This window comes from Hylobates moloch, unplaced genomic scaffold (assembly GCF_009828535.3).
Source record: "Hylobates moloch isolate HMO894 unplaced genomic scaffold, HMol_V3 SCAFFOLD_10, whole genome shotgun sequence".
Classification (NCBI taxonomy): Eukaryota; Metazoa; Chordata; class Mammalia; order Primates; family Hylobatidae; genus Hylobates; species Hylobates moloch.
Window position 1 is genome coordinate 44,695,768 of NW_026652285.1, and position 144,179 is coordinate 44,839,946.

Consider the following 144,179-nt stretch of genomic DNA (forward strand, 5'->3'; position numbering starts at 1 on the left):
GTAAAGTGAATTTGTCACAAATGTTGGCTTTCTCTCTTAGACTAGACTTCTTCACGTTTTGGACTGTGTACTTCAGCTCATCTTAGGTGAAATTTTTTTCTCTTTCATTCTTTCCAGCCAGTCTCCAGGTTTGGGGTTGTTTCTACCTGGCCTTTCAGAGCCCTAAACTTCTACTTCTAGTGGTGGCTCACAACTACCTCTCTACCCCATACGCTGTGTAGTATTGCAGGTATTGATGATCTGCCAAGGTGTAGGGCTTGCTTAAGATTTTGGTTGTGTGCTTGTACAGTTTCTTTCTTTCCTGGTTACAAAACTTCACAGAAGTGATAGCCCTAAGGAGTTTTCCAGACTCATTTCTTAACCAGGGGAGCTTCGTTCAATCCCCTAGTTTCAAGAAACTCCTGCTCCCTTTCAGTCATAAAGCCCAGCAAGGCCCAGAACCAACCCCCAATTATAACTTTGTGGGTTTGTTGTGTTTCTGATACATGGAAATATTATTTATTATTGGTATACCAAATGCTTTTATTTTCTATTTTTATACTAAAGATGGCATTTCAAAGGATAAATTTATAACACCTACTGAACTGTATTAGTCAGTTCTTGCACTGCTATAAGTAAATACCTGAGACTGGTTAATTTATAAAGACAAGAGGTGTAATTGGCTCACAGTTCCACAGGCTGTACAGAAAGTGTAGTGGCATCTGTTCAGCTTCTTGGGAGGCCTCAGGAAACTTACAATCATAGCAGAAGGTAAAATGAGAACAGCACTTCACATAGCTAGAAAAGAAGCAAGAGAGAGAAGGGGCACCTGACACACACTTTTAAACAACCAGATCTCATGAGGACTCACTATGGGATGACAGCACCAAGGGAGATGGTGTTAAACCATGAGAAACCATCCCTGTGATCCAATCACTTCCCACCAAGCCTCACCTCCAACGCAGGGGATTACATTTCAACATGAGATTTGAACAGGGACACAGAGTCAAACCATATCATTGACACACAGATTCTGACAAGAAATCTGCTTTGTTATGTTTTTAGGGCCCAGGAAGGTAAACAGAATGATGCAGACTTCCAGTTTCTGCTCTGACATGTAAGAAGCTTCGAAGTCATCACTCTGTCCTAACAACAAGTAAAAAGCTGAACAAAATGAAAATCAATAACTTTTCTTAGATCTGTCAGAGAAGGGAGTCCACATCAAACTGCTGCCCTCAAAGCTGGAGAGACAGACAGGTGGTTACAGAGAGTAATAACTTACCAGAGCAGAACTCCATGAGCAGAAACCTCCCCAGGAAAGGCTAGGAAAACCTAAGCTGTAACTGAAGAGTTGCTGAAGCCTTGGTGTGGACAGGTCTGAGAGTTAAAAACTCCACAGGGGCCATTCACAAGAGCAACCTCATGCTTTTGTGAGTTCTCCACGATCTCCACCAGGTTCTCACAATGAAGGCTGGAGAGAAATCCACTGAGACTTCCTGCAGGGGGAGGGGGAAGGGAGCCATTTTAAAATATGCCAGAGCATTCTGTGCATCTTAACAAGGTCTGCTCTTAAGAGTAACTACTTTACCAGTGCCTACCTTAATGGGTTATTTTAGAGCCTAACCAACAGGGAGAAAGGGAAAAACCCAGCTCCAGCCCCCCCTTAGCTATCCTGTCCCACCCAAGGGGAAAGAGAGCACCGAGAAGCACTTATGAGGTTCACAGCCCAGCCCAGGGGCACAGACTTCCTCTCTCCCCACACCTTATGCCACATTGCTAAAGGTCTATTTACTGGAATTACTTTCACCAAGTATGTCATGTCTAGCTTTTAAGAAAAGAGTATAAGGCATACTAAAAGGCAAAAGACACAATTTGAAGACACTGAGCAAACCTCAGAACCAAACTCAGATATGGCAGAGATGTTGGAATTATTAGATGGAGGTTTTTTTGTTTGTTTGTTTTAGACAAGGTCTCATTCTGTCTCCCAGGCTGGAGTGCAGTGACACAATCACAGCTCACTGCAGCCTCAGTCTCCTGGCCTCAAGCAATCCTCCCACCCGAGCTTCCCAAGTAGCTGGCACTAAAGTGCATGCCACATGGCCAGCTATTTTTTTTTATTTTTTGTAGAGATGGGGTCTCACTATGCTGTCCAGACTGGTCTTGAACTCTGGGCCTCAAGCAATCTCCCAGCCTCAGCCTTCTAGAATGCTGGGATTACAGGCATGAGCCACTGTGCCCAGCCCAGATCATGAATCTGAAACAACTATGACTATGTTAAGAACTTTAATTTAAAAAGTAGAAAACATGCAAAGACATATGGGTAAAGTAAGCAGAGAGATCGTTACTCTAAGAATCAACAAGAAATGCTAGAGATCAAGATTACTGTAACAGAAATGAAGAATGTCTTTGATGGTCTCAATAGTAGACTAGACATGGCTAAGGAAAGAATCTCTGAGCTTGAGAATACCATAGTAGAAACTTCCAAATCTGAAGATGAAAGAAAGAAAACACTGAAAAAAACAGGAAAGAATATCCAAGAACTAAGGAACAACTTCAAAAGGTATAACATATGCATAATAGGAATAGCAGAAGCAGAATGATATATAATAATCCTGTTCACATATATAATCAATTTAATGTCATCTTCTAAGTTCTCCTGGAAGATAAGACAATTATCCTCACTGTAATTGTTTGTGAAATTTCTTCATAACTAGGTTATAAGCCTCACCAGAAAAGCAACTTTGAAATCACACTTCATATGCAGCAATGTAGAGACCATGTGGACTCTCATTTTAAAGTACTTTCAGTAAAGTCTAAACAAGTGGTTGCAAACTCTCAGCACACATGCCATAGTTGATCTAGGTAATTGTTTGCTGTATTCTATCCCACCATACTGTGGCAGTACCTCATGATCCTTCTCAACACACTAGGCAGTCATTTCCAATTTTCTGGAGTTAGCCCACAAAATACATTCTGTTTACCAATATTTCCTAAGGTGTTTATGTGGCAACTTCCTTCTACAAAACATTAATTTGTGAAAAACAGAAAAGGATTAATAGGGTCCCATGAGTTTGAAAACGCTGAATCAAAATTACACACATTCTTCTTTTAAATGTGAGACTTCATAATATTCATGATGTGTCTATTTTCTAAACTCTCTAAACCAGGAAGGGGCAGCTTGTAAAACAAGCATGCCCTGGAGATACTTGGACAAATATTATTCTAGAAATATTCATGGATACATTGTTTACGGGAAAGTAGAGGAGTTTGGGAAGGGTACCTAATGTTTTTAGGTTAGTGCTATAGTACAGGGATTTTGCAGATCTTCTCCACCAAGGCCAGATGCTAAGTATTTTAGACTTTGCAACCCACAAAGTCTCTTTCACAGCTACTCATCTCTGCTGTTGCAGTGCAAAAGCAGCCATAGTCAATCCTGGGTGTGGCTGTATTCCAATAAAATTTTGTTTACAAAAAGAGGAATGTGGGTTGTAGTTTGCCAACCCCTGCTACAAAGAATAATAGTGATGCTTTGTCGTAAAACATTTTTATTCAACAAATACCGAGTAGCTACTGTGTGTTTTTTGGTTCCGTAAATATTGTTGGATGCATGAATACAGTAGTCACCTCTTATATGTGTGTTATATATCCCAGGGCCCCCAGTGGATGCCTGAAACCACGGAGAAGACTGAATCCTGTATATGCTGTTTTTTCCATCTAATAACCAAGATGGCGATTGTGACTAGCAGGTGGGTAGCATAGTAGGTAGTGTATATAGCGTGAATACATTGCACAAAAGGATAAGTCCCATCCCAGAGGGACAGCATGAGATTTCTTCACACTACTCACAATGGCATGCAATTTAAAACTTATAAATTTTTTACTTCTGGAATTTTCTATTTAATATTGTCAGACCAAGGGTGACCATTGGTAACCGAAACCACAGAAAACAAAACAACAGATAGAGGGGGGCTACCGTAGATGAAATCAGTGTGTCGGGGAGACACCAAGGTGTTTAAGGCACAGACACTGTACAAAGTCCTAACCCTTTACAGTTGACATTTACTTATGGGTTTTTTTGCTTTTTTTGTGTAAAATTATTATTTTTGCATCACCATTCCACAGAGGAGGGAACTGAGACTCAGACTTCCTTTGGTGCCCATGCCAGAGGTGGCATCAAGGAATACAGGATGCATAGGCACACCACCAGTGTAGCTTTTCTAAGTCACTGATGCTTTGTGTGTCAGCTTGACATTGCCCCAACTTATGGTGTGAGTCCTACAAATATTAAAACCACAATAAAAACATCACGAAAAAACAACTAATTTGCTTTAGGTAATCCAACCCTGCAGTGTTTATGTGTTCCACGATGGGATCTATTCTTGAGTTGTTCAAAGAAACTGATTACATCTTTTTCCCACATCCAGTTCTCTAGTCCTCTGCTGAACTTAAAACCTGGCCAGTAGCAAGGAAAGACAAAGGCGCCCTCTGTTTTTTTCAATGTTTTGTTTTGAAACCCCGATGGAAAAGCTTTATTTAGATCTGGCTAGCCTTTATCCTGCAAGACTTTCCAAACAAAGGCTTCATGGCTTGGAGTTTTTCCAGGTCCTGTTGATTCCTGTAAATCAAGTTAACCCAAGGCAAGTTTGGGCTTTGTTCAAATCCCTACCACCCTCCACTTCCATGCCTGTTTCCCATGCCAGCTGTTTAGACTACAGCATTCTGATATCTGCAACCCACAGTTAGGTTAGGCTATGTTCTTGCCCAGCAAAAGAGAATCCCAAGATGACAAGTATTTAGCATCTGACAACTACAGAAGCAGGGAAAGGGAAGTGATTTATAATGAAAAGGAGATGGGTGCCCCCATGTTTACTTTATCAAGCTCTGTTGCACCATCCTTTCTAATTGTAACCTTTTTGAATAAGTACTAGAAATTAGCCTGTTTCTAACAAAAGAAGCCATTGAAGCCCCCCTTACCCACCCCCCTGCACCCCTATAGCACAATATACTAAATTGCTGATGTGAAACAATTAGCATTGTGGCCAGACATAGGGCTCCAATTCAAAAAAGGGCTGTGTCCCTTGAAATCCTTAGGCTTGGCTGCCCTGCTGGCCACAGAACCAGCCACCGGAATGTTTAATAGCCCAAATTCTCTCTGCCTACACCATTTGTTTCTCTTCCTAGAATTCCTATGGAAATTTTCCTATGAAACATATCTGAGAGTCAGTATGTACAAAGAGCTTCATTTTGGACAATTGTCTTCCACTCCCCATTCCCAGCCAGATCGGATGAAAGCAAAAAATGTTCTCAGATTGCACAAGCAAAATTGGGCCTCATAAAGGCTTATAAGAGTTAAAAAAATGTGGAGCCATTCTTCAATTGGATCAAATGTCTGATCTAAATGAAAGCAAATTCCTAGGATTCCCCTTCAGCTGGCATCATTCAGTATAGCCAGTTCTCAAAGTATTGCTACAATATCCGCCAACAGGGATTGTCACCACTCATAAACATCTGTGGATTTAACTCACTCCAGAGCTCTGAAGAGTGGGAAATCCAGGCATTTGTTTTTTCTGCAGAACAAACTAACCTTGACCCAACAAGGGACAAAAACAAGGCAAAGCAAAATTAAATGACAAGAGCTAGGTGTGACTGATGGAAGGCAGAATATAGAAACGGGGAGAGGATTTGTTCTTGGGAATGTGTAATATCCAGTAAAGAACACCTGACTGGCTTTAACACCATGTCTACTAAGCACAATTTTTTTACTTACTAAAAACTCTAGTTTGGTGGCTTATCCTGTGTTTGTTTTTTCCCTCCATATCAAAGAATAACAAACTCGACCATGGCTTGTCACATGTGACATGTGACATGCATTAACTAGTCGTTCAATCTGTAAACATGACACTCTAGAACTAGATGTTTTCTGAGATCCTCTGGTACTACAATTCTATGAATGATTTTTATCTTTAAAGTTTCAGAAAACGGTATGGCATCTTTTCCCTTCCCTAAGATTAAGAAAAAGAATTCATAGAAATTAAAGCAGACCCAGTTTCACCTATGAAGGAAAAATACCTACCGTTGTCTGATGGAGACACATACACCAGTTTGAGTTATTGGGGGCAAAATACACAAGACTTCATTTTTCCCCTCCCACAGCACTGGCTTCTTGGGCATTTCACACTTCCTTCAGGGGACAACAAAGAATATGAGAAAAGTTAAGACTCAAATCAGTTTTCACACAGTATCTGTTAGGAATGCTAAAATTAAGCTAGGTAGCAAAGAGTAGTCATAATTAAGGTTGAAGTTTAACTGTAAATTTCAATTACCATATTTCTGTAAAATTTAATTTTTATATTTCAGCAATACTAAGACACATTTTTATTTTCACATTTAATATCTCTGAAATTGGAATGCAATGCTACATTCCAGGGAGTTGCATTTTATAATTCCTGTCATCGAGGCACCATCATGATGTAGTTGCCATTCCTGAGGTATGTACAGCTTTGATCACACCTGTTCATAGGAATGTCGTCATCTCTATTGAATGATGTACCACCTGGTTGCTATGGTTTGAATGTCCCCTCCAAAACTCATGTTGAAACTTAATGTGGCATATTGAGAGGTGGGGCCTTTAAGAGGTGATTGGACCATGAGCCAGCATGTTAGCACACTCAGTCCCCTCACCATGTGATGCCCTGCACCGCCACATGAGTCTTCAGAGTCCTCACCAGCAAGAAGGCCCTCACCAGATACGGCCCTTCAATCTTGGCCTTTCCAGCCTCCATAACCATAAGAAATAAATTCCTTTTCTTTATAAACTACCCAGTTTCAGATATTCTATTATAAGCAACAGAAAATAGACTAATATATCAGTACTACAGCATTGAATTTAACTATGATTTGATATTTAGATAAAAGATTTCAAGAATGCAAAAAGACACAGAAAACAGAGCAGAGGGGTATAAATTTGACATAAGTGAAATAAACAGTCTATTGTGTACGTACAAAGACATAAAAACTGAGCAGAAAATATTCACTGTAGGAGAAGAAGAATGACTATTCTTCCATATTTTCTTATAAAGGAATAACAAGTGCTTTACAGGAGCTAAAAAAAGATGATGTTCACAAGAATATGATGTCATGGTTTGTTACTGAGGTGTGTGCAAAATGATTTCCTATCACAAGGCAAGGAAGGCAACTGCGGGCAGGACAAATTGCCAAACCCCCTGGAGGAGCTGAGAGACATTTCAAAGCAGTAAGAGGTTGCTGTGATCAATTCATATAAAGTTGTTTTATTTTTTCTTCTCTTTCTTACTTAGTAATACATAAAATAATGGTAAGACTTGCAATTGATGGAATCTTAGGGTTGATGGGTTGTATCTTCAGCATCATAACTAACTGAATATGAAGTAGACCTTGATAAGAGATTGAAATAATCTGTAGTGTTGTATTCATGACTCATCTATGGAAACTGGAAACTCATCCTCTTTGTGACCTCCAGCCCCTCAACCCCTCAGTCAGCAAGACCACTGACTGCTCTTCCCGGCTAACTTCACATCCATGGCCACTCAGCCCAGGCCCCCCTAATTAGTCCTTTCACCATGTTCTTACCAATACCTTAAAGACCAGTTTTTTTTCCCCATGATTTTCTATCTTGGTTAATGGCTTCTGCATGTACCTCATTACCCAGTTTCAAAAAGTAAAACCTTCTGGTTCATAGTAGATGCTCAATAAATGCCTGTTTCTTTTATCATGTGCCTCCTCCCCAGCTCAAAATCCCCTCTTCTGGGCCTAACCACACTCCGTGATTTCACAGAGCTCGTATAAGCAGCTTTCTCCAACACCCATTACATTCACACTAAAGGTTCCCTGTTTTCAAAAAACTTTGCTTCCACCCTGACTTTCTAGCAACTTGGTAGCAACTAAAAAAGATAATTTTTAGTTTGCTTTTTGCCACTTTATTCAAACTGCCTTTTCTGGAAATAAATCTCAGGGGAAAAAATATATATAATGGAATTCTACCTGTTTTTGGTTTTAATTCTGCTGAATGTCTCAGCAACACTTGATACTATTTAAAACTTCCTTCCTGAAATTTCTCCTTTCTGACTTCTGAAATGCCATTTTTTCTTGGTTTTTTTCCAAAGTTTATGAAAACTTCTTTGGTTACCCTTTCTGGAATCTTTGCCTCTATTCAGCCCTCAAAAGTAAAGTGCTCCATTGCATATACATTTCCGTATTATCTCATTCCAAATCCATATTTCCAATTCCAGCCTGAGCTCCAAACAGCATTTCAAACCATCTCCTGGAAATCCTCATCTAGGTGACTTACAAAGATCTCTGTCAACTATATCCCAAACTAAAATAAACTCCTCTATATTCTGACTGTTCTTATACACAAATACTCAGTTTAGAACACAATTATCTTTATACACCAAGTGAGAAACCTCAGCATCATCTTACCTCTTTCTTCTTCAACTCCAACAGTAAGTACCACCCAATCTTGTTAAGTCAAATTCTGTGAGATCTATTGAATCAAATCCTTTTGATTTTTATTCATTTATACAAATGTTTAATGAACACCTTCTCTTGGGGATGGCTCTGTAAAGTGCCAGTGATAACCCTCTCCTCCTTCTAAGTTTGATTCTCAGAGATAGATCCATTCTTCAGATAGAAATTAGAGTATGTGCATCCCAAATGAGGCTCCATACACACAAATACACACATGCACAGGGGCACACACACACACGCAAAAGCCCAAATTTGCAATCCATCTAAAAAGAGAGTCTGCAAAGCAAATATGTCCAGTCAGCTACGTGGGGAATTGTGTGCTCTCTTGCAACCCTTGAGCCTAGAGAGCTTCTAGAAAACAGGCTCGGGATCATCAATCAGGTTTGCTTACATAATTAGCAATCAGGCATGCTTACTTCATGGAGGAGCTCAGCAGAAGAACATATCCACCCTATAGACTAGCCTAAAACACAGCCCAGAAGAACATTAGCTGCTATGAGCGAATTCTACAATATCACAAATCAGATAAATAATTCTTATTTTGTGAAAAAGGTGGAGTATAAAATGAAGAGAGAATGTAATTGGAAATGTTACCGTAATGCTATCTCACCTGATAAGTGGAGTGAAAGTCCTATATTCGTTTACTGAGGCTGCTATAAAAAAATTACAACTAGGCCTGGGCCAGTGGCTCACACTTGTAATCTCAGCACTTTGGGAGGCCAAGGTAAGAGTATCCCTTGAGCCCAGAAGTTTGAGATCAGCCTGGGCAACACAGGAAAGCTCCAACTCTTAAAAAAAAAAGAAAAAGAAAAAGAAAAAGAAAACTACCAACTTTGTGGCTTGATGACTTAAACAATAGAAATTTATTCTCTCACATTCTTAGGGGCCAGAACTTTAAAATTCAGATGTTGAGGGGGTTGGTTCCTTCTGGAGGCTCTAAGGGCAAATCCGTTCCTTACCCCTCTCCTGGTTTCTGATGGCTGCTGGCAAATGTTGGTGCCCTTTGGCTTACAGTTGTATAACTCTATTCTCTGACTCTATCTTAACATGTCCCTGGCCCCTGTGTCTCCCTGTACGCTCTATGTCAAATCTCCTTCTCCTTTCTATTAGAAGAACACTAGTCATTGGATTTAGGGTCTATCCTAAGTGTAGGCTACTATCACTTCACGATATTTAAGTAATCATGTCTACAAAGCCCTTATTTCCAAATAAAATTACATTTATAGGTATCAGAAGTTAAAACTTGGACATATCTTTATCTTTTGGGGGACACTAAACAATCCACTACAAGTCCTTATGAAAGTATGAGCACAAGGAATCTCCCTCTACTTCTCTTTTATTCTGGGAACTGTACCAGGCACCAGAAACACAGAAATGAGTAAAATCAATGCAGTCTGTGTCCTCACACTCACTGTCCATTCTTCACTTTTCCCACTAATAATGCCTGACCAATTTAAATGGTCTCCTAATTTTTCTCCTGGTCTCAAGTCTAATTAGTGACAGATTTTAAGACATGCACATTAGTCAGAACAGGCAAGGTTATGCTGCAACAACAAATAACCACTGTATTTCCATGTCTCTTTTTTTTTTTTTTTTTTTGAGACAAGGTCTTGTTCTGTCACCCAGGCTGGAGCGCAGTGGTACGATCATAGCCCACTGCAGCCTCAAACTCCTGGGCTCAAGCAAACCTCCCACCTCAGCCTGCCACACTCGGCTCATTTTTAAAATTTTTGATAGAGACAGAGTCTTGCTTTGTTGCCCATGCTGGTCTCGAACTCCTGGGTTCAAGCAATCCTCTTGCCTTGGCCTCCCAAAGTGCTGAGATTACAAGCATGAGCCACCACACCCAATCTTCTCAGTGTCATAAAACAAAGAAGGCTTGTGTCTTCTTATTCATGTCCCTGAAAGAATAGCTGAGTATTCTCTATATTTTTCTCATTCAAGGACCAAGTCTCATGCTTCCATAAAAGCTAAGGCAGAAAAAGGAAAAATCACGAATCGAACAATGTCTCTTAAAGTTTCTACCCAGACATGGCACATGTCACTTGCACTCATTTCTCATTAGCATTGGTCGAAGTAAGTCATGTGACCTTGACTCATCTCAAAGGTATACAGAGAAGTATGTAATCCTAATATAGGCTTAGAAGTGTGAAGAACTAGCAACATTCAGTGAATAGCTCTAATAACTGCCACGATCATCCTAATGTTTCAATCTGTAATACATGTGCCTTGCTTGCAGATTAAAGTTTACACTCCTCAGCATGGCATTCCAGGCTTCATATAGAGATCCCAATCTCTATTTTCTGCTTCATTTCTGCCACTAATGCTCCAGCATTTTGACTACTCAAATTCCCTGCCATGCTGTGCTCTCTCTCGCCTCCAGGTGTTTGTTTACACTGTTCCCGGTGGAGGGAACAACATTTGTCCTTACTAATTTTCCAGGTTTCTTCTTAAAGGTCATTTCTTCTATGAAGCCTTTTCCTTAGGTAGAATTAATCCCTCCATCTGTTAGCATATTTCATTTTTACATAACTCATTCCTTCACTAATTTATTTTCTCAAGAAGTAAACCACGTGCCGGGCATTGTGCTGCAATAAAGAAAAGGGCATAGCCGTAGTCCTCCAAAGTTTTTTGCCTAGTAGGGGTGAAAAAAAATGTAACAGGCAATTAAAATGCAGAATTTCACATGCCACTTGAGGAGAAGGATGAGGTGCTATGGGAGCCCATTAGCCAAGAAAAGGCTTGGGGAGGAGAAAGTTCCAGGTGGAGAAAAGCCTGTATAAAGGCCCATAGAGAAGAGAACTCATGAGTTTGGAGAACTGAAAATATGTGCTTAAATACAGGGGAAATGCATGGCACACACTGTACAGTGAATTGAAGATGGCACCATATCTTGAACTGGTGAACAAGACAGTCTCATTTACTACTTTCACAATTCATCAGAGTAATTGGTTCCTTAGTTTGGCCTCTTTGATCTATCAGTTTCTGAGATCTGAGAGGGATATTTCTCTTTGTTGTTGTGTTAGAGGGCTTTGTTTTGTTTTGTTTTTCTGAGACATAGTCTTAACTGTCATCCAGGCTGGAGTACAGTGATGTATGATCACGGCTCACTGTAGCCTTGACCTCCCAGGCCCAAATGATCCTCTCACCTACCTCAGCCTTCTGAACAGCTGGGACTGCAGGCATGCGCCAACACCCAGCTTGTTTTTTGTGTTTTTTCGTACAGAAGTTTTGCCATGTTGCCCAGGCTGCTCTTGAACTCCTGGGCTCAAGCGATTCTGCTGCCTTGGCTTCTCAAAGTGCTGGAATTATAGGTGTGAGCAATAGCACCCGGCCTTCCTCTTCATTTTGTAATGCTACCACCTATTATTATGCATTGTCTTTTTTCTTTATACTTTTTTTTGCTGAATATTCTATTCATATTCTACTAATATTAGTATTATTTTGTTATATCAACTTTTAAAAAATTAATAAACCATTTTCTCTTTTCATTTTTAATCATTCCATAACATTTTAAGATGTGTTTATAAACAACACATAATTATATTTTACTTTTTAGTCCAGAGATTGTCCAATTCAATATTAGAAAAGTGAGTTTAACCCATATCTATTTTGTATAATTATTAATATATTTACACTGGCCAGGTGAAGCAGTTCACTCCTGTAATCCCAGAACTTTGGGAGGCCAAGATGGGTGGATCACATGAGACCAGCCTGGCCAACATGCCAAAACCCCATCCCTACTAAAAATACAAAAATTAGCCAGGCATGGTGGTGAGTGCCTGTAATCCCAGCTACTTGGGAGGCTGAGGCAGGAAAATCACTTGAACCTAGAAGGCGAATATTGCAGTGAGCTGAGATCGTGCCACTGCACTCCAGCCTGGGTGACTGAGCCAAACTCTGTCTCAAATATATATATATACACACACACATGTGCTCACACTGATTTTTGCCACCTTTACATTTTACTTTTTGCCATTCTTATTTTTTTCTTTTTGCTGTTTTATTAAACAGATCAATTTTATAGACTTCTTTCTTTTCACTTTCCAGTGTAGAAGTTATGCATTTTGTTTATTTTGGCATACATTCTTACATTTATAATATGCTGACAAAGTGAAAAGTAATCAGTATTTCTTTTCTCTACGGAAAAAGACAAGGACCTTAGCAAACAGTAACTTCCCCCAAACTTCCTCTGCTTCAAGGTTTCCAAGTTACTGTGGAGTATTTTATTTCTAGCTTCTTTTGAAACACAAAACACAAAAACAACTGTTCTTGTTATTTTATGGAAAATACTTTTTGAAATTGTGTTCAACATTTTATTGCTTCCTTTGTTCATCATTGCTTCTTGTACTTTATCACTCCACCCTGCAATCATTTATCTTCTCACTGAACCCCAGGGCTTTAGCCCCAGTCAAATAGATACTTTAACCCTAGGGCTGGTTAAAGAACCACCCTCATATATGGGTATCTGGGGTCCCTGAGTTGTAACCCAGCTCTTTGGAGCGTCCCTCTGGCTCTTCACCTACAGTGCCTATCCCCAAGAGCCAAGGAATCCAGGAGCCCAAGAGGACACTCCACCAGAGGAGGTACCTCTGGTCCTTCTCTGAACCATGTTTCAAAGATCCAGGACCCAGGAATTTCCTCTGAATGGCAAATGTTAAGGGCAGGCTTTCAGTGTAGCTTCCTGGTCCGCACAGACCTTTACATCCTGCTCATTGATACTAGTTCCTTCCACATTTCCAACAAGTACAGATTTTGCTTTATTTTGAGCCAGAACTGTGTGAGTTAATATAGAATCTAATAATTCTATATGTCTCAAAATGAAGGGTTATTAGGAGGAGGGGAAAGTAGATTTTATATGTGCAAAATCCACTGCCTTAATTTTACATATAACTAAATGTATGATTTAAGTGAAATAAAATTAATTGAATTATATTGGTTAATTTTACAATTAAATTGATTGAATTAAAATTATTATTCATTAAGAAAATCCTCTAACTGTGGCCCAAATTGTACTGTGGACCAGATAAGTCTATGATCTGGGGCAAATCACTTTTATTTTTCTGAGCTCCAATTTCTCCTTTTAAGAAAGACACTGATGTGGACTGCACATAGTGACTTCCTTCCAAAGAATACAGCATGGAAAAGAGGGAGAGGGCAGAAAAGCAACTCTGCAGCTAAGAAATGTGGCAAATCCTACTTGCACCAGGTGATCAAGGTTAACATCAAAAGGGATAAGTCATGAAATAATATGTGCAGTTGATATAATGTGATGGGAATAGTACTTTATAGTCTTCTTCACTGAAACTCAGTCTAAAAATGAGAAAAATATCAGACAGCCTCTAATGAGGAACATTCTGCAAAATAGCTGATCAGTACTCTTCAAAACTGTCAAGGTCATCAAAAAAAGGCAAAGTCTGAGAAATGGCTACAATGTAGAGGAGCCTAAAAAGACATGACCGATAAATTCAATGTAATATCCTTCATGGGACCCTAGAACAGATAAAGAACATTTGTTAAAAACAGAAACTCTGAATAAAATATAAACTTTAATTATTATATCAGCATTAGTTAATTAAGTGTAACAAATGTACTATACTAATGTAAGATGTTAGGCCGGGCATGGTGGCTCACACCTGTAATCCCAGCACTTTGGGAGGCTGAGGCAGGTGGATCATGAAGTCAGGAGTTCAAGACCAGCCTGACCAAGATGGTGAAATCCCTGTCTCTACTAAAAACACAAAAATTAGCCGGGCATGGTGGTGGGTGCCTGTAATCCCAGCTACTTGGGAGGCTGAGGCAGAAGAATTGCTTGAACCTGGGAGGCGGAGATTGCAGTGAGCAGAGATCACACCACTGCACTCCAGCCTGGGTGACGGAGCAAGACTTTGTCTAAAACAAAAAACAAAAAACTAATGTAAGATGTTAATAGGAGAAACTAGGTGTAGGGTATATGGGAACTCCCTGTACTATCTTCATAATTTTTCTATGAATCTAAAGCTATTCTAAAATCGAAAGTCTATTCTTAAAAAATTTAAGTGGGGAGATTCAATAAGATAATTTCTAGGAGAGTTTTAGCCCCAACATTCTGAGATCTAAATGTAAAATAGTGAATCTTCAAGTTTAGCAAAGAAAGAAAGAAAATCTCTTCTTAGAGGTAAGAAATTGGATCATGCAACCTCAAAAATAAGTGTATATCTATAAATATAATACTACCATTTCATATGAATTCATTTGTAACTTGTCTACCCAGCACTGTTTTCTGAATGTATCCATATTGATACACAGAGACATAACTCATTCATAGTTAACTGAAGTAGAGTAGTTCAATGTATTCTATATGTGTTTATGCAGTCCCACATGATGAACATTAATGTTCTTTCCAATTTTTCACCAATATAAACACAGCAATGAATTTGTTTAAACATGTTTGCTTGTATACATGAGCAAGAATTTCACAAGTGTATATATACAATTAGGGCAGCAAATATACAAAGCTTTTAGATACTGCCAATTTGACCTCCAAAGTATTTGTACCAACTTACTTTCCAACCAACAATGTATTCCACAGTTTCATTTTCTCTACATATTCACTAACCCTTTGAATGGTATTTCATTTTTTAATTTCATTTTCCCTGAATACTAATAGAGTTGCCATTCAGATTTCTATTCTATGAGTTGGATATGATTAACATTTGCCCATTTTTTTCCTGGTTTCCTTTTATTTTCCTCAGTGATTTATAGAATATATATATATATATATATATATATATTCTTGATAGTAATCCTTTACTGGTTATACTTGTTACAAATATCTTGTTCAAGTTTTTGGTGAGTCTCTTGACTTTGCTTATGGTATCTTTTGTCATACAAAAAATTCCGTTGCACTATGGTATGAAAGTTTGTGTTTCCCTAAAATTCCTATTTTGAAATGTAGTCACTAATGCGATGCTGTTAGGAGCTGGGGCCTTTGGAAGGTAAGGACAAAGCAACAAGGCTCCATCTATGAACCAGGAAATGAGTCCCGCCAAACATCAAATCTGCCAGCACCTTAATTTCAGACTTCCCAGTCCCCAGAACTGTGAGAAATAAATTTCTGTTGCTTGTTAGCTACCTAGTGTACAGTGATTTTTATAGCAGCCTGAATGCACTACAACAAAATTGGTACCAAGAAGCGGGGTGCTATTATAAGAAATACCTAAAAATGTTGAAGTAGCTCTTGAACCTGGCTAATAGATAGAGGCTGGAAGTGAGAGCCATGCTAGAAAAAGCCTACGTTGGCATGAATGGACCATAAAGGGTAATTCTGGTGAGGGCTCAGAAGAAAAGGGCTGTAGAGAAAGGCTGAATCTTCTTAGAGAATACCTACATGATCATGAACAGAATGGTAAAGGCTATTCTGATAAGTCTCAGATGGAGATGAAGAATATGCTATTGGAAACTGGAGGAAAGGTGATCCTTGTCATAAAGTGGCAAACAACTTGTCTGAATTATGTTATTGGCCTAGTGTTTTTGTGGAAGGTAGAACTTATGAGTAATTAAATGGCATATTTGGCTGAATAAACTTCTAAACAAAGTGTTGAAGATCTGGCTTAGATTCTCTTGAATGCTTATAGTAAAACGTGGAAAGGGAAAATGAATTAAAGATGGATTTTTAATCAATAAGGAAGCAGAACTTAAAGATTTGGAAAATTCTCAGCCCATGTATACTGTAAAAAGTGAGAAATGTGTTGGGAGCTAACACCAAGGGTGTGGCCAAATGACCCTTTGATAAGGAAATTAGTATGGATTGGCCAGGTGTTACTCATCAAGACAACAGAAGAATGACCCTGAAGGCATTTCAGATTGGGGCTGCCACTCACAGGCCCAAGTGCAAGGACCTTGGGGAGAGAATGATTTCAAAGGAGGGGTTATTGGCACCCCTGGGACCTCGGCACCCTCTGCCCAGCCCTGCCTCAAGGTTCTGCTTCCTGCACTTTGTCACCATGCTCCTCCACTGCCCCAGGTGTGGCTCTCGTGGCCCTGATTCAATATGCACTATACCCAGCAGAGCTATAAGGGTCTGGCTCCCTCTACCTAAATTTCAAAGGATGACCTGGAGAGCCTGCAGCCCAGGCAGAAAACAGCCATGAGGTGGGGCCACTGCAGGGGACCCATACTAGGGCAATTCCCAGCAGAGCCATGGGGGGTATGGCCATATTGAGACCAACAATTAGAGCCACTGGCATGTGATTACATCTGGGGAGAGCTGCAGGTTCCAGACCCAGGCAAGGAGCCACCATGGAGATGGGTCCTGCTCAAAGCCCCATTAAGAGAACTGCCATGGGAATGGGGCTCCTCAAAGCCATGAGGGCAAGGCCATACCCCAGTGGGTTCAGAAAGGGGAACTTCAACCCTGCTAGGACTGGCAGGAAGAGCCTCGAGTCAAGGAAGATTATTTTCAAGCTTTAAGGTTTTGAATTGCTCAGGACCCATTACCCTCTTCTGCCCTTAAATAAGCAACCTAACTAGTGGAATGAGTCACAGAACCTGGAAATAGCCATGTGACAAAGACGGCATTACAAATGGAATGGAAATGTCTATCCTGTTCCTGTCCCACCATTGTGTTTGGAAGCACATAACATGTTTGATTTCACAGGTTCACAGCTGGAGATAATTTGCCCCATGATGAGTCATACCTTCAGTCTCATCTATATCTGATTTGAATTATATTTAGATGATACTTTGGACTTAAGATTTTAAAGGTGCTGGAATCAGTTAAAACTTTGGGGGCTACTGGGATGAATATAATTTTCATGTGAGATGGAGTTTATTTTCTTTCACGGCGTGAGGTAGAGATCTAATCACATTTTTTCCCATATGGAAAACCAATTTTTCTCACATTATTTATTGAATAATTTATCAATTACATGCTGATTTGTAATGCCATCTTTGTCACACATCTATTTCCAGGTTCTGTGATTCATTCCACTAGTTAGGTTGAAGGGCAGATTTCTAGGTTTCAACCCAAGATTCTAATGCAATCCACCTAGAATGGAGTCCATGAATCTGCAATTTCCATAGTTCTGATGGATATTGGCCATAAACCTCACTTTAAGAAACATAGTCCTTGGCTTTGGTAAACAAAAGAGAATGCCAGAATCCAGGGAAGATGATATTCTTTAATACAGGGTAGCCTCCCCTTTACAACCTGTTCTTTTTCCAAGTGGTACCTGAAACCTTAACATCCACTATTCAATAGCCCATTTCAATGCAACTTGACTCATAGAAGTCTGACCACAGAGAGAAGCTAAGCCCTCATTCCCTCTAAACTTAGGAACTCATACTAAGCAGGTGGGTATATCTAAGTAGCTAACTTCCCCTGTTAACTTTTCTTAACAGATTTAACTTTTCCCTTGAAGCAGGAGTCTACCTACCACACACACCAGTGTAACATTATTTTTGTAGCCCTCAGCAAGATAATTAGATTAGTACAACTAATAAACTCTCAGATGTATAAGAGCAACACATACACACACATACACACAAAGTAACAAAGAGGGCAGAATTTGTTTAGAAAAATATTCTCTCACTAAGCACACTCAGAAATTCAATGAGTAGATAGAGTCCGCTGGCTCTGACCTGCTAGTGGAAGAGCAGAGATGGTAGGAAAAGTGAAAGAAAACCAAGGTAGAGTCACTATTCTTCCTCCTCATTCTTTACTTCCAAAGTTACCATTCTTTAAGTCTAAAATTGGCTACCTTTATGCTTCATATTAGCCACTTGTCCTCTGTAAACAGATAAAGTTAGCACCAAATAAAAAGAGCCTCTTGTGTTAGGTAGCAACAATAAAAATACTAAATTCTTAATTTAGAAGCTGACTCTCCAAAATATCCAACACTTAACACTTGTTATCGACTTTAAATCCAATTATTTTAGATAATATTACAGTAAAAAATTATGACTGAAATCAACAAATTGACTCATTTCAAGGAATTTGAAACAAGAGCCAGAAAATTTAGATTATCAATATAATAAAATCACACCTTCCCCTCACAAAAATAATTTTGTGTTTGTAACTGACCCTCTTGCTGGGGTCAGTTCCTGGATAAAACTGCACAGGAAGCCCCTAATCCTCATGATTCCTAATCTTGTTTATGTATCATCTATCCACTTGCATCTTTCCTTAACTTTTCTGGCATATGTTTTCAATATAGAGCTGCAACAAAGGAAAGCTATAATTAACAAATCTCTTCCTCATAGCTATTAAAATAGGTGACTTACAGAAATGCAAGACATTACAAAAAGAAAGAAATTTTCCAGTGCTCACAGAGCACAGCTCCCGGGAACATGTTGGGATAAACATGCTTTCTTGTGGCCAAGCCCCTGGGCCTGGAATCTGAGTAGATTATATGTTTCAGAGCCAGGTACTGTTTCTCATCTAGTATCTGTGTTCTGCGAACATTGCTTAAGCTGGAGGAAAATCACAGTATAATCCATGACCTTCCGGAAGGTAATCAGAAGGGATTCTACTCAAGTACAAATACTCATATCCTGTAGATGTACTGACTTTACTACCCAGTGACTAGTTCTCCAGGGTGTGAATTTTCCAGATCTGTAATTTCCTTTACACACAGATGAAATCAGTCTCATATGGAGGTCAATATGCTGCTGGAGGGCAAAAGTCCTCTAAAAGCCAACAAATCAGATATGTCAACAAAAATTCCAGGTACACATTACTTTTAGAACTATAAGGTGCTGCGGGCAGATATTTAAAATCACATTGTCTCCCAAGAGATAATTTGCTTCAGACATGAGGACTGACCTGATTTTGAATTACTTTAGCAAGGGCTGAGCATCCTGAGGGTTAGAAGAAAACATGTGAGCAGCAGTGGAGCAGGAGTTACGAAACAGTTCTGGGAATGTGGTCTTCCAGTATAACAAGGGCCTCAGGAGTGGAACTTGGGCAGTAGGGAGGGGGCAGAGGTGTGACTAAGCAGGAATGGGGCACAGAAACACGGGCAGGTTTGTTGTCAAAGCACTCATTTTCCAAGTCCTTGAACTCAGCTTAGCTTGTTATATGAACCTTAGCTCTAAACCATTTCACTACATGTTAGCATTTTTTCCTACTTGATAGGAAGAAAAAGTGAAATTGTGTGTGGTTTAAAAACTGATAGTGGGCTGGGCGCGGTGGCTCACGCCTATAATCCCAGCACTTTGAGAGGCCGAGGCAGGCAGATTACCTGAGGTCAGGAGTTCAAGACCAGCCTGGCCAACTAGAAACCCCGTCTCTAGTAAAAATACAAAAATTAGCCAGGCGTGTAGCACATACCTGTAATCCCAGCTACTCGGGAGGCTGAGGCAGGAGAATTACTTGAGCCTGAGAGACGGAGGTTGCAGTGAGCTGAGATCGTGCCACTGCACTCCAGCCTAGCCGACAGTGAGACTCTGTCTCAAAAACAAACAAACAAACAAAAAACAAAAAACCTGAGAGATAGTTAGAAATTAGATGTTTCTGGTCCCTGTTAGTTTATGGTACAGAGGGGTTAGAATAGACAAATTATTAACTGAACTAAAGTTTCCTCTCACAAGAATGAAGAGCTAAAAACTATACATACTAGCAGCAGAACAGGGTGAAGCCACATGTTTTCCAGGTTTGTTTTTTTTTTTTTTTTTTCCCCACATTTCACAGCTCCAGTCTGTACACAGCTGATTTGCGGAGTTATGGTGCTAGGGCAATTAAGAGCATGAATGCAAACCCCATGATATTCAAACCAAGTCGGTAAATGGATATTGCCCGGCCTGAGTTCCCGTTTTCTAGATACAAGTAATAGCACCAGAGTGTGTCGAAACTAGGGCAGGGTTTGCATTGGGTATCCTCAGTGATTCCTGAAACTGGCATTATCTTAGAAGTCTTAAAACTTAGAAGATTTAAAAAATCCAGATTCCCTAATCCTTAACCCTCAAAACAACAACAATAAAAAAACTACTAAATTAGAATTCGCAGGGGTCTGGAAATCTAATTTTTTAGACAGCAAACCATCAGGTGTCTCTGATGACCAGCCATGTTCAGGAGCCACAGCTGTTCTCATCTAATCCCCCCCTGTAATTTCACTAAAGTTATGAATGGTTCCACTTTATAGATGAGAAACCTGAGGCTCAGGAGGAAGCTGCTCCCAGGACCACCACTAAGTAGGGAGCCTTAGCAGAATCAAACCTAGCCTGGTCACCAAAACATCCATACCTACAGCAAATAACTGTATCAGACACTTTACCCTGACTCCACTTCACTTCCTCTAAGAACTATTTTACTTAAAAAACAACTGACTGCATGCACACTTGATGGAGGCAACAAGTTTTGTCATCTTTCTCTCCCATCAGAATTCTCTTGTTCTCCTACCCATAGTGGGAGCTAAGGATGTTTCTTGCCTCCTGAGACTTGCAAATCTTGCATTCTCCCACATCAGAAACCTACCTGACCCAGGCCCCCCTCCCTCAGGAACTGGATGTTGACAATCAATATGGGCTGATGGGAGAGGGTGAACCTCCCACACCCACCCTCTTCCCTGGCAAGGGTCAATCTCATTATCCACTACTCAGCCACCTCCTGCAGCCCTCCATAAAGTTCATGCATTAAAAGGTTTTTGCTTACAAAGCAAACTGCTTGCATGAAATGATTCATTCTACCTCACAAAAAATATATCTGAAATTACCAATCAGAGCTTCAATAAATGTAAAATTAGTAAAAAGGGTGGATACAGTTTCATCAAAAAGCAAAGAAACCTACATTTTTGTTAGCCTGTGCAGCCCAATTGTGGCCAAATGTACATTTTCCTTTAAAATCCTTAAAATAATAAAACGAACTTGCAGAAAATAAAGAATGGCTGGGATTTCAGAGTAGGAATAACTGTAGCCAAAGGAATCATTGTAGTGGTATTTCAGGCATCATGGCGGGAGGACTTAATCATGGGCTCCAAACCTTTGCCCCAGTAACAGCCACATATTCTGCCCAATATCAAATCTGCCCTAGTCAGAAAAAGTTCTAGGGAAGACTGTGTAGATAGAATCATTAAGGTTAAAAAAAAAATCAATTTTGTTCAGATGTGTTCTCTGTTGAAGGGAAAGAGGGAAAAGAAGAACAGCCTCACTACATGCTGAGATGGTCAAACTTTAGTGTTCATAAGAAACATCTGGAGAGCTTGTTATAATATTCCCAGCTTCACAACTCCTGGAAATGCCAGTTCTCCTGTCTGAGCTGGGGCTTGGGATCCTGCATTTTCATCAAGCACCTCAGGAGATTCTGAAGCAGGTTTTTTCCTTAAGTTGCTATTTTAAAAATTCTGACAATGTGGGAAGGTTCCAAGAACAGGACAATGAATGCCAGTCTACACCACACTGAGATCAAAGGTTGGTAAACTTTTTCAGTAAAGGGCCTAATAGTAAATATTTTTGGACTGACAGTCTCTGTAGCAACTACTCATTTCTACCCCTGCAGCAGGAATTGCCCACAGTTAATAAGTAAAGAGAATGAGATTGGCTGTGTTCCAATAAGATTTGATTTATGGACACTGAAATTTAAATGTCATAGAATTTTCACCTCATAAAATATTACTCTTTTCTTTCATTATATTTAAAAACATAAAAACGATTCCTAGCTCAGAATTGTAGGCAAACCTACACCTCCGTAGGTTTGCCAACTCAGATTTCTCACTTGTGATCATGAAGCCAGCTTTTCTATGGATGAACTTTAAACTTACCATTTTTCATATTTAGACTAATTATTTTGTCCCTCTTAGGAAAATTACAACACCACATCTATAAAGATGTTTTCTGGTCCACCCTTTGCTATATTTTCAGATACAACATGTTCACAGCTTGCTATGGCTGATAATTTTGGATGTCCTGTGGGGCACAGTTCCTCATTTAGAAATCACAGTTCAGTCAGTCATTCTCTAAATTTACCACATAAAAATAAAAAGTTTGCGTGCCCTTATCCACAACACCAGGGCCTACTGAAGCATCCTTTTATTAGCTTTTTTCTCAAATTGAAATAAGGGAAAAACAAAAAAACCTTTTCTCTTCCAAATGACTCAAATGGTCTAGCAAGTCGTGAACAGCATTTTGCCATTTGTGAGTGAGGAACCAGGAATGGAGTTCCTTTACTGTTTTTCCCTCCGTGACCTTTTGTTGAAAACTAGCTTAAATAGTGTCTGCTCACATTTCCAGCAGACTGGGTTATAACCAAGTTAAGACCAACAGTAATGATACAAATCTGCTGCCCTATTAAAGGTCTTTACCTCCAGGGGAATTTCTCAGGTTATTAAACATTGTTTAATAAGTATCTGAAAACCAAACAAGAATTCCAGAAGTAAGCTCCAACTCTGCGTGATGAAATTAACAAACATTGTCATCATTGAATCTATGTATTGTGCTTACCTACTAGGAACAACAGAAAAAAACACTTGAACTAACTAAGCTCATTCCTTCTTACTGAAATGCTTCTCAACCAGACACATCCAAACATGACCTCATCTCTTAAGGAATGAAAACCTGCTGTAGTTATCTGAAGCACTCAAGCCTCGATCCGTCACTTCATTACCTTCCCCTCCTCAAGACAAAGTAACTCACTTAATGGCATAAGGATGTGTTGTCTCTTGATGAAGTTAGAGAACAGAGGAGTCATAATTCCTCTCTTCCCATTCCCGAGTCTAAACATCAGCTTAGAGGCTACTTTGGAGTCATAGCCCATGAGATGGTGTGTCTGCCTTTCATCTTCTTGCCAGCACTCTCTTCCAGCCTCTGAAGATAATATATGGCATGCTGACTCAGGTAGAGAGGCAGGAATCCAGCAAAGACTTAAACCCCAGTCTGTGGATACATGAGAGCCCTCTGTGTTTCTCATCAGCTGGCTGATTTGTGGATGACCACATTTTTGGAGCTCAACCAACTGCCTCACCTGATGGAAAATGCTTACGAACTTATAAATCACCTTTGAATATATTTTCTTGGTAGAAATAGAACAGATTGCTAGCTTCCAATTGCCTGAAATGTATGTATCAGTGTATAGAACCAATTTAATGATTTGAGAGGACTGAGGACTAAAAACTGTATTAAAAGCTTCTATTAAAAAGAGACAATAGAGAAATGCTTTGTTTAGGGCTGGAAGTTTTGTGAGTAATATAGGAAATGCAAATAAAAATAATAGATAAATGCAATTTTGTTTTAGTCACAAAAAAATTATAGACTGGAGTTAAACAGTGGGCCTATTATATTAGTGCCGTGGTTCCAAAACCTGGCTGCATATTAGAATCATCCAGGGAGCTTTAAAAAAAATTTCAGTGCTCAGGCGGCACCCAACACCAATTAAATCTGAATCTGGTGGGGAAGGGGGTAAAGTCCAGGTCTCTATATTGTTTTTAAAGCTCCTCAGGTAATTCCAGCGTGCAGTCAAGATTGAGGACCTCTGCACTGGAGAATACAGTCCCTGCCCTTCTGAAGCTTACTCTTACAATATCTACTTGGTGGATTCTGTCCACCAAGTGTCTTCCTCACTTCCATCGGTAACTTCTTTAGAGCTGGAATCTGGAATTTTAAATTTATGGATAGAGATACAAATTCACATACAGGCCAGGCGCGGTGGCTCATGCCTGTAATGCCAGCACTTTGGGAGGCCGAAGCAGGAGTATCACTTGAGGTCAGGAGTTCAAGACCAGCCTGGCCAACACGGTGAAACCTCACTTCTACTAAAAATACAAAAATTAGCAGTGTATGGTGGCGTGTGCCTGTAGTCCCAGCTACTTGGGAGGCTGAGGCAGGAGAATCACTTGAATCTGGGAGGTGGAGGTTGCAGCGAGCTGAGACTGCATCACCTCACTCCAGCCTGGGTGACAGAGCGAGACTCCATCTCAAAAATAATAATAATAATAAAATAAATAATAAATAAATTCACATACACACATATATAAAATACATGCGCACATATTTTTATTTAACTTAGGCCCTGATTATTAGTATATAAAACAGAAAAACCAAGTGCCTTGGTAATTTACATATCTTCTCCAAATCTTTAAAGAACCAAGCTCTAAAAAACACACATAAAGATATTTAAGTCATAACACACACACACACACACACACTCAAACTTTAATGACCTTCAGGAACCATGATCCAATAATATATTGAATAGGTAAGATCTCATTTATCCATATACAAAAAAAAAAAACCCAGAAAACAAAAAACTAACTTTGATTAAGACATGTGCCCTTAGTAAGGGCACTTACAGTTAGAAAGGTTTATCGGTAGCACTTTGAGGTAGCATATTTTGTAAAGTCACAGGGCTGCTCTGCAGTTTCTCCTGGATACAAAGGTAGAGGCCATCAGCCTTTGCCCCTGGAAGAGGAAAGTGAAATTATCTGTACTCATTGCCAGTGTCAGCCTGAACACACTTTCTACCACCCACCCTTGGCCAGCCCTCCTCTACACTTTATGCGTGGGGGGTTAGAACAACATAAAGGCATTTTGCTGCTTCTTTCCTCTTGGTATGGCAGCATCCCAGGCTGTGGAGCCAGTTGCCTCTCGCCGCATGTGATTCACCAGCAGGAGACGCATGCACCCTGTGGAAAGGGAAGCTGGGCATCACGGCACACTTTTTAATTGGCTTTAACATTTCATTAAGTAAGAGTGACTCCTTCCTGTAAGGCTTTAAAGAGGTTCATTTCTGAGTATTCTCTCCACGATTCTGACCCTAGAAAGCGCTCCTTTTTTTCCTCCCTGGGTGTAATCATTTTGGGGTATCATTAAGCTTTCTGGGATTTTCCTGGCAGGAGGGTGAAAAGAAAAGCTTTAAAAAATCCACACAAAACAACAACAAAAAACCCAAGTGCAAGAGCAATACCAAGAACAGACTTCCTTTGTGCAAGTTAAAATGATACAAGTTTATGGTTCAGGAAAACAACCTGTTCTTAAAACAAAACAAAAAAAAGGAAATATTCAGTTCAGCTCTGCATTTTAAACACAAATATACAGTCAAAAGAGGCTAAGGATTAAAGCTGCAAAAATGGTCCCAACAGCCTCCGACTTTTGCTGCAGGAAAATTTTTTGCCCAATGGTCACAGATTAAAGGGATATCTAATTCCCAAGAGCCCTTTTGTCCCAATATACTTCCTGTTTGAAAGTTTAACCCTTACAAGTAATTGATATACACAAGTGAATAAAAATAGCACATGTCCAGGCAAAAAAGGGCATGAGCTGGGCCTGAGTTGCCACTTAAAACTGTCATTCAATATCATAGAAAATCCTCAAAGGCTGCCCAGAAACAGGGCCCCAGGCACTGCTGAACATGCCAGCCACCAAGTCAACTGCCACCCGACACAACTGAGCATTAGACTTCAAGTATCCAAGGTGCTACAACAGCTGGTCCTCTAAAGACCTCAGGCTGACTCTCAGAAGCCCCCACTCCACCCCACCCCATTATACAAAAAGTAAAAATATTGCTCATGGTCATTACAAAATACTGGGGTGGAAAGTGAGGAATAAGAGATCTGCTCTCTGAATACACCAGCCTTACAAATACAAATAACGTCTTTAACATTTTGTACAACTAGAAGGTGCATGAAGCTGGTATCCAAGCAATGATTTCAAACGCCTTCTTTTCTCCCCGTTCTGTATCAAACTGGAAAATGGTTCCGTTGGGTTAACAGTGTCATTTTAACATGCCATAAATTAAATAAGTTAGTTCACATTTTTTTTCCCCCAGCACTTAAGTTACAGTTAGTCTCTAATGTGCTTTTGAAGCTTGCTTTAGCAGTTCCAGGTCTCTTCTGCGGACAGTGGTGGCTCTGGGACAACCATATTCGTCCAGCTGCAAAGGTATGAATTGTTCAAGCACCCCAAGGCCCTGTCCAGCAGGACTGGTAAATAGCTTAGTCCATGATGGTTTAAAGTTTCCACGGAATCCCAAAAATATGGTACTCCCTAAAAAAAAAAAGAAAAAGAAAAAAAAATTCAATTTTTATAGCTACATTCCAGCAAGAGAATACAGGTGGTGAGTCGGAGGTGAGCAAAACAAAGGCAGCTATTAAAAAACTCTGCACTTCCTTACATCAGCAAATGAACTCTCACCACCCACCTTTTGCCCCAGATAACAAACCACATCCCAACACACTTCCTCTCACACTGTGCCCTTATTTAGAAATCATCTTAATGATACCCACTCCAGCAAACAAGCTCATGAAAATGGTCTGGTAGCCAAACTGCACCATAAAATTACCTATGTTGCTGGCCCTGTAAGAACTTCATGGAATAATACAAATACAAACCTTTGTCATAAAGATGAGCTGGTTTGGCTAATCCCAGAGGTACTAGTAAGTGTGAAATGTTCAACTGCTTTATTTCTCCTCTTGTGCTCAACAGAACAATTGACCTGTATGTGAAATTTAGAAAGTCAGAGCCAATTTCAATCCTTCAGCATGAGTATCTTTCCATTGAGTATCTTTCTGAACTGAGTGCTGAATAGAAATATTAGATAAAAGCAGAAATCCAAAAAGAAAAAAGCCTAGATGCTTTTCCATCCAATTCCCACTCTTCCACCCCACCACCATGGGCTTCGCATGTTGCTCTTACAAGGGGTAACACATACAGAAACCAAATCATTTATGTAAGTTCACCTAGTGCAGGGCTTCCCAACCCCTGGGCCATGGACGGGTACCAGTAGATTAGGAACCGAGTTGCAAAGCAGGAGGTGAGCAGGTGAGCAAAGCTTCATCTGTATTTACAGCCACCCCCCAACACTTGCATTACAGCCTGAGCTCTGCCTCCTGTCAGGTCAGCTGTGGCATGCAACTCTCATAGACGCGGAACCCTATTGGGAACTGCACACGTGAGGGATCTAGGTTGTGTGCTCCTGAGAATCTTATGCCTGATGGTCTGTCACTGATGATCACCCCCAGATAGGACCATCTAGTTGCAGGAAAACAAGCTCAAGGCTCCCACTGACTTTACGTTATGGTGAGCTGCATAATTATTTCACTATATATTACAATGTAATAATAATAGAAATAAAGTGCACAGTAAATGTAATGTGCTTCAATCATCCCGAAACCATCCCCCTTCACCTCTGGTCCATGGAAAAATTATCTTCCATGAAACTGGTTCCTGATGTCAAAAAGGTTGGGGACTGCTGATCTAGTGGATGGTTTGGGGCACAGCTCTTTTAGGGAATAGTCTATGGCTGTTGTTGTTGTTGTTTATAATTTGTATAAATTTGTGGGGCACAAGTGCAATTTCATTACATACATAGGATTGCATAGTGGTGAAGTCAGGGCACTTAGGGTATCCATCACCCAAATAATGTACACTGTGCCTATTCAGTAATTTCCCGTCATCCACCCCTCACCCTTCCTTCTCCATTGTCTATCAGGGAATAAGTCTACTGTAACATGGGAGAATGGTTTTGTTTTGTTTCAAATACTCTATTTATTTAAGTTCTATTATCTATTTATTAAATAAATGGATAAACACAATTCTAAAAATAAATAACTGTGTTTTCCATGGTTTGAATTGCCATTTTTGTCACATAGTAAACCAACACACATACTTGGACCTATCTGTGGATTCTCTGTTCTCTGATCTTGCTCTTCTCTGCCAAAACTATGCTGGCCTATGGCCTCATGGTCTATTTTAATATTTGATAAAATATTTAATATTTGATAAAAACAAGCCCCTTGTATTAACGTAATTTTACTACTTTCTCATTTATTCTTCCAGATGAACTATAGTATCAACTGTCAAGTACAGTAGAAAAGTACCTTTTGGGATACTAATGGAAATATGTCAAATTTATATTTTAACTAAGTAAATGTGATGCACTTGACTCATCCTGAAACCATCCCCCTCCACCTCCAGTCCATGGAAAAATTATCTTCCATGAAACCGGTCCATGAAATTAATATTTATTAATTTTTCCATTCAGAAACAGAGTCTCTCCTTTTATTCAGCTTCTGTTGCATATCCTTTAGCAATATATTTAATAATGTATTTATTTTCTGTGTGTGTGTGTGTGTGTGTGTGTGTGCGTGTGTGCGTGTGTGTACATACAGACTCGCTGTTTCAAAAACTTCAATCAGAAATGTTCCTGGCCAGCCAGGTGCAGTGGCTCATGCCTTTAATTTCAGCACTTTGGGAGGCTGAGATGAGAGGATCATTTGAGCCCAGGAGTTCAAGACCAGCCTGGGAAACACAGCAAAACTCCATCTCCACAAAAAATATGAAAAATAATAAAATTAAAAAACAAAACAAACAAACAAAAAAACAGCCAGGCTGGTGGTGTGCACTTGTAGTCCCAGCTACTTGGAAGGCCGAAGTAGGAGGGTCACTTGAGCCTGGGAGGTCAAGACTGCATTGAGCTGTGGTCACATCACTGCACTCCAGCCTGGGCAACTGTTTTTGGTTTTGTTTTGTTTTTTTAGAGATAGGGTCCTTGCTCTGTCACTCCAGCTGGAATGCAGTGATGCTAGTTTACTGCAGCCTCAAACTCTTGGGCTCAAGGGATCTTCCTGTCCTAGCCTCCTCAGTAGCTGAGACTACAGGTATGTGCCCACATACCCAGATAATTTTTAAATTTTTTATAGAGACAGGGTCTCATTACGTTGCCCAGGCTAGTCTTGAACTCCCGGCCTCAAGCAAGCAATCGTCCCGCCATGGCCTCCCAAAGTGCTGGGATTATAGGCATGAGCCACTGTGCCTGACTCTTGGCCGGTATTACTGAAACAAAAATTTTCAAGAACAAATCAGTGTTTAGGGGCCTCTGAGTAGCTCTTATTAATTAAAAGGTAACATTAGATTGATTTATTTTCAGAGTCATCAAGGATGCCCACAGGAAGTTGAAATTTGTGTAGTATGTCTTAATGTGGGTCTTGATAGTTCTTAAGATTAAGTGCCTTAAGTTTCATGCTGGTACGGGTTCTTTATGGTAGTCTTTCTTTCCTTTTTTTTAGAGACAGAGTCTCGCTCTGTTGCTCAGGCTGGAGTGCAGTGGTACAATCTTGGCTCACTGCAAACTGCCTCCTGGGTTCAAGCAATTCTCCTGGCTCAGCCTCCCGAGTAGCTGGGATTACAGGTGCCACCAACATGCCGGCTAGTTTTTGTATTTTTAGTAGAGGTTATGTTTAGAAACATAGTTTCACCATGTTGGCCAGGCTGGTCTTGAACTCCTGACCTCAGGTGATCCTCCTGCCTCAGACTCCCAAAGTGCTGGGATTACAGGTGTGAGCCACCATGCCCGGTCTACTGTAGTCTTTCTAAAGCAGTGGTGACACAATCTAAAATTAGTGCAGCAGTCTAAGCACGGCTACCCTGCAGACATGACCTTCTTCAATAGGTCAGAATTACCCATAAGATCATTTACAGGTCACCCCGCAACCCTATACACGTAGACACGTGCTCCGTCTCCCTAGAAGTCACTGCCAGTTGCTCCATACCTTCTTAACACTTTGTTAAAATACAACATACACATTGAATTTTTGCATACGAAACCTATCTGCATAACCAGAGGGCGGATCAAGAAACAGCATTACCAGTATCTTAAAAGCCTTTCTGTTAATGAGTTGGTTTTACCTCTTAAATCTATGGGGTACCTTGCAGGACTACCACGTTGTCCTAAATATTTGTGGTGAGATTTATGTCTTGGATTGTTTTAGGGGAAATGAGTGCATGTATTTTCAACATTAGGAAAAATCTTTAAATCCTGCAAGAAAATTGAGGCTGTACAAGTATCTTAAGACAGAAGACAGAACTACATATATACATTTAATGTTACATCCAAATAATCCAGCGACTTCATAGAATTTACTGGCATCGGTTCTATAAAGCATAAGCTATTGGAAAATGATTCTAAAGCTAGATAGGCCTTTAATTTGGGGAAAGCTTATGTTCCTTCCTTAATGGTTCCATTAAACGAAAGCCTGTGTATAAATCAACATCTGTGGCAAAGGCAGAAAACACCCTGAGTTCATCTCCTTGCCTCTAGGCAGGGTCTCACCAACCCAGAAAAAGAAAGGTTTCAGGCCGGGCGCGGTGGCTCATGCCTGTAATCCCAGCACTTTGGGAGGCCGAGGCGGGCGGATCACGAGGTCAGGAGATCGAGACCATCCTGGCTAACACAGTGAAACCCCGTCTCTACTAAAAATACAAAAAATTAGCCGGGCGAGGTGGCGGGCGCCTGTAGTCCCAGTTACTCGGGAGGCTGAGGCAGGAGAATGGCGTGAACCCAGGGGGCGGAGCCTGCAGTGAGCCGAGATCGCGCCACTGCACTCCAGCCTGGGTGACAGCGAGACTCCGTCTCAAAAAAAAAAAAAAAAAAGAAAAAGAAAGGTTTCTCTCCTATGCAGCTTTCTTCAGAGACATCAAAGAAAACCAATCAGACTAGTGCTCTATAAGAGCGATTGCACACTCAACCACTTCAAAAATCAATTTACTCTTTTCCAGCCATTTCCAAGTGACCCAGGTGATGACTTCCTGTATCACAGTCATAGTGCAATGCTGTCCAAGACCATCAGTGGGACAGAGGGCTGCAAAGGTCAACTGCCTGGAAAATCACTTCAAAATAGTAATAGGCCTTCTGAGGGAGTTGTGGACAAAGTATATCAACTTAATACTAAAAAGTATAACGCTCTGATATTTGTTTTATGAGACTCAAAAAATAAATAAAATAAAAAGTGAGATAGTAATGTTCCAAATAATGAGCTTTTTTCCTCCGAAGGGCCTTCCACCATTTGCAAAATGTTGCAATATCCAAGTTCTGCCACAGGTAAGCATTGGCTTATCAATGATAAGCAGCTTAGATGACATGGGCGTCCATCTGAGGTAGGAGAGGAATGAACACTTTGCATAGTGCCCTGAATGTCCAGAGAGTAAAAAAATCGGACTTGACCAGGCATTATGGGTTTGGAGCACTCCATATCTTTAAGGTGGCTTTTCCCTGTTATAGCACAAGCTTGACCTACCTTGGAGGGATGCCTGTTTTTAAATACTCCTCCATGCGACTGACATCAGCAAGAGGAAAAATCTTTTTTTCCATCAACCGGAATGGAACGCTGCATGGATCCACAACAAGGAGGAGGACGCCTGCACTTCGGAAGGTAAAGTCAGTGCCATTGACCTGAGAATGCAAAAACATCTTCTGCTGTCATCATCATTTCGAGAACATCTGCAGGATGACTCATTTTTCCGGCCCTTTCCCTGTGTCTTCTAAACCCATGATTCAAAGTGTATTTCCAAGTTTCAAATTGTGTGCTTCACTTGCTTTTTCCTCACCATCTGAAATTGTGCCTGTGTTCCTAGGCACTGCCTATAGATTCTGCCTTGACTGATGTTTGCTGACTGGAGAAGCTGCTTTGAGCAAGGCATGGTGGCCCCCACTCAGCTAAGCTGGGTGACTTCACTCTGAAGTGCTCAAGGTATTCCTTCTTACACACACTCTCACTGGGGTCAAAGCTTTATAAGTCAATGATAGGTGGCTGCCTCTGTACTTCAGTGTAGATGGCTTATTGTCATATTGGTTCAGAAAAAAATACACACACACACATAAAAATATGTATCATGCCTTGATCCACAGGAATTCCCCATTAGTTTGTATTTGTAGTTTGCTGCAAATGTAGCTCTCCTCTGAGATCAAAATGACAAAGTGATAATTTTACTGGAATTTAAGCTACAAAGTACTACTACATTTATTTCACAATTATTGTGAGCTAAATTTTCAAAGTCATCCCCTTTAAATCAGTGGTTTGTGACGTTTTCAAGAAAAAGGAACTCCAGACATTTCCAAATATCATTAATTTCTCAGCCAAAAATGAAGGAGCAAAATAAAACAACTAAGCACTAATTAAACCCATAGGCACTGTTTCTGTTTATAAGGTGTAAAATTATAAACTATGCTAAAGGCTAACAAAGGAGAAATGTTCTCACCACTACATCTTTCCATGCTTGGGGAAATTATAATATTTAAATTTTACTTCTAATCACTTTTGATCTCACTGGGATTCAAAATGGCACTTTAAGGCCGGGTGTGGTGGCTCACGCCTGTAATCCAATCCCAGCACTTTGGGAGGTTGAGGTGGGTGGATCACCTGAGGTCAGGAGTTCAAGACCATCCTGACCAACAAAGTGAAACTCCATCTCTACTAAGAGATACACCAGGCATGGTGGTGTATGCCTGTGATCCCAGCTACTTGGGAGGCTGAGGCAGGAGAATCACTTGAACCCACGAGGTGGAGGCTGTAGTGAGCGGAGATGGTGCCACTGCATTCCAGCCTGGGCGACAGAGTGAGACTCTGTCTCAGGGGAAGAAAAAAAAAAGCCCTTTAGCTAAGTTTAAATTGCACCAATCCAGTGAAAATAGTTCTGGAAGCATTTGAAGTAAATTTTATATGTGGAAAGACGACATGATTTCCTTATGTTTTTAAATCTCAATACTTAAAATTGAGGTACACTTAAGAAAAAAATACCTAACAGTCCTCAACATATTCAGACTGCTCCCATGAAAAGTATCCCCAAAACCTGTTGCTTAAAAAAACCACAATACTTTCTATGAAAACTAAAGCAAAGCAAGGTACTGTGGCCCATGCCTGTGATCTCAGCTACTTGGGAGGCTGAGGTAGGAGGGTCACCTGAGTCTAGGAGTTCAAGGTCAAGGTCAACCTGGGCAACATAGCAAGACACTATCTTAAAAAAGAAAACCAAAACCAGCTGGGTGCAGTGGCTCATGCCTGTAATCCCAACACTCTGGGAGGCCAAGGAGGGTGGATCACCTGGGGTCAGGAGTTTAAGACCAGCCTGGCCAACATAGTGAAACCACATCTCTACTAAAAATAAAAAAGATTAGCTGGGCGTGGTACCTGACACCTATAATCCCAGCTACTCAGGAGGCTGAGGCTGGAGAATCTCTTGAACCTGGGAGACAGAGGTTGCAGTGAGCCAAGATCAAGCCACTGCACTTCAACTTGCATGACAGAGCAAGACTCTGTCTTAAAAAAAAAAAAAAAAAAAAAAACCATCCAAACAAAAAACCCTAATGCAATCCCAGATCTTAGGGAAGAGTTTTCAGACAATGAAAGTAAAAAGTATTGGGGATAAATATGACTTTTCTAGAGTCCCAGGCACCCAGTGTGTAACAATAGAGTCAAACAATGTTTTCAGACTCTGGGGCATAGCCTGCCTGAGATTTTTTTTTTTTTTTTTTTTTTGGCAAAACACTCTCCCCATCTCTCTCTCTCTCTCTCATTACCTAGTAAACTACTAGAACAGTGAGACTCAGCACCCACCTGCTTCCTTTATGCAACTCCCACCAGTTACCACGCTAACAGGCTGGGATCAGGTTCCTCATGCAGCTGACTGCATTCAGATGCTGAGCTAGCAAATTTCATGCCAATAAAATTACATCATGAGTATATTACAAAATGCAGGACTGCTAAAGGAGGGGAACAAGCATAAACACAGACTTGAAGAATCTTTAACCTGGTGTGGTGGCTCACACCTGTAATCCCAGCACTTTGGAAGGCCAAGGCAGGAAGATCACTTGAGTCCAGGAGTTCAAGACTAGCCTCAGCAACACAGTGGGATTCCGTCTCCATAAAAATATTTTAAAGATTAACCAAGTGCTGTAGCATATGCCTTTAGTCCCAGCTACGTGGGAGGATCAATTTAGCCTGGGAGGTGGAGGTTGCAGTGAGCCGAGATTGCGCCACTGCACTCTGGCCTAGGTGAAGAGGGAGACCCTGTCTCAAAAACAAACAAACAAACAAAAACAAACAAACAAAAAAAAACCAAGAATCTTTGAGCTACATTTACATAGGGATAGTCTTAATTCAGAGCTGTGAAGTAGAACTTAAGTTCCGGAGCTGGATGGTAGTGATGGTTTTACAACAATATGAATAGACTTCATACCACTGAACTGCCCACTTGAGAATGGTTAAGATAGTAAAGTTTATGTGTACTTTACGACAATAAAAAAAATTAAGAAAAAAAGTAAAATTAAATTTTCTCCACATGTATATGGATTTGTGATTATGTTGCCCACCACTAAAAACACTAAGCCCCTAAAAAGACCACGTGAGATGGCACAGGCCTTGGCTGAGTGTTAGTTGAAAGGCTGGATACTTGTCACCCAAAGAGATCTTTGTATGGTGGCACCTAGGTCAACCTGATTTTGGACAGGCCACATGCTGAGACCTGGTTCTCAGTGGCTAACCTTGCTCTATGCGCAAATGCTAGTGTTGACACTGAAACTCATGTCTATACTTCCATCAAGCCACTTAGAAAAGACAACTAACACTTTGCATCTTCATTTTCCTCAACTGAAAAAATAGAGAAGAGGCAACCTTAAAATAAAAGGCCAAAGAGATGTTAAAACTTTCATTCTCATATCTTAAACAATCTTCAAGCTTATTTTAAGTTTCAAAGAATAAGGTTAATGAGTAAACACAATCTACTCAGGAAAAAAAAACATTTCTTAAATGTATTTAAAAACACAAAATGTTTAGGAGGTATTTATATCTCTGTTGTATTGCTTGCTACCAACAATAGAAAATGTGATGACAAACCAGTGACTATAGCCAGAAGTAATTCATATCACCAAGATAGAAGATAAAAGCAAGAAGCTGTGATGGTGTACACATCTGCTTTGGTCTGAATGTCTGTGTCCTGTCAAATATTTCTATGTTGAAATCCTAATCTCCAAGGTAACAGTATTAGCAGGTAGAATCTTTGGGAAGTGATCAGGACATGACAGTGTAACCCCCATGAATGGGATCAGTGCTGTTATAAAAGAAGCCTGAGAGAGACCCCTGGACCACTCTACCCTGTGAGGACACGATGAGAAGGCGCCATCTATGAACCAGGCTCACCAGACACTCGATTTGCTGGTGCCTTGTTCTTGGACTTTCCAGCCTCCAGAACTGTAAGAAATAAATTTCTGTTGTTTATTTTTATTTATTTATTTATTTTGAGACAGAGTCTCGCTCTGTTGCACAGGCCAGAGTGCAGTGGCGCGATCTCGGCTCACTGCAAGCTCCGCCTCCCAGGTTCAGGCCATTCTCCTGTCTCAGCCTCCCGAGTAGCTGGGACTACAGGCACCCGCCTCCATGCCCGGCTAATTTTTTGTATTTTTAGTAGAGACGGGGTTTCACCATGTTAGCCAGGACGGTCTCGATCTCCTAACCTTGTGATCCACCCACCTTGGTCTCCCAAAGTGCTGGGATTACAGGTGCGAGCCACCGCGCCCGGCCAATTTCTGTTGTTTATAAGCTACCTAGTTTATGGCATTTTGTTATACCACCTAGAACAGACTTAGACAACACCAGACAGTACTTACAGAAATAACAGACGGGTCTCCACGCTGGGTTTCTGCTTTATCAGGTGACTGGAATTGCACAGGGAGATAACTTTTATGAGGATCACTAGTAAACACCACCTAGACAGAGAAGATGTTCCATATTTATGGCAACTCTTACCTTCCTCCAAAAGGTTCCCTCAATATAAACTTAATTATAATTAAAGCCAGTGGTTGTATTTCTTATTCTGAACTTTTTGTACATATTTCATGACCTAGAATTCCATCTTGTTATTCTTAACACAGTAAGTATATATTTGTTCCTCATTTTCTGGAGCAATCCCAGTTTCAAATAAATACTATTCTTGTTGTTCACTTCAGTTCCATAAGTGATTAAATAAATGTGCTTTATATTTTTATTTAAATCTTTGTAAATATTTTATGGAAAAACAGGCACAAATATTTTTTAAAGTTTTTTTCAGACCATGGTCCCTCAGTCACTCTAGGACCGAGAAAAGAAGTGTAGATAACAAGGACTACCCTGTTAAGAAACGTTTACTAACTTTGTATATGCACAGGTCTCAACTCCTCTTTGTGACCTGCAAGGCATTCCATAAACAGAGTCGTGCCTTGTAGACAGGCCCCTATTTTTCCCTGCGCTGTTACACTCAGGCAGGGCCTTACTTTCCCATAAACACTCCACCCTCTTTCTTGCCACTCTGCCTTTGCTGATGCTGTTCCCTTCCCAAGAATGCCCTTCCCTTATCCCTGTACTCCTCCAAATTACTCCCAGTCTCCAAAACCTATCTCCTCCCTAAGGGCTCTCTTCTCATTCAAAAACACTTAACTCTCACACAATTTAACACTTAGAGGTACACTGTCCATATAAACCAATGTTAAAAACTTCCCTGCAAGAATAAACAATTAGCCAGGCATGAGGTGGGCAGATCACCTGAGGTCAGGAGTTCAAGACCAGCCTGGTCAACATGGCGAACTCCAGTCTCTATTCAAAATACAAAAATCAGCCAGGGAGGTGGCACACATCTGTAGTCCCAGCTACTTGGGAGGCTGAGGCAGGAGAATCGCTTCAGCCTGGGAGATGAAGATTGCAGTGAGCTGTGATCATACCACTGCACTCTAGCCTGGGTGACAGAGTGAGACTCCATCTCAAAAAAAAAAAAAAAACAGCCGGGTGCGGTGGCTCACGCTTGTAATCCCAGCACTTTGGGAAGCCAAGGTGGGCGGATCACGAGGTCAGGAGATTGAGACCACGGTGAAACCCTGTCTCTACTAAAAATACAAAAAAATTAGCCGGGCGTGGTGGCGGGCGCCTGTGGTCCCAGCTACTCGGAGAGGCCGAGGCAGGAGAATGGCGTGAACCCAGGAGGCGGAGCTTGCAGTGAGCCGAGATTGCGCCACTGCACTCCAGCCTGGGCGACAGAGCGAGACTCCGTCTCAAAAAAAAAAAACAAAAAACAAAAAATAAACAGTCAAAATGATCCCAAGTCGGAAGCTGGGTAGTTCTTTGAAGTCTCCAAGTTTGGGTCAAAAATTCCTGTGAATTTTCCTATTTACTCCTAGTATACATGTGTTTGGTTTTGACAGTCAGAACAAAAATTAGGCCGGGCGTGGTGGTTCACACCTGTAATCCCAACAATTTGGGAGGCCAAAGTGGGAGGATTGCTTGAGCCTAGGACTTTGAGACCAGCCTAGGCAACATAGTGAGACCCCGCCTCTATATTTAAGAAAAAAAAAAAAAAAATTACCCACAAATTTTCAAGTAAAAGTGATGTTCCCAGCGACTTCAACTACTTCGCAACTGCACAAAGTCAGTAATCAACACATTTTTAAAAAGTGAATTCTGATCAATGCTTCATGCACAAAAGATAAAGAATGCTAAGTATTAGTGCATGGAATCATTTAACAACATAGGCCTAGAATATTTATAATAATAGTTAAATTATTTTTATAAGTTATAATGTTTATTATAAATTATATAAAGTCTCTTCAATATTGAAGGGTCTTAACAAATCCAGCTTGAGAATTAGGCTGGAAAATTTACTTCCCCACAAAGATTATCTCAAAATGTCACTTTAACAGTCAGATTATTATATCGGCCTGGCAAGGAATCATATAACCTTCATTACAGGGTTGTTTTTGTTGTTGTTGTTGTTTGGTCTGGTTGGTTTATTATTTTACTTGCATGAGAGAATAGAGGTGGCTCAGAAATATGAGAGACTAAGATTGTGATAGTAGAGTTGCCATTAAAAAAAAAAAAATTGGCCAGGTGCGGTGGCTCACACCTGTAATCCCAGCACTTTGGGACGCTGAGGCGGAGAGATCACTTGAGGTCAGGAGTTAGAGACTGGCCTGGGCGATATGGCAAAACCCCATCTCTAGTAAAAATACAAAAATTAGCCAGGTGTGGTCACATGCACCTGTAGTCCCAGCTACTTAGGAGGCTGAGGGAGGAGAATCCCTTGAACCCGGGAGGCAAAGTTGCAGTGAGTCGAGATCACGCCACTGCACTCTAGCCTGGGCAACAGAGAGAGACTCCATCTCAACAACAACAACAAAAAGCAAAACAAAACAAAAAAAAAACTTATACATCCTAGTGGGAAATATAAATCCACCTCTTTTCTTCTTGCTCTTACTGCTACTAATGGATATAAATTATGAACCAAAAAAAAAGAGAGAAATATGGAACTTATTAATGGAAGTAATTTTGTCTTCTTAAATCACTTAGAATAGTAAGAAAAGATTTAGTTTTCTCCATATTAATAGGCAGTATGCATATTTGTGGTAATTATTGCTTTTTAAGAAAAATTCTCAGTGGAACTCAACTGTGAACATGTATCAGAATCAGCTGCAGGGCTGGTTAAAATAGATTGCCAGGCCCCAGCCCCGCAGTTGCTGACTCAGTAGGATGAGGGTTGGGCCCAAGAATTCCCATTTTCCGCAAGTTTCCAAGGGCTCCTGATGCTGCCGGTCTGAGGGCCACACTTTGAGAACCATTTCCCTTAGCCCATATTTGTTTGTGTGAAATATAAATCAGGGCAGCTCCATCCTTTGTTTTTTCACTTGGAACTATCTGATTTCCTTTGGAACCCCTTCTGTATGCCCAATTTTAGTTCGTATTTTGGGTTCACTTTCATTGCAGTGCTTTCTTGAGATCTAGTAGGCGGCCATCTAATCAAGAATGTTAGAAGAAGCATTTTCATTTCTAACCAAAGTCAGTCTGTACTTTTTTTTTAAATAAAAATGATAGAGTGATGTGATAGTCTGTACTTTAATTACAGATAGATATAATAGCATATGCTTCAAAAATAAGAGTGGATTTCCACCTTATAAAAAGGAAACAATTTTCATATTAGCTGTATTTTTGAAAAGAAATTTCACTGTGCCAACAAAACAAAGTATCTTTTTTACATCACTGGCATGTAAATCGAAGTCGTATTGCAACAGAATCAAACATCTGAGAAAGAAAAAAAATGAGGACCAACATAGCAACCTCTAATTTTAAAGTGTGGAAAATCTGCAGTTGTTCAGGGTAAACTGACGTATCACAGGGGCAAGTATCTCTGTTATAAATTTGAACTAGTTTGCTTCTTATGTGCTTCACATTTTAGCATGGGCCAAAATTCAGGAGATGCCATGCAATGTCCATAAATGGGCAATATAGATGTTTCAGAGAAAAGTGCTCCTATTGCAAAGAAACCCTCTAACTTTTTCTCCTTGGCCACAGACCACTTTTCATCCTTGTTTACCTGCCGAGTGCCACAGCCTTGACAGAGTCCAGTGAGCATGGCCGGCATCCGCTTGACCACTGATGGCTTTCTGTAGTACTGTGGGTATGCTTTGGCCATGCAGTTACTGATGTCCTTTGAGTCTGTGGCTGCCTGGATCTTGACTCTTTCACATCCCTGAGATGAACAGTAACTATGGCCATGCCTGTGGCTTTTGGCTTTGAGATACAAAAACAGTAACCTGCACAAAACAGAAACCAAATCATGTAGTTAGACTTATTCTCAAAAACTTACAAAATTCCTCAAATCAGCTCATGGCCGAAAGGGATATTCCTCCAATTAGTAACTTTTCCTTAAAACATAAATTACAAAATGAATAAAGTTATTTCTGTTTTCCTTCTATCCTTCAAGGGTCCTAAGTCAAATGCAGTAACACTTTAGGAAATATTTTCGTACCCTGTTTCCATTGTTGTGGAACATATCACAACAAATCTGGGGGGATGAAATTTGGTTTGGCTCAAAAATTCCTTGGAACACTTTATACATAATGTGTTGAGTTCAGGATTTGGTAAATTAGTGTGGTTGATTCTTTTTGTTGTTCTCGTTCATAAATCATTTTGAAATAAGAAAAACAGGAACTGTGACTTGTTTGGCTAAGATCAAGCAAGATAAAGTCTCAAATCAATTCCTGTGATATTTACGAAGAGCAGAGGGACCTGGGTTCCTTCAGTCTATATTAGGGCCAAAACCGGGCAAAATGAACAGTCCATCCCACCCATTCTGATTATCTTCCCACTGCCAAGATGAATGAAAAAGTCTAACTTCCAGGTAGGAGTTCAGTCTCTATCAGCAAACCCAGTCCTTCCAAACCAAAGGAAGTCAAGATTCTAAAAAAACTTGATCAAGTGTGATTGATTACTAGAGACAAAGAATTCACATTTTAACGAGGTCAATAAACAGTACAAAGTTGAGATTATGAGGTATAAATCAGCTCAAATGGCACACTGAATATCTCTAGGACTGAGAGCATTTAAAAAAAAAAAAAAAAAAAGGCAAAACCCGCAATTACTTTTGCACCAACCTAATAAAAAGAATTAGGACCTCAGGATTCTTGAAATACCCAGATCGGAAAGTATTTCCAATCTTTTTACACTTTTAATCATTAACTTGTCACCAGACTATCCTACCAAATGTGGATATTCGTTTTATTCTTGTGGAAAATCAAGTGGGAATGTGGAAGTTCTATCATCTACAGAATGAAAGTCCAGGTAGTTAAGTCTAATCAAAAACTGAAAATCAATACTGGGTGTGGTGGCAGCAGCTACTTGTGAGGCTGAGGTGGGAGGATCACTTGAGCCCAAGAGATCAAGGCTGTAATGTGCCACAACTGTGTCTGTGAACTGCACTCCAGCCTGGGCAACATAGGGATACCCTGTCTCTTTAAAAAAAAGAAAAGAAAAGAAAGAAAGAAAGAAGAAAAAAAAAATTAAAAATTGGAGACAATTATGAAAATAAAACTTTTAAGCTGATAACACTGGCTGGTGGGGGACTGGGAGGGCAAATGAGTTGCATCTTATTTAAAGGCTAACCAGGCACTTAACAACTGAGCCCCAACTTCATTCCCCAAGTCAATCTTGCCACCCTTCTCCCCACTCTGCACTTCTTGCCTTTCCCCAAACATGCAATGCCATGTTCTGCCATGCCCCCATGCATTTGTGCACACTGTCTCTTCTGTGTAAGACATCTCACCCATTTCTTTTTCCATCTCCTCCTAAGTGTTTCTCAAGAATTAGCTCCAGGGTCACCCTCTCAGGATGTCACTGGTTACTCTAGGCTAAACTTCTGAGGCAACCCAAAAGGCACATTGAATATAGGACCGAGAGCATTCAACCTTTCCTTCTCTAATGACTTGCTTTACATGCCCACATTCCTCAATGGACTGTGAGTTTGCAGAAGAAATGCGTCTTCTTTCCATTGGTGTCTTTATAGTGCATAGACAATGGCATATAGGAGGAATGTCTGCGTGAGGAGAGAGGCTGAAGGAACATGCTACCTGCTGGAAGAGTACAGGAGATGGAGCCTACCATAGCCCACAGGCTGAGAGACTGTAACTGGGTAAAAGCAGTCAAAACCAACAGGACCCCAGAAGAACAGGATTGGAATTAAAAAGTGGAAAGATGCAGCCTAGAGAAAGTTGAAAGCAAATATTCCACAGTTACACAGTGATTTTCAAAAACTCAAGGTCAACTTGAAAGATAGCCTTAAGTCAGGAAGAGAAAAATGAGCTTTCACTGAAATATGAACTATATCACATGTAAATAATCATATGAAGAACATTATTATGGGAAAAAATTATTGTAATTTCCAACTGGGCCTACTGGTTCTTCATCGACAAGGGATAATTTCTCTCTCTAAATTGCCTTAATACGTATACAGCAAACATCTTCACTCGATCCCTACTGCCAACTATAATTACGAGCCATTCTAGCTCCCCTCTAAACCTCTAATAGAGATGTGCAGAGAATTACCCACATCAGCTGCTTCACTAAACAGCCGCAATGCTGAAGAACTAGCAATTTCACCATTAAAGAAAAATAGGAATAATTCTCATTCCCTGGTTTCACTGAATTACCCTGTGCTGGAGTCAAAATAGAATTTCCTCTCGGATTGCTTTCTTTGCAGTTCTTCCAGTGAATGCACAGGCTCATATTCTTCAATTTTGGATAATGAGCCATTCTGCCGCTGCAAATAGCCAAAGGTAACTTGAAAACTTGTGTTTGATGGATAGCAAAGGCCAACTCGAATCCAGTCATTCCTTTAAAGGAGAAACATAAAAAAATTAATTTACACTTCAGCCATTATCTGTTAAGTACTATAGCATATGCAAATAACTGTTCTTCATGCCCCACTTCTTTCACTTCCTGCCCATAGTTTTCTCCTCCTTAAATTTCTTCTGTGTGTTGGGTCACTGACTGTGGAAGTTCTGAACTATGGCACAGTAACAAATCACCCACCTTCATCTGTTGCTCAAATTTCTCATATCAATAGATATATAGCAAAAATAGGAGCCTTTAAAATTTTTTTTGTTTTTGTTTTTTGTTGTTGTTTTTGAGATGGAGTCTCGCTCTTTCGCTCAGGCTGGAGTACAGTGGCGTGATCTCAGCTCACTGCGACCTCCGCCTCCCAGGTTCAAGCAATTCTCCTGCCTCAGCCTCTCGAGTAGCTGGGATTACAGGGGCACACCACCATGCACAGCTAATTTTTGTACTTTTAGTAGAGACAGGGTTTCACCATGTTGGCCAAGCCGGTCTTGAACTCCTGACCTCAAGTGATCTGCCCACCTCAGCCTCCCAAAGTGCTGGGATTACAGGCGTGAGCCACCGTGTCCAGCCCTAAAAATTCTTAGTTTTAACAGGATTTCAAAGAACATTAAAAAGTTGGATAAAACAGACTTAGACACTCTAAAAAGATGAGAATATTAAGTGAGATGGTTGGGTATAGGTGTACAAGATAGAAACACTAATATATGGAGAGTGGAACTGTACACTGGCAAAAGCATTCTAAAGAATTTTTTTGTTTGTAATTTTACCTTTTATAAATGTATTAGGATGAGTTCCTAGTGGGAAAATTGCTGTATGTAAAGATACATGCCTTTTTAAAGCTTTGGTGCGTATCACTAAATAGCCATAGGATTTTCTTAGTGTCCTTAAATATAAAATTAATCCTTTTTAAAAATCATTAAAAACATTTCCACTTTTTATCATTTTCTCTCTTTTTTGACCTTTTTATTATGGTAAATATACCTACGATAACATTTACCACTTTAATAATTTTTACCATATGGTTCAGTGGCAATAAGTTCATTCTCAATGTTGTTCAATCATCATCACTATTTCCCGAACTTTTTTGTCATTCTAAAAAACGTTTAAACAATATGTAACAAGGCCTTAAAATTCTTCACATAGCCAGGCAGAGTGGCTCATGCCTATAATCCTAGCAGTTGGGGAGGCTGAGGTAGGTGGATTACTTGAGTGCATGAGTTCAAGACCAGCCTGGGCAACATGGCAAAACCCCGTCTGTATAAAAAGTACAAAAATTAGCTGGGTGTGGTGGCATACGCCCGTAGTCCCAGCTACCTGGGAGGCTTAGGTAGGAGGATCAACTTAATCCAGAAGGCGGAGGTTGCAGTGAGCCAAGATTGCACCACCGCATTCTAGCCTGGGCAACAGAGCAAGACGTTGTCTCAAGGAAAAAAACATATATATATATTGTTCACCTAGGTTTTCAAGTGAAAAAAATAATCCCACTAAAGAATAACTAGAAAATGCAGACAAAAGATATCAAAGAAAAGATGTTCTATGAATTATTGTCTATAATAGCAAAATGCGGGGGGGCAGGCAGGAGAAACAACCTAAATGTTCACGGGGTAAGGGAGGTAGTTAAAAAAATTATGGCACATCCATAGGCACAAAGCAACCTGAGGTTAGAAAGAGGGGAATATACTATATATGTTTACAATGCCTCGCTTTGGTTAGAAGAACTATAGATTATTTCCATTTTCTTTATGTTTTTCTATATTTTCCTTATTTTGTTTAATGAATAAGTACTGCTTTCATAACTTCTAAAAGTGTTATTTTCAGAAATGGCATTATGACAAAATCAATGACTTCCCTATAATTATCTTAAATTGAGGGGAAAAAAATTGTCCACCTCTTCCTTTTGCCTCTGACCATCATGTAATTTTTATAAACTTTCAGCTAATTAAACAAGTATGACTGAATTTCATGCCCATGTGGATTTTTGAAACTTCTAGGCTCAGCATTTTTTTTCACTTTAAAATGTTTTTACTTGCTCAGTATCTGATGGAAAGGTATGCACAGTACTTTACAGAACACTGCATATCATTTTATTGTCACACCTCACCTCCAATTCATAATTCTGCCCAATATAACTTATAGAGTACTGATCACACTTTGACATTTCTCCATCCTCTCTGACAATTGTTTGTTTTTTTCATTGACTTCTCTGCAACTCACTGATGATATCAGATTGGGCTTTCAAAAATCTCACTCTGGCCACAATGTGGACTAAGGATTGGAGGTGGGGAGACTGAAGTGGGGACTGCTCCACGGAGCCAGGCAAGAGATGTTGAGGGCTTGACTTAGCCACAAACACTGTGGGTAGAAAGAAATGGACAGATCTAGATGACTTTAGGAGCTGGAAGCAACAGGGTGCAGTTACTGATAAGATGGAGTGATGAGGGAAAAGGAAGAGACAGGAATGAGTACTGGCCTTGGGGCTTGGTTGACCGTGTGGGTGGGGCACAGAGGGCCGCAGCAAGGATTACAGGAAAACAGTAATGGTGACGGTTCAGCTCAGAGCACATGCCAGAGCCCTAACAATCTCAGAACAATGGCATCTGCCACGATGTTCATCATCCTTGGAAGTGACTTGCTTAAAGCTGAATTCCTATATGCTCTAGTCCTTCTATGTTCATTTCAACTGGATGTTTTAAGAGTGTTCTGACAAGTCAGGGCTTGATGATGACTCAGGTGAACAAGCCATTTCAATTTTTCAGGTACACAGCAGTTTCATGGAGTCGCATGGGTTAATAGCCACATGTATCTAGATTGATAAGATACATGTGGTTTATCCCTCCCTTTCTAAATAGTCCCATCCCACCTTCCTTGTTTCACCTTCTGTCATTTCCCCTGATACACTCTATGTCCCCATCACACTGAATCCATCATTTCCCCCAGGAGAACTGGCCCTTTCCCAACACTGTGCTTTTATTAATATAACAAGACAGATTGCTTCATCAGAATCATTCCTCACTGCAGCCTGGCTCAACTCCCTTAGGCAGAATTATTTAATAGTTGCTCTATCGTTTGTCCACTAAAAAATAGCTTTGGTTTATCTATTTACTTGAGTTTTTTCTACCTGTCTACGGTGAACTCCTAGAAGGCAAGTACTTCTCTCATTCATCTTTATGTCAACTTACATACAATAAACACTTGAATAAATCAATTATAAAAATAGCCCCTTGGATTGCCTGTGATATTAGAACAGACAACTGAGAAATCAAGAAGGGATAAAAGTGCTTTAAGGCAGGGCTAGCAAATACGGGGCCTTCATGTCCCAACTCTTTCACTTCTTGCCCCTAGCAGGCATTACTAATCCATCCCACAACTTTCTTCTGCCAAGTCTAAACTCAGCCTCAAAAATCTTTTAATTTTTCAGGTAAGCAAATGCTCCACTGGAACAGCATAGAAAACTACTTCCCATCCCAGCTACAGGGAATTAAAGCATTCAGCAGTATTAAAACCTATTGTTGAATGGCTTTATGTGCATAATAACTTGACCACAGAGAAAAAAAAATGCTTTTGAAATGACAGGATTCAATTTGTATAATCTCTTAATTCCATCAACACAAAAAATACAGCCTCCCTACAAGAGAAGCAAAGTATGTAAAATTGGCTTTCTTTGCTTGCTGCAAAGGAGATATAAGTTATTCTTTCTCTCCACTAAATTACTACTCGCTCAACTATTTGAAATAACAGTAACAGACACATACTTGTTGAAGTTGACGAGGTATAGAAATGTAGTCCGCGGTGCCGGCCCATTCCAGTGGATGGTATATCCCTTCTCCAGCATGATGACAGGCTGGTACTGTGGAAAGGCAGCCTTCTGATTAATACCTCGGAGCACCATAGGGTGGGACGGATACTCATCTCGTGTAATGGTCATAGAAAGATTCTGAGTGCTCCATGTCTGTACATAGACCTTGAAAAAATAATCAAGAAGTAAAGGGAAGAGAATGAAAATTTAAACAGCTAAAAAGACATTTTCAGCACGAAGTCAAGTATCTCAACTTTGAAAAGGGAGATTCCGTGATCTGTGCCAGAAGTGAGCAGCGGCCAACTACATCCTAAGCCACTTATAGTGCAGCCGACTTAAACCAGAAATGGCAAAAACAGACCATGTGCTCTGCTAGCCAAGATCTTCATCATCGCTTCCACCACTACAGGCCAGCTTATTCATCAGAATATAAAACTTCTGTGGCTTATACAGCTTGTCAAAGAAATCTCTCAGTCTAAAGAACACACATACAAAAATAATTAGTAAACTAATGTGAAAACTGATATCCTCTACTCAAATCTAAGAGACTTTCCTCTAAACCAAGAGATGAAAAATGTATATATCTTAGAGCTTTGGCTTTCAATTTTCCATGACCTACGTCAGCCCACAAAGCCATTTTTCACCCATTCAAAAAAAAAAAGTTATAAAGTACTGTGCAACAACTGAGAAAACATTAAACTGAGACAAATTTGAAAGTCCTGAATGTATTCCAGTGGCATTAGAGCTACTTGCCATGCCAAAACAAAGCCATCCCCAAATGTATCCTACAAAGGAAAATTCTTAGAACAAATCTCCTAAAACAAATCAGTATCTGTAACCAAATTCTCCAGAATATTAAAGCAGCTGCAGAATATTGACATTTAATCCACAATACTTCTGTATTTTCCCTGTCATTTCTACAATCTTATCCACATTGACTCCTCAATTTTATGTCCTTTTTAACTACCTCAATTATTTAATACTCTACTGACACCACTTAAAGATTTAAAATAGACAGGAAACATTTTTAAGACTATCGATTGTCTTCATTTAAATATATACTCAATATATAATATATATTAATTTAAACATATACTTATGTTTAACATATATTTATATTTATGTATATGTATATTAACATGTACATTTATGTGTGTGTGTGTGTGTGTATATATATATATGTGTGTATGTATATATATATATATATATGAGGCTATACATACACTGCATATCTGTCCCCTGCCTTAGTAACCTTAACTCTCCCTATATCACCATCTTTCTCCCTGAGTACCATTATCCCTCAGGTCATTAAAAAGCACATATTCAGCCGGGCACAGTGGCTCACGCCTGTAATCCCAGCACTTTGGGAGGCTGAGGCAGGCGGATCACTGGCAGTCAGGAGTTTGACACCAGCCTGACCAATATGGTGAAATCCTGTCTCTACTAAAAATTCCAAAATTAGCCAGGTGTGGTGGCGGGTGCCTGTAATCCCAGCTACTTGGGAGGCTGAGGCAAGAGAATTGCTTGAACCTGGGAGGTGGAGGTTGCAGTGAGCCAAGATAGCACTATTGCACTCCAGCCTGGGTGACAAAAACAAAACTCCGTCTCAAAAAAAAAAAAAAGGAAAAAAAGAAAAAGCACATATTCCACTAAAAAATATTTACAAATAGTTAAATAATGATAATTCTATCTCGAGATCCAATTGCTCCCATTTTTGGCATACTACATCATTTGTAAGTAATAACAAATGGCTGCAGATCTAGGCTTCTGGCCCAAATTTCAAATTCTCAGGAGTAAATTTCTGGTCCACGGTCCTACAATTCCCAGTGCCCCCTGAGGAGTATTAGACGACTTATTTCTTTCTTCATCTATAAATAAAAACAGAATTACTACTCTGATTTGTAATATAGATCAGGTTAATATTCTCAAATACATTAGATATTCAAAGGACTGAATGCTTTACTGAGTGAATGTTGAATAAATGAAAAATATGTCACATTGATAGTTGCAATGGTAATTTATAAAAGAGCTACCATAACCACATATTTATAGAAACATTTATGATCACTTAAAAAATACAGTTTTCATTAGTGTGTACCTGCCACTTTAAGACAGACAGAATACGCACACATGCATGAATACTCATGGCTGGCAAGAACTTTCGCCAAAACTGTAGCTACAAAAAGGCTAAAAGCTTTTTATTATTTATTTTTTATTATTATTATTTTTGAGACAGAGTTTCATTCTTGTTGCCCAGGCTGGAGTGCAATGGCGTGATCTCAGCTCACTGCAACCTCCGCCCCTGGGTTCAAGCGATTCTCCTGCCTCAGTACCCTTGAGTAGCTGGGATTACATGTGCCCACCACCACACCTGGCTAATTTTTTCTATTTAGTAGAGATGGAGTTTCACCATGTTGGCCAGGCTGGGCTCGAACTCCAGACCACAGGTGATCCACCTGCCTCAACCTCCCAAAGTGCTGGGATTACAGGCGTGAGCCACCACGCCCGGCCTTAGTTTTTATTTTCTAGTTTTGTTGCAGTTCTAGAACTTCTACAGTTCCTAGGCATTGATGGGTAAACTTAACTTGGGGAAGGCAATTCTGATTAAGAATAAGATAAATGGAAAAAATAAATCATATTATAAACCATGTTCCTTTCTTCTTTATTCTACTGTAGTTAATTCTCCATCCCTTCTGGTATTTAGGCAAGTATTACTTTTTTTTTAGTATTTTTTATTTTTGCTCATGGGAATGAGAAATCCCATAGCAATAAAGAAGCTAATACCCCCACTAAAATAAACCAGAAACTCTCTCCCATCTTTATTCCTCTTAAGCCCTTTGTTTAGTCTATAGATAAGGATCTAAACTTTTTTTTAAGTTTTAAAATTTAAAAATCACTTTCTTTAATTGTTGTAATTCAAAGTCAGAAGAACAATGAAGAATTCTGATCCAAGAAGCTCCCATTATTGAAAGCTCAGGTGGTGGAAACTACATGTAATTCAAGGGGCTCAGAAAAGTGATAAGCGGGAGCCCAAAAACACACCTTTGACTGGCAAAGTGAGGAGAGCTCAATAGAGGGGAAACAGCACAGCACGGATCCTCCCCAGGAAGAGCCCATGCTACAAAAAGAACATCTAGCAGCAAATCAAAGGAATGGGCTTCTTTCCTGCCTTTAGGGCTATCAGAGTCCAATTCTATGTGGAAAATCCCTTGCTCTTCCTCTAATTCTCGTCTTCATGTTCTGATCATCTATTTCCTTTATCTCCTCTGACAGTCTATTATTAAATCCTGGCCGGGCGCAGTGGCTCACGCCTGTAATCCCAGCACTTTGAGAGGCGGAGGTGGGCGGATCATGAAGTCAGGAGATCGAGACCATCCCCGCTAACATGGTGAAACCCTGTCTCTATTAAAAATACAAAAAAACTAGCCGGGCGTGGTGGCTGGAGCCTGCAGTCCAGCTGCTCAGGAGGCCGAGGCAGGAGAATGGCGTGAACCTGGGAGGCGGAGCTTGCAGTGAGCCGAGATCGTGCCACTGTACTCCAGCCTGGGCAACAGAGCAAGACCCTGTCTAAAAAAAAAAAAAAAAAAAATTCCTACCCTTTAATTGTCTGCATGGGGCAGAGGGCGGGGGCAGGATCTGCTCCTTTCAAAATCCTGGGCAACTGGTGCCTCCATTCTGCAATCTCTTCCATCCACCAAAATGTCACTGTTAAAATCACCTTTGCAACTTACAGCTCTTCTCCTTAAATAATACTAAGAGCAGCAGGCACTGAACCATGTGCCAGGCCATATGCTAAATGCTTTACATACATGCATATACTCTATCTTCACAACAGCCTCCTATGAGAGTAATTACTATTATCCCCATTGTGCACCGACATACAGTGGTTAATTAACTTGCCCAATGCATACTTTAGAAAATAACAAAGCCAGAATTCAAACCCAGGCAGTCTAGCTCTAGAGTCTGTGCTCTTAATCATATATACTACCTTGCAAATTAGTTCATCCTCTTATACTAGGCATCAAGTTAATACACATTAGTGCTTAATGTCTTCAAAGAGGTGTTTCTCAATGTATATCATCTCCTCCATATTTTCATAGACATTATATCATAATATAATTAGGAAATTTTCCTTGGATTCCTTTCTTGTCCACTCACTCCTAATCTCCAGCTCTGTCCCCGGGAACATCTCACTTTTCATGTGACCTATTGATATTTTGCCTCAAAAGTCAGATTCTTTAATTAAGTAGAGATTAATGACCCCAAAAGCAAAGGATAAAAATACCTCTTAGAGGGCATAGCTGTAGTGTGGCAAGAAAACCTAAGAGTCAAGAAACATGGGTTCTTGCCCCAACTACATTCCAACCACATTTAACCCAGGGTAAATCAGCTCTCCTCTCTAGGACTCACTTTTTCACATGTTAAACAGATCTGGAGTTGGGGAGTTTTAAGAAAAATTCCAGGAGTCCATGACTCCTAATGAATCGAAAGAAAGAAAAGAAAGTACAGGACAGGACAGGACAGGAAGATAGATCAAACTTTGGAAAATGTCAATCACACTGAAAAGCTGAAGAGTACTTCTTACAGAAGCAGTGCTGGCAGGAGCTGGTAGGAACTTGAGCATTATACATTTGCTAAGCCTACCTGTGCATAGGTCCCACTGCAGATCGCTGCATTCCACTTAGTCACATTTACACAGCTTGGATGGCGGATCAGGTAGTTGTCCATTCTTCCCACATAAGCATCCTTGTATCCTGTCACAGAGCCATCAACGTCATGGAATATGGAGTTCTTATCACCATCCAGCTCACAATCTTCAAACCAGGGACCAGGCTTTCCAAAAAAGACATTCAGAGAGACCTGACCACAGTGAAAAAGAAAGACGTCACAAAGTGAGGGCTCCTGCCATCTCAGCATCCCCTGTAATGACTCAACTGCAGGTCCATTGTGATTGCTTTAAGGTTAGAGCAGTTCTGAATTACAGTTCATAGTTGTCAGCTATGGCACTCAAGTCAACCTGAGTTTTCTACCCAATTAACAACATGCTGGGGTTGGGGGGAATTTCCCAAAACCTTACGGTGTTTAATGGGCAAATGTTAAACTTCATCTTTATTTGTATTCTTCTTTTCCCCACTTAAAAACTATTAACCTGTTCTCCAGACAAAACTCATTTGTGGGGAGAGAAAGCAGAAGAGTTGTGGGAAGGGAGACTACACAGTCACATACATTTGTTAAAAATTATAAACTGTACATGTAAGATGTGTGCATTTCCCTGTATGTAAATTATACCTCAATGAAATAAAAAATCTATGATAAATTATCTTCAGAGCTAATCATTTTATCTCCAAATGCTTTAGTTATTGTTCATATGACTCCCCCTCCCCCCACCAAAAAAATAAACAGATAAGTACAGGTCAAAACAGAAACACAATTTAAGTGTTGACTTAGCATGGCTGAGTTACTGATAAACTCACTAGAATCTGCTAAAAAGCCTGTATTACTATCTCACTCCTCGGTACAGACCAAACTCAGCTCAATAATTTTCACATCCAGTGGAGTTTACTTAAAGCCTTTATCAAACGCATAATGCACAGCTGCAAAATGGGCTGCAGGTGACATGTTTTAAAGTCTTTAGCTGCTTTTTATTAGCAGTAAATTATATAATACTAACGCTATTCAAGTCACACAGATACATCTCTTAAATGCTTTTATGCACTTTTTGCCCTGGGGTGTTTTTAAATCAACAGAACATCTAAATGATAAGCAACTCAATGGAAAACTGTGATGTCTAGGACGAGTAACTGCAAATTCTTGGTTCCACACTTCTCTTTTCCTACGTGGTTAAATCTGAGAAAAGTTTAGTGCGTATTTTCCACCCTTTGAAGTAAAGCGAATTTTGCAAACTACTCCTTTTATCAGCTTCAGTGCATCCCCACCATAGAAAACTCCAGACTGGATGAACTGCTGGACTTAAACAGTATGGATTGTAAAATGCTGTTATAACTTTAGGACAACAAATGCGGTATCTAACAAACTGCTTTTCAGTATGCCTATGCCAGTGATCACTAAACACGATACATGGAGAACTACAGGGAGGTCCACGTGGGCAGTAAGGTAACAGCAAGTCTCCATACTGGACAGGGGACCCAAGACTCATCCTGCTACCAGCCTAGTCCTACCCCTCCCCTGGAGTCACATGGCCTAAGAAAGAACCAGCCAACAAAGCTGACACTCCAATTTCTACTTGTGCCTCTGATCCATGCCCGAGCTGTTGCAGAAAACCAGACATAGACTTTGATAAACCTATCAAGCTCTATTTTAAATTGGGCAACTATAAAGTTTGTGGGTGGATGTGAATGAGAGAACGATGACTTATTTCCCAGGTGTGGCTGCCTGTGGGAACAGGGAGCTAGATGTCCTGAGACTTCTCTGTCTTGTGCCATTGCCATCATGGAACTGGCAAGATGATGAAAGCCTGGGGGCATGTAATCAGATCGTCCTGTGTGTTACGGGTACAGGTGATACTGGTGAAATTGGTAAGAAAACGATTCCTGTGGGCTACTGTACTGTAAATGGTAATTTTTACAGTCTGTCTGCAATCTTCAGATAGAAGATTATTCTCTATCTGAAGATTATTACCTCTTATTCTCTAGTCCCCCAGAAGAATAGCCCTCAGACAAGTAAAATAGCAGGAAGGATCCAAATCTCTTAGTGGAAATGAGCTACCCAACCAGCATATTTCACTGAATTTTCCAAAATCATATGTCCTCTTTTTCCTATGAAACTCCACAACCTCTGTATCATCACTTGAAGTCATTTTCCCTACCAAGGTATGACTTGAATGTCAAACACACCCCAAGTCACACGGGACTTCTGTTCTCCCCTTGAACTCAATGGGAGAGTGCATAGAATTAGGAGCTGGCTCTGTGTGTGTTTCTCCTCCCACTTATACAGACTCGGTGCAAATCCTTTGGGTTTTTGTCTTTGGGAATGTGATATCCCTCCTTCTTTCACCATAGTCACTACATAAGAACTACGGAACATACTTACATGTGGACCAAACTTCACGAGGGAGATATTATTCCTGGGGGTAATCTGCCAGGAATTCTTCATGAGGAAGCCAATTGCACTGCTGTACCTATCTGGAGTTGGCACATATTTTTTGAAAGTGCTCCTGGTGAGATGAATGGGCCCATCATAAATCTGAAAGCCTCTAATTGGGAATGTCCTGTGGAAATACAAGATTTTGTTTAATGCATATGAGTGTCCCCTTAGCAGCACTTCACTTACTTGTTTTATGAATACAGTTAAATATCCTATATGCACTATGCAAAATTCTAGGATACAGTGCGAACCAAAACAAGATCCCTGATTGAATGAAACATATGCTGTAGTGGGAAAGACGAACAGAAAAACAAAGGATCATTTCAGAAAATAAGTGCTATAGAGACCATACGATGCAACATTATAATAGATTGGGTGGGGAGAAAGATGCTATTTTAGACAGAATGGAGGCCTCTCTGAAGAGGTGACTTTGTCTTCCTAGAATCAACTCAGTTAAGATCTTTTATTTGGAACCTCAGGTACTGTGGTCTTCGTTTCCAAATCTCCAGCCGTGAGAACAAAAGACAAGTCTGTGCTTAGGCAGAGAACCGCCTCTCAAGCCACTAAATGATGGTACGAAGGTGAAATGATACACTTAAAAGTGTGAAAGCATGAGCCCTCAAGGCTTACCATGTCAACAGGGTTAGCTAGACTGAGAATTTTGTTTTATTCATTTTCCCCCTTTCTGTTCAAACACAAATTCCTTAGCCTACTGATCATAAATCAATAACCATAATTAATGTATAGGAACTGGTAATATTCTGAATTCCTTAAGTTCCTCTCCTATTAATTCTTTAACTGCATGGCAGAGGATCTCTATAGCAACTAATTATTCTACAACTAGGCAACGTTTTACAGCAAAAGCATGTATGCTAGCAAGAAAACCAAATAGCCCAGTTTAAAAACCTTCGCATCATGATGTATTTAATATTTCTAAGTATACATCTCAACATGATTCTCCCCTGTAGAAAAGGTTGTGATACAGTTTGGCTCTGTGTCCCCACCCAAATCTCATCTTGTAGTTCCCCATAATTCCCACATGTTGTGGGAGGGACCCAGTGGGAGATGACTGAATCATGGGGGCAGGTCTTCTCCGTGCTGTTCTCGTGATAGTGAATGGGTCTCACGAGATCTGATCGTTTTAAAAACAGGAGTTTCCCTGCACAAGCTCTCTTTTTGCCTGCTGCCATCCACCTAAGATGTGACTTGCTCTCGTTGCCTTCTGCCATGATTGTGAGGCCTCCCCAGCCATGTGGAACTTTTAAGTCCAATAAACCTCTTTCTTTTGATTTTAAATTGCCCAGTCTCAGGTATGTCTTTATCAACAGTGTGAAAATGGACTAATACAGGTTGTAAAGATATGATAATATTAAAGCTGTTTCCATTAATCAATGAGAAAGTTTGATTTTGGAAAATCCTCCTTACCAAACAGCAAAAAGCATTTTGAAATAAAACTGGAGGTCAATATAAAATACAGAGTGGAATTGATTTGGTGACCATCACATTGCAGCCCATATGCCAACCAATACAGCTTTTTAAAAAATCTACACCTTAGAAGCAGCAGCAAGAGCCTAATTGTGAAGAGCACAGCACTGAAGACAACCTAACTGGGTTTGAATTCCACCTTCTCTACCTTTAGTAAGATACTCATTTGTAAAACAGGATGCTGGCAGAACCTATCTCATTGAGCTTTGTGAGGATTAAGTAAATATATTCACAATGGGGCCTGACATATCATAAGCATTTAATACATGTTAGCAATTAAAAAATCCATGAAGTTCTTTTCTCAGTGGCTTCTATGGGCTAACAGGAGTTCCACACAGAGTGTAGCACATAGCAGTGCTCAATATTCCACAACGACAAGCACAAGGGGTGAGAAGCCAAGCATAGTGACCTTTTTCCAGAAAATAGTACAGCTCTCCCCCGAGTCCTCGCTCTGCGCCACCACTCCCCAAAGCTACAGTCTGTATGCCCCATTCCTCTGCCTTGTTCTAGCCCAACATCCAGCGACAGCACTCCTCTAGGGGAGTTGATTCCTGAAGAATTATGACGGGCTCAGATGTGAGGCCTAAAAACACTGCTGAATATTTTTCTACCTGGTTTTCTCACAAGTAAAATGAGAAGTCCAAACTGTGCCTCAGAACTGAGATACGAATTATTAGTTAATAGTTTCCTTAAAGCTTTGAAGACATGCTAAGTACAATTTTAATGACTGCGATGATGATGATGACAGAAAACATGCCAAGAGCCTACCCCGTTCCCTTCAACATCTAAACCGCCATTAATTAGACAGCCATGGTGGGGTTTTGAGTTAACTTTGGCATCAATCAATTCTCATTTCCTAGGAATCTTTTCAGTAGGTAATTTCCTCTTTCCAGTAGCTATTTCTGAAAACCAACAACACACATTGAGGAAAAACTGACCTAATGTCATAGTTTAGGGTTTGGCAACTTTCTATGGCTCAAGAAGGAAGAAAAAAACAGTTTATATAAGGTCTTATATAAGGAATGAGAAACAAGACAGATTTCTTTGTTATAAAATTGATAATTAAATCTATGAAATGTTTAATAACGAATGCTCCAAAATTTCAGGAGGATAATACACATAATAATTATAATAGTAGTAGCAGCAGTAGTAGTAGTAATAAATAATAAAAAAGGAAAAGAGTCTCATGGTAGGAACCAATCCATCCAGGATTATTACAGAAACTTCCCTGCCGGTTAGGTTTTCCTTTATTGCTTAGATTTAACACTCTACAGCTAAAGCAATGCTTACCTGTTCCTGGGTAACGTCCGAGGCTTCTGGTCTATTCCTCCAGTGCCTACATACTTGTTCTGACCACCCTGAAAGCCGTAATTCCTGCTCTCCCCAACAAAGAGAGATTCAGATACCTCTTGGCTGGAACCTTCATCACTTGGGAAGCTTCCATCACTGTTAAAATGAGAACAATCATTAGCTACATTTCTCTAGAAAATTTAAATGTATTCCCAAATGTAGGCATGCTATAACTGAAAAGCTAAAAGTTTTAAAAGAAGTCAATAGCTTTTTCTAATACACATTCACAAGTCTTCAGAAACTGCTTGTTTTTGTGTGTGTGTGTGTGTGTGTGTGTGTGTGTGTGTTTTGTTTTTTGTTCTTTTTTTCCTGAGACAGGTTCTTGCTCTGTCACCCAAGCTGGAGTACAATGGCAAGAACGTGGTTCACTGCAGCCTTGACCTGCCGGGCTCAAACAATCCTCCCACCTCAGCCTTCCAAGTAGCTGGGACCACACATGCATGCCACCATGCCCAGCTAATTTTTTAAAATTTTTGTAGAGATGGGGTCTTGTTACGTGGCCTGTGCTGTTCTTAAACTCTTGGCCTCAAGTGATCCTCCTGCCTTAGCCTCCCAAAATGCTGAGATTATAGGCATGAGCCATCACACTTAGCCTTGAAATTGCTTTTAAACTATAAAAATACCTATACCTACTTATAGTTTAATATAAATACATACATATCCCCCTAAGACATATATAAACTTTTTTTTTTTTTTAAAGAGACAGGGTCTCATTCTGTCAGCCAGGCAGAAGCAGCAACCTTGAACTCTTGAGCTTACAGGATACTCCTACCTCAGCCTCCAGAGAAGCTAAGATTACAGGCATGCCACTATGCCTGGTTAAGGTTAATTTTTTTTATTTTTGGTAGAGACAGGGTGTTGCTATGTTGCTCAGGCTGGTCTCAAACTTCTGGCCTCAAACTTCTGGCCTTGAGCAATCCTCCTGTCTTGGCCTCCCAAATTGCTGGGATTACAGGTGTGAGCCAGCACGCCCAGCCCTCGTATGAATTCATAAATGATTTACAAATTATATATAAATAAACTTTAATTTAGCAGCAATAATTGATTGCTCTAGTCTCAAGCAACAACATAGATAATGAGGAGAACAAACTTGTCCTGAACCTAAGAATTAAATGACAAGCATGTTTAACATGACAACTAGAATGACTATTATCTGTAGAAAAACATGTAGAACAAAAAGTTTAGTTCTTAAAGACTGTTGCTAAATTAGAGCAGCATCTAAGAAGGAAATATTAGTTTTTAAATTTTCTCCCTACTTTTACTCCCTTCCTCTTTTTTCCCCTACTTTTTAAGAACTTAAGTCTAAATAGAAAGTGTTTTCTTCTAAGCAGAAATTATCCTTCTGTGAAATTCCAGCTATATTAACCTAGCACTTTGCTATGAATTCAATTAATCAAGAAAAAATGTATTTTTGGCCCTCTAGTGGCATCAGGAAGAGGTTGCTAATTTTTTTATGTTAAAAAATGATACAACATTCCTGTGTATTATCAGAAAAAAAATATCAAGGGTTATTTTAAAGCTTTAAAATAAGTATTTTTAAGCAATTACAAACCTGGCAAAGGTCAGTCCTATTCCATTATCTGCAAATCTGTAAAAGAAAAGAGAATAAAGAACATTTTAATTTACCATATTATGTAAAAAGAAGTAATTCTCTCAATATTTAATTATCATGAAATCCAGGAGGTCCCAATATTTATTCTCTACATGACCACACAAAAATTTGATTTCACAATAACTAGGAGCACAAAATCTGCAGAGAGGGCACCCAGTTCAAATCTGGGCTTTGCCAATTACTAGCTGTGTGACTTTTGGCAACCTACTCAACCTCTATCTCTCACTTTTCCCATCTATAAGTTGAAATGAAAATATAACCTTCCTCATAAGATTCTTGAGAGTATTAAACATACTAAATAATTTCTGGTGTTGGCGAGGTACGGTGGCTCATGCCTATAATCCCAACACTTTGGGAGGCTGAGGCAGGAGAATCGCTTGAGCCCAGGAAGTCAAGACCAGCATGGGCAACACAGGGACACCCTGTCTCCACAAAAAATTTAAAAGTTAGCAGGGCATTGTGGCACATGCCTGTGGTCCCAGCTACTCGGGAGGTTAAGGTGAGAAGATTGCTTGAGCATAGAAAGTTGAGGCTGCAGTGAGCTATGACTGCACCACTGCACTCTAGCCTGGGTGACAGAGCAAGACCCTGTCTCAAAAAATAATAATTTCTAATGTTTAGAACAGTGCCTGGCAAACAGTAAGCAGTGTATCAAAGTATTAACTATAATTATTATTTTTATAGCTATGTTTTAAAAACAACTAGACTGTGGTATATGATTCTGAAGCCATTTCCACAGATTCAATACAATATCAGTTTTTTGAATGAAAAAACTCAGAAATGACGTGAAATGCCAAGAAGCTAATTTCAGTGCCAGAAAAAAAAATACACACACACATTTTTCTAGACTGTTGAACACTAAATCTTAGCTCAACATGCATGAAACCACTCCTAAAATTACACAAACGGGAAAAAAAGTGAGATACTTACTGCCTCTAGTCATGTTAAGACATAAGTCCACAGATTTACTGAGTTGGAATTATAAAGCTTTTATTTTGAATGGTAATAGAAGAGCATCAGAAAAACTAAGGAGTTTTCAAGAGGAAGGGAAAAGATCCAGGTAGTTTTATTTAGCTCTCTGACATAGACCATGCTTGTTATATAAAGTTAAATTCCCGGTTTCTGTTCAATTTCATCAAAAACGCTCATGTCACTGGACAAGTTCTGTTCCAATAAAAGCCCCAGAATGAGACAACTTCAAACATTTGCAGTCTTTTAACTTTAGCATACTTCCTCAGAGCTTGTCCTGTCTATTAATAATAATATGATTCCAAGAATCATCACTGTGCTTTCATGCTACTGGCTTTAAAAAAAATCTGAAAAATAATACATCAGTGTCATCATATAATAACTTGGTAGAGAATACCCACGCTGAATTTTGAACGATAATATCTCCTCCTCTGACCCAAGCTCCGTTATCATTATTTTTAAAAGCAATGAGCCTGTCAATTAAAGCAGCAACACGTGGTTTTTCAGGGTTTGCATCCTGATGAGGTCGAAATCTAGGGGTTAAAAAAAGAATTTAAAAATATATAATATAAAAGCCATAGGAATCAGCTAGTTATAAGTGTCAAGAAGCAGAATTTAAATTTAACCAAAACAAATGAAAAAGTCTTAAGATACAACTTACTTACATTTTAAAGGTTCAAAGAAGAAATTACATTTATTTACATACAAGTTTCAAGAGAACCAACTGCTTTTACATCTTCTTAGTTCGTTTTTGAAAAATCAATTAAAATGGACACTGTAGAATATTATTGCATAAAAATCATTTCCAAAAAAACCCAGATCAGGAAGTCTGGCATGTCTTTACAAATCCTTAAGTTACATGTTACTAATATAAACTTATTTAATAAATTAATAATATATTTCAACATACATATATGTGAACTAGAGTATAATTTGTGTTGTATGCTGGTTAAATGTTTATAGACAAAACTGGGTTCAATATCATTAAAATGACTAAATTTAAAATAGACTGTATTTTTTTATATTTTATGTTTTGTTTTTTTGAGACAGAGTCTGACTCTGTCACCCAGGCTGGAGTGCACGGATGCAATCTTGGCTCACTGCAACCTCTGCTTCCCGGGTTCAAGCATTTCTCCTGCCTCAGCCTTCCAAGTAGCTGGGATTACCGGCACCCGTCACCACGCCTAGCTAAGTTTTGCATTTTTAGTAGAGACGGGGTTTCCCCATGTTGGCCAGGTTGGTCTCAAACTCCTGACCTCAGGTGATCTACCCACCTCAGCCTCCCAAAGTGCTGAGATTACAGGTGTGAGCCACCATGCCCGGCCAGACTGTATTTAATTAACATATTTATTATGAAGACTGAATTTCACCTTTTCTTTTTCTTTAAAACAGTTCTAAGGACCTCAGTGAAAAGGTAAAAACAATTGGTGTCAAAAACTGTTCACTATAACAACTCAAATAGTCAAACAGCCCTATGATGCTCAAATACTCAAATACATGATAGTCAAATACTCAAATGGCCCCATAAGGCCACCTATTTTTTTTTAATCATTTCTATCTTAATCTTACAAAACAAATAGAAGAAAAAAACATCACAGCTTTTCAAAAACCAATTCAGCAGGTAGAGATTTTCAACCAGTGAGGAAATATCATTTGCCTAATGCTAATACCACAGCTGTTGGCACACAGTAAGTGCTCACTAAATGGATATGATGGCAGAAGCAGCTATGGAGAGAAAATAGCAAGTGCAGATGTCCTTAGGCATGAGTGAGCTTAGCATGTTCAGGAACAGCAAGGAAGTTTGCTGGAGAGAAAGAAGCAAGGGAGACAGAATACAGAGGAGGGCAAGGGCTAGGTAAAGATCTGGGTCTCCATTGGAAATGCAATGGGAAGTCAATGGAAGCATGGAATCAAGGAAGGGATGTGATCAAATTTCTTTTTTCTTCTTTTAACATATCACTGATTGCTATCTGGAGAATAGATTAGAGAGAATGGACTCTAAAGAGACCAGTCAGAAGTATCTTCATGTGTTTCAGACAGATGCACGTGTGGTATAAACTGGGGCAGTAGCTGCGAAAATAAAGAGTGTCATATCCATCTTTAGATTATATGGCCCAAGTCCCTTTACCCTAACTAGCTCCGATTTAAGAGGTAAAAAGTTTGCCTCTAAGCCAACATCTACTCTCTGGCATTGTAGTTCCTGCCAAACAGCTTTGCAGTCATCACATAATACTAAGCAGATGGAAGAGTTCTGGAAAGGAGACATATTGTTCTAAAAGAAAGCAAAAAAAAAAAAAAAAAGAGTACTATAAAGCAGCATCTGATTCTCTGCTGTAACCATCTCAACTTTTCTGAACTTCCTATCAATAGAAATCAATCACGACACCCCCACAGGGCCCAGGCATATACAGGGAGAAAAAAAAAAATCAGTAACTGACCACTTGCTTTGATACCCTTTATTTCCATCTTCTTTCCCACTTGGCATATAGAAAATAGTTAATTTTCCCAATTTTCTTTTTATCAACATTGAGTTTTCAGCACACTTCTCAACTGTCTCTTAATTGTCCTCTGCTTTAAATGTACTAGTTGGTTCTAATGCCCTTTCATTCTTGTAGATGAAATTTCCTAATTTCAAACCAAGAGCTTTCTTCAGTTAAAATTGTCCATCTTTGGATTCCTATATTTTCACGTCTTGAAGACGCAAGCAAAGGCTTATGTGATTAACAGGTTTTTTGTTTGTTTGTTTGTTTGTTTATTTGTTTTTGAGATGGAGTCTCACCTTGCTGCTCAGGCTGGAGCGCAGTGGCGCAGTCTTGGCTCACTGCAACCTCCACTTCCAGGGTTCAAGTGATTCTCCTGCCTCAGCCTCCTGAGTAGCTCAGATTACAGATGTCTGCCATCACGCCCGGCTAAATTTTGGATTTTTAGTAGAGATGGGGCTTCACCATGTTGGCCAGGCTGGGCTTGAACCCCTGATCTCAGATGATCCACCCACCTTGGCCTCCCAAAGTGCTGGGATTACAAGCGTGAGCCACTGCGCCCGGCCCTGATTAACTGTTGAGTCAACTTCCTCTTTGATAAACAGATTAAATATCTTCTGGATCCTCTAAGCCTGGTGTTTAATACATGAGCTGTTTTATTACTCATTTATGCTAGTTTTTATCATTTTTACCATGTCTAAATCGCATGAATATATATATGAGCATATTCTAAACACTAGTTCAGTATATGCACAAGCTCTTGTTACTTTTCTGCTATAATCAGTTCTTTTCAATAACAACTTCCAAATGGAGTCCAATTCCTTATCAATATGTATGTAGCTATAAACTACATTTTCTTTATTTTGGCTCATATATAGCATGTAAGAGAACTCTGCTGAAATGCTGATCCATACCTAACACATTTTGTGATTACAAAAGGAAGTAACCTAGAGCCTGGCTATGATGTAAATCTGAGGCGACAAAGGGCTGAACCAGAACCAGGTTGCTCATCAAATTTGGGATCATTCCTTTTGAAATATTAAATGCAGTGTTCATTTTGACCATGAAGAATAAATTCTGTATGGTTTGGTTTTTCAAGGATTAGACTAAACATCTTAGTTTAACTTATTTTTCAATGAATCATACTCCACACCAAATTTGGAAACTTTCTCAACATATCTCCTCCTTTTTCTTTCTCTTTCTGCAACTCTCTCTAGCATCTATTTATAGAAATGAAAAAGGAGAAAAACATCAACCTCTTCGGTATTTCAATAAGATAAAAGCCCAGTCACAGGACCTGGAACAACAGAATAAGTGGTTTTCAAAAAACCCTTTTACGAACTTTTAAAACTTCATTTTAAATGTGTTACCAGAGAAAGAACACAATGAGCTCCAGTTGGAAAGTTTTGCTTTGGCAAAGTATAGCTTGAGTGTGACTTAAAAGAGCCAGCTTTACCTTGCACTATTGTCCAAACAGAGGTATTCCCTTGGGTCAGCAGCACTAGAGTTGGTTGTTTTGACACCTTTGTCAATAAATAAGCCAGCCTGAAAAATATAAATAATGGACTGGAATGAATATGAATCCCAACTTACAACAACATATACAATGATTCATGAAAACAGATTTTAGCTTATCACTTCTACCAAAAAAGGTGGGGCAGGGAATCAACAGCAAAGGTACCGTAAAAAAACAGCTACTTTCCTGGATATTTTCTACTCATTTAATGCATTTCACTCATTTAGTCATTCAACAAATACTTACTGGTAGGCACCCAGTGTTATACATTAGTTAACAAGAAAAATATGATCCTTGTTGTTGCTAACACAAAAACTAGCAGAAAGACATGCAATTAAATAATTACAATCCCAAACGATAAGCATATGATAAAGGAAGCAGATGAGGCTTGGGCAGAAGAGAAGGGCATCTGGAGGAAGGCTTTTTTGTGGGTGGAGGTGAGAGGATTCAGGGAATGTCTCCTAAAGGAAGTGACCTCTTAAAGCTGAAACCTGAAGGATGGAGAGAAATTAAATTAAATTTAATAAGAATATTAAATTTAAATGACATGAGTGGATGATTAGGTGTTAATTTGTTAAATTTGGAAATGATTGTCCAGGATAATACTTTATAGCCAAAGGAGATTGAATTCTTGGAATACTCAAAAAGAAACATGTCATTTTGGAATAACTCATAAACACATACATGCACACACAGGCACACACCCACATATGTGCACACACACACACTGGTCCTTATGGCTTCAACTGCTGATGCCTCCCGAATCTGTACTAGTCCAGGTTGGTCAGGCTTATCCTACTGCGTACTGAGTACCCTTTGAATGTCTTATGGACATAAATAAAACATGTTGCAAACTAAAATTCTTATTTTTAGGCCCAGACCTATTCCTGTATGTCTGTTTCAGTGAACGAAACTACTAGTCAGCTGTGGCCTGAACCAAAATATATGTCAGTTCACAAGGTCAGGAGTTCAAGACCAGCCTGGCTAAAATGGTGAAACCCTGTCTCTACTAAAAATGCAAAAATTAGCCGGGCATGGTGGCAGACGCCTGTAATCCCAGCTACTCAGAAGGCTGAGGCAGAGAATTGCTTGAACCCAGGAGGCAGAGGTTGCAGTGAGCTTTGATCGCACCACTGCACTCTAGCCTGGGTGACAGAGCAAGACTGTCTCAAAAAAAGAAAAAAAAAAAATCAATTAGAATGAAGTGCCTTTTATACTATTTACAATTAAGAAAATTTGAGGATTTCTACTATGAAATGCTATTTTCAATAAACATTAATCAACTATTCAGCTCACAAAAATCAGTTTTGTATAGTTTTTTCCTCAACTCTTCATCAAGTGATTCTAAGCTCTTCAAACTCTAACACACTTAGGTTTTTAAAGGATCCTCTGAGTATCATAAATGCAAAGTATTCCTTGAACTCTGGTGTGGGTCACATCAGGGTAAAGGATCTGGGCATTATACGTATAACAAAACATTAAAGTGTCTGTGAGCACAAAATAAACCACATGTATTTATCACCAGGGGGTGAAGGGTTAGAGCCAAATTTCACGAAAAAATTGAAACTCCTAATGGCCTTTAGCTTACTTGACTGTATCATTTTAAATTAGGTCAACTATTCTTAAGCAATATTTCTCTATTTATATAATTACTATAATGCCTAATAAGACACTCTACCAGCCACTGTGAATCAGAAGAAGAGATGAATTATGCTTATCAACCCCTAGAAGCATATTATTTAATGTGTACCTCCCTAGAAACAAGTAATGACATTAAAGATTGGAAAGAAGTTGAGAGGGAGGAATAGATGAGAAGAAACAAGAGAGAGGATGAGGACACGTGAATCAAATCCATTATGTAATTATTCAGGTTACAGGTGCATGTATGTGTTGCACATACCTGTATGCGCAATAGGTATGTATAAATGGAACGCTCTCTATACATCCTGAACAGGGAGGGGTTAGGTGTCTGTTTTTAATTACAAATTACTTTCTCTGATGACAAGTTCTGCCAAAAACTGACATTTCTCAGCTATAATCTACTACAGTTTGAATACATCCCCCAAAAAGCACGTGTTAGAAAGTGCAAAAGTATTGGGAGGTAGAGCCTAATGGGAGGTGTTTAGGTCATAACGGATTCACCCTCTCGAATGGATTAATGTTGACTATAAAAGAGCTTGAGGCAGCAAATTTGTTCTATTGCTCTCTCACCTTCTTCTTGCCCTTCTACCATGGATGACACAGCAAGAAGACCCTTACCAAAAGCTGTCCCCTTGATCTTGGACTTCTCAGCCTTCAGAACTGTGAGCCAAATAAATTTCTGTTCATTATAAGTTAACTAGTCTGTGATATTCTACTACAGCAGCACAAAGTGGACTAAAATATAATCACAATAGTTCATCCTTTACACTGTCTAGCATATGTACTAATTGTTAAAATTTAGAAACCTACCTTAAAATTTGAATGGACCCTGTTGTTATAAAATATACCCAATGGAGTGAGTTCTGGTTTTGCCAAGAGCTGCAATCCACTGGATTCCCCAGTAGGTTCCTTGTGGAATAAATACCACATTCCAGCATCCTACAAATGAAAGGACAAGCCCATTAAAAGCCTGATTTATACAGATATCTATGAAACACTCTCATAAACTAACTGCTTCATCAGCAAGTTTAATCTTTTTCACCTCAATTTTTCATTATTGCAGGTTCAGAAGTGACAATAAAAACTTGTACACACATCTCACAGTGGTTATATCATGTATTTTTTTAAAAAGCAATTTTAAAAAAAATATTATTTAATTTTGCTTGCAGTATTGGACAGAAGAGAAATAATTGGCTGGTATAAAAATTCACTTTCAAAACTTTTCCATCATTATCTACATTAAAAGTTATGCAGAATTAAAACCAAATTGGCTTTCCATGTGACCAAGACAGCACAGCCATTAAGCAATATGGTTTTTATCTGTTTACCTCAAAACCTGTTCAATAGATGAGTCATGCCTATTAAACAACTGTACACCAGCACGCAGAGATCACTGACTTCTTTCAAACAAGTCTAATGCCCTTCCTGTCCCGAGGCAAATTTTTGCCAAAGAAAAAAAAACCCACCACACGTATGAATCAGGATGCTGTCTCCGGCTGGGCCCTGTCTGTTCAATTTCAGTATTACTCACCTTAATAGGAACAGAACAGTTTAAAATTTTTTGACACTCAAAAATGAGACATAAAAATGGAAATAAATGTTAATTCCCATGACAATTCTTTATTTTACAACTCAATTAAAAACCAGCCCAATGTGAAGGACAACTTCACTTTATGGAACTTCGATTAAATAGTTTGTTAAAACTTAATCATACAGTGTAAAAGGACAGCATTAATTCAAATTCAGCACATATTTATTTAGTGCTCATTATGTGCCAGGTATACAGTAAGACTATTCTCAAATAATTCATAGTCTAATAAGAAATATAGAGATAATTAAAATATACCTAAGAAGTACTTACTAGCTGTAACAAATTGGGAGGAGAGATGAGAGAGGAATTATGGAAAACATATATATATATATCTACACACCAAAATGAATGCCATGTGTAACATTTTCCATGATAAAAATTTACAAATGGGTCTTAATAAAACAAACTACTCTGAAAAATGTTTGCTACTTCAACTCTTCTGGGCACAAAACAGACAAGTCGACGGGATAAGACCTGGAGGGTCAGAAGAAAACTCCATACCATAACCCATAAGCTGAGGGCAGAGTGGACAATCCTAGGATACGATGGAGATGGAGATGGGAGTGGGACAGGGATAAGGGAGTAGCAGCTGTTTCCTGTTAAAACACAGTGGTGTCAACACAGGTAAAAGGAGCTTTGTAAAGGGCAGTGGAAAGGTACAATGAAAAAATGGTTTGATTTACTTTGGGAGGAAAAACCCTGCCCAAATTAGCTTTTACTGGAACAGTTTTTCTAGAGAGAAAATAAACAGCTCACAGAATAAAAAGGAAGAACATACATGCAATGCTTTCTTCTTTTCTCACATGAGCCACAGTAAGGGTATCTAGCAGCCTCACCTTCTATTTTTCATAAACTCTCAGCAATTTGCTTTAATCTTCAAGCCCTGACTTCTAAAAAGAGCTAAAAGAAATCTTTGTTCTGGCTGTTGACGCATAATGTCACATAGATCAGAAGATGGCTGTGCATCAACTTCTTGGTCATCTCTACTCAAAAACTCACTTTCCAGTTAGAAACTCTAGCACAAACCTCATACAGGCTCAACAAATATTTGATGAAAAATGAATGAATGAAAACCTAAAATGATCAAATGTCTGGGTTTCTGCCCTGTCAAATAAGAATCTTCAATTGACAGGGACCTTCAGATTATGTTTTATGTTTTTAAAGAAAATAATAGATATGAGTTCAAACCGTCACCCACTGATGCCTTTTTTCTTGTTATCTCAAATAAATACTCCCTTCAACTAATCTTTTGCTTCATCTTAGCAAAAAATGCTAGGTATTTATTTCCTTCTAAAAACTTTAAATAGCCATGAGGTATAAATATGAATATTTAGGTATCACTGCAAATTTCATTTTTTTAATTGCAGTCTTCAACACAGTTAAAATCTCGATAGCATACTATCTTAAAAGATTCATTTAGCGGCTGGGTGCGGTGGCTCACGCCTATAATCACAGCACTTTGGGAGGCCAAGGCGGGCAGATCACCTGAGGTCAGGAGTTCGAGACCAGCCTGGCCAATATGGTGAAACCCCATCTCTACTAAAAATACAAAAATTAGCCAGGCGTGGTGGCAGGCGCCTGTAATCCCAGCTACTCGGGAGGCTGAGGCAGGAGAATCGCTTGAACACAGGAGGCGGAGGTTGCAGTGAGCCAACACTGTGCCACTGCACTCCAGCCTGGGGGACAGAGTGAGACTTCGTCTCAAAAAAAAAAAAAAAAAGATTCATTTAGCCTGAGTATGGTGGCTCATGACTGTAACCCTAAAACTTTGGGAGGCTAAGGCAAGTGGATAGCTTGAGCCCCGAAGTTCGAGACCTGTCTAGGCAATAGAGCAAAACCTTTTCTCTCTCTCTCTCTCTCTAGATATATATATATATACACATATATATCTTTATATATATATACACATATATATCTTTATATATATACATATATATCTTTATATATATACATATATATCTTTATATATATATACACACATATATCTTTATATATATATATAAAATCAGCAGGTGTGATGGCATGTGCCTGTAGTATCAGCTACTCAGAAGGCTGAGGTGGGAAGATGGCTTGAGCCCAGGAGGCAGAGGGTGCAGTAAGCCAAGGTCACACCACTACACTTCAACCTGGGTGACAGAGCAAGACCCTGTCTCAGGGAGAAAAAAAAAAGATTCATTTAGGTTTTAAATTAGCAGTTTTAATAACACTAAAACTCTCAATAATAAATACAAATTTCTCCAAACTTATCCAGGGGACATTTCTACTCCCCAAAAATATCATTTAGTCTCTTAAAAATTATTCTCATGTGTGTCTTAATTCATCATAATGAGTTTTGCTGCTTTCCCAAGGAAATGAAATTCCCACGTGTATATAAAGCCTTACATTCAACAAAAGGGTGTGCCCCCTGACCAGAGTGACAACTGTCATGGTACTCTCCAAAATAATCCATTCTCATAAAGAAAAGCTAAGGCTTTTTTGTGGGGTTTTTTTGTTTTTGTGTGTGTGTGTTTTTACTGACATGGGGTCTCACTCTGTTACCCGGGCTGGAGTACAGTGGCGCAATCTTGGCTCACAGCAGCCTCCACCTCCTGGGCTCAAGTATCCTCCCACCCCAGCCTCCCAAGTTGCTGGGACAATAGGAACGCCCCAGTAGGCCTGGCTTTTTTGTGGGGGGATGAACGGGGAGGTGAAGATTGGGTTTCGCCATGTTGCCCAGGCTGGTCTCGAACTCCTGAGCTCAAGTGATCCAACTGCCTCGGCTTCCCAAAGTGCTGGGATTACAGGCGTGAGCCACTGTGCCTGACCTAAGCCTATTTTTATCAACACCCTGAAATTGAAATTATCAGTTACTTGGCCACGTATGACTTAAATATGAGAAGCCAGAAAGGTTGTACCTAATATACCAAAAATACACTCTGGAAATAACATAACCCTAGTGATTAGCCCACTTCTTTTCTCCCTTTGGCATCTCTCTTATTAAACTCATAGATACTAATGGGCACAGGCTGGGCACGGTGGCTCATGCCTGTAATCCCAGCACTTTGGGAGGCCAAGGTGGGCAGATCACAAGGTCAGGAGATTGAGACCATCCTAACAAGGTGAAACCCCAACTCTACTATAAATACAGAAAATTAGCCGGGCATGGTAGCAGGCGCCTGTGGTCCCAGCTACTCAGGAGGCTGAGGCAGGAGAATGGAGTGACCCCGGGAAGCGGAGCTTGCAGTGAGCCGAGATCACGCCACTGCACTCCAGCCTGGGCAACAGACCGAGACTCTGTCTCAAAAAAAAAAAAAAAGATTACAAAAAAGATACTAATGGGCACAAAGAATTTAGGAGAAATAGAATAATCATCTGTACCATATTCTGCTCTCAGCTAAACAAGTAGTACCAGAAAACAATGTCATGCTTGGGTTACACTGGCACACATGACATTAAATCGAAATAAACCAGACTATTTATAAACAAGAAAAACATTAAAACATCTGAGGTCACTTTAACATTATTTACCTGTGAGCCTGCAGCTGCATTATTAATCAGATTATTGTTGGGATGAGCAATCCAGAAAGTCGAAACAGCCCTGCAAGGCATTTTTCAAGGTGATTTAAACATTCTTCATAAAAACTCCTGCCCACTAAAAACTTCCCCCAAAACCTCTTCCCCAAAAGTCAAAGGCCTTGACGCATGGGTTTTTCTCTCTGCCAATTACTCACATACAGTCAGTGGCAGGCACAGGAATGTAATTTCCAAACACTTTATCTCGCATGGTGGTGCACATGGAGTTGTTCCTATCAGTGGGCAGGAGAGTGCCCGGCTTGGTGAGGAGCCCCAGATTGTGGAACAAAGTATTCCTCTGTTCAATACCATCTTCCAAAAAGAAACAATGGCCTAGTGTGTCAAATCCAATGGTGTCTTTTATCTGCAGAAATAGAAGTATATTAATGTCACTGGTAACAAGACTGATTGTGATTTAAGTGACAAGCGCTATTCAGTGTAGCATGTTCAGTACAAATGGAAAAACAGGTTTGAACCTTAGCAGAATGGGCAAAGTAAAATGTCAGGCTTAATTTATCTCTGAAGGAGATAATCTGCTTGGGTCCCACAGGGGAAAAAAAATAAAAATAAATTGTAAATAAATAAATAAAAATAAAATACAAAATATAAAATTGAATTAAATTTTAAAAAGGATACTCTGGGTGGTTGGAAAGGTAGGCTTCCTTCAGACAGAAAAATCTTGGAATGCTCAAAAAAGGCAGGACAGAGCAAGGCATATGGCTAAACAGTTTACTTATATAAAATTGAGAAGACATGAGAATTAAAGAGAGTTAGCTATTTCAATAATATGGGTTGACCTAATGTGAGGCTACTTACTAGCAAGCCATTTGTCCCATGCACAGTGATGCACCTTGAGAAGCTGTGATGAATAGACAGGCCGTCCACAAATGTTGCGTGTCTGTAACCTCCTTTATAATCCACGTCTCCACACAGGTGAAAATGAACAGGATATCGCCCCATCTGCTGCTGACCCATGTGTTTCAATTCCACATAAGAAAGATGGACTGAAGTAAAATTTTTCATTATCTGTAAGTCAAGGTACTAAAATCAAACTCATACTTTTCAGAATAGGGAAGTAACAAAAAATATTGTTTTAGTAGAAAACATCCAAAGGAGAATACTTATTAAAACATTCGATTTTCTTTTGCATCCTGTTTTCCCAGATTGCCAGTTAATAATTTAGCAAATGCTTCTTTACAAAAGCAAATGCTTTAAAGAGCCACAAAAATGGCCTCCAATTAGGAATAAAGGCAAATGTAATCAGGAAAGCTGCGATAATGATCTCTACGTAAGTGTTTTGACTTGTTCAAATATTTTGGTCATTCCCAGTCTCGTCTTGTTCTTTCACTTCTATAACCTCCATCAGAGTCTGATAAATAGTTATTTATTTCTAGATCCTCCCCAGTGTTTTAGTTAGCACATAATATTGTTGGCTTAAGTTATTTTTAAAAGTTCTTCTGTGATCCAAAGTTTGAGCACTCTCAATATTTTTAAACCCTAGATTTTCAATCATATTACTAAAAACAAGGGAATAGTACTGATCAACATTTCAGAAATCCTTGTAACAGGCGGGGTACAGTGGCTCACACCTAGCACTTTGGGAGGCCAAGGTAGGGAAATTGCTTGAGCGCAGGAGTTCAATACCAGCCTGGGCAACATGGCAAAACTTTGTCTCAAAAAAAAAAAAAAAAAAAATACAAAAATTAGCCAGGCGCAGTGGTGTACACCTGTAGTCCCAGCTATTTGGCAGGGCTGAGGTGAGAGGATCACTTGATCCCAGGATATTGAGGCCACAGTCAGTTGTGATCATGCCACTGCACTCCATCCTGGGTGACAGAATGAGACTGTATCTCAAAAAAAAAAAAAAAAAAAAAAATCCTTGTAACAGAAATGCTACTTACAACCACAGCCTACTCAATGCACAAAAAGTGATTTAAAAACACATATAGCCAAAATGCAGCCCAGCAGTCCAACAAATTAGTATATATTAATAGAATACTGCCTAGCATATAGTAAGTGCTCAAAATTTTTCCAGAACAAAAATTTGCATACAAAAAATATTTTTATAGAAACATATTTTGCATGTGCTTGCTAGTATTGCTAACTCTTTGGTAATATTATGCTTTTCAAAAAACTAATTGATTCTTTCAGAAATCACATGCATGGATACCAACCAAGAGCCTTCGGGTTTTTTTTTTGTTTGTTTGTTTGTTTTGTCTCTGTAATTGGTTCTTCCCAATATATTGATTTGACTTTTCATGGAACAATTCTTAAATGGTTTAACTAGAGGTCCAGGTCAACTAACTGAAGTCATAACTTTCTATTTTAAACATCTAAAACCTCCTCATTGTAATTTGAGAAACAAAACATGATTTGCTTTTAATATCCATTTATATCTCGTTCCAAAACTTGACAGTTTCTTCAAACACATATTTAGCAACCAGGATTTCAAAGAAATAGTCAAATCCTTTTGCCTACCATAACGTGCCCCCCAAAGGTATCATAATCAAAAAATTGGCACTGATTTTCTGCGTAGCACGAGTCCTCCACTTCTCCTTGGATCACAATATTCCGGGTAAGAATTCCAACCTCAGCTCTCATGTCTACACCGTCTATGATCTCACCCATGTGCAGGAACTGAGGGGTTTCTGGTTGATATGACCAAGGAAAAAAAGAATATTAGAACAAAGAAAACAGAAACTCACTTCAAAAAGACATTCTCTTCATTCCATAACCCCAAGATGATCCTGACAACTTATCATCTGCTCCCATTCTCTGACACCTCAGAGTCAGAATCCCAGGACACAGGGATTTTGTTTGTTTGTTTTTTGTTTTGTTTTTTTTTTTGTGAGACAGAGTCTCACTCTGTCCCCCAGGCTGGAGTGCAGTGGCATGATCTTGGCTCACTGCAAGCTCTGCCTCCCGGGTTCATGCCATTCTCCTGCCTCAGCCTCCCAACACAGGGAATTTAAAGATTATCTAGTCCAGCCCCCACCCACTGCCTGAACCCTCACTACTAACTGTTCTGCCAATTCTCAAACCCACACACTGACAGAAAGCTTGTTCCTTCCTGAAGCAGCTCGATCCTCCCTTCAACAGCACTAATAATCTGGAATCTAATGATCCATCCCAGTTTCTGTCCATAAGCTCTTGGTCTCCTCCCTTAGGGCATATGAAGAACCAAATGCATGGTGAGTCCATAAAACAAATGGTGTGTAGATATTAATATCAGGGTGTCAAATTGTTTACGCTTTTACCTGAAAGCTAAAGTAATCTGCAACTGGACATTAACAATAGATAAATTACCATCTTTTCTTTCTCATTTCTTCTTATTTTATGTTATTATGCATTCTTTTAAATTCCCACATTTACTGGAAGTGTAGAAGCACTTTAATAATGAGCTTTTCACTGATGAGCTTATTATATAAACTCAGAAAGGAAAAATACACATCAATCATGGGAGGACAGTTCATGAAGACTCATCATGCAGACGTGTTAACAAGAATTGGAATTTCCAAAAAAATTAATGCCAGATGGTATCATAGTTGTGGGGGTTTTTTGTTGGTGGCAGTGTTCTTGTTTTGTTTATGCCCTGTATTATCAAGAAGGAAAAGTACAATGTTGAATGAAGCACAGGGAAAAAAGGCCAAGTGAGCCAATCACTATTTTTTTCCAAAGCAGAAAATTTTTCCTTAAATGTTGAAGCTCTACCTATTACTCTAAATTAGTGAAAAACTAAAGAAGCACTTACTTGTTACTGTAAACTCTTTTGTTTTATACCATAAATGTATAATCTTGAGTTCAAAAGAAAAGCAATAGAATGAGTGAAATGCACAATGAATCCCATAAATGAAGCAATGTACAAAGGGGCTATGCCTAGTACCAGGCTCAAGATGAGTGCCCGGTAAGTGTCAGGCATTCTTTCAATATGCAACTTACAGTAAGAATTTCTTTGTGTAGTCTTTTTTTTTTTTTTTGAGACGCAGTCTCGCTCTGTCTCCCAGGCTGCAGTGCAGTGACATGATCTCAGCTCACTGCGACCTTCGCCTCCTGGGTTCAAGTGATTCTCCTGCCTCAGCCTCCCTAGCAGCTGGGATTACAAGCCTTGTGCCACCATGCCCAGCTAATGTTTTTTGTATTTTTAGTAGGGATGGGGTTTCACCATATTGGCCAGGCTGGTCTCAAACGCCTAACCACAAGTGATCCACTTGCCTCAGCCTCCCAAAGTGCTGGGATTATAGGTGGGAGCCACCGCTCCTAGCCAGGAAATGTAGTCTTATGAAAATACCTATTTGATTCCATTTTAAATATTAGTGAGATCTTTTTTTATGCTAATCAAATAGGCACTCGAAAACCATAGGATTTCTTTTAATTAAGAAATACTTCTATTAATAAATGGATCTCATTCATCATTGGGTTTACTATTATCTGATAATAGAAAATTAATACAAAAGAAAATGGAGGGGAGGCAGGGGGAGGGAGAGCATCAGGAAAAATAGCTAATGCATGCTGGGCTTAATACTTAGGTGAAGGGTTGGTAGGTGCAGCAAACCACCATGGCACACGTTTACCTATGAATGAACCTACACATCCTGCACATGTACCCCAGAACTTAAAATAATGGAAAAGACCTTGGAAAATCAATTCCTCTAGTTGAGATCTCTTTTTTTTTATACAAAGGAACTAAAGCAATATGTATCATTAGCAGCAAGAATATTGCTCAATAGCTATTTTTATCTAACATTCCCTGGAATCTAGTGTTTGATGCACTCCAGCTACGACTTTCAATACTGATGATGGTGATGGTGGTGGTGGTGGTGAAGGTAGTGATTGAGAGGAAAAAGGATTCCAGGAATCAAATCCCAAGAAAATAGTGTGTTTCCCAAGAAGTACTCTAAGCAGTTTAATACCTTTGACTTTGACCTGAAAATGGCTGCATTCAGAACAGGGAAGAAGAGTGAACTCCTCTGCTTGGTACATCGAATAGTCTGTGCTTGCGACCACAATCTGGTCTCCAGGTTTCCAACTACTAACATCATCTAGCAAATTTAGCTTCACTCCGTCTACAACCTCTACCCGGAAACCTGAAAGAGAAACGCCTAAACCAAAAAAAAAAAAGAAAAGAAAAAGAAAGAGATACATTAACAATACTTTTTTCTCTCTAAAATCAACCCTCACACTGATTCACAAATAAAAAGTTAACCACGATTCAGCAAATTTTTATGCATGCTACCATGTATTAGTCACTCTACAGATATAAATAATAAAAATATGAAAACAGAGCGATCCCTGCCCTCAAGGGGAGAAAGCCCCACGTATCTCTAGCCATGAAGGAACATAAGATGTCACCTTAGTAAACTATTATTTTATAATTTTGAAGAAGGCTCTAGATCCCCAAATCTCTTGCTATATTCAACTCAGTGCAACAACTGTTATACTGACCCCAAACAATTCTAATATGTGACAAGTACATATATTCCAGCAGAAGTTGTCAAGCAGAGGATAGGTCTGTAATAAATACCCAGTGCTTCAAGTTGATCCAAGCACAGAAAAATGGATAGGACATTAGCACACTAACAATCTTAATTTTTTTTTTTTTTTTTGGTTTTTTCTTTTTTTTTTTTTTTATTATACTTCAGGGTTTTAGGGTACATGTGCACAATGTGCAGGTTTGTTACATATGTATCCATGTGCCATGTTGATTTCCTGCACCCATTAACTCGTCATTTAGCATTAGATGTATCTCCTAATGCTGTCCCTCCCCCCTCCCCCAACCCCACAACAGTCCCCGGAGTGTGATGTTCCCCTTCCTGTGTCCATGAGTTCTCATTGTTCAATTCCCACCTATGAGTGAGAACATGCAGTGTTTGGTTTTTTGTCCTTGCGATAGTTTACTGAGAATGATGTTTTCCAGTTTCATCCATGTCCCTACAAAGGACACGAACTCATCATTTTTTATGGCTGCATAGTATTCCATGGTGTATATGTGCCACATTTTCTTAATCCAGTCTATCGTTGTTGGACATTTGGGTTGGTTCCAACTCTTTGCTATTGTGAATAGTGCCGCAATAAACATACGTGTGCATGTGTCTTTATAGCAGCATGATTTATACTCCTTTGGGTATATACCCAGTAATGGGATGGCTGGGTCAAATGGTATTTCTAGTTCGAGATCCCTGAGGAATCGCCACACTGACTTCCACAATGGTTGAACTAGTTTACAGTCCCACCAACAGTGTAAAAGTGTTCCTATTTCTCCACATCCTCTCCAGCACCTGTTGTTTCCTGATTTTTAAATGATGAATAAGAATTTGTGGGTCAGGCGTGGTGGTTCACACCTGTAATCCCAGCACTTCAGGAGGCCAAGGCAGGAGGATCACTTGAGCTCAGCAGTTCAAGACCAGCCTGGGCAACATAGTGAGACCCCTGTCCCTACAAAAAACATTGGCCAGGCATGGTGGTGTGTGCCTATATCCCCAGCTCCTTGGGCAGCTGAGGTGGGAGGACTGCTTGAGCCAGGAAGGTTAAGGCTGTGGTGAGCTATGATCGGGCCACCACATTCTAGCCTATGAGACACAGCAAGACCCTGTCTCAAAAATAAGTAAATACATAAAATAACAATTTGTGGCTGGGCACAGTGGCTCACGCCTATAATCTCAACAATTTGAGAGGCCGATGCCAGTGGATCACTGGAGCCCAGGAGTTCAAGACTAGCTTGAGCAACAGAGCGAGGCCACATCTCTACAAAATATTTTTAGAAGTAGCTGGGCATGGTGGCACACGCTTGTGGTCCCAGCTACTTGGGAGTCTGAGGTGGGAGGATCACTTGAGCACAGCAGTTTGAGGCTGCAGTGAGCCATGACTGTGCCACTGCACTCCATCCTAGGCAACAAAGCAAGATCTTCTCTCAAAAAAGTAACATAAAAATCTGTCTCAGAAAACCCTTCATCTCTGTGCCTTTGCTCATGCTTTATTCTTCCCCTAAAATGTCCTTCCATTCTTCTTGACCAACCAACATACTGTCCTTTTTATGAAGTTCAGGCAATTCTTTAAAGACTTCCCAAACATCCTTGTTGGAAGCAACCTCTCTCTCTCTGGTATTCTCTCAGTATACTGCCTGGTATTGTTCATACCTTCCCAGTGGGAGGACTGCTCACCTCCTTGGAAGCTGCATCAGTGAAGGTAGCAGGATACATTATTTACATATGCACTACTCTGTCTTGTTTGTGGTATGTATCCACGGATGTCTACTGAATGGATGAGTATGACCAGTATGATCTGCAATGTAACCTGAGGTCACATGATGGTGCCCCTGTCCGACTCAGCTCCTTTGCTGGGATGATGTAAATTATGTAATCTAATGACTACTAATTACTGATCTTTCCTAATGTCTTCTTTGAAAGTCAAAGTTAGTTCCCAATTAAGCAGATAAGAACTGAAAATCTGATTCAACTTCATAACTTGGCTTCTTTAACATGCTATCCAGTATAGAAATGTTTTGTGCTTTTTAACATTCATAATATAATCTGTCATAAACCAAAAGCTGATTTAATGGAAATGTCTATGAAATAGATGAGAACTACTTCATAACATTGACAGAGAAGGAAAACATGACATTTCAAAAGATAGCTGTTCAATAAATATCTGTACTTCTACGTCGTCTTTCTAATTAACAGCATACTACCCTGTGGCTACTTTAAGATGCTGACTCTAGGATGGGCGTGGTGGCTTATTCCTGCAATCCCAACACTTTAGGCGGCTAGGGTGGGAGGATCACTGAGTCCAGGAGACCAGCCTGGGCAACACAGTGGGACTTCATCTCTACAAAAAAATAAAAAACTTGGCCAGGTTTGGTGGTGCATGCCTGTACTCCCAGATACTGGGAAGACTGCTTAAGCCCAGGAGGTCAAGGCTGCAGTGAGTTGTGATTGGACTACTGCACTCCAGCCTGGGAGACAAGAGTAAGACCTTTCTCAAAAAAAAAAAGGAAAAAAAAAAAAAAAAAAAGGAAAAATGATAAAGGTACTTTAGGAGGCCAAGGCAGGAGGATTTCTTGAGACCAGGAATTCAAGATTAGCCAACAAATTGAGATCTCATCTCTAAAGAGAGAAAGAAGGAAAGAGATAAACAGAGAAAGAGGAAAGAAAGAAAAGAAAAGAAAAGAAAAGAAAGAAAGAAAGAAAGAAAGAAAGAAGAAAGAAAGAAAGAAAAGCCTGTAATCCCAGCACTTTGGGAGGTCAAGGTGGGCAGATCACCTGAGGTCAGGAGTTCAAGACCAGCCTGGCCAACATGGTGAAATCCCGTCTCTACTAAAAATACAAAATTAGCCAGGTGTGGTGGCACGTGCCTGTAGTTCCAGCTACTCAGGAGGCTGAGGCAGGAGAATCGCTTGAACCCCAGTCTGGGTGACAGAGCGAGACTCTGTCTCAAAAAAGAAAAAAGAAAAGAAAAGAAAAAAATATGCTAACTCTAAGGGATGATGATATGAGTGAAAGAAGAACACGTTCACTTTGGAGAATCAAAAGTGGGGAAATTCAAGCAAGGAACAACCAATAATATGTATATTCTTACAGTCTTTAAAAAAAAATTATAGACATGGTCCCACTATGTTGCCCAGACCTAACTTTAAGTGATCCTCCCACTTCAAGCTCCCAAAGCTCTAAGATTATAAGCATGAGTCACCGTACCCGGCTCTGCCAACTATCCAGATAAAGCTTAACCTGGGCAAGTCTTGGATTCTGTTTTTGTACTCTTGATCTACCCTGCTTTTCTATCTCTATAAAGCACAGAAATAAAGTACCTAACAAATCTAAAATGTTTTCTGAACATATGTCTTGCATCCAGATACTAAAGCCTATAAGATTTTATACAAATAATAATATTAATAATAGTAATTCTAACAACAATAATGATAGGTAATAGTTGTTGAGATCCCACATGCAAAACCACCGTGAGAGACAGGAGCTATTATATTTATTAGAGATGAAGAAACCAAAGATCAGGGAGTTTGAATAACAGCTAAATATGGTAGAGCCCCCAATTTAAAGCTAATCTAATTCCAGAGCCCAATTTCTTCCAAAGCCTCTATATTATACTCTCCAAGAATCAAAACAAGCAGGTTAAGAACAAATAAAGAAAACCTCATGGAGGCAAAAACAACCCCTACCCCAAATTTCACATTTTTGCCAACAAAATTAATTCCCCTAAGAGCAATTAAGAAACATTCTTTTTTTCATATAAAATTTCAGTAATGCAACCACGCCTGTCATCCCAGCACTTTGGGAGGCTGAGATCGACGGATCGCTTGAGGTCAGGAGTTGGAGACCAGCCTGGCCAACATGGTGAAACTCTGTTTCTAATAGAAATACAAAAAAATTAGCCAGGCGTGGTGGCACGCACCTGTAATCCCAGCTACTTGGGAGCCTGAGGCAGGAGAATTGCTTGAAACCAGGAGGTAGAGTCTGCAGTGAGCGGAAATCACACCACTGCACTCCAGCCTGGGTGACAGAACAAGACTCCATCTCAAAAAAAAAAAAAAAAAATTCAGTAATGCTTTAGAAAGAGATGACTAACTGGGTGTGGTGGCTCATGCCTGTAATCCCAGTACTTTGGGAGGCTGAGGTGGGTGGATCACAAGGTCAGGAGTTCAAGACCAGCCAAGCCAAGATGGTGAAACCCCATCTCTACTAAAAATACAAAAATTAGCCAGGCGTGGTGGTGGGCACCTGTAACACCAGCTATTTGGGAGGCTGAGGCAGATACTTGCTTGAACCTGGGAGGCAGAGGTTGCAGTGAGCCGAGATCAGGCCACTACACTCCAGCCTGGGCAACAGAGTGAGACTCCGTTTCCAAAAAAAAAAAAAAGATGACTACTAGACAAATAAATTTTGATTTGCAAGATCACTAGAATTTGTTTCTTTCTGCTAAATTTTTTTAAAGCCAGAAGGTTAGATGGGGAAGATTTGTATTAGTCATTAACACATTTTTTCTTGGCTTTAAAAGAAAATCCTGTCTCAGATTATCTCCTACTAGCACTACTGAATGGGAAACATAAAAAAAAGTTCATTCTCTGATTCCTGAAGAAAATTTTCCACCTCTTCCAGAAAGAGTCACTGAGAACATGAGACATGAACAATATCTTACAATAGATAGCTAGAACATACCATCTTTCAGAAATGAGTAGTTATCACTAATATGGAAATGTAAATAACATTTCCTACAAAGGAAACGTTGACTAGAGGTCTGTCAGTAATTATCCCCTGTCTAGAATACCAGCTATTTGGGAGGCTGAGGCAGAGAATTGCTTGAACCTGGGAGGCAGAGGTTGCAGCGAGCCGAGACCATGCCACTGCACTCCAGCCTGGTTGACAGAGTGAGACTCTGTCTCAAAAAAAAAAGAAAAGAAACGAAAGGAAAAAAAAGATGACTACTTTTTTTTTTAGTGGTACTGGAGGCAGGACTACTAAACTCCACTTACAGGACAAAATTCCTGCTAAGAAACGCTTCTTATCCACCACCTATGCTTTTTGGCAGAGGCAAAGAAACAGCAGTCATCTTGGAGGCAGAAAGCTGGGGCTTGATTCCAGCTTCCTCATCCCTAATAGATCATCTCTTCACGCCAAGCCCAGAAGATTGTCTCTAGACTAGAGAATGGTCTATTCTAGTTTCAGCACCCCCAATTCAGCTTTGTTCTAAAACAAGCTTGTCCAACTCACAGCCCGTGGGCCACATGTGGCCCAGGATGGCTTTGAATGCAGCCCAATACAAATTCATAAACTTTCTTAAAACATTATCAGATTTTTTTTTTTTAGCCCATCAGCTATCATTAGTGTTACTGTATTTTATGCGTGGCCCAAGACAATTCTTCTTCCAATTTGGTCTAGGGAAGCCAAAAGATTGGAGACCCCTGTTCTAAAAGATTACTGGATTTTGTTCTAAAAGATCAAGCACAGTAGGAAAACTGTAAGTTTCAACTTCAACTAGTCGAGAAATCTAACCAGGCAGACTCTCATTAACATAATACTATTCTTAGAAAAAAAAAAATCTGTCATAATACTTATCAGTGTCTAACAAGAGTATAAACTCTACTTGCCTACCTTCGATCCATTCACTATAAGCTGTCACAGAGAACTTCTGGCCATCCACGGTAGAAAATTCTCTTTGGGCAAGAGCCTTCCCGCCACTGCTATGATTTTCATAGTTTCTCACAGATTCATTGCAAGAAGTGCTTCCACCATCAATGACACCAACTAAAGCCCAAGCTTGCCTAGAAGGAAAAAGAGCATGTGCATTTGATTACTTGTCATGGTATTCACGAAATCCCTGACAAAGATGTTATTACAGAGTGCTGTTTAATTCTCATATTTCATTTTTGTCAATCCCTAATGTTTTTTCTATATGAGGTTGCAATTCCAAACCTTGACTGCACCTAGTTTTCCTAGAAGGAAATGCGGCTACTTTTTAAATACTTGTTTGTCCAGCTCTGTAATAGGTGAAAGACCGATGACTACAATTTCAATTAATCATTGACTTACTTCCTCAATCCACATCCATATCACACATAACATTCTGGCCAAAATCCATTTACTTTCTTTTAAAATGATTATCACCTGCTCTCTTTTAAACTATCCATTCTATTAATACAATGTTCTCAAAAATCTCATTGCATAATAGAATTACCCAGGGAGTTTGAAAAATATATCAATGCACAGACCCCATCCCAGATAAAGGGAATCATGTTAAATAATTGCAAAAGGTTGGGTCCAGCATTTGTATGTCTGCAATAATTTATTTTTATTTTTCGGAGACAGGGTCTCACTATGTTTTTAAAGTTCCCAGGTGACTTGAACGTGCAGTTAGGCTTAAAAACCACTAAGTTTGGGCAGTGGTTCTCAAACTTCAGTATGCATCAGGATCAACTGATGCATGATGAAGAAATGAAGGCTGGGCTGAATTAGATTGCTGGCCCCACTCTCTCAGTTTCTGAGGTGGGACCAGAGAATTTGTATTTCTAACAGGTTACCAAATTATGTTAATGCTGCTGGTCAGGGCACCATACTTTGAAAACCCCTAAATTAGAGACTAGAAGTTACAGTAGTAATCATCAACCTTCAACAGCCTGGGAGTCTTATCCTTCTTTTATCCTTCTTCCTACAATAAATGATCTGAGGTGCGCCCCGGGTGTCAAGATTTTTTAAAGTCTCCAGGTGTGCAGGCAAGGTTGAGAACTGAGTTAGATTTTTTTTTTTTTTTTTTTTTTTTTTTTATGGAGTTTCGCTCTTGTTGCCCAGGCTGGAGTACAATGGCGCAATCTCGGCTCACCGCAACCTCCTGCCTCCCGGGTTCAAGCGATTCTCCCACCTCAGCCTCCCGAGTAGCTGGGATTATAGGCATATGCCACCACACCCGGCTAATTTTGTACTTTTAGTAGAGATAGGGTTTCTCCATGTTGGTCAGGTCGGTCTTAAACTCCCCACCTCAGGTGATCAGCCTGCCTCAGCCTCCCAAAGTGCTGAAATTACAGGCGTGAGCCACCGCAGCCAGCAGAGATTTCTTTTTTTCTTTTCTTTTTTTTTTTTTTTGAGACGGAGTCTCGCTCTGTCGCCCAGGCTGGAGTGCAGTGGCGCAATCTCGGCTCACTACAAGCTCCGCCTCCCGGGTTCGCGCCATTCTCCTGCCTCAGCCTCTCTGAGTAGCTGGGACTACAGGCGCCCGCCACCACGCCCGGCTAATTTTTTTTTGTATTTTTAGTAGAGACGGGGTTTCACCGTGGTCTCGACCTCCTGACCTCGTGATCTGCCCGCCTCGGCCTCCCAAAGTGCTGGGATTACAAGCGTGAGCCACTGCGCCCAGCCAGTAGAGATTTCTTAACGTTCCTAAATTAAATCAAAGCTGTAGAATCACTATCCAACAGATTTTAAATTTTATATACTATATGTCTATTTGTTGACAGCAACGTGTTTGAAAACACCATTATTTCTTTTTCTTTTTTCTTTTTTTTTTTTTTTTTTTTTGAGACAGACTCTCACTCTTGTCGCCCAGGCTAGAGTGCAATGGCGTGATCTTGGCTCACCGCAACCCCACCTGTGGGGTTCGAGCGATTCTCCTGCCTCAGCCTCCCAAGTAGCTGGGATTACCGGTGCCCACCACCACACCCAGCTAATTTTTGTATTTTTAATTTTTAGTAGAGACAGGGTTTCACCATGTTGGCCAAGCTGGTCCAGCACTCCTGCCCTCAGGTGATCGGACCTCCTTGGCCTCCTAAAATGCTTGGATTACAGGCGTGAGCCACCGCGCCCGGCCTAAAAACATTTCTGATACTAAATATCTGAGAGACATGCTCAAACTTGTGACCAAAAGCAATCAACGCAAAGGGACAATTTTTAAAAACCAGAAAATCTGTTTTAAGACTCCTGGTTTAAAACATGAAAAGAAAAATGTCAACTTCCTACTCTAGAAAAAAAATAACAGATGTAATCTGTGTCTGACAGATGGCTAGATATTCACAGATAAAAGTAAACCGAAGCATGCCTACACCCTTACAAATTCCACAGCCGCCCCTGTATGGATTAGCTACTCTTTGGAAGACAATGCTTTGTAGCTTTATTTATACCCCTGGATACAGCAGAAAGAATCAAATAAAGAATGTCTCAATATATTATCTCCTATTTGAGAGAAGAAAAGAGAGGAAGAATTATCACAGGCTTTCTTTCTTTACCAGAACTGCCTCAGCAACTATAAAACAATGTTCTCTCTCTTCTATTGACATTATCTCCAAAACACTCCTACTTCCCTCCTCCATTTGAGGGAAAATTTCAGCGCACCAGAACATTATCTTCAAAGGCCTATGTGTTTATGTACATTGGAGATAATGTCAATGCAATGGAATGCTGGCAAAAGATCACAACTCTAAGCTCTCTATGAAATCAAGAGCAATATTTTAAAAGGAATTTAGAAACCAGTAGGGAGAAGAACCTAAGAAAGTCAAAATGGTCACAGCTAATGATCATGCAAATCTAGAAACAATAATAGCATGAAGAAATAGAAGTTGTAATCCCCGGCATTACTGGATAATGAAACAAAGTAGGTCTCTAACTTTGAAAAGATCATGCTTCCACTCCTAGGTTTATATATTATAGAAATATATGCACATGTACATTAAGAGATGGATCAAGGAACATTTAGGGAAGCAATTTTATAACAGGTCCAAACTGGAAAGCCACTCAGATGGCCACCAATAAATAAACTGTGGTATATTCATACAACAGAAAATAAACAGCAAAGAAAGTGAGCCTCGGCTGGGCACATGGCTTATGCCTGTAATCGAAGCAATTTGGGAGGCTGAGATGGTAGGATCACTTGAGGCCAGGAGTTTGAGACCAGCCTGGTCAACAGAGTGAGACCCCATCTGTATTTAAAATTAAAAAAGAAGAAAAGAAAAGAAAATGAGCCAGCACTACATGCAACAATATGAATAGCATTCAATAATGTAACACTGCGCAAAGAATCCGGACACAAAATATAATATATTGTCGGTTTCCATTTATATAAAGTTGAAAAACAGACAAACCTAAACTTTAGTATATCCCACAAATTCAGGAGCATGGCTCCCTTCGGTGGGGAAGAGAGTGATTAATGCATAGCAGAGGGGAGGAAGGGAACTTCTGGGCTGCTGGCAATGTCCTATTTCTTGACCTGGGTGGTGGCTACAAAGGCATCACATCGCGGCAACTTATTAAGCTCTACATTCTTATTTTTGGCACCTTTCTGCATGTGTATCAAATTTCAAAAACAAAAACCAGAAAGAAAAAAAAAACCCTTTGAGGTTTTGCACATGGAATTCCCTCGGTCTGAAAAAGCTTCCTTCTCCACTGTCTACACAGCACACTCCTGAACTTCTTTCAGGTCTCTTGCCTTTGGGGAGCCTGTACTGATTCACTAGGCCAATTTAGAGGCTCCTTCTATTAATACTTACGCTCCTATTGCACCCTGTAACTGCAGCATGTCTCACTGTATGATCTTCATCTATTTAGGTCTCTGTTTATCCACTAGATTAACCACGGGCTCTGAGACAGTGTCCTTTCGTCTAAGCATCCATGGGTATCCAGCACTTAGCATCTCCTAAATATCCCCTACATGAATAAAAGGCATTTCTAAAATGTTACAGACTTTTTCTTCACTCTTTTCTGTCTTTCTAGCCTGCTCTAGAATTGCTGTAGGTAATACCCCATTCCAACAATCTACCATCAAAGGAAAAAATAGTAACTAGATCCTTATGGCATGTCAGTTTTGAGGTCCTCTTACTTTTTCCACCACGGATATTCCCTGACTTTATAAAAGCATTCCACAGAATTAAAAGCTTCTGTTTTTTAAATGAAATGTTAGGCCGGGGGCGGTGGCTCACGCTTGTAATCCCAGCACTTTGGGAGGCCGAGGCGGGCAGATCACGAGGTCAGGAGATCGAGACCACGGTGAAACCCCGTCTCTACTAAAAATACAAAAAAAAATTAGCCGGGCGTGGTGGCGGGCGCCTGTAGTCCCAGCTACTCGGAGAGGCTGAGGCAGGAGAATGGCGTGAACCCGGGAGGCGGAGCTTGCAGTGAGCCGACATCCGTCTCAAAAAAAAAAAAAAAAAAAAGAAATGTTAGGCCGGCTACTTCCCCTAGACTCAGAACTGCACTAGGAAATCACAGTTAATTAGAATATGGTATAAGAAGGCTGGGTGCGGTGGTTCACACCTATAAAGCCAATGTTTTGGGAGGCTGAGGCGGGAAGATCACTTGAGCAAAGGAGTTTGAGACCAGCCTGGGCAACAAAGTGAGACCCCGCCCCCATCTACAAACAGTTTAAAAATTAGACAGGTGTGGTAGCAACTGTTTGTAGTCTCAGCTACTTGGGAGGCTGAGGTGGAAGTATCACTGGAGCCTGGGAGGTTGAGGCTGCAGTGAGATGCGATTGCACCACTACACTCCAGCTCGGGCAATGGAGCAAGACCCTGTCTCTAAAAATAAAAATAAAAGGAATAGGGTACAAGAACTATAAATACCAGAAATGAATTCTACTATCTGGATGAATTTCCTAGCTCTTTTTTTTCCTTCCTCATATATGCCAGGGGTCCATAGACCTGTGCCAATCAAATATGCGGATTCCAATCAGCCTGCAAAGGAGTCCAAAAAAAAGAAAAAGAAAAACTGCATATTCTACCCCCTCAGCCTTTTAAGACAGGTTTAGAACTTAGCATGAAATTCTGCCCTAACCTTTAAACTCATTAAGTTGCCTCAATTAGCCTGAGTTTCATATGATCTTCAGAAGGTAATGAAAGGAGGAAGTATCTTCAGAGGCAAATTGTCCTTAAACTGCCTGACTGTTTTTCAGCACCACACTTCTGCTCTCAACTTTTCACAAGCCTGGCACTCCTCCAGTTCACAAAGGGCTTCGTAAACCAAAGCCAAGGAAAATGGCTTTTGTATGCGGTGTCCTATCCTTCAGCCCAATGTCTCAAAGCTACCAGACATGCAAATGATAGAGTGGCCCTTCTGATGCCTGAGTCATGCTGTGGCTGTGGCTCCTTTCCCCACCCTCACTCTCCTCTCACACAGACACGGACACTGATAGGGATCTGGGAAGAAGGTATGCCTACCTGTAGCCCAGTCCTTGGATCAGTTCACTTCCCAACCGTTCCTGGATCATCTGGATGGTTCCTTGTAAGAGGCTTTTAGCGGCTGAATCCCCGACAGCTATGGCAACAATCCGACCTGGATCCTGGAATCTCAGAAACTCCTGAAGCCGCCTGCTCTCATTGTAGTATTCATGGGTATCAAACCTCTCACTTTCCAAAATTTTGGCCGTGTCTTGGTCAATGACCCTCACATTGAGGCCCCGGGAAAAGTCCTTTTCAAAAGTATAGGACCCAAAGGGCAAGCCTGAGGAATTCAGGGTCCTTGCCAACAACGTCCACGATGTCTTCCGTGCCCCATGTAACTCCAGTGTCCCGCCAGCTTCCACACCAATAAACTTTTTGCCAAATGTTGGCATACTTTCACCTTCATCTGACTTGCCATACAAGGTAATTGTCGCTTTGGATTTATAGCGGCATTTTTCTGCTCCAATATGAAGCGCCCCACCATCCTGGATCAGGATGTAATGAGTCCTCAAAGTAATATTTCTGGATCCATCTTTATTGTCCCCAAATACCAGCAGTCCTGCAGGGAACACCACCCTGTAAGCCAACTTCTAAATCATCTTTCTGAGACACAAGGAAATAGATTTCACCTTAAGGTAAAATACACTTCCGCAATTAGGTCGGAAAAAAGAATTCGCTAAGAATCTGCTTAGAAAACTAAAGGGAAAAATGAAGAGTTCATATCCTAATGTACTCTCAATGCCCATGACTGTGAATTTCAACCTATTCACTTTAGAAGTTAAATCATTTCTCTTAAAAATATCTAAGAGTCTACAAATCTGAATCTTATTTTTGTATATGTTTACTCATGTTAACTCTCTCATCACTCTCAGAATTGTGACAAAAATTTAGCTCTGAGAGATCACCTCTCTGGAACTGTTTCCTTGTCTATAAACCACGGGTCTTGATTTGAGTGATACCTAAGGTCTAAGCTCTTAAATTCTATGTTTTTTATCTCTGGATAAATTCTCTGGTTTTATCTCATGATCTTTCCAAATCTCCATGGTTAGAGTGACACCACAAACTAAAGGCTATTCTGCCTAAAAATAGTTTTCTACATAAGGAACATCAAATACCCCCCACATTAAAGAGCAACCTTGCAGTTCCCACAGGCAGGAACCATCACCTACCTCCATCTTGAATGACTATAGAATGTACGGTGGCGTCTGAGGTCAGACGGAGCATATCTCCCTCCTTGATAACAACTTGCTTTGCAGAATCTTGTCCTGGATCCCAATTCCTGAGACGAGGATTTTGATCTGGGCAATTTTCTATAAACACATTGATATTCCATCCAACCCATTAAAATGCAAGAATAATATAGCCAAATCTAAGCACTACCATTATTTACTGCAGATCTGCAAAAAATGTGCTAACATATGTTGATTTCCTGCCATTAGAATGGAAATCCCACGCCTTCCCACCAGCAGAGAACCATCTTACCCTTTAATTTCTCATCACATTTCCATTTTAAAGTTTTACCACAAAACTAAATTGCTAGCATCTCGTTCAGGACAAACTTCACAAAAAAAAAAAAAAAAAAAAGTTCCCCTGAATCATCTACTCTGGAAATAAACCAATAGCAAGAGGCAAAATTATACATTCTCTTGGGATTCACACTAGAAAGCTGTTTTAGAAAAGAAATATGTTCACAACATCCTGGTAAATAAAAAATGAAAATTGCTAAATAATACATTGATCATGTCTTCACAAGTTCCTTCTTGTACACAGCGAATAATGAAGTAGGTACTGATAGCACCTCTCTCCAAGACTGAGAAACATAGCTATCTTCAGCCATGTGCACTCTCCCAACAAAATGAAAGAGGCAAGTGGCTAAAGACATAACTTCCCATTTTCAGAGATGAGGAAATTACAGGTTAGAGAAACCAAAGATTACTTAGCAAGCTCAGTGATACGCAAGTTTCCCCTTTTAGAAAATAAGATTATTTACTTGTAGTGTTCCTTTACTGGAATTAGAACTTGCCTCTTGAATAGGTATTATAACAAAAATATAATAGTATTTAATTAAAATAGCCATAGCTATTTAATGTATGAAAACTTTAAGGTCCGCCATAATTTTGAAGAGGGGAGAAAAAAAAATCACACCTTCAATTTTGATCAACCTATGGCCAAGTATTTGTGGAGCATCAATTTATCCACTCTGTACCAGATATTTTAAAATTTATAAAGCATAGAATCAGCTCACATTTCCTAGGAGTTTATATGCAAGCTTTGGAGGGGAAAAACACCAAGTATGAAATAATGAAACACTGAACAATATGGTAGTCAGTCGAGGTTCAAAAGACCTCAGGCAAAGGAGGCATGGGGCTGGAGTAACTGAGGCAGCTTTGTGAACAGGTGACTCGAGAGCTGGACACCAAATGATGGGCAGTATTTAAATAAGAGGATCATGAGAACACTAGTAATGCAAGTATCCCTTGAGATCCAAGTAGTCCATTTGGTTGCTCAGAATTCCAAGGTGGCTTTATTTAAACTGAGCAAAGGTAGGAATAAGCAAGATATGCTTGAAAAACCATATGAAGAAATTTCTTTCATTAAGGTGGAAGGTACATGTTTAGGAATAACATGAGAAAAAGTAGAGAGGTAGGGTGCTGCACAAAGATATTGTTCTATACAGAAAAAAAAAATGATTCCTCATTTTGAACTTGCACAACACTAACACAAACATCTTCCTGTTTCTGAGCTCTTACAATGCCCTAGGTTTATGCTTTCTCTTATTAACCACAGCTAAAACTAGTCTCACCAGTTATATCCTTGGCAATTATTTCATGGAATTAGTTTTTCTCACAGCAGTATCATAACTGTTGATATTTAATGCTTCTGATAAGTCAATGAGTATCACTATTATACTAAAAACAATCTTTAAGCTTTTCTTCCCATCAAAGAAACAAAAAAAATCTTAAATTTGTTTTGCCTTAATAATGAGGATTCCTTAAATTTTTCTTCTACCTCCCTCTTCCCATAAAACATTTAGCTGAAATTCTTCATAGTTTTATAACAAGCACTACACCCAGCTATAAAGAAGGAAATCCAGTCTTTTGAGATCTGGAGCCTACTTCAATGGTTATATAATTTCTCTTAATTGTTTTTAATTATTCCCCAGGAGAGCATGGTTCATTAGAACCATCACCAAAAATTCCAGTCTATTTCCTTCCAGTAAAATGTGCTTAATAAGAAAATGTGTGGTCTGCACAAAGCACTGAAAAATAGCTCAGCCAACCCCACCTTCCCAGCTACCCACTTGAAGAGCAGTGAGTGTATTATCAAAGTTATGTAACAGCAATAACCACAGTCAAGCTGACCCTGAAATATTTCAGCATACCAGATCTTTCCATTGATGATTTGCACTTACACTGCCAAAACGTGAAACTAAAGAATGTTGGTTCAAGGAACCATATCAGCAATGCCGTTTTAGATGGAATATGAAAACACCAATCAAAGCCACAGACTTCAGCTCTGATTTCCCACTAGTCTAGCATCCCTTTACTGCAGAATAGTTGGGAAGTATGAATCAGCACAGTGAACTTGGTTATTATGAATCAGCATAGAGAACTTGGTTATTCTGCTGGGAAAAGGAGAGAGGAAGTCATACAGCATGCAATGGAAATCAATGTTATAAGTTCATAATGTGGTCTACTCATTTGGTCCATAAGGATATTAATGTGCATGTCTCTCATTTGAGGTTTATTTTCTTAGAAGTACTAGCACTACCTCTCCCAGAACCTTAAAATTTTAAAAATCCCTTGAAAGCACCCATGAAAACTAAATAATAAAATATTTGTAAGTCTTACAAGTAGTAAAATGCCTCTGAACTATTACAGCCACTTAAGGAAGCATTTAACTTGATAAAAATCTGTTGTAGAGAAATATGGTACCCAGTCCAGGCTGTTAGAGTCTTCTCTCTTCACAGCCCCGAGCCGTTTGATTTTAGACAGATGGATGGTATTCTTTTATGAGGCAATTTTTTGTTGGTATTCTATTAAGGCTGACTGGCAACCAACTTCTTCAAAACTTTTCAAAATATTGATATATCATTAACTTGAAAAGAAAATACCATTTAAGAAATTAAAATCTCCCTGCATAATATTTAACTATGAATTAATGACTGATTTTTAGATAAAGGTGTCAGAACTTATACATCCTAAAGGATGCTTCTCTTCCAGAATATATATTGTTACTCAAAAATATTTGAAGCTTTTCTTTTGGAACTGCTTCCCAAGCCCATTTCAAGCCACAAACACAAATGTTTTTAATCACTTACTTAAACAAAAAAATCTACTATAGTTCACTACATGTATGACCAAAAAAAAAAAAAACTTGCAGCCGGGTATGGTGGCTCACACCTGTAATCCCAGCACTTTGGGAGGCCAAGGCAGGCAGATCACCTGAGGTCAGGAGTTCGAGACCAGCCAACATGGTGAAACCCTGTCTCTACTAAAAATACAAAAATTAGCCAGATGTGGTGGCACTTGCCTATAGCCCCAGCTACTCAGGAGGCTGAGGCATGAGAATAATTTGAACCCAGGGGGCGGAGGTTGCACTGAGCCAAGATCACACCACTGCACTCCAGCCGGGACAACAGAGCAAGACTCTGCCTCAAAAAAAAAAAAAGGAAAAAAAAAACTTGCAACAGTCCAAAAATCATACCTACCATAAGAATTTAGTGAAGGCTCTCAAAGCATTTCCAAAAGAGATGCTCCAAGACCTCCCTGAGCACTGGAACAAAGTGGCACAATGGACAGGAAAAGCAATCATTTAATCATTTCCAACAGATTATTGAACAATTGCTGTCATTCATAAGAAGTGACACCTCATATTACCTAACTGCATATTAATTAGCTAGGGCCAACTTAAGAATAATTTTTTTTTTAAGTATTCTACTATTTCCTCCTGTTTTGTCTTCTAGAATATGTTCTATGTGCATACACACACACTTACCATCTGGAGCATATTTTGAGGATATTCCTAAAATGATTGCAAGTGCAATAAAAAACGAGAAACTAGTAATAGCAAAACAAATGAAAGTATTTTTGTGTCTCTTTTGCTTTTGACTTTCTCTCTGGGCATGCTGTTCTTCAGGTGAGAATGCGAAGGTTGCCCGGTCTTCTCGTCTGATGGAGGTAAATTTGGCTGAAGCTTGACTCTTTGGAGGAGGAGGGGGACGCAATGGGACAACCTTCCCTGGAACATAGCCAGATGAGTGACGACTGTTTCCATTCTGAGGTTGGAGGAAAGCAGGGGAGTGTCCCCTGGAATCAATGGCATACATGATACACTGTTACTGTGAAAAGAAAAAAAATTAAGCTTCAGTATGTGTAAATTCTTTAATTGCTTTTATTTATTTATTTATTTATGAGATGGAGTTTCACTCTTGTTGCCCACGCTGGAGTGCAATGGCATGATCTCGGCTCACCGCAACCTCTGCCTCCCAGGTTCAAGTGATTTTCCTGCCTCAGCCTCCCAAGTAGCTGGGATTACAGGCATGCACCACCACGCCCAGCTAATTTTTTTTTTTTTTTTTTTTTTAAAGTAGAGATAGGGTTTCTCCATGTAGGTCAGGCTGGTCTCGAACTCCCAACCTCAGGTGATCCGCCCACCTCAGCCTCCCAAAGTGCTGAGATTACAGGTGTGAGCCACTGCAACTCGCCTTTAATTTCTATTTTTTAGAGACAGGGTCTCACTCTGTTGCCCAGACTGAAGTGCAGTGGCATGATCATAGATCACTACCGTCTCACACTTCTGGGCTCAAGCAATCCCCCTGCCTGAGCCTCCCAGGTAGCCAGGACTACAGGTGCATGGCACGATGACTGGCTAATTTTTAAATTTTTTGTAGAGATGGGATCCTGCTATATTGCCTAGGCTGGTCTCAAACTCCTGAGCTCAAGTGATTCTTCCACCTCAGCCTCGCAAAGTGCTGGGATTACAGGCGTGAGCCCTAGTATCCAGCTGGAATGTATGAATCGTAAATGGTTTTTTTAAAGTACTTTTTAAATTGTGTTAAATCTACCATAAACTTACATTTTAACTATTTTAAGCGTACAATTCAAAGGCATGATGTACGTTCACAAAGTTGTGTGACCATCACCACTATCCATTTCCAGAACTTTTTCATCATCCCAAACAGAAACTCTATATCCATTAAGTAACTCTCCATTTTTCCCAGCCTCTGGTAACCATCATAATGACTTCTTGAAAATATCAAGTCAGCTTACATCCCTGATCTAATAAACCATGTTGACAATCACCTTCGTTACTTGTGTTCTAATGTCACTCCTTCTCAACCCTGGCTGCATACTATAATCACCTGCTAAGGTGAATGCTCAGTGCACCACCGCTAAACAATTCAATCAGGATTGCTGTCCCTGGAATCTAAGTATCTGTAGCTTTTAAATGCTCCCCAAGTGATTCTCATGAACATCTAGGTGAGAGCCGCTGTTCTATGCCAACTGTTCTCAATTTTCAGTGTGCCTAAGAATCATCAGAGAAGCTTGCTAAAAACCTAGATTCCTGGCCTCTTTGCCCTGTAATTCTGGCTCAGCTGGTGCAAAGAGGGCCCTGGATTTTACATTTTTAAAAAATGTATCTTGGTGACCCTGAAGCAGGTCACACTTTGAGTATCATTATTCTAAGCTCTTCACATTGAAGCTAAAAGTCCATGTGTCATGAGGACCCAAAGTGGCCCTAAAAGTTCCAATAGCTAGGCACTCGTGTTTGGGTGTTTTAGTTTCCCCACTAGACTTACCTAGTGATTAAGCAATTTAAGTATTACCATCTGTGTTATCACTTAACGATATAGACTGTGAATTCATTTAGTGAGAAAGTCTAAAGTCTATCTTATCTCTTTAAATCCTTAAATTTTGTTTGAAAAAACAGACATTTAAATATTATGGTTAAGATTATAAAAACAGCTAACACAATTAGTGCCTTAGTGTATTAATTCATTTAACATATTTAATACAACAAATCTATAAAGTAGATGCCATTACCTCCATTTTACGCATGAGAGAAACTGAGGCCCAGAAAGGTTAATTAACTTCCCCAAAGATCACACAGTTAATATAGAGGAGAACCAGGACTTAAACCTAGGTATTTTTACTCTAAAGTTCAGGCTCTTAACTTACACCACTGTGTCTTTCCAAACCGTCGAGAGGCAAAGAATGAGCTTTGCAAGGGTGCTAAGTCTGAAAGCCCTATTAATCTTCTCAGGAATTCTTCATAAGGAAGTTTAAACTATACATGCTTCATTTTTAACAGAAGCTTACACACAAAAACAAGGAAGTCCTTTTTAATTTTTTACGTTCTCTATAAAGAGCAATTATAAGTTTTTGAATGAAAGAATACGTTTTGAATGAAACCTTACTTTAATTTGCCAAGAGGGAGGGAGGGAAGGAGGGAGGGAGGGAGGGAAGGAAGGAAGGAAGGAAGGAAGGAAGGAAGGAAGGGAGGGAGGGAGGGAGGGGGGCAGGGGGAGATGGAGGGAGTGAGGGAGGGGGAGGAAGGGAGGGAGGGGGAAGGGGGGAAGAAGGGAGGGAGGGGAAGGGGAGGGGAGGGAAGGAAGGAAGGAGGGAAGGGAGGAAGGAAGGGAGGGAGGGAGGAAGGAAGGAAGGAAGGGAGGGAGGGAGGAAGAAAGGAAGGGAGGGAAGGAGGAAGAGAGGAAGGAAGGAATGGAGGGAGGGAGGGAGGGAGGAAGGGAGGGAGGAAGGAAGGGAGGGAGGGAGGGAGGAAGGGGAAGGGGAAGGGTTCTTATTGCAATGACTGGGGGATAAATGTATGGTGTGCCCTATGGCTTCAGAAACATGGTGTTTAACCTCTTACATCCCTTCCTTAACAACTGGAGCATCTCAGAGTCACCTGACTTCAGTCAGTACCATTACAATTAATCCCCTTCATCTTCTGCCAAACAGTGAATAAGACTCTAGTCATAAAGGAACTTCCAAATTGCTCTAAACTATCAGCAAACCCATTAAACACAAAATGGTCATTAGAGAAGCCACAAACAAGCAATTCCCAGGACCCAAACGACCTGGAAATTAATGGGGGCAGAAAGAGAATCTAATCAGGAATTGATGCTGATTTTACACGGGGCAAAGAACATTCTCAGAGTCAGTGTGTCTGTCAAAAACACTTGGTTTGTGGGGTTTGATTTCTGAACAAAAGTTATTATTTAGATGAAGCTCAAGCTTCATGACAAAAGAAAAACACCACCATTCAAGGTGCTATTGAAGAACTGCTGCATGTGCCAAGCAGCAGACCAAAATAATGGAGACGTCCTGCTGGAACAAATGAAAGAGTACAATAAAGACCCCGTTATGATCCTCTCTGAACAAAGAAAGGGCCAACGTAGGTATTCTTGAGTGTCAGCTCACCCGGGTGGGAGGGGAATCACAGCCCTAATCTGCTCTGAAAGGGAGTGGGAATCTTTTGTTTCTGAGGCTGCAATCATGTGATACCTTATTGTTTCAGGGTGAGAAAGGTTGATATTACTTAACAGGCTGGTGGGGGCGGGGGTCTTTGGTGGGAGATAATGGGTCTCCAGATGTGCCCACAATAAAATAAAAGGCATGAGACGCTAACTAAATGAAGTCACCAGCCTACTGGGAATAATTTGTGTCTTCATAGTCAAAAAATAGATCCCAACATGAAAATTCAGATGGCATCTGTCACAAATTAAAGGGGTCAATAAATCAAAAATAAGCACGGTTGTGTTTTTCCTATAAAGCTCCTGCAAAACATGTATGTGTGTGTGTATACACATGTTCTGAATCCACTACCTCTATTTTATTGAAAAACATGTAAATGTATAAGAAGCAAATAGAAGATTCTTTTCCTAAGAGGTAACATAGTGTTGCACCATATATTAGAATAAAATAACCAAAAAAATCATATTTTAAACAGCTCCCTCAATTTATTCAAATTTTTAAAAATATAAGATACAAATACATTGCTTTAGGATTTCACTTTATGTTTGTGGATTTACTTCAGGCACAATATTATGTATTAATTACTTAAAAATATATTTTATTGATAATTATACATCTAAATTATTCATGAAAAAATCGACATTTCATTGATTCAGTAAGCTAATTGTGAGCTCTTGCTATCATTAGAGGATTGTGGTAGGAACTATGGGGTATACAGAAAAAAGATTTACAGCATCCCCAAGAAATGCAATTCCTAAATTCAATTTTAAATCACTTGTTTGGACCACATGTTCTCACTCATAGGTGGGAATTGAACAATGAGATCACTTGGACACAGGGCAGGGAGCATCACACACTGGGCCTGTTGAGGGGTAGAGGGCTGGGAGAGGGATGGCATTAGGAGAAATACCTAAAGTAAATGACGAGTTGATGGGTGCAGCAAACCAACATGGCACATGTATACCTATGTAACAAACCTGCACGCTGTACACATGTACCCTAGAACTTAAAGTATAATAATAAGAAAAAGATTTTTTAAAGAAATAAAATAAAGTAAAATTAATCACTTGTTTGGAAGCAAGTGAAATTGACCAAATTTCCCAGGCAATCTCAACGAATGGCTGTTTAATCCCTAAAGTTGTTAGTACTTGCGTTTGGGGTCCTGAGAACAAAAGAGGGGTCTACCAGGGAAAAGACAATGAAGTCCTCTCTGGCTTTCAAGGCAAACTTAGGCACCATTTTAATAATTTCGCTACAGACCAGTATTTCACTTTAATACTCAGTTTGTATCACTTTTTTAAATGGTCGTATTTCTAGTGGAAAACACATGCTATGAAGGAGCACATGAGTATTTTATGACACATTTTTAGACCAACTACAGACTGTGACAACACCTAAAATAAGACAGATAATCCAAAATGGGGATAATCTAAGTCATTCATATCAAAATTGGAAATGTACTCTACAAAGCTTTTAAAACATAATTTTTGGTATTTAGGTATTCCTTGAGAGAGTCATTTTGTGAGTATTCATTTACTGGATTATAAAAAGTAGTAGCCCAGAAGGCCTGGTTATGAATCAAGCAAGCAAGTAAGCAAAGCAATTAGAAAATTGCACAGGCAATTTAGGCAAATATTAAATTAAATAATAAAGAAATTACTCAGACTATGAAAACATATCAACTTAAAATATACAAATGCTGTTCTCAAAAGCAGTTCAAAGTGAGAGATACTTGTATAATTGGTAAGAGCATCCACTTTATTTGGTAATAAATTACAGTAACTAAACATAGAAAGCAATTATTTTGAGATTTCAATAACATTAAAGGAAATCATGCTTTTTTTTTTTTTAACCTATAAAAAGAGGCATGATTTTGGCCAAGCGAGGTGGCTCACACCTGTAATCTCAGTGCTTTGGGGGGCCAATGTGGGAGGATTGCTTGAGGCCAGGAATTCAAGACCAGCCTGGGAACCTAGTGAGACACCCTGTCTCTACACACACACACACACACACACACACACACAATTAAATTAGCTGGGTGTGGTGGTTCGATGCCTGTAGCCCTAGCTACTGGAGGCGGAGGCAGTGAGGCAGGAGGATTGCATTAGACCAGTAGTTCAAGGTTGCAGTGAGCCATGAATGAACCACTGCAGCCCAGCCTGGGTGACAGAGTAAGGCTCTCTAAAAAAATTAAAAATAAAATAAAATAAAAAAAGGAGAGGCATGATTTTAATAAAATTGAGCTATTCTCATTTAATGCTTTCAAACACTGCACTATCTCATCCATAAACCCTTCTCAAGTTTCCATAAATTAGCAGGGCACAATGGCTCACACTTGTAATCCCAGCATTTTTGAGAGGCTGAGGCAGGAGGATTGCTTGAGCTCAGGAGTTCGAGACTAGCCTGGGCAACATAGTGAGACCTTATCTCTACTAAAAACCAAAAAAATTAACTGGGCATGGTGGCATGTACCTTTAGTCCTAACTATTCATGAGACTGAGGCACTTGAGCCTGGGAGGTGAAGGCTGCAACAAACCAACAAACTGACTGTACCACTGTACTCCAACCTGGGTGACAGAGCAAGACTCTGTCTCAAAAAAAAAAAAAAACAAAAAACAAAAAAAAAAACACCTCTTACGGGATCATCTTACTTTTTGCCTTATGTTTCAGTTAATTTATGTACTTGTCCATCTGCAGCAGATCACAAGCCTCTTGAGAACAGGAGTGATTGGTATTCTCACAAAAACTTACATACAGTAGATACTCAACAAATGATTGTTGAATTTAGATCACAAATTCCTGCCAAGGAATTAAGCAAGAATGCTAGATAGATAGATAGATAGACAGACAGATAGATACACTATATATATATACATGTATATAGGTATACATGTATATATATATATAGGTGTGTATATATACCTATACATATATATGTATAGGTATATACCTATACATATATATATACATAGGTATATACCTATACATATATAGCTATACATAGGTATATATGTATATATACATATAGGTATATACATATACATATAGGTATATGTATATGTATAGGTACATATAGGTATATACCTATACATATATATACATAGGTATACATATATATACACATAGGTATACATATATATAGGTGTGTATCTATACCTATATACATATACCTATTATATATATATACCTAGCACATATATATGTGCGTGTGTATGTGTGTGTGTGTATATATATATGTATATACATATATGTAGTTATTGGGGAGGAAACAAATAGTTGAAAAAATTAAGTCCACTTTCATTCAGAAATCAATTTGATTTTGTCTAAGCATACTCCCAAAGAATCTCTTTAACTACAGATTCCACTCTCTCTCTTTCTCACACACATACACACACACACACACACACACACACACACACACACACACAGAGAGAGAGAGAGAGAGAGAGAGCAATTTCCTATTTAATCCTTCTTTGACATCCTTGAGGCTCTGGGAAATCTGACTAATTTCTATATCAGTTTCTCTGATTCAGGAGAAAATTGAGAACACTACTACTTAAAGCAAAAAAAGTCTATGTGTTAATTTTTATAAAATGCAATTCTAGTATGAAAACTAACAGGCGACTAAAAGGTATTATTAACAACTGCAGATAGGAAATCTAAAGATAAAGAGCAGCAAACTACCTAGATAAATTCAACCTTTCACAATATTTTGTAATAGTTTTAACTACACATTATGAAATGCAGTAGGCACACAGAAGAAAAGAAACATTCCACTCCACTTTATATTGTTATGTTGACAGCCATTCAATGCTGTGATCAAAGAGAAAGGCTTCTCAATACAGAGAAAGCCGCAGCAGTTCAAAACTAGTAGGAACTCTTTAAAAGGGCTTTTAATGTTCTTTCAGCTGCTGAGATGTTAATATGCAAGACAAAGGTACTTATCACTTACATGGTGGTTGAGGACACTTGCCCCCTAGGCTATATCATCAGTCCCCCAAATAATCTAGCACTTCCAACCCAATGCAGAGAAGGTCGCACAGCCACACAGTCCAAGAAATGCATATTGGCACCATCATCCCCTCATATTGAACAACTAATGAAAATACAATACTTTTGATTCACTTAAGCTCTTTCAAATCACGCCTAGGCTTTTTAAGAAAACTAATTTTTGAATGGAAGATTCAGGCTTGTGGGAATAGCCAAGAACTTGGCACGATCGAATCAGGTCAGTTCTTTTTTGATCAAGGACATAATTTTTTAAACAATATTCAACCTAAAGGCCAAGTTACAATTTTTGCTTTCCGAGAGTTTCAGTATAACTGGCCAAAATTTGGCTAAGAACATTTTTTATTTTATTACGATCTTAGAAGATCTAACACATTCACTAGTATGCCCAAAAAGTAAAAACATGCAGCAAAAAGTAAAAAGAGGAGTGAGCATAAATTATCATGAAAACAGATGCTACTATAATTATTTGTACTTTTGACCTAATAAAATATTTAACCAGATTCTAACTGCCTTGAATTTTCAATGAATAATTCCACATTCCCAACCTCCTACTTTCAGGAGAAGAACACAACAAAGAATAACCATCAGGGATCACCATTTAGATCTTCTGGTTTGGTTTGGTTTGAGGGGAAGCAGGGTTAGGGTGTTTCATTTAGTTTTGTTTTAGATTCAGATTATGTCCATTGACAAACAGTGAACTCAACAAATACCCTGTACATAAAAAAGTGTTCAATAAGAAAATAACCTTAGCAAAGTAGACTTTTTAGGTCCTCTAATTCCCCAAGTTTCAAATAAATAATTAAGTGTGACCAATACTCTCAAGAAGATTGTGTACTTAAATAACTATTATAAAGGTTTTCAAAGAGTTTGAGTAGGGAGGAATCTTTTTATATGTAGTTTAGCAGAATATAATGTATCACCTATTCTATTCCCAGAGCACACAGGATAATATACATTTTTTTAAAAAACAACCACTGCAAATAATTCAACATAAATGCTAGGTCTATACATACAGCTATTTATGACAAAACCGACATAGGGTTGAAACAATTAAGTCAACTTTCATTCAGAGATCTGCTCGATTGTGTATTAGCATACTCTCAAAGAAGTGAAAACCCTTAGACCTCTAAACAGGTGTGGGGCCAAGGACCTTGGCTACCTGAAGTTTCACTGAAAAATCAACTCGCAAAAGCCAGATCAACAGGGGAAAAGACACACAACTTTATCTAACGTGTTATACACGAGAGCCTTCAGAATGAAAACCCAACCCCCCAGTGGGGTACAGAAGTGTGTAAATACCTTCTAGAAATTGGAGAAAGAATGCAGGCTCAGAGCATGGCGGAAAACAGGTTACAGCAGTAAATCAGGTTTTAGCTGCAAGACAGGTTATGCAAGGAGGCTTGGCTAGCAAAGGTGGTCTTGTTATGTAGATGAACCGAACCTCACAGGTAGCACTCCTCAGAGAGGAGAGAAGGCAAATGTCTCTTTCAGCTCTGTAAGGAGTCAGACTTAATTATTCCTTCCTAGATCCGGACAAGACAACGCCTGGCTACATTAATGCATATTTTCTATAGATGCAAATTTCCCCCATAAAAGACTGCTTTGCAGGGCGACTTCTGTTTGCTGCTGTTTGCTGACATCTCAAAATATGTCAAAGAAATATATTTGGGGGTAAAATATTTTGATTTCCTAAAACAGAAGATTTTCCACAGGACATGCCTTCACACTGTCCCACAAGGTGCATTCTCCATTATTACTTTGCCCTTGTCACAGCCCTTTTGTCTTTTTCCTTCAACTCTCAAAAATCAGTATGAGTCACAATCACCTGCAACTGTCTGGCATGTTTCCAAGAAATAAGACACTCTGCACAGTTAGTTTACTTACACAGATCTTTGTTTACTTTTATTAAGCAGATTATAGCCAGGTCAATGTTGAGAGGTAAAAGGGAAATGCACCAACTCTTAGTTATAAACCTCTCCCTATGCAGGGAAAGGACAAGGGACTGAGAACCCCTAATTGTTTATATGTCCCTACCTGCTTTATCTATTTGATCGATTTAGACACATGAGCGATATTCCCAAGTTAAGCTATTGTTATAATAAACAGCTGTATGCACCAAACTTCTAGATTCACACCATGTATCACTCATATTATCTCCTTCCTTAAAGAAAAAAAAAAATCTTGCCTGCCCCCAAAACCTATTAAAATATAATACCGCAAAAGCATAAGAAACTGTGGGGGTCATAGGCTTTTGGCTCCCTAGAAGTTCACTAAAATCACTGCCATGAGGCAGTTTGATTCACAGGAGAAAAGGCATATTTAATGTGTAAGCATGGGAGCCTTCAGAAGGAAAACCCAACTTCCCATTGAGGCACAGAAGTTATATGACATCCTGAGGTTCCAGGCAGAATGAGTGCTTGGATCCTGGTAAAATAGGTTATAGGAAGGAGAAGAGGAGGAATTCTATTGAGGGAATAAATAATTACTAGGGAGAATGATTGGATGGGGAAACAGAATATTGACTTCTAAATAGTTCTTTTTGGAATTTAAATGATCCGTGGAGGTCATCTTTATCTTGAATAGGGCTGTTCGGGTATGGTTAGATTTTTGGTCCTTCCTGCAACAGATAATGAAATAACAGGGAAAGAAGCAGGGATAATTGTTCTCCTTGTTGGGGGGGATGGGGGGTGGGCGGAGATGTCGGGGTCAGTCCTATCTCTGTAGATAGGGGAAAAGTCTCTCCAGGAACTTTTTGATCTCTAAAGCCTTTTAATTTAAAATACTCATTTTACCAGGGAGCCATATATTGTGGTGAAGTATTTTTATTTTCTTCAGAATATTTCAAACCTATAGTCCTAAAAAGACTAAACGTATTAAAAAAAAAAAAAAAAGATACTAAGCTTTTGAATTAGAATAAGTATTATTTAAAGTTGAAAGATTTGTTTTTCCTGCTTAAAAATTTACTTTTGTATTAAGCTATAGTCTTTTTGCTAGAAAACTACTAAAAAACTATAGTTAGGAAATAAATCTCTGGAGAAACAAAAATTAACTATAAATACTAAGAGTTTGCTTAACCTGATAATAACAAAATAATAAATGCCTAGGCTCTGTATTTAAGGAATTCAGATTAGCAACTTAGCTACAGTTTCACTAAAGTGGACACATCTTTGGCAAATTACATTGGACTCTCCTGTTAAAACATGAATCCCTCAAAACAAAGAGCTGCTATTTATGTTTAATGCCAAAAGTGAACCAAGTGAAAACTTCTTAATTTTAAAGTGAAATAAATGACTTTAAAGAAATATTTAAAATTCATTCTTATGTTTCTGTCATTTATGCAAGGTAAAGGAGGCAGCTATCCAATTTTTCTGATCCCAAATATACTAATTAATCCTATCTTTTTCCAACGATGTTAAACAAGTCTATGAGAAGTAATGCTTGACCCTAAAGCCAATGGGGCTGATACCGCCAAAAAGGTTAAAATGTATTATCATGCCCAAAAAAAGAAAAGCATAAAAGGAAAAAACTGCAGACCTACTACAGACCAAGGGGGGAGGAAGGGTAGCAATTAAGAACAGCTAACACTCTTTGAGCAACCAAAAATAAAAATAAAAAGAGAGCAAAGTACATAGGCCTCTAGGTGGAAGTAAAGAACTAGGAGATAAACTGCAGAAACATAGATTGTTCTTCAACCCAGAAAATTAGAAAAAAGGGAAAAAGGTCATTGTACCTACCAGTCATTCTCTATTCCCTTCGGTTTCCTTTTTTCCTATTAATATTTCTCATATTTCTTTTTCTCCTTAATTCTTTTTATTGAAAAGCTGTTCTCTTTTCTCCCTTCCTTCCCAGTGATCCTAGACCATCCCCCTTCACCCTTGTTCTCAACTGGCTGGGAAGATTCAAGAGAGGCTTCCAACCTGCTGGCAGTGACGGATGGCAGTGCAGAGGCACACAATGGCAAGTGCAGGCGCGTCACCAGCCTTGCAGCTGGCCTTCCAAAGAAAGAACCAAAGCCGAAGTCTGTCCTGAGGGAGGCTGATTTAATTAAGGTTATAGCAAAGGGCAGAACTGCCTGTGGGCTGCATTCTCTGCAGAGGGCCAAAGACAATGCATTAAAATACTTCTCAAGAAGAAAAAGCCAAGTAGGTTATGTTGGCAAAATGTTGAAAGGTGGGAAAAATGAAAAGACAACAGGGATGTGTTTGAAAAACAAGCAAAGACCTGCCAAAGTTCATTATCTAGTGATGTACAGATACCAAAATGCAATGCCAATATGAAACAGAAGGAGTATGTTTTGATGTGCCCTTCACACTAGAAATATTTCAGATGAATAATGAGATGCCCAGACTGAAATAATCCAAGGCTGTTCAATCCAGCATCATAGCAAAGTTTCTATCAATGGCAAGGCCAGGACCAGAACCCCAGTGTACTATTTCTTTCAACTGTAACACATAGCCTATTTTTAATATAACTTAAACCACTTGGAATAAAGCCTTTTCAAACAGGGAACAAGTTCAGTTTTGAGCATCTCTTATGAGAAAAGGGTTCTGCTAGACACTGGAGACCCAATAGTACAAAAAATAAATATGGTTCCTACTTTCAAGAAGCTCACAGCCCAGCATTTGGGGGGAGAAAGAGTAGGGAGACAACACAGGTAAACAAGTAATTAAACTGAATGTTGAGGCAAAGAAAGTGGGCTGAGGAGGTGATTGCTTGAGTTTATTAAATCCCTATGAATGGAATAGAGTTTAATTTTCTAAAAGCCCTGGCAAATTTACTCACCCAAATGTGCACCACCAGATGATTACTAATATCTTTCTTATTTTGCATGTGTAAACTAAAGTCTACCACTGAACTCCGCCATTAAAATGACAACACGTTGCCCAATAGTGACTAAAAAATATGGGAGGGAGGGAAGGGTGACACACTACAGAAGTCTTTCATATTCTTTGAAAGGGTGTCACCTGCAGGTGAGTTCCCGGCCAGAATATAAAACAGTCATAGTCCCTCTCCTCCTAGGGCATGTGAAACCTAAGCCAAACAAAAGGGCCATCTTACACATTCTCAACAGTTTCCTCTATGTTCCTCAAGACTCAAGGGTACTACAGAGTCAAAAGGCAGAACTTCTAATGAACAAGTAATTACTCAGCACTAGAGTGGCAGCTGGACTTCAGTTAGCCAAATAGGGATACACTGTGGCTAGGAAGAGGGGCACAATGATGTGCACCTGTGGTCCCATCCACTTAGAGGCCGAGGCAGTTGGATGGCTTGAGCCCAGGAGTTCAAGACTATAGTGTGCTAGGACTACTATAGAGCCACTGCACTCCAGCCTGGGTAACCTAACAAGACCCCACGCCAGCCCCATCCCCCCCCAAAAAAAAAAAAAAATACTGGCTAGCAACAGCACAACAGGCAAACGGGGGCTATGTGACAAGCCCAAGTGCCACAAGCACTAACAGGAGGCAAGAAAAAGCACCTGAAGGTTAAAGCCAACCTCAGACTCGGCCAAGCCCAGCCCAAGTATAATATTTTTCAAATCCTCGTATAAAGTTGATTTTATAGTGGTGGCACCCATGGCATTAAAAAGCAATGTTAGTACGGGTGCAGTGGCTCATGCCTGTAATCCCACCACTTTGGGAGACTGAGGTGGGAGGATCACTTGAGGCCAGGAGTTCAAGACCACCCTGGGCAACATGGTGAAACCCTGTCTCTACAAAAAAATATAAAGATTAGCTGGGCATGGTGGTGCATGCCTGTACTCCCAGCTACTCAGAAGGCTGAGATGTGGAAAGATAGCTTGAGCTCAGGAGGTAGAGGCTGCAGTGAGCTGTGATCATACCAATGCACTCCATCCTGGGTGACGGAGTAAGACCCCTGTCTCAAAAAAATATATTTTTTTAATGTTATGTTTTTTCAAATCACAACTTAAAAAAAAAAAGAAAACCTCAAGAACTCATTTTTCTAATTCCTCCTGAAACAGGAATCAGGCATATGTCCCTGTGTTAAACTAAATCTTTCCCATTCCTAAAATATTAATAATTAACTTTCCAAACTTCATTGTATGCAAAAAAATGACTCATTCTTCAGGGAAGTGAATCACCATTACAGAGACCATTAAGACAACAGAAGGCTTGCTGTCTCCAAAGTGCACACCAATAATTAAGTAAGAGCCCCCAAATCGATAACAATTTCATACTGGAGGGGGACTTAATCTGACCTGACCACGATATCAAATTTATAGTGGATATTCATATGTTTTAAGATACTTACGTGAAACTCAGTCAGAGGTCAATTCTTTTCTCATGGGCTCAATGTGGATTGTCTTAAATTTCAACTCTTTCAGGCAACAACGTCCTAATGACACTTCTAACCAGTGGTAAAGCCTTATTAAAAAATATTAGGATTAAGAATGCCACAATCTCTACCAGGCAAACTTTTCATAACATAAAATTCTTATCAAATATTGAACTTTTACTTATTGTTCAAACTACAATGGACCCTTGATACAACAAATGTAAAAAGGTTTATCACTCTTCACCATGTAATGAAAATAAGTGTCTTGTAACAAATCTGGTTACTAGGTTAGCCTAATAATAACAATTTCAAAGCAGATTTGCCTTATAGATCAAAGGACTGATTTGCTGGGAGATAACAATTCTGTGTTTTAAGACATACACAGTTTATGAGTCTGTTTCACTTTTTTTTTTTAAAGACATTTTAATAAAAACCCTATGCTTCATTTATCTTTGTATTGCTCACAGCAACCAGTAAAGTGCTTTGCACATCCTAGGAATGAAATAAAATAGTTGCTGAACATAGTTCCTGACAACCAACATTAAAGGCTTCCCAAAGCAAGTACCAGGAAAACAAAAGAACAAGCAAACATGACCACAGCCATAAGTTTTGCAGAAGAAAAAAAAGAACATGCAAACATATTCTAGTATGCTTTTATTCTATGATTCACAACCCAAATCTGAACAGGGTTTCCAGGAACTTGCTTCTTCTAAAAAATGTGCACATCTACAGTACTTTAAATTTTCATCCTGTTTATAGAAAATACAAGTAAAGCTAATGCTATTTTTACACTTAGTTCCTTATTTCACAGAAATTTGTTACAAGTAACATCACCCCACCATCATGTGTAAGTAGTAGGAAATGAAAAAATATACATAGTGTCTGCCTTAAACCTGAAAGCAATGACTTTCAAAGCCCAAATGCAAATTATCTGACCATTAAACTAATTAAATTGCTAACAAAGCCAAACAGGAATAAAATAAGAATATATCTGAGAAAGAAAAAAGAAAAGTGCTGACTGGAAACAGGGACAAAGGAGTTCTTGTCCTGCTTGACTGTTAATTTACTATATGACCTTACCTAATTATTTAGCTTCTCTGGGTCCCAACTTCCTTGTTTTAATATTATCTTTAAGGTCCCTTCAAGCGACATACTAAGATTCAGCATATGTAGCAGTGTCCGGAAAACTGATTTACATTCATTACCCCCCTCCCCACCGCACCCCTGGCAAAAGGGCACAGTTCACTTGATAGTTTTAAATATCTGAGTTTGGATTTCTATCAAAGGCAATTTATTAAAATGTCAGATGGGCTTAAGTCCATTTCAAGTGGAGAACTAAAGCGAGTATTGCTTACAGATTCAAGTTTCGCCTAGACAGCAGCTGCTGCTATTGAGAGAATAGACTTTAACAATCTAGTTGAAAATTATACCTCTTTACAAATGGAGAAAACTAGTAATGGGGATTTTCATACTCTCAAAAAGGCAGATGCATAGCTTTTCTTTTTTTTTTCCTTTTCCATATTCATCATATTGAGAGAGAGGAAAGCAGAAGGGCTAGCTTGGCTTGGGAGGCAGAGAGAATGGATGTTACCATACAAAACCAGACAAGACCCTTTCAATTGATGTACTGTACTAGACAGCCCATTCTTCTCACTAATGCTCACAATCCAAATGAAATGAAAAGATTTCCTGTGGCTGGGATGGGAAGAAGCCTGGACAAGAGAGCAATACCATATGACAGCAGCTAGCTTAAAAGTCTAAAGACTTGCTCTCAAGATGGGATTCAGATCATTCTGGAAAGGGCCAATAAAATGAAAATCTGTAGCTGAGACCTGATTAAGCTATGATTTATATCTATTTATAGCTTTAAAAAACTTCTGAAAGTATCTTTTGATACCAGACAGCATTAGCCCGTATAGTACTTTATCATATATTAATACATAGCAAACTTACTCAAATTTAATCCCCAAAACATTCCCATAAAGCATTTTAAAATTCCTTTTTCAGGTGAAGAAACAACCTGAGAAGGATTAGGGGATTTGCCCACAGCAAATGTTTAGCAAGTGTCAGAGCCTTGTTTTAAATCCAAGTCTGACTTCAAGTCCTCCAATCTCCACCATTTTAAGATAGTACTTCTGACACTAGTTTTCAGTCGCTACTATTTTGTCTGATTTAATAAATCTCATTTCTCACAAAATTGCTCCCCCACCCCAATCTGTTCCTTCTCTGGCTTCTTAAAGCATTCTATGCATAATTTTCCCAGACATGCACTTATTGGACCTTCTAATTGTTCATTTCCTTATGTCCGGGGCTAGGCTTATTTCTTCAATAGCAGAGATTGTCATCTCTCTAGTTGCAAATGACACAGGTATCTTCAATCCCTGTGGCCTCCCTAGTTGCAACCACTTTAACTTTCTCTTTACCAACATGAATGCTCCACAAAGCAGGCGCTGCAATTGCTTCCAGAGGGTCTGGACCACAATAGGTGATTAATAAGTGCCAGCTGAATGGATGGTGGGTGGGTGAATGATGCAATGCTCATACATATTTTAGAGCACACATTACGATGCACACATTTACATACAGCACTCCATGTGAGTCTAAGACCGTGAATTTGGTAGTGATTATTGGTTCTTTTTTTTTTTTTTTTTTTTTTTTGAGATGGAGTCTTGTTCCTATCGCCCAGGCTGGAGTGCAGTGGCACGATCTCGGCTCACTGCCCCCTCCACCTCCCAGGTGCAAGTGATTCTCCTTCCTCAGCCTCCTGAGTAGCTGGGATTACAGGCATGCGCCACCACACCTGGCTAATTTTTTTTTTGTATTTTTAGTAGAGATGGGGTTTCACCATGTCGGCCAGGCTGGTCTCAAACTCCTGACCTCAGGTGATCCACCCGCCTCGGCCTCTCAAAGTGCTGGGATTACAGGTGTGAGCCAATTGTGCCCGGCCTAAGTTTCCTCTAAAATGTGGCTTGTCTTTCTCAATTTCAGAAACTTGCCCAAAGCATGTAGTTTTAAGTAGTACCCTGTCAACTTCAAGATAATGGCCCACAAGACTACATTACCCTTCAGTTTGTCTTTTCTTGATAGCTGTTTGAGGACAGCATTGATTAGGCCTATTAGAACATGACTGAAGCGTTCTCCATTCTGGTTTCCTGTTATGAATCTGACACTTCTGAAAAGTCACTGGTTACAGACTAGATCAAGGAAGGAGACTACTCAAATAATTAACTGTGACACAGAATATCCAGATAAACACCATGTAAGAATTTACAGATTCTATTTCCCTGTCCACACACAGGAGAGTCCTCAGCTATCTCATTCACAGGTTAATAAGAACAGGTGATGACTCAGAATTCACTTCTAATCTTAGTTTTCTGAGTCTTTAAGCACACATACATCAGAAAAAACAGCGTCAGGAGGACTGAACAGAAAGCCAGAAGACAGATTTCCAGTTCCGCCCAAACTGATCCTCTAATGCAGGTACACAGAAGCTGGGGGAAGTCATTTCAGTGTGAAGAGAAAAGCACTCTAAAGTGCTACCCAATGTTTACTAAGCAGAGGACGTGCCTACTGCACATTCTTCTGCTTTGCCCAGAAATGCAAACTAAAAAGAACCCTTTGTATAGGTAATCAGACGCACAACCACAGTGTGATACCTAGACCAATTCTGAAAAGAACAAGCGTCCTTCAAGGGTCAAATAAACATTAGTAGCTCCATTCTAGCCAACCAAAGAAAGATAAGGCTAACCATTTTAAATGTGTTTTTTAACACTGAGCCATTTCCAACAGATTTGCCTGGCTGCTCTGGGGATACAGGCCTCCCTCAGCTCAGGTGAAGCCTCTACCCTTTCCCCTCTCTCTAAATTCTTCTCACTTTTTACCGGGAAGAGCAGCACATCTCAATACATGCAACTGTGCAGCAGCGCATCACTCTGTCACACTGAATCAAGGGGAGTGAACTCAAGGCAGTGAGTGAGTAGCTCATGTGCACAATGAAAGTTTTAAAAATTATTAGGCAGTCTATCCTTAACCCCAACTGCTGATGAAAGGAGACATATATCAAAGTCTGTTTTCCTAACCTGCGGAGAATTTAAGTGAGCTGTTTCCGCTCCAGGGCGAGGTCTGGTGACACTCATCAACCCTCAGCAGAGAGCATCCAGGGAATTCAGGACCTTGGTTTTATCGCTAAGGGTGTAGCCACTAGTGCTATTAACAGCAGCACTCTGGATCCTCACAGAGAGGGCCCCCCTCCTTTACCAGGATCTCCCAACTCTGCCGAGAAAAGCTGGGAATAGGGTCCAGGGCTAAGGCTATTCCCCAGATTTAAAGGCAGCTGTACACGATTTTAAAGCCTCACCTTACCTCAGCTAACAGAGAGGAAGGGAGCGGAAGGCGGAGGACCCACCAACCCAGGGGGATTGTAAGGAGACAAAGATCACCCCAAACGTACAAGCGCGCGCGCACTGAAGCCCGGACTGCAAAGCACATTCCATCAACCTTTCACTGTAATCGGCTTACTGTGGGGTTTATCCCCTCACCCCATCCCTCTCCAGAAAGTTTAATGCAGTTCGCACCGACTTTGAAAGGTCCATTGTTCCCTTCCCCGTAAACTGAATGAAAAGAGAGAGGGGAGAGAAAGAAGTCAAGACACTGTTCCCGAGGACCCTTTCTTAAGGAGAGGACTGACTCCTGGGGAGTCGGGTCAGTCCCAATCCAGAGATGAAACCGGGAAAGGAGGCGCACCGGGGAAGGGCAGGAGGACGTTTTCCTTTTCGGCAGAAATGCCCAACGCCGGAGCCTGCCAGGCCGCCGGGAGCAGAAAAGGTGGGCGAGACCCGGGTCTGCGCCCCCACAGTGGCCCCTAGGGCAGCAAACGAGGTGGAGCGGGGGGGCGGGTGACCGAGTCGCTTCTTACCTTCCCCTACCCCGCTTAGCGTCCGTTAACTCAGGTGCCTACACAGCGGTCCAGGGAGACGGAGAGGAGTCCCTGGCGTCCTCGGGTCCAGATCTCCTCTCCATGGCCAGGAAGCCACTCGACTGCCGGCGCCCTCAGCTGCCGCTCGTACTCAACTGGCAGCCGCAGCCTCTGCCTGGAGGTGAAATACTCTCCTCCCGAGAGTGACGCGCACTTCCCTCCGCCTCCGCCTCCTCCTCCTCCTCCTGCCCCGAGCCTCGGGGGCAGGGGCCTCGGCTCGCTCCCTCCCGGAGCCGCCGCTCGGCTTTCTCCTTTCCTTCCCCTCCGGGAGAAAGAGGAGGAGAATCGTGGCCCGGGCGGCGCGGTCCTGAGCGTCCCCGCGACAACAGGGGAGGAGGCGGCGGCGAGGGTCAAGAGTGGGGTCCCAGGAGTCGCTCTTGTCCCTGGTCGGTGGGCGCCGCGGCTTGCTAGGGTCGCGCTCAGCCTCCGCCGGCCAGACAAGCAGCCCGGCTTGGCTGGGCCGGGAACTGTGGATTGGGCGGGCGGGCGGGCGGTGGAGAGCGAGGGAGGCGGAGGGAGAGGAGGAGCCTGCCATCAGAGGAGGCGGTGGCCCCGCCGGGCCCCTCCCGCCGGCCCCGCTCGCCGCGAGCTGCGAAAGCGGAGGCTCAGCGCCACTCGCTGCCGCGCGCTGGAACAGCGCCCGAGCGCACCGCCAGCGGGGGAGGGCCCCAGCCAGCGCTCCCCGCTGCGGCTGCAGGCTCCTACCCTTCCTGGGCGCGCACACCCGCCTGGCCGAACCGGAGCCTGTGCCTCCAGCACCCCCAGATAAGGCTGGTACTGCGCCTGTCACTCCCTGGCTGAGCCTGACACTGCGCCCCCAAAGTCCCCTGGCTGAGCGTGACTGCACCCCATCAACCCTCGGGTGAGTCAGACTTTGAGCCCCATCACCCGTAAAGAGATTTCCACACTCCCACAAATGTTCTGAGCGTCCAGTCACAGCCCCCACCTGGCCAGGCGCGAGCGCCAGGTTCTCAGCGCTGTCAGAAGAACCAGCCTGCTCTGGGACACAGGGCAGCTCTTCTGGTCCCTTGGAGCAACCCCAGCATCCGCTCGCAGGCCGGAATAAATATACTTAGGTCTTCCCACGCCCCCTACCTGCGCCTCTCTGGAGTGGCGGCCGCTTGCAGAGGTGGCGCCGAAAGCCACGCCCCGGCCCATCCCAGGGCCAAAACGCTGCTCTGAGGACACCGGCACCGGCCCTGAAGCAGCCCTGCCGCCGCCACCCTGCCCCCTCGCTGGAGCTGCTTTCACAGCCTCGGCCCTGGGTGAGGGCGCGGCCCGGGCTGGATCACTCAGACCCACGAGGTCCCGAGCTAGTGACAGCGGCAGGACTGCCAAATCCGGGCCATCGTCATCCTCGATTTAATTGGGAATTGGAAGTTTTTCCTCCAGGAAACTCTTTCAGTGAATAATATACAGGTAGGATAGTTTAGTTTTCAGGGTTGTTAATTCCTCCTCCCTCAACAAACTCAGTCGTGTAACCGCTACACACCCGGCAGTGAAGGGGAATCCCCTATTTCAAGGTTATTAGTTCAGGACTTTGTGTAAGAAATTACTGTTTCCAAATCTTGGCTGATGATAAGAATCCCCTGGGGCACTTAGAAAAAATTGGATTGCCAGACATCGCCCAATCTACTGAATCAGAGGTATCTGGAATACGTAAGTTTGGGAAACAGGGCTAGAATGCATACTCTAATTAATTAAAGCCTTGGAAAGATGCCTCCAAAACAGCAATGCGAGCTAGTGCTGAGATCTAAAGAAACTTCACCCAGCTGCCTTTGGGAGCCGCTGTCCCTTCTGGGAGAGACAGGGAGGAAAGGTTTTTAAAATAAGGAAGATAGTTTTGAATAACAAGATGGAAGGGATAAAAGACTGTTTTCATGGTCCAAAGTTGTTTTGGATTGTGCTTAATAAAGATAGAAACTGTGTCACCCCGTGTGCTAGGCTGAAAAATGTTCCCTCCCCAAAGATAACAGGTTGTAAATCCTGGAACTTGTGCATATTACCTTACATAGACAGAAGCATGGCCTTCACATATGTGATTCAATTAAGGGTCTTCTTGAGTTGGGGAGATTATTCTGGATGATCAAGATGGGTCCTAACTGCAGTCACATGTACTTTTATAAGGCAAAAGGGGGTGGTTAGCACACACAGAGGAGGGCTGGCCACTGTGGAGGCAGAGATTGAAGTGATGCCTCCACAAGTCAAGGAATGCCAGCACAGAGGCAAGGATTCTCCCCTAGAACCTCTGAAGTGAGCAAGGTCCTGCTAACACCTTGATTTTGGCCCAGTGAAACTGAGCGTGGTCTTCTGCTTCCAGAAGTGTGAAAGAATAAACTTCAGTTGTAAGCTACACCAAGTTTGGGTGATATGTTGCAGCATAGGAGGCCTGTGCTGGGCCAACTTTATATTACAAATATCCATTTTTTGAATCCTTATTAAGTGCCAGGCACTTTGCTTGGAGTTAGGATATGTTATGGGATATGTTGTCTAATTAAATCCTCCCACTAATTATTATTTCCGTTTTAAAGATGGGACAGTAGGACTTGAAAATTTAAAGGGTCTTCCCAAGGCCACACAGTAAGAACCTCTTGGAATCAAGTCTGCAAACCACTCAAATGTTAAAAATAGCAATTAGGCCAGGCACGGTGGCTCACGCCTGTAATCTCAGCACTTTGGGAGGCTAAGGAAGGTGGATCACAAGATCAGAAGATAGAGACCATCCTGGCTAACACGGTGAAACCCCGTCTCTACTTAAAAAAAAAAGCACAAAAAATTAGCCAGGTGTGGTGGCAGGCGCCTGTAGTCCCAGCTACTCTGGAGGCTGAGGTAGGAGAATGCCGTGAACCCGGGAGGTGGAGCTTGCAGTGAGCCAAGATCGAGCCACTGCACTCCAGCCTGGGCTACAGAGCGAGACTTCATCTCAAAACAAAACAAAACAAAAAACAAGCAATTAAAAATTTATATACATTAGTCTAATAAAATTTTTGGTTTTAAAAAGGACTTATTTATTTCCACAATCTATATTTATTGCCCAAACCAAGGGAAGTGGATGTTGATTGATAGTGGGGTGGGCTAGTGGGGAGCAGGGGTATAGGGGATCTCTTTACACTTGCACTCAATTTTGTTGTGAACCTAAAACTGCTCTAAAATATAGTCTATTAACTAAAGAAAAAGGATAGGGGGATTGAATCTGTGTGTGGCCTATCTTTGAGAATTGTATAAACTTTTATTTTTAGATATTTATCTGGAACATAAAAAATCAAAGGAAAGGCCAGGCGCGGTGGCTCAAGCCTGTAATCCCAGCACTTTGGGAGGCCAAGGTGGGTGGATCACCTGAGGTCAGGAGTTCAAGACTAGCCTGGCCAGTATGGTGAAACCCCACCTCTACTAAAAATACAAAAATTAGGTGGGCATGGTGGCACGCACCTGTAGTCCCAGCTACTCGGGAGGCTGAGGCAGGAGAATTGCTTGAACCTGGGAGGCAGACGTTGAAGTGAGCCGAGACCTCGTCATTGCACTCCAGACTGGGCGACAGAGGGAGACTCCGTCTCAAAAAAAAAAAAAAAAAAATCAAAGGAAACTGATGTGAAAGGAAGCTATGAAGGAAACCAACAAAGTAAGAGGACACAGACTTCTCTGATCAATGGGACTGATGTCACAGATTGAGTTCTCAGGGAAGCAGGCTCTGAGACACTGACAGGATGTTTCACCTGTGGGGGACAGGCAGGAAGCAGCATGGGCAAAGGGAGTAGCTGGGGTATACCCAACAGCCTTCATTGATCCCACTGGGGGATCCGAGACATGGCCCATTGGAATTATTGAGCCTAAATGACTGGACCATTAGATACCCTCCTGAATCAGTCATTGGATGTCGTTCATCCTGGGAAGTGACATGATCTTGGTCAAGGTGACCCTGCAGCTGAGGCAGTCTCCAAAAGGGTCAGCTGCTGACAGCACCCAGAGCTGGGCAGCAAGTCCTTCTTTGCAAGCAAATCTGGGCAGTGCATCTCCATGTTACTCACTGATATGGTGTGGATCTGTATCCCCACCCAAATTTCATGCTGAATTGTAATCCCCAGTGTTGGAGGTGAGGTCTGATGGGAGGTGACTGGATCATGAGGGCAGATTACTCATGAATGGTTTAGTACCATCCTCTTGGTACTGTCCACGGGATAGTGAGTGAGTTCTCCAGAGTTCTGATCGTTTAAATGTGTGTGGCACCTCCTCCCTCGCTATCTTGCTCCTGCTCTGGCCATGTAACGTGCCTGCTCCCACTTTGCCCCCACCCTCCCTCCCCTGCATGATTTTAAGTTTCCTGAGGCCTCCTCAGAAGCTGAGCAGATGCCAGCATCATGCTTTCTGTGCAGCCTGCAGAATCAAGGTCAATTAAACCTCTTTTGTCAATGCAAGAACAGACTAACACACCCACTTACATGTATGTGACATCCTCACCATTGTGCTATTCCTTCCAAATAAGGAGAGAAAGCCCCACAGTGAGTGGGATGCCCACATTTTGCATTTTTTCCTGGTTGTAACTGTGCATTCACACAGGATAATACACTGGCTAAGACCCGAGACTCTTTAGTCAGATCACGTGCCATAGCTCACTAGTACAACCAGATGCTCAGCCTCTCTGAGGCGCCTCCACTTTTCATTTTAAAAGGGAATAATAGTAGTACCCAGCCCATGTAGTTATTATAAGAGTTAAATATGGCAATGCTGTAAGGGGCTTCACTGCACTTCTCATTAATGCTCAGCACATTGTGTTATTGGTGCCTCCTGTCATCTCTTCTTTACCCTCCATGATTGGCTAAATTGTAAATCTGGGGGGACAAGGGGAGATAGCGTCTCACTATGTTGCCCAGGGTGGGCTCAAACTCCTCAGTTCAAGTGATACTCCCACCTCAGCCTCCTAAGTAGCAAGGATAAATTGGAATGTTATTTTAGGTTACACTTGCGAAGACTTTGAGGTGGAGATAGGAAATGGAGTGCTCCTGGGGTCCAGGTCATAGGTGAAGGCCATGAGATAAATACAATAAGCACTACCTAAAGGAAGCTGGAACTTTCTTTTTAATGGTGAGAAACAGCAGCCACACTCCAAACAAATGCCAGGCCTCTCCTTTCTGTACCCTGGTGGCCCTAACCCCTCACCACACATGTTGTTGCATCTCCGAAGGACTATATTAAATGTCTGTGGATGCTTAAACAACACGAGGGTTAAGGGCACTGACCCCCACATCTATCCATGGAAGCTGGCTGGGTGTGGGAGGGTCAATGTCCCTAATGTGTATATGTATATATGTATATATGTATATATATTTATATATACATACACACACACACACACACACACACACACATTCACCTTCTCTGTGAAACATTCCAAGGCCAGTCATCGTGGCCTCCCCTTTGCTCTGATGGCTCCATACGCACACCTGCCGCAACCCTGACCACACTGCATTGCAGTTATTTAGCGGGTTTTATTCACAGCTCTTCCCATCCTGCCTACTTCCCTACAGCTGGTAGACTGGGCACCTGAAGATTTAGAGATTGAAGATACAGCCTTATTCAACTTCAAATCCTCAGGGCCTAGCACAGTGTTTGATGAGTGATACTGCCCCCTGAGTGGGCAACAAAGAAGTCAGCAGAGGCTTTAGGAGAGAGGAGGGGACCAAACACCGTGATATGGAAAGAGTCTGTGCACCTCTGTGTTCCGCAGCTCCAGGTTTCTGCTTGCTTTGCACTCTCCAGCTCCAAACTAAGACAGAACCTCACTTCACCATCACCCACTCTTCCCCTTTCTGCTTTCCCCCAGGCTGTTAGAAATTAATTCCTTCAAACTGTGTTTCATTCTATGAGGGTCTGAATAGATAGTGTTTTCTATTGTCTTGTTTTGTTTTGTTTTTGAGACAGAGTCTTGCTCTGTCACCCAGGCTGGAGTGCAGTGGCACAATCACAGCTCACTGCAGCTTCAGTCTCCCAGGCTCAAGTGATCCGCCCACCTCAGCCTCCCTAGTAGCTGGGACTACAGCTTGATCCTCCTACTGCAGCCTCCCGAGTGGCTGGGGCTACAAGTGTGCACCACCACATCTGGCTAATTTTTTTTTTTTTTTTTTGAGACGGAGTTTCACTCTTGTTGCCCAGGCTGGAGTTCAATGGCATGCTCTCAGCTCACTGCAACCTCTGCCTCCTGGGTTCAAGTGAGTCTCATGCCTCAGCCTCCCGAGTAGCTGGGATTACAGGTGCCTGCCACCATGCCCAGCTAATTTTTTGTATTTTTAGTAGAGACGGGGTTTCACTATGTTAGCCAGGCTGGTCTCAAACTCCTAACCTCAGGTGATCCACCACCTCAGCCTCCCAAAGTGCTGGGATTATAGGCATGAGCCACCACGCCCAGCCAATGTTTGTATTTTGTAGAGACGGGGTTTCACCGTGTTGCCCAGGCTGGTCTCCAATGCCTGATCTCAAGCGATCCACCTGCCTCGGCCACTCAAAGGATTAGGATTACAGGGGTGAGCCACCACGCCCTGCCTAGGTCATCTTTAAATCATGTTTTTCTGTTCATATTTGCTCCTTTTGCACTCAGTGTACATATGTAGACTGATGTGCAGGTGACTAATGCCTCACTAGTAAGGTGTTGATATGCTGTTTGCCATCCACACCTTAATTAAAAGTCTTAGAAGAATTTTCCCCCCATTGACTCCTTGCAATAACATTACAGAATGTTAGTGTGACCTTTCTTTGCTGCGGTAACAGCTGCATGTCTACAAAACCATCTGTGCTTTCTTTATTTCCTTCCATCCAACCAGCCTCATTCTCACACTTCATAGGCTCGCAATGAAGGCTGCATGTTTCCTGTCAAACTCTCTGGACGCTTGCTTTAAATTATGATGTAAGCAATTCTGATCCAGTACAGCCAAACTTCTGATGCAGTCTTTTCAGAGAAGGGAAAAACAGTTAATTATTTTATTTTAAATTCTATTAAATCGGTGGGAATTAAACTTTCTTTTTCTCATTCAAAAACATGACTTTCACTTTCTGGAAAAAAGTGATATCCCATCCTGATTCCCATCTAACATCTTCAAAATTGGCACAAATTTCACTGTTGCATAGTAAGTTACATAAACTTGGTATTTTGGGGGGTGATGGGGGGGCCTCTGTAGCCGTCTTTATATAAGTGGTTGTGCTTTGCTGCTGGCACCCAGACCCAAAAACATTCCCCTAATTCTCATGTCACAATTGAGGACACTGTCTCTGAAAAGAGAAATGAGTTGCCTGAAGTCACTTAGCTAGAATTAAGTTGCTTCTGTAACTTATTGTGGATTAAGATTTCCTCTGTTGAGACCAGGTGCGGTGGCTCACGCCTGTAATCCCAGCACTTTGGGATGCCAAGGCCGGTGGATCACCTGAGGTCAGGAGTTAGAGATCAGCCTGGCCAACATGGTGAAACCCCGTCTCTACTAAAAATACAAAAATTAGCTGGGCGTGGTGGCACACGCCTGTAACCAGCTACTCAGGAGGTTGGGGCAGGTGAATCACTTGAATCTGGGAGGCAGAGGTTGCAGTGAGCCGAAATCAAGCCATTGCACTTCAGCCTGGGCAACAAGAGTGAAACTCTGTCCCAAAGAAAAAAAAAAAAAAAAGATTTTCTGGATCAAATTTGGTGGTGTGTGCCTGTAGTCCCACGTACTCAGGTGGCTGATGTGGGAGAACTGCTTGAGCCCAGAGGTCAAGGCTTCAGTGTGCCGTGATGGTGCCACTGCCCTCCAGCCTGGGTGACAGAGCGAGACTGTCTAAAAAAAAGAAAAAAAAAAAAAAAGATTTGCTCATAGCATGTCTACAATATATGCAGTATTACCACTAATATCTTATACATTTGCTGGATGGGGATTACATGATCTGTGTAAACTGAAGAAATACACACAAGAAATGTAGTGTATTTTCATTATATTCACATATGGATATGTACCAGAAGAGTTGATATAGTGAATTTGAGTAAGAATTGAGAAACCTGGTTATGAATATAGACTTTAATTTGAAATAATACCAACATCCTGAAATCATGCATTATCTCCGGGGTTTTATCTCTTCCTTCCTGTTCTTTCCAGGCAACCAGCAAAGAAGTATAAACCTGTTCTGCCTAGAAAGACAGGGTCCTGTGTAATCTTCAAAGGCGCATAATCAGAAAGGAAAAGCAAGATTAGGAGTACCTTACTTGCATAAATACATAGCTGTCAAAATTCCCCCAAGGTATATTATATCAAAGCTCTCTAAATTTTCCATAGTTATTATTACAAACTTACTAAAGTACAAGAAAAAATAAGTAAATCCCTGCGAAGCCTCTGGGCCACCTGGATGACAAAGGAGCTCTTTAGGAAACTTGCGCTCACCATGGATTTGAAAATACACAGTTAACAACATGTCAAAAGTTATCATCAATCCAGCTCAATTCCACAAATCTTTTTTTGGACAATTTCTACACTTCTCTCTAAAGAAATGAACATGAGCTGGGCACAGTGTCTCACACCTGTAATCCCAGCACTTTGGGAAGCCAACACGGAAGGATCACTTGAGGCCAGGAGTTGAAGACCAGCCTGGGCAATAAAGCGAAAACCTGACTCTATAAAAAATCAGCTAGGTGTGGTGGTGCACACCTGTAGTCCTAGCTACTTGAGAGGCTGAGCCCAGGAATTCAAAGTTGCAGTGAGCTGTGATAGCACCATGGCACTCCAGCCTGGGCAACAAAGCAAGACCCCGTGTCTAAAATTTTTAAAAAATAAGGGATGAACATGAGACTATTTTGAAAGATAAACAGGATTACTGGATTATGACATATATGATAGATATGTTGATTAATTTGATTGTGGTAATCATTTCAAAATGTATACATATATCAGATCATCACATTGTATCCTTGAATACACAACTTTTGTCAATTATACTTTTGTCAATTATTTTCCAGCTCAATAAAGCTGGAAAAAAATTACTTGAAATAATATAAACAAACTAACAGAAATCATCAACTACTTTTTGTTTTCAAGAATACAATGGAAAAATGCCATTCATGACAAAAGTAGAAAAACCTGATTTTATAGTCCATTTGGATATAAGAATTTTCTACATGATTAAATTGAGACATTGTTTTCAGAAAACTATTGTGAAAATACACACGGTGCTTTAAAAAGAAGGGAAGGAATGTCAACCCTTTCCATGATTGTCTTAACACAGGGTCTTTTGTAGATGAGCTGAACACAGCTTAGAAAACTCAGAGCTCAATTATTTGTTCTACAGATATTTATTGTTGTCTTATGGAGCAAACACTGATAGATTCTGGACGCTGAATAAGACAGCAAAGCCCCTACACTTTAGTAGGGGTTTGTACCCCTAAAAAAGGAAACTGACAAATAAACCAATAACGCAATAACACGCCGGGTGCGGTGGCTCATGCCTGTAATCCAAGCACTTTGGAAGGCCGAGGTGGGTGGATCACCTGAGGTCAGGAGTTCAAGCAAGCCTGGCCAACATGGTGAAACCCTGACTCTACTAAAAATAAAAAATTAGCCGGGTGTGGTGGCACACGCCTGCAGTCCCAGCTACTCGGAAGGTTGAGGCAGGAGAATCATTTGAACTCAGGAGGTGGAGGTTGCAGTGAGCCAAGGGGAAAAAAATAATAATTACACTTGATTATACAGACAGTAATAAGGGAAATAAATAAAATTATGAGTAATAAGTAGGATAAAAGTTACATTGATGGCCTTCCATAAGCCACATTTCCCAATATTTACATTCTACTAAGGTCTTCTCCTACATTGACTCTGAACTTGGCCATGTGACTTGCTTTGGCCACTGTAACAACAGAAGAGTGATGTAAGCACAGGCTTCAAAAGCACTTGCATAGGAGTTGGAGCGGGATTGTGAAAAAGCTTATTTAAGGTGACGTGGTCAGGAAAGACATCTCCAAGAAAGTGATAGTTAAGTTAACATCTAAAGAATGTTGACCTCGAGGACAGGAATTTAAAAAGTGAGTAAGTTATGATGATGAGAAAAGAGAGACTGGGCAAGGTGCAGGCTCATCCCTGTAATCCTAGCATTCTGGTAGGCAGAGGCGGGCAGATGGCTTGAGCCCTGGAGTTTGAAACCAGCCTGGGCAACATGGCGAGACTTCTACAAAAAATACAAAAAATTGGCCAGGCGTGGGGTTACATGCCTGTAATCCCAGCTACTCAAGAGGCTGAGGTGGGAGGATCGCCTGATCCTCAAGAGGTTGAGGCTGCAATGAGGCCATGATCATACCACCACACTCTAGCCTGGTGACAGAGCAAGACCCTGTCTCAAGAAAAAAGAAAAGGAAGGATCAGGGCAGGTTAAGGCTTGAGGACCAGGGAATCAAGGCTTGAAACACTGTGGACCCAACAGATGCCAATGGCAAACTTTTTGCATAATTTCTGCTTGAGCTACCGTTATCCAGATACCACAATAAAACAAAAGAAGTTATAAAGGTCCAATAATTTTCCGAACAGACTCTCCACCTTATACAAAAACACAGAAAAATCACTTAGTTAAAAATCAGCAACAATTTTAAGAGGGCCAGACAGCTTTCATTGTGGTGTCCTTGTAAGTCCTGGGTTGTCATGCTAAAGCCAGCTAACCTGCTGAAGAGACCACATGGAGACAGTGTGGTGCCTTCAATTTTTACTATACTGAGAGGCCATGTGTGGGAAAAGAGGACCAGAGACACCAGAGAGAGAAGAGCCAGCCATCTCAATATCCCAGCTGAGTTTAGCCCCACCTGCCCCACCAATAAATGCAGCCATTTGACTCACCACTGGCAAGAACAGCAGAGGATATGCTCAGCTGAGCCCCATGCCGATTTCAGAAAATAAGCAAATAAAAGAGTGGTTATTTTAAACCACTAAGTTTGGGGTGATTGGTATGCGACAATAAAAAATCTCGACCCACCTTCTTCTTCTTTTTTTTTTTTTGAGACTGAGACTCTCTCTGTCACCCAGGCGAGAGGGTAGTGCGCGCAATCTCAGCTCACAGAAACCTCTGCCTCCCAGGTTCAAGCAATTCTCCTGTCTCAGCCTCCCGAGTAGCTGGGATTACAGGCACATGCCACCACGCCCAGCTAATTTTTGTATTTTTAGTAGAGACGGGGTTTCACCATGTTGGCCACACTGGTCTCGAACTCCTGACCTCAAATGATTTGCCTGCCTTGGCCTCCCAAAGTGCTGGGATTACAGGTGTGAGTCACTGTGCCTGGCCCCAGCCCATCTTCTTAAACGGAGGTGATTTTGTCCTCCAGAGTATATTTAGCAATGTCTAGCGTCAATTTTAATTTCACACTCTGGGGGAGGGATGCTGGCATCTAGTGAGTAGAGGCAAAGCATGCTGCTAAACATCCTTCAATGCACAGGATAAAGGACCATCTAGTCCAAAATGTCAAGAACAAAGGTAGAAAGACTCTGACCTAAACAAGGGATTTTGATAGGTGATTGTCAGTTTTCCACAGAGGTTATGCCAATGTGTTTTCCCAAGAGCAATATATGACAGTATCTATTTTCCTATTGCCTCACCTGAGTAAATATAATCAGATATATACATCTATAGAAATAAATATAGACATAAATATAGACAAATGTCTATCTTTGTCGTAGGAAAAAGTGTTATAATAACCTCAACATGTGTTTCTCCAGTAATAATTGAGGGTATCTCTTCACATTTACAAGAGTCATTTGTAGTTCCTTATCTGTGACCTAACTGTTCATATTCTTTGCTCATTTTTCTGTATAGCTGTTGTTCTTTGTCTCATTGATTTGTAAAAGCTCTATATGTATTAAGAAAATTATCAGTTGGGCATGGTGGCTCACACCTGTAATCCCAGCACTTTGGGAGACCGAGGTGGGTGGATCACTTGAGGTCAGGAGTTCGAGACCAGTCTAGCCAACATGGTGAAACCTCGTCTCTACTAAAAATACAAAAATTAGCCAGGTGTGGTGGTGTGTGCCTGTAATCCCAGCAACTCAGGAGGCTGGGGCAGGAGAATCACTTGAACCCGGGAGGCAGAGGCTTCAGTGAGCCAAGATCGCACCATTGCACTCCAGCCTGGGCAACAGAGCAAGACTCCATCTGAAAAAAAAAAAAAAAAAAAGAAAGAAAATTATCCCTTTGTTTATGATTTGAGTTGAAACTATGCTTTCCCTGTTTAGCAGACAAATTTAGAGTGGTAAATAGCTAAAAACCAAACTATATCAAGAAAACCACACTTAAGTGAAAAGATATGTTTGTAAGCTGTAACTTGAAGCAGTGAAAGAAACAAACAAATGATGTGCCGAGAAAAACATACTAATATTTGCTGCCAATAACTGTACATTGGGATATAAAGAGAGCCAGAACATGTGAGGCGGGAGCTAAATGGACTGGGTGCTGCAAACACCCAGGGAACAAGGAAGCCCCATTTAAGGCCAAATATCCAGACTGTGAATCTGAGATACTGAATTTCAAACTGTAGGTAATTATTTAAAATAGTAGCTGATACATACCACTGGTGAAAGATGAGACTCCAAGTTCGGACTTTAAGTTACTTTTTACCTTTTGAACACTTAACTCTTCTCCCTCATTCAGCCTTCTAGTATAAAAATGACTTTCAACCAGTGTTCTCAAGCCATGCTGTCTCGGATCCAGTTTCAGCTCTATTACTTACTAGCTGTGTGACCTGGGACAAGTCACTTAACCTCTCTGTGCTTTCATTGTCTTCTCTGTAAAATAAGAATATTCATTACCTACCCCCACAGAGTGGTTATGCAGTAAATTAGTCAATCTGACACATTTATAAGAATACGTAGTACCCGTTTGCATAATTAAAGTTATTTAATGTTGTTAATGCACACTAATGCACAGACATGTTTACTCTGTTTCAGACAAGTAACACAATATCATCTGTTGGGTATAATTATCCTCATTTCACGGATAAGAAAACAAAGTCTCAGAAAAAGTAAATAAGACCTATTTTCTTTCATCACCTTTGGATCATCTGCAGTATTAAAGAAAATACTACCGTTACAAGGAAAGCCTGGAGAAAAAAAATCTTAGTCACACAGGAAACTGAAAAACCATCTCCAAATATATGAAGAACTATTGTGGGGAGCACAAATTAACCTTTTGTTTCTGTTGCTTCAGAAGGCAGAAGTGATAGCAGTAGGTGGAAGATCAATCTATGCAAAATATGGTTCACTCTTTTGAAGAATTTTCTGTTTTCATTTCCCATTGTATCCCCAGTGTATAGCTCAGTGCCTGACACACTGAGATCTCAGCTCTCATTAGATATTCATTGAATAAATAAATGAATAAAGCCAATTATAAGAGCTATCCAAAATGAAACAGGCTGCTTCAGGAGCACTCCGTCCTGGCCATGTCCAAGAAGAGGCTAAGCCAAGCATCTGATGGAGGGTTCGAATAAATGCATATTGTATGCGGGAAGGGATGGTTCAAAAGGCCTTGACAACATATAAAGTATTATAGAAACTAACAATCATGGCCAGACATGATGGCTCATGCCTGTAATCCTAACACTTTGGAAGGCCGAGGCAGGTTGCCCGAAGTTCAAAACCAGCCTGCCTGTGCAACATGGTGAAACTCCATCTCTACAAAAAATACAAAAATTTGCTTCACGTGGTGGCACACACCTGTGGTCCCAGTTACTCAGGAGGCTGAAGTGGGAGGATCCCTTGAGCCTGGGAAGTTGAGGCTACAGTAAGCCATGATAGTGCCACCACACTCCAGCCCGGATGACAGAGCAAGACCCTGTCTCAAAAAACAAAACAAATAGATCACAATATCTATCATTTGATAACTTATTATGTGCCAACCACTGTGAAAAACTAAAGTCTCATTGGAAAATGACTACTATCTTCCAATATTTGAAGACACTAGAGTCTAAAAAGCCCAAATTCAAATCCTGACTCAACCATCTACTCATTGTTTGACTCTGGACAAATTTCCCAAATCCTCTGTGCTTCAGTTTTGCCACATGCAAATTGATAAAATGGGAATAAATAATTCCACAAGGTGAAAAGGTAGCCAAAAATCTTCCACAAGGCCCAGTATATTTTTGGCAACACATTTCCTTCTTTCCCTATAATAATCACACACTATAAGAAGCTATAAGCTATATCTGATTGTTGGAATTCACCAAAGATTAAATGTCTTGTTTTATGAGCTTGCTTCCTTGTAAAGGTAGCTTCATGAGCTTCACATCCCTGGATGTGTTTATGAAGAGATTGGACAGGTACATGCAAATAGCAACACTTACGGAATGCTTGCTATGAGCTAGGCACTGCTGTGTGTGTTTTACAGATAGATATTCATCCTGATGATCCACACATTTTACAGATGAGGAAACTAAAGGCGACTAAGGAATTTGTGTAAGATTATATAGCCAGTAGGTGCCAGGAATGTGAACCAAGGGTGTCTTAGCTCTTAACCACTTCACCAACTGCATATAAGCAATAGTGACAAGGACATTCCACTATTTGTTGGGTGGGTGCTGGTGCCAATGGCGTCCCTTCCAGCACAGAGATCCATGGGCCCATAATCTCAGTACAGTGTGAACAGCTAAAGGGATTCAACTGTGACAGACTGAAAAACCAATGTAAAACAGGAGGCAAGAGATGCCCACACCTGGAGTGGCCAAAGGAGCAGAATCTTCCAAGCCTGGACAGCATATCACTCAGAGATGGAGCTGCTCAGGCTGGGAAAAGCACTGGCGTGAGGAGGCGGGGCAGCCAGCCAGACATGTTTCCTACAGCCAGGCCCTAGGTGTCACCAGCGTGACAGGGCCACCAGTCATCCCTCCATTCTTTTGTACTTTCATTTACACATTTCATTTCGTGACAGGAAACAACACTGTCAGCAGCACGGTTGCTCACGGCATGTGCTGCAGGGGCGCTGACGCACGGAGAGTGGAAGGGCGGAGGTGGGACAACGGGTGTTTGTGCCAGCATGTCACATACTGTCCTGACCTGCTGCATGCTTTTCCTTGCCCCCTGGGCAGGTCTGGCAGCTGCTTACACAAGGCTCAAGTTGTTTCGAGTGGGGGAGGGAGAGGAGACCCACATCACCTATTTGCAGCTTTGCTCTTAGAAGTTAGTATCACCGATTTAGATTTGGGGTTGGATTTTGAGGGGAACAAGAGCATTATTAGGTCCTAACAGGACTTTTCTTCTCTTGCTCCCCTCTGCCTTCGGAAGTATTTAGATGTAATATCTCGTGCTATCCTCAAGTTGAAAATGGTAAAGTCATTCTGCTGGAGAAAATAATAAAAATAATAGTGACTTCCATGTTCATATTTAGTTTGTTTCTAGGAAAGACAAACATCAGTGGCTTTTAAATAAAACATTTTTGGGCTGGGTGCAGTGGCACATGCCTGTAATCTCAGCTACTTGGGAGGCTGAGGCACAAGAATCGCTAGAACTTGGCAGGTGGAGGTTGCAGTGAGCCAAGATCGCACCACTGCACTCCAGCCTGGGTGACAGAGCGAGACTCTGTCTCAAAAATAAATAAATAAATAAGTAAAATATTTTTGTATGATTAGCCCATGTTATATGTAAAGACTCAACCTTAGTCAAACTTTGTATTGACACCCTCCCCACCCTGCCACCACAGATTATTTGCTGGTCACAAGAGGAAAATAGTTAAAGGCTAGAGCAAGGGAGGGAACTGTTTCAGACCACGAGAGACTTAAAATGCCCAATAATCAAGTACAACATGTAGTCTTTAACTGGATCTTTATTTGAGTGGATCAATGGAAGACACATTTGGGATCAAATGAAGAAATTTCAATACGGACAAGGAATCAGGTGCTTTAAGGAATTATTGTTAATCTTGTTAGCTATTGTCTTAGTTCGCTTTGGGTTGCTATAAAAGAATACCCGAGGCTGGGTAATTTATAAAGAAAAGAGGTTTATTTGGCTCATGTTTCTAGAGGCTGTACAAGAAGCATGGCATCGAGCATCTGCTTCTGGTGAGGACCTCAGTCAGTTTTCATTCATGGTGGAAGGTGACAGGGAGCAAGAGAGAGGGAAGGAAGGTGCCAGGCTCTTTTTAGAAATTATATCTCAGAGGAACTGAGAGGGAAAAGTCACTCATTGCCATCGAGAGGGTGGCACAAAGCCCTTCATGAGAGATCTGCCCCCATGATCCAAAATTGAGGATCAAATTTCAACATGAGATTTGGAGGGGACAAATATCCAAAGTATATTAGGAATGTTAATGATGTTATATAAAGAAAAAAATTTTAATCCACATAATTGTTTAGGAAAAAAAGAAAAAAGAATTTTTTAAAAAAATGTGTGTTTTTATATGTTTATTTCAGCACTATTTACGATAACAAAGACTTGGAACCAACCCAAATGCCCATCAATGATAGACTGGATAAAGAAAATGTGTCACATATACACCATGGAATACTATGCAGCCATAAAAAAGAGTGAGTTCATGTCCTTTGCAGGAGCATAGATGAAGCTGGAAGCCATCATTCTCAGCAAACTAACACAGGAACAGAAAACCAAACACCTCATGCTCTTACTCATAAGTGGGAGTTGAACAATGAGAATACATGGACACAGGAAGGAAACTTCACACACCAGGGCCAGTCGGGGATGGGGGGCAAGGGGAGGGAGAGCATTAAGACAAATACCTAACGTATGCGGGGCTTAAAACCTAGATGATGGTTTGATAGGTGCAGCAAACCATCATGGCACATGTATACCTATGTAACAAACCTGCATGTTCTGCACATGTCTCCCAGAACTTAAAAGTAAAATAAATTTTAAAAAAAGAAGAAAGAAAAAAAATGTGTGTTTTTAGATGTTCCTGCTGAAGTATTAGGGGCAAAAGATCATGACATCTGTTTTTGTTTTTGAGATGAGGTCTCATTCTGTCACCCACACTGGAGTGCATTGGTGCGATCATGGCTCATTGCAGCTTCAACCCCCCATGCTCAAGCGATCCTTCCACCTCAGCCTCCCAAGTAGCTGGGACCACAGGCATGAGTCACTATGCTCAGCTAATTTTTTTTTTTTGTAATTTTTGTAGAGACAGGGGTCTCATTATGTTGCCCAGGCTGGTCTCAATCTCCTAGGCTCAAGCAATCCTCCTGCCTCGGCCTCCCAAAGTGCTGAGATTACAGGCCTGAGCCACCATACCTGGCAACATCTTTACTTTAAAATACATTAGCAAAAAATAATACATGAATAATAAATAATAAATATGGCAATATGTTGGCAATTGTTAACTCTAGGTTATGGATAAGTGGGTGTTCATTATACTATTCTTTTTTTTTTTTTTTTTTTTTTTTGAGACAGAGCCTCACTCTGTCGCCAGGCTGGAGTGCAGTGGCATGATCCCGGCTCACTGCAACCTCCGCCTCCCAGGTTCAAGAGGTTCTTGTCTCTCAGCCTCCTGAGTAGCTGAGACTACAGGCATGCGCCAGCTAATTTTGGTATTTTTAGTAGAAATGGGGTTTTGTCATGTTAGCCAGGCTGGTCTCCAACTCCTGACTTCAAGTGACCCAGCCGTCTAGGCTTCCCAAAGTGCTAGGATTACAGGCATGAGACGTCACACCCAGTGTCTACTATTCTATTTTTTATTAGTTAAATTTTTCATAGTACAGAGTTAATCTGTTAGAAGACAGTCACTAATTCTTTATTTTTCACTTGAATGCCTTTGTCTATTTTATTTTTTATTTTTATCTTTTCCTTCATGCATTCCCTTTCACTGAACAGATAATGTGGTATATGAGAGACATAAATTGTGGAAAGGGTCTCATCTCACATTTGACTGAAATTTAACAGCTATAATTGTCTTTGATCATATCCCACTCCACACCACTTGGAAAGAAAAGTTAAATGTGCTCTAAAAGAGACGTTAAAATTTTTTTCTTTTCATTTTTTTGAAATCATTGCAAACTTACAAAAGTTGCAAGGATAGTTAGAAAACTCTTGTGTACCCTTCACTCGGATTCATCAGTTGTTAACACTTTGCTACATTTACTTTTGTTGTTTGTTTTTTTCTTAAGGCAGGATCTCACTCTGTCGCCCATGCTGGAATCTGGTGGCGCGATCACAGCTCACTTCAACCTCTGCCTCCTGGGCTCAAGCCATCCTCCTGCCTCAGCCTCTTGAGTAACTGGGACTACAGGCACATGCCAAAATTCCCAGCTAGTTTTTGTATTTTTTGTAGACAGAGTTTTACCATGTTGCCCAAGCTGGTCTCGAACTCCTGGACTCAAGCAATCCACCCGCCTCGGGTTCCCAAAGTGCTGGGATTACAGGCATGAGCCATGGTGCCCAGCCTACATTTACTTTTCTAAATTGATCTCTTTCTCTCTGTCTTCACAGTTACATGTTGTTGTTTGTTTTTTTCTGAACTATTTGAAAATAAATGGCAGACGTCACTCCTTTTAACACTTAAATACTTCAGCGTGTAACTCTTGGAAACAGAATTTTTTTTAACATAACCACATGTAATCATCAAATTCAGAAAATTTAGCACACAATCCATATTTCAAACTCAATTGGCTCAACAATAGCCTTTATAGAATTTTCCCCAAATCCAGAATTCAAGACCCAAGCAGAATTCAGGAATTGCATTTAGTTGTAATGTCTCTTTAGTTCCTGTTAATCTGGAGCAGTTCCTCAGCCTTTCTGTCTTTTGTGACATGAATGTTGAACAGTATAGGCCAGTCATTTTGTACAATGTCCCTTAATTTAGGCAGAAAAACTCGTAACTCTATCTATAATTCCAAGGTTTTGTCAATTCAACCTTTCTCTTTTCCAAGAATAACTAGAATTGTTTTTATAGGAATAGAGAAAAATTGAACTGTTAAGCCGTGAAAGTATACATAAAGTATATTCTCCAGGAGGAGCTTCAGACATGCTCTGCTAATAAGTGAAATTTGTTAAATAAATTTACAAGACAATAACAGGTTTAAGCTTGGCAAAAGGTAACTGATAGCTATAATTTGATATTAAAACATAATTACCAGCCTGGGCAACATAGACTTCATCTCTACAAATAATAATTTTTAAAAAACTAGCCAGGCATGGTGGTGTGCCTGTGGTCCCAGTTACTTGGGAGGCTGAGGTGGGAGGATTGCTTGAGTCCAGGTGATTAAGGCTGCAGTGAGCTGTGATCGTGCCACTGCACTGCAGCCGGAGTGACAGAGTGAGGCCCCATCTCAAAAACAAAACAAAACATATTACCAAGAGAATCTCTAGGGATCTCTAAAAGTTTGGGTTTTCTTTTGTTTAATTAATTAATTAATTAATTAAAATTTTTTTTTTTTGAGACGGAGTTTTGCTCTTGTCACCCAGGCTGGAATGCAATCAATGACGTGATCTCGGCTCACCGCAACCTCCACCTCCCAGGTGCAAGCAATTCTCCTGCCTCAGCCTCCTGAGTAGCTGGGATTACAGGTGGATGCCACCACGCTCAGCTAACTTTTGCATTTTTAGCAAAGACAGGGTTTCACCATGTTGGCCAGGCTGGTCTCGGACTCCTGACTTCAGGGGATCCACCCACCTCGGCCTCCCAAAGTGCTGGGATTACAGGCATGAGCCACAGCCCGGTCTATTTATTTTATCTTTTTTTTTTTTTGAAATGGGTCTCGTTCTGTTGCCCAGGCTGGAGTGCAGTAGCACAATCTCGGCTCACTGCAACCTCCGCCTCCTTGGTTCAAGCAATTTCCCTGCCTCAGCCTCCCAAGTAACTGGAATTACAGACACACGCCACCACAGCTGGCTAATTTTTTGTATTTTTAGTACAGACGAGGTTTTACCATGTTGGCCAGGCTGGTCTTGAACTCCTGACCTCAAGTGATCCACCTGCCTTAGCCTCCCAAAGTGCTGGGATTACAGGCATGAGCCACCGCACCTGACTGTTTATTTTTAATTTTTAGAACAGCATAAATATTTTCATATCTAGGATGTGCAAGGTATGTATATACAAAAGCAGGAAAACCAAATTTAACTTGATATCTTCCGGAATTGAATTAGTACATGGAAGAAATCTTAGAGCTCATCCAATTTAACTCCTATTTTACAGAAAATGAGAACAGGACCCAGACTGTATCCAAAGGAAATATTTGAAGAAGCCAACGTGGATGTTTTGCACTAGGATGCTCACCTAACAATGTTTATAATAATAGGGGAAGAGGAATTATCTCAATATCCCGTCATGGAAAGTTGTTTTAAAAATTATTTTGTTGGCCAGGCGTGGTGGCTCACGCCTGTAATTCCAACACTTTGGGAGGACAAGGAGGGTGAATCATGAGGTCAGGAGTTCGAGACCAGCCTGGCCAACATGGTGAAACCCCATCTCTACTAAAAATACAAAAAATTAGCTGGGCGTGGTGGCGGGTGCCTGTAGTCCCAGCTACTCGGGAAGCTGAGGCAGGAGAATCGCTTGAACCTGGGAGGTGGAGGTTGTAGTGAGCCAAGATCATGCCACTGTACTCCAGCCCAGGTGACAGTTCGAGACTGTCCCAAACAAACAAAAAAAGTAAATTATTTTGTCAATACAACAGATTATCTGTAGCCATTAAATAATGATGTAAATGTATGTTTAATGAAACTTACTAATCATATATGAAATAGAAAAGCAAATTCTAAAATAGCATTTTATATTTTATATTATATATAATGTATCTATTTTATATTCTATACAATATAATCTCATTTTTCTAGAAGTAAATGTGTATGGGTGTGTGTGACTGCAGAAAAATGTCTAGAGAGAAATGTACTAAAATATCACTAGTGATGCCATCTAGGCGAAACTAGAATTGGTTTTAACTGACTTTTGAAAAAATCTTAGTAAAGTGTGAATTTTTACATCAATTCTTAAACAGGAAAAATAAAGTTATTTTCATTTCAAGAAGAAAAAATATTTTTATTTTGATTCTCACTGATAAATATTAACCACCATCAAAAGTGTGTTGGGGCTGGCCATGGTGGTTCACACCTGTAATTCCTGCAGGTGGCAGGAATGCCCACCTTTGGGAGGCAGAGGTGGGCAAATTGCTTGAGTCCAAGAGTTCAAGATCAGCCAAGGCAATACGGCAAAACCTCATGTCTACAAAAAATACAAAAATTAGCCAGATATGGTGGCATATGCCTGTAGTCCCTGCTACTCAGGAGACTGAGGTGGGAGGATCACTTGAGCCTGGAAAAAGGAGGTTGCAGTTAACCAAGATCACACCATTGCACTCCAGCCTGGATGGCAGAGTGAGACCCTGTCTCAAAAAAGGAAACAAAGTGTGTTGGACAATATTTTGAAATTGTTACTAGAGGACTTATTCTTTTCTTTTTCTTTTCTTTTCATTTTTAAGACAACGTCTTACTTCATTGTCCAGGCCAAAGTGCAGTGGTGTGATCGTGGCTCACTACAACTTCTCAGTCTCGAGTGATCCTCCTACCTCAGCTTCTGGAGGGTAGCTGGTACTACAGGGGCGCCACCCTGCCCGGCTACTTTTTAAAAAAAAACATAAGTTATAGAGACCAGGTCCCACTATGTTCCCCAGGCTGGTCTCAAACTCCTGGCCTCAAGTGATCCGCCTGCCTTGGCCTCCCAAACTGTGGAAGCATTATCCTTAATTTCCAAGATCAGAACTCCATTAATGATAACATGGAAGGTCAGGCGATGTGGCTCACGCCTATAATCCCAGCACTTTGGGAGGCCGAGGCAGGTGGATCACTCGAGGCCAGGAGTTCGAGACCAGCCTGACCAACATGGTGAAACCTCATCTCTACAAAAAAATACAAAAATTAGCCAGGCATGGTGGTGCCTGGCTGTAATCCCAGCTACTCGGGAGGCTGAGGCATGAGAATCGCTTAAACCTGGGAGGCAGAGGTTACAGTGAGCAACAGAGTAAGACTATCTCAATAAATAAATAAATAAATAAATAATAAATAAATAAATAAATAAATAAATAAAACACAAGAGAACAACAGTGGACTTGGCAATGGAATTATACCACTGGGATTCAAATCTGAAAAGAAAGCAGAATGTGTCTGATTCATTTGAGAAATACTTGCAATAGGGAGTTTTTTTGTATGGATATAGGAAGGTAGGAATGGATGGATGGATGTAGAGATGAATGGACAGATGACCGGATGAATGGATGGATAGGTACACTTAAATATTTATGAACATGCATCACATATTGTTCTCTAAATGACTAGAGATGGCTGGAAGGGGAGATGGATTGCTAGAATGACCCTAGGTTTTCATCCTTTGGTATTCACAGCCAACTTTGAGAGTAATCATATTTCTTTGTGTTGTAACACCCTCTTAGAGAAAGAAAGGAGAACTTTAGGGCTTTGCTCCTCTGAACCTCTGTCCAATCAATATGCCTTCTTTTCTTTTCTTTTTTTTTTTTTTTTTTTGAGATGGAGTCTAGCTCTGTCACCCAGCCTGGAGTACAGTGGCACTATCTCAGCTCACTGCAAGCTCCACCTTCCGGGTTCAAGCTATTCTCCTGCCTTAGCCTCCCAAGTAGCTGAGACTACAGGCACCATGCCAGGCTAATTTTTGTATTTTTAGTAGAGATGGGGTTTCAGCATGTTGGCCAGGCTGGTCTGGAACTCCTGACCTTAGGTGATCCACCCACCTCAGCTTCCCAAAGTGCTGGGATTACAGATGTGAGCCACCATGCCCGGCAAGTCAATACTCTTCTATCATGAAATGCTCTCACCCAGCTTTGTGGCTTCAAAGAATGGATGGAGGTGTGGTAAATGGTGACAATTACAACTATTTGAGGAGTTCTTAGCCTCTATAGAAGGCACTGGGCCCCTTTAAAATCTGAAGAAAGCTAGGGCCCATCCCTCTAGAAAAAATGAGCGCTATATTCTGGCATATTCAGAAGATTCATGAGACCCCAGAGTCCGTCCTTTGATTTCATTGAGGTTTATGAACTCTATGTTAAGGACTCCTAAGGTAAGTTGCAGTAAGAGATGACCAGAGCTGGTAATGACAGGCAGAATTGGCCATGGATGCTATGGAGGTCAAGCCCATGTATTCCTGTTTGACACAGAGGATCCCGACTACCTTGAATGGAGCTGAAGTAAGTGGATACTTCCAATTAGAAGGAAGAGGCTGGAAGTTAATATTTTTTTGGTAAATACTTTGAGTTATAACAATACCTTTCAGAATAAATAATTCACCACAATCCGAAGAGTTGAATTAAGGACAAGAGTCCATGATTCCTTACAAAGAAATGGAAGAAATAAAACTAAAGATGTATTCATTTATTCAACAAATCTATATTGAAATCTCACTATGTGCCAGGCCCCATTCCAGGAGCTGAAGACATAACAAAGAACTAAATAGACACAGTGTTTGCCATGTGGAGCTCACTTGATTGTTGAGGTAGGGGGAGGAAGACAATAAACAAATAATTATGTTACATAATGTCATAGTGTAATAAGTGCCCAAAAGAAACATAAACAGTGTAAAGAGAAAGAGAGCAACCAGGAGTCTGCGTGACAGGGAGCAGTGAGGGAAGGCCTCACTGAGAAAGACATTTGAAAAGATGCCAGAATGGATTGAAGGGATGAGCCACGCAAGCATCTGGGGAAAGGATTTTCCAGGAAAAGAAAAAAAAAAAAAAAAAAAAGGAAATGCAAATGTTCTGGAAAAGGAATGTATCCATGTGTTTGAGAAACAGCTAGGAGTCTGCTGCGGTTGGAGGTAGGTGAGCAATGGAGTAGGGAGATAGCTGGGAGGTATCCTGGGGTCAAACCATGTAAAGGTTTGCAGGCCACAGGAAGGGCTTAAAATTGTCTTCAGCCGGGTGTGGTGACTCATGCCTGTAATTCCAGCATTTTGGGAGGCTGAGGTGGGTGGATCACTTAACGTCGGGAGTTTGAGACCAGACTGGCCATATGGCGAAACCCCCTCTCTACTAAAAACACAAAAATTAGCCAGGAGTGGTGGCAGGCACCTGTAGTCCCAGCTACTCTGGAGGTTGAGGCAGGAGAATCGCTTGAACTTGGGAGGTGGAGGTTGCATTGAGCCAAACTTGCAATGCTGCACTCCAACCTGGTAGACAGTGAGACTCTGTCTCAAAAAAAAAAAAGCATAAATTTTATATTTTGTCACAAGAAATAAAGGTAGATCCATGTGGAACAAAAAAAAAAAGAAAAGAGAAAAAGAAAAAAAGTTGTCTTTTAGGAGTTGTGGGAAGCCATCAGAAGGCTTTAAGCAAGGGAGTATCATGATCTGACTTAGGTTTTATGAAGAGTCACTCTAGTGCTATGTGAAGAGAAGACCGTCAGAGGAGGACAGTGAAGGCTGAGGGACAGGAAAGAATGCTTATTTTCCATTTCCAAATGGTAACCAGTGATTTTTGGTGGCCCTAGAAAAAGGATATAGACACAAAAATTATTTGGATCAAACTGCGTTTAGTTCAGTTCTTTCCACTCAGTATGTTATGAACATCCAGGTGGTAGGTCCTGGAAACCAGACAGCAATCACCCCACTCAATATTAGCTTTTTTTTTTTTGAGACAGAGTTTTGCTCTTGTCACCCAGGCTGGAGTACAATGGCACAATCTTGGCTCACTGCAACCTCTGCTTCCTGGGTTCAAGTGATTCTCCTGCCTCAGCCTCCCAAGCAGCTGGGATTACAGGTGCCCACCACCACGCCCAGCTAATTTTTGTATTTTTAGTAGAGATGGGGTTTCACCATGTTGGTCAGGGAGCATTGGCCTGGGAGCCCTGTCCTGAGATACAGACCACAGTTGTTCTGCCTGAGGCCAAGAATTCAGGAAAAGGCAAATCCGTTCTTGAGAATGAACTGCTGGCCCTTCCAGAGTGAAAGGGGCCCAATATAGTCAACTTCTTCCCTAGTCTCTGTTGCTGGCAGCTGCACGTTTGGTGGTGGCAGTCTTGGTAAATAGGAATCCACAATGCTTGTTCCATGAGTGACCTCAATCTCTGCTACCATGGTCACTTGATTCGTGTGTCTATCATGCCAACACTGGGGTGGCCATAACAGGGATGGCTGTCAGTCAACTGGCTAGAACATTTTGGCTACTTGGTTTTTAGTGCCTCTTTTGAGGGTGCCCTCTGGTGGATGTTCACATTTTATGCACTTCATGCTCATTCCCGTATGTCTATCCACATCCCTCTCCCCCAGACCTCCAATCTTTTTCCCTCCAAGTCCCAAATCAACTGACCAGACCATCTGCCATTGCTCATGAGTTTGTATATATCCTAACCTCAAGCTACTTCTCTTTCCACACAAAGTGGTTAGCCAAGTGCCCTCCTCAAAGCTCTACCTATTAGGAGGATTTTCCCCTGCCACTCTCTCTCAAGGTCACCTTTGAGCAGACTGTAGAGAAGCTACCATCCATTTCCAGCTTGCACTCATATATACGGCAGAGCAATCTACAAAGCAAGCTCAAACATTTTTCTCTTCTTTCGGCTTGCAATGAAGAATCCCCCATTCAGCTACGAGAGCACGGCACTGGGAAAACAGTGGTAGGTACATTGGCAATCTGGGCTGCTGCTCATGCAGCTTATTTCTGCCCTCTGGTCCTGCTTCTCTTCAGTCCCACAGCACCTCCATCTTAGGATGAATTCCTGCTGGGGTCCCCTTATCTTATAACTTGGTTGATTTGCCCCAGATCACAATGAGAAGTTTCACTGCCTGGTCACTTGGCAACCATTGGCAGGCTTTCTGTCTCTACCAGAGCCTTGTAGCATGGCAGGAGTAGTTTTTCCAAAGGCAGGTGATTCTCCACCAGAGTTGGCATAGCCTTGCTCCAAATTCCCAGGTCCCTGAGTTGTGATTCTTCCACTGGCACTTGCCACGAAATCCGTATAGCATCTTTCTTTCTTTTTGATCTCCCTATCTGCACACTGAACACATAGCATCTTTTCTCGTAACTGATACCTCCAATGCAAGTGTATCTGCAGGATCATATGGCCCAAGTGACAGGGCCCAGACCTGCTGCAGAGCCTTTTCTTGCACTAGGTCCTATGTAAACTTGGCAGTCTTTCATGTCACTGAGTATATGAGCAGGAGCAGTAATCAAAATATGCACATGGCTTCAAATTTTCATCTATTTTTGCTAAACATAATGGTGAAGGTGGTTGAAAGTTGGATGACCCAGGAAGAAGCGCATCAGTTTACATGTAGGATCTTGGCTCTTGGGGAGGGAAACACTAGAGAACACTCCTCTCGAAACCACCTATGATCGCTTTTTCCTGAGGCATGCAAAAATCAAACTTTCTAGTTGACTGGCCAGGCATGAAGTTCCATCTTGACAAGAAGAAAGTACATCCTGTTGTCTTCTTGTCTCGATCTCAAATGCGCTCTTGCCAGATATTAATACATTGCCTTTCTTTAAACACAGGAAGTGGGTAAGGCAAATTTTCTCAAAGGCTCGGAACAGCACAGTATTTCTCCCCTTTGCTTACATGCAGAAGATATCTGAGAATATATCTAGCTGATATGTGTAAAGTTGTCATTGACTCAAGCGAGCAGAAGAGTCTAGACAATAATACGGCATTCTACTTGTTCTAGTGTAAAAAAAAGCCCTGCACTTATTTGTGCTTATTTTTTAAAAATCCACTTTGGAAAATGTGCAGAAAATTTCAGGCTTGGCTAGTGCTCTTTTTCCATCTCATGTCCTTTAGCATATGGCTCAAGTTTTCCATGTTATCATAAGGTAATTTTGCTATCTTTCATTTATTAGTGTTTATTATTAATTACTTATTATTATAATATAATGCCAATATAATCACACTTAATACTTAGAAAAATCTAGTAAAGGAGGATCTGTCAGGGATCTACAGGACCACTCCCAGGTTCAATGATTTGCTAGGAATCTAAATATAATGACATTCATGGCTAAGATTTATTACAGTAAATAGACGCAAAGAAAAATTAGCAAAGGGAAAAGGCACATGGGCGAGGTCCAGAAGTTACCAGGCACAAGCTTCCAGAGCCGTCTCCCAGTACAGTCCCCTCCCAGTACGGTCCCCTCCCAGTACAGTCCCAAAGGACATGCTTGATTCCTCCAGCAATGAGTTGTGACAACACATGTGAAATGTTGTCTATAAGGTGAGATAGGAGGTGGGACTCTGGAGGTGATGCTCAGAAACTGGACCAGATTGAGGACTAGCTAAAACAGGGAAGCGGTAAAAATACCTCTCTGTAAGACATGCCCACAAGAGTGCCATGTCAGTTTACTATTGCCATGGCAACACCCAGAAGTTTCTGCCCCTTTCCATGGCAATGACCCAATGACTCAGAAGTTACCACTCTTTTTCTAGAAATTTCTGAATAATCTACCCCTTGATTTGCACGTAATTTAAAGTGGGTATAACTGTGACTGCAGAACTGCCTCCGAGCTGCCACTCTGGGCACACTGCCTGTGGAGTGGCCTTCTCTACAGGAGCAGCACCTCTGCTGCTGCTGTACACTGCTGCTTCAATAAAAGTTGCTGCCTAGGCCAGGCGCAGTGGCTCACACCTGTTATCCCAGCAATTTGAGAGGTTGACGTGGGTGGATTACTTGAGCCTGGGAGTTTGAGACCAGCCTGGGCAACATGGCAAAATACTGTCCTAACTAAAAATACAAAAATTAGCCAGCCATGGTGGTATGCACCTGTGGTCCCAGCTACTCAGGAGGCTGAGGTAGGAGGATCACTTGAGCCTGGGAGGTTGAGGCTGTAGTGAGCTGTGACTGTGCCACTGCACCCAAACCTTTGAGACTCTGTCTCAAAAAAAAAAAAAAAAAAGGTGCTGTCTAACACAACCAGCTTGCTCTTGAATTCTTTCCTGGGCAAAGGCAAGGAAGAACCCTCCCTAGCTAAGCCCCAACTTTGGGGCTTACCTGCCCTTCATCAAAGGGAAGCCCATTAGGGCCTCAGTGCTGAGAATTCTTATTGGGGATGGTGGTTTTAATCTCAGTATTTTTCATTTCTAAAAGATTTATAAAGGAAAAGTAAGGATATTCAGCTATGTAGTTGTCTCTGTTAGTTTCTCTGTGTGATTGTTGGTTTTGACTTTGACCCGATGTGAAAAAAAGTCCCAAAGGCAGACACCCAGAAGGAAAGCACAAGATGAGTAATCTATCAAAGCTTCTGTATGATATGCAAGCCTTCCTCTTTCCAGCTCTTCAAAGGAGGAAATGGGAAGGTTCTTCCCCTGAATAACAGCCCTCCAAATGTCTACAGGATATATAGCTATTTTCACTTCAGTAGCTTCACATGGGAAAAAATCCCTGACATGGCTGTCAGGTCAAAATGAATCAAGAGATAAGATATATGTATTTGTGAGACTTCTAGACCTAAAACCAGGCTACCCATGACAACTATTTATTGGCTCTCTTAACTGTATTAAAGCACAAATACAAAAAGATAAACATGTTGTGTAAAAAAAATCAATAAATTGGTCTACTCCTACCCACTTCAGCATTGCAAAGGAACTACTGTGCAACACGGTCTACACCGTGCTGTTTCTTCTGGCAAGTTTCTTGCATTTGATTTGCACAGCAGAAAAGAATCCTCTCATAGGGCATTATTTGTGTATCAGCATAGCAAATACTTTGGTCAGCTACCCAATACTAATAAAACTAATGCCTGTTTATGATTCATCTTAGTCTCACTTGTTTTCTCTTTTCAAATTGTGGTGTTGTTGTTATTGCTGCTGTTGTTGTTGTTGTTGAGACAGGGTCTTGCTTTGTCACCCAGGGTGGAATGCAGTGGTACAATCAACGGCTCACTGCAGCCTCAACCTCCCAGGCTCAAATGATCCTCCCACCTCAGTCTCCTGAGTAGCTGAGAGTACAGGTATGTGCCACCATGCCCAAAGAGTTTTATTTATTTTTGTAGAGATGAGGTCTCACTATGTTGCCCAATCTGTCCAGCTGTCCTTGAACTGGACCCAAGCAATCTTCCCTCCTTGGCCTCCCAGAGTGTTGGGATTATAGGCATGAGCCACTGTGCCCAGCCTTTTAAATGTTTTAATTGGCAAATAATAAGTTTATTTATGGGGTATAATGTGTGATATTTTGATATATGTATACAATGAAATAAATAAATCAAGCCAATTAACATATTGATCACCTCACTTATTATTTCAGTCTCTTTTGTTTATTTTCAAACCTTAGAAGCTTTGTATAAATAAAAGCATGTTTAGCCTTAAGGAACGAAGTCAGTGGTTATTTCAACCACCTCTTGGCCCATATGCCCTTCCCTTTTTCTCCCCAAACCATGCTTTTATGATCAACCTGCCTCTCTAAGCTTAGGTGAAAATTTCAGCCCCATAATTTACAAGTGAAGTGAGCTTGGACCAGCTACTTAAACTTTCTGGTTTCAGTTTCTTCATCTGTAAAATGAGAGTGATAATAATACTCATCTCTTGAAGTAGCTGAAAGAATTAATTATACAATGCATGCAAAGCCCTTATCATACTGCCTGGTACTTAATAAATGCTTAAAATTTTTTATTTATTTTTCTTTATTATCATAAAGGCCACTCGGTGATAATTGACAATCCATTTTGAAAAGTCTGTACAATCTATTAGAACAGAAATTCTTTTGGCCAGGCATGATGTCTCACACCTGTAATCCCAACACTTTGGAAAGCCAAGGTGGTGAATTGCTTGAGCCTTAGGAGTTTGAGGCCAACCTGGGCAACATAGCAAGACCCCATATCAACAACAACAAAAAAGAAATTATTTTATTTTCTTCTTTTTTGACCTGAAGCATTTATGTAATGTTGGTATTGTTCTTATCTGTGAAGACTAGGTATTGGGAAAGTATGCAAAAATCCAGGAGAGCCCTTTGGTGCCACATGTTGAGAGTATAGGGGTCCATCTGGGACTAAATATGAGCTAAATGTCACAAGGTGCCAGGCAACAGGAAGATAGAGCACCAGCTGAGACCCTGAGATAACTTTGGAACTAGGAATGGAGGCCACCTTTACTGACACTTTCTTGTAATCTTTCCCGATCAACTTTGCTTATTTGGTATGTGGGTTGCTATGGTGATGGGATAATGGGAAGAAACTGTGCAACAGATGGTCCTAATCTATTTAAACTTTACTAAAGTTTATTACTTTGAGGTAAAACTGTGAAAGCACATACCTAGTTGCCAAGATGCCAGTAAGCATCATGACTTCAGTCTGGCCTCTGTCTTCCCTATACATCCTTGTAACCCAGGGATGCCACCATTTATGCCAAGTAATATGATTTGGTGAAGGTTAAAGACTGCTATTTGGTAGCAGTTAAGCATATGCTTATATAAGGATCTAAAGGCTGAGCACAGTGACTCACACCTGTGCTTCCAGCACTTTGGGAGGCCAAGCCAGGAGAATCACTGGAGGCCAGGAATTCAGGTCCGGCCTGGGCAACATAGTGAGACCCCATCTCTATAAAAACTAGAAAAAATTTGCCAGTGTGGTGGTGCCCACCTGTACTCCCAGTACTTGGGAGGTTGAGGTGGGAGGAGCGCTTGAGCCCAGGAGGTTGAAGCTACAGTGAACTTTGATCATGCCACTGCACTCCAGCCTGGCATACAGAGATACAGAGTTAGACCTCATCTAAACACACAACACACACACACACACACACACACACACAAGAATCTAAAAGATTTTACTATAAAGTTGTAAAAAGAACTTGAGATTTGGAGTCACAAAAATTTAGATTTCAAAGCTTCCCTCCACCACTTAATAGCTCTGTGTTCTTGGATGTTTGTTTACCTCTAGAACCTTACACAACAGGACAATAGTGTCTCTTCTCACTACTTAATAGTTGTTATGAGAATCAAATGGATTAACAAACTTGGAAACTGTTTACGAACTGTCACACATCATAAAGGCATTTTGGTACTATCCAAATGACTGCCTTGGAGTGAGGCTCCATGCAACCTTTTCAGAGAAGTTGCTTCCTGTCTCCCAGAATAAGGTTAATGAGCTGAATTAGAAGGTGACACTTCCCAGCAATCCACCAACCTAATGAGCACCCCAAATAAGAACTTTGGAAAAGCACTGCATTGAACAAAATGTCTTTTAAACCTGTTTACCTTCTCCCAAAAATTTCTTAGTAGAAAACAAAATTAAAGACCATCTCTCTCTCTCTCTCTCTCTCTTTTTTTTAGAGGCAGGGCTCGCTCTGCCACCCAGACTGGAGTTCAGTGGCACACATAGCTCACTGCAGCCTCGAACTCCTGAGCTCAAGCAATCCTCCTGCCTCAGCCTCCTGAGTAACTACAACTACAGGCATGTGCCACTGCACCTGGCTGCAAGATTGAGTCTCTAAAACAAGGAAAAAACAAAATTAAAACTATAAAATTAAAAGTTTACCAAATGCAATAACTCATGCCTGTTCATTTTTTAAAAATAAAATACAGGTTGAAATTAGTACAAATCCATTCAGACCTTACCTAAACAGAAAGAACCAAGCTATAACATTTGATGACAGTTTGAAAATATGATCTATTGGAATAATGGTACGATCTATAAGAGACTGAGGCTTAACTATAAAAGATACCATCAGCAAGTATGGGTAAGGTTGCTAAATATTTTTCAAGCTGATTTTTTCTTTTTTTTTTTCTTTTTGAGACGGAGTCTCGCTCTGTCGCCCAGACTGCAGTGCAGTGGCGCGATCTCGGCTCACTGCAAGCTCCGCCTCCTGGGTTCACGCCATTCTCCTGCCTCAGCCTCCCGAGTAGCTGGGACTACAGGCGCCCGCCACCACGCCCAGCTAATTTTTTTGTATTTTTAGTAGAGACGGAGTTTCACCGTGTTAGCCAGGATGGTCTCGATCTGCTGACCTCGTGATACACCCATCTCAGCCTCCTGAAGTGCTGGGATCAAGCTGATTTTTTAACCTATTAAAAGGTTTGACAGGTTATATCTCCATTTCCTTGCAGTTAGTATTTTGGGTTATTTCTAGCCAAAGGTCAAGATTTCTGTACTTAGGATTATGATTTTTATCTTTATATGTATCTCTTACAGTGTGACTGTCAATTTCATAAATGAACTATTTCCGCATCTTCTAGCTTTGATGAGGTTTTTTTAAATAAGGAAATTAAAGCCAAAGAGCCTCTTATTTCTATTAAGATTAATTTTTTGTCTTTGAATATTTATTCTAAAATGTGGGGTACATAATTTGCCTAAGCCCTTTAGCAATAGCAGAGCAAGCCAAATTTCAGCATATGTGATAGTCATAATTATGTAAGATCATTTTTTAAACATGTTTCCATTTTCTATCTGTTCTGTCTTCCAAGATGTCGTATCCTTTGCAAAGAAAATGAATAAAATATAAAATGTGATATATTTCCATCTCTGCAGAATATTTTTCACTTCATTGAAACTTGATACATAGATTCAACATAGACTATTAGTTCTAAAATTATTAGAGTATCTGTATTAAGCTTTAATCGTTTTTTAATTGTCATCTTCATGGAAAAGAAACCTAAATTTTTTTCACAATGTGCCATATTTTACAAAGTTTGCAACATTTTAAAAAAAATTTTCCTCTCAACAAGAATAATTTTTTTCTCCTAATTAAGCAATAAATAGAAGTATGCAAAACAAGCCATTGGTTTAAAACTACATGGCAATAGAAAAGGCTTTTGTTGTCGCCTGCTTTGAGGAAATTCAATATAGTGTTTTAGAAAGGTTGGCAGAGGTGCCAACGGGCAGAAAAGGAGGCCCCCTCGCCCCAGTTTCAAGTCTTTTAAGCCGAACTTGCATTCTAGGTCATCTACTATGTGTTGTGGTTAGGCTCCTAGTTTAGAATATTTTACATAAAGAGAGGCTTTTTTCATATGAAAAAAAGCTCAATATCACTGATCATTAGAGAAATGCAAATCAAAACCACGGTGAGATACCATTTCATACCAGTCAGAATGGCTATTATTAAAGAGTCAAAAAATAACAGATGCTGGTGAGGTTGTGGTTGTGGGGAAAAGGGAACCCTTATACACTGTTGGTGGGAGTGTAAATTAGTTCAACCATTGTGGAAAGCAGTATGGTGATTCCTCAGTGAGCTAAAAGCAGAACTACCATTTGATCCAGCAATCCCATTACTGGGTATATACCTAAGGAATATAAATCATTCTACCATAAAGACACAAGCATGCAGATGTTCACTGCAGCTCTATTCAAAATAGCAAAGACCTGGAATCAACCTAAATGCCCATCAATGACAGACTGGATAAAGAAAACGTCCATGGTACATATACGCCCCATATATGTACCACGTATATGTACCAAAGTATATGTCCATGGTTCATATACACCATAGAACACTATGCAGCCATAAAAAAGAACAAGATCATGTCTTTTGCAGGAACATGGATGGAGCTGGAGGTTATCATCCTTAGCAACCTAATGCAGGAACAGAAAACCAAATACTGCACGTTCTCACTTATAAGTAGGAGTTAAATGATAAGAACTTATGAACACAAGGAAACAAAAGACAAGAGGTTCTACTTGATGGGGGAAGGTAGGGGGAAGGAGAGGAGCAGAAAAGATAACTATTGGGTAGTGGGGATAATACCTGGGTGATGAAATAATATGTACAAAAAACGATCTGTGTAACAAACCCTCACATGTACCCCTGAACCTAAAATAATTTTTTTTTTAAAGAGAAACTTTTTTTTAAAACAAATGTTTCGCCAGTCATGGTGGGTCATGCCTGTCATCCCAGCACTTTGGGAGGCTGAGGCGGGCAGATCACCTGAGGTCAGGAGCTTGAGACGAGCCTGACCAACATGGAGAAACCCTGTCTCTACTAAAAAATACAAAATCAGCTGGGTGTGGAGGCGCTTGACTGTAATCCCAGCTATTCAGGAGGCTGAGGCAGGAGAATCACTTGAACCTGGGAGGCGGAGGTTGTGGTCAACCAAGATCGTGCCATTGCACTTCATCCTAAGCAACAAGAGCAAAACTCTGTCTCAAAAAAAAAAAAAAAAAAAAGAAAGAAAGAAGGGTTTCATAATATGTATTGGTAATAAAAATAATAAGATGGACACCCCAAAGAGGATTAGCAGTTTATCCTACACCATGACATGAAACTGCTTGTGTCAAACTCTTCATGTTCCCAAACACGGTAGTCCTCAGCAGTTGACTGTGGGATAATTTCAAGCCTTTATTGGCAATGACACCACAAAAGAAAAATATAAAGCGAAGATCAATGTCGTGCAACGTTCTCTATTATTATGCTAGTCTGGTTCAGATTGCCTCTCCAAAACTGGTTCACTGTCAAATGGCTCGTCAGCTTTGGCTGTTATGCTACTATATGTCT

At 40.5% G+C, this 144,179-nt stretch overlaps 1 protein-coding gene across 1 annotated transcript; it reads right to left on the bottom strand.

The window, feature by feature from the left end:
- Positions 1 to 24,425: 24,425 nt before the first annotated feature.
- Positions 24,426 to 110,295, bottom strand: CEMIP2 (cell migration inducing hyaluronidase 2). The gene is made up of 24 exons (XM_032164285.2): positions 109,792 to 110,295; positions 91,090 to 91,432; positions 87,261 to 87,401; positions 86,089 to 86,650; positions 80,546 to 80,715; positions 74,360 to 74,548; positions 71,928 to 72,097; positions 70,266 to 70,475; positions 69,608 to 69,813; positions 69,405 to 69,474; positions 65,117 to 65,245; positions 62,606 to 62,694; positions 59,071 to 59,202; positions 57,641 to 57,676; positions 56,029 to 56,184; positions 53,200 to 53,377; positions 50,794 to 51,009; positions 46,106 to 46,314; positions 42,164 to 42,346; positions 39,553 to 39,772; positions 35,828 to 35,926; positions 31,464 to 31,618; positions 26,781 to 26,884; positions 24,426 to 26,436 (listed from the first exon to the last, which is right to left on the bottom strand). The coding sequence occupies exons 2-24, from the start codon at positions 91,418 to 91,420 to the stop codon at positions 26,240 to 26,242; spliced, it is 4,152 nt and encodes a 1,383-aa protein (XP_032020176.1). The 5' UTR covers positions 91,421 to 91,432; positions 109,792 to 110,295; the 3' UTR covers positions 24,426 to 26,239.
- Positions 110,296 to 144,179: the final 33,884 nt, after the last annotated feature.

Bases quoted from the DNA above. Each gene is read 5' to 3' on its own strand.
- CEMIP2 (XM_032164285.2), bottom strand. From the start codon at position 91,420: ATGTATGCCATTGATTCCAGGGGACACTCCCCTGCTTTCCTCCAACCT. The intron at 69,475-69,607 runs GTGAGTAATTGG...AATGCCTTGCAG, and splicing joins GTGCCTGCCACTGACTGTAT to GGCTGTTTCGACTTTCTGGA. The intron at 39,773-42,163 runs GTAATTCAGTGA...TGTTTTGTGCAG, and splicing joins TATTTTGACTCCAGCACAGG to GTTACTGTTTTTGTATCTCA.